Raw genomic sequence first — 131,726 nt, 5'->3', positions numbered from 1 at the left:
TTTTCTCGCTGTCTTTTCTCATACATATGAAAACAGAGCTGTGCACATTATCTTAGAAGAACAATAATGTGGTCCAAGAGCTAATGACCTCTCCTGATGTCATCATGTCACCAAATAGTGGGGCAAATATGGCAGGCAGCAGTGAGTGTGGCTTCTGGAGTGGGCGTGCTCCTGGTAGGATTGACAGCTGTCTGTCTCTGCAGGAGGATCAGTGAGTACATTTGATTCTGCAAAACAAATAATTAGCAAATTTACCGTGCTGATATTAATGTAAGTTCCTTTGGCATGGGTTAATTTATGAACTCATTTTGATCATACTGTATAGATTAGACTATATTCAATATAATTAATTTAGCCTCATTTGTTTTTCAGAGAAAACCAATTCTCAGAGGTAAGAATTCCCCTTGTGAATATGATGCAGATTGTATCAACCTTTAGTTCCATATTGTCCATGATGAGATGTTCTTACCACAACCTTCTTATACTTTTATGTTGTACAGACCTACAGCCAGACAGGATGATCACAGCCAATGTATGTTCCAAACAAAATACATCAACATAGACACACATACAACTTACCTAACTACTGTATATACAGGCATGTACAAACACTGTAATTCCATTTTCATTGTGTTTCTGTTGTAGATAATTTGGTGTCTAAGGGAGCGGTGAGCAGCGGAGTCATGGTAAGTATTTTACATTACAGTGGTATCTGTACACATATACCCCTCTGACAGAGGAGGCTGGTGGGATGAGTTATAGGAGGACAGGCTCATTGTAATGATTGTAATGGATTTAATAGGACGGAGTCAAACACATCAAACACATCAAAACTACGTGTTCGACTCCATTCTATTCATTCCATTTCAATGATTACAATGAGACCGTCCTCCTATAACTCCTCTCACCAGCATCCTCTGCCCTCTGACTGTCTGATCTGAGGATCAAGACCTTAATGTTACATTAATAGTGCTTCAACATATGACTGTTCAAAGTATCAAGCCAACAGCTGTATTTATTTACAGATTTATATGGTAATATATGGTATGTTTTTCACCAGAAATAATTTCTTAATACATTAATTAATGTTAAACCTTGTAAATGTGTTCCTAAGTAGGTACAGAGTTTAGTCATATAAACAATGTTTTATCAAATAACCTACATCTTGCATTGGACATGTGTAGACCTCAGAATGACACAAAACCGACAAACACTTCCTGTGATACAGAGGGTGCCGTTCATGTCACGAGTTAGAGAGTTGAATAGACAGACAGTTTTTAGACTGGAGGATAAAAAGTCTCTTCTCTCTCTTCTTCTCTCTCTACTACAGGTGGATTCAGGTGCTGGAATCGATTCTCAGATCACTTATGTACTGTCCACGTTCATGACCTCAGGTTTGTCCCTCAGAACTCGGGACCATCTGCAAGTGCACAGGTACTGTACATGCTTAAATGTTGGGCCTAACCTTATCAACCATATCAAAACGCATATATGACACTTAAAACAGAAATTAATGTGTCAGAGCATCTGTTGAGCGTGAGAATAGAGCTGTAGATCTGCAGGGTGGTTTGAGTCAGGAGGAGAAGTCTGAAGTGACATCAAGCCCTGTTACTTGCACTTCTTCTGTTTGGCTGTTACTAACGCAACAGGGCAAACTCGACTAAGTAACACACATGCAATGTAGACATGTAATATACACATGATCCCCCCTCAAACACACACTCATACATACATACACAACCTCTTACTCATGGAATTGTCTCTCTCTGTGATGTGCAGGTCCCGTTGATGTGGATACACAGGCATTTGCATATGAACATGTAAGTACAGCACAAATGTCCTATTCATTGTATTATATTATATTGTTATATTATTATATATGGCATTGTTTTCACAGACAGACTGACTAGAGGATAAAAGTATCTCTCTTTCTCTCACTGTGTTTCATGACTTTCAGTTTAAGATCGGTGTTACATCCTCATAAACAAACCTTATGAATTACATTTACTGTACTGTAGATTCGACGCCTAAATCTGTTTCTTTCCTCTAGTCTGATACGTACCACGTATACAGCTCAATCCCCGACAGACCAGCAACGTCAGCCCAGCCGGATGGGTTGTACAATCTGCAGACAAACTGACACTACACCTCTGGCTTTCTGTAGCTATGTCTCACACATCTCATACAAATGCATTCTTTCTCACACGACATCCTTTGTTTATCACACATCCAGATACTGTAAATAAGTTGCTTAAAAGGTAATAAATCTACTGTATTACACATGGACAACTGACTTGTTACACGACATCCTTTGTTTATCACACATCCAGATACTGTAAATAAGTTGCTTAAAAGGTAATAAATCTACTGTATTACACATGGACAACTGACTTGTTACAAGTCAGACTATCCATAAAATCTGTTACTGTGTTAATATTTATATTTTGGAGGGGTCCGGGGCATACTCCCCTTTGAGCATTTTTCTTATTTCTTCCCCCTAGTAAATGCTAAATCTACTGTATTTATGTATATTATGTTGACTGTTTGATACCAGTTGGATACAATTAATTTCCTATTGAGCAAAACATAATCCAAAACACAACCAAAACAAACTGCAAATGCATACAAACTCAAGTTTGTTGAGTCACAAACTTGATACATTTATTTGGTGAAAGGAATATAGGACCAAAATACATAATGTTTGACTATGTTAATACACTATAAATGAATTTGTCCAAATACTTATGACTTCTTGAATTGGGGGGACTATATACATAAAGTGCTTTTATATCTAAATGGTAAAACATACAATACCCTCAAAGTATTCACATCCCTTGACTTTTTCCACATTTTGTTATGTTAAAGCCTGATTTTAAAATGTATGAAATTTAGATTTTTTTTTGTCACTGGCCTACACACAATACCGCATAATGTCAAAGTGGAATGATGTAAAAAAAAATAGTGTCATTAAGTATTCCATTCCTTTGTTAGGGAAATCCAAAATAAGTTGAATAATACGTTGCATGGACTCACTCTGTGTGCAATAATAGTGTTTAACATTGTTTTTAATGACTACCTGATCTCTGTACCCCACACATACAATTATCTGTAAAGTCGGTCAGTCGCGTAGTGAATTTCAGACACAGATTCAACCAAAAAAAACGGAGGTTGTCTAATGCCTCACAAAGAAGGAAACTTATTGGTAAAAGAAAACAGACATTGTTAAGTTATTAATTACACATTGGATGGTGTGTCAATATACCCACTCACAACAAAGATACTGGCATCATTCCTAACTTAGTTGCCGGAGAGGAAAAACCCAGAGATTTCACCACGAGGCCAATGGTGACTTTAAAAGAGTTACAGAGTTTAATGGCTGTGATAGGAGACAACTGAGGATGGATCAACAACATTGTAGTTAATCTACCATACTAACCTAAATGTCGGAGTGAAAAGAAGGAAGCATGTACCTGTTTGCAACAAGGCACTAAAGTAATACTGCAAAAATGATGGCAAAGAAATTCACTTTTTGTCCTGAATACAAAATGTTATGTTTGGGGCAAATAGAATACAACACATTAGTGAGTACCATTCTCATTTTCATGCACAGTGGTGGCTGCATCTTATTGGTATATGTAACGACATTCTACGTCGTCCTCCTCCTCAGACGAGGAGAGGAGAGAGGGATCAGATGACCAATGTGCAGCGAGGTATGTAGACATGAATGAATTTCTTAGACACGACGAACACTGACACGAACTATACTTGAATATTTACAAAATAACAAACAAACAACGTAGACTAACCTGAACATGCAAACTACATATAACGAAGCACGCATGAACAGGAACGAACGAACGAACGAGACGAGACAGTACTGTGTGGTGCAAATAAACACAGACACAGCGACAATCACCCACAAACAAACAATGTGAAACCACCTACCTTAATATGGTTCTCAATCAGAGGAGATGAAAACCACCTGCCTCTAATTGAGAACCATATCAGGTCACCCATTTACCAACATAGAAACACATAACATAGAAATGCCCACCCACACTCACGCCCTGACCGACTAACACATACAAAACAACAGAAAACAGGTCAGGAACGTGACAGTATACTTGTAATCATTAAGGGACTGTGGAGTTTTTCAGGATAGAAATGTAATGGAGCTAAACACAGATAAAGTCCTAGAGGAACACCTGGTCGAGTCTGCTTTCCACCAGACACTGGGAGATTAATTCACATTTCAGCAGGATAATAACCTAAAACACAAGGCTAAATATACACTGGAGTTGCTTACCAAGAAGACAGTGAATGTTCCTGAGTGGCAGAGTTACAGTTTTGACCTGAATCTACTTAAAAATCTATGGTAAGACCTGAAAATGGTTGTCTAGCAATGATCAACAACCAATTGGACAGAGCTTGAAGAAATTTGAAAAGAATGATTGGCAAATGTTGCGCAATCCAGGAAAGCTCTTAGAGATTTAGAGACCCAGAAAGACTCACAGCTGTATTTGCTGCCAAAGGTGCTTCTACAAAGTATTGACTCAGTGGTGTAAATACTTATCTAAATGAAATATTTCTGTTTTTCATTTTCAAATAATGACAAAAAATTACAAAAATCATGATTTCACTTTGTCATAATGGGGTATTATGTGTAGATTGGTGAGATGTCTTTATTGTTGTAATACATTTTGAATTCAGGCTGTAACACAACACAATGTGTATTAAGTCAAGGGGTATGAGTACTTTATGAAAATACCCTAAAATAAAGGGGAAATTCTGTACTGTCGCCTTATATAAAACATTCTCTCTCAAATCTAAAATACTGGATTATGCAGCCATATATGTTTTTTGGGCTTCACTGTCCAAATGCATATTGAGGAGAGAGTATGACCGATTAAATTATTTAGATTTTTCAGATACCCTTACTTCTGCAACATTAGCTCATGCTTGCTGTATGAGACTGTTGTTTAGGTTTCTGCTCTCTGTGGTTTTGTAATGAACAAGCTCCACATCTACTTCTCTATTCAAACAATCCTCTGACTCAGTCACACACCTTACTGTGAAGTCAGACTAACAGTATGTAGCTGTCTGACAAATGGCATTGTTCATCCCTGATATGGCTGTTCATCTGTTCTTGATCGTCCTCCTTTTTGGTGAGTTATTCTACATTCCTACAGTTTCATCATCTGTTTGTTCTACAGGATATTCCTCTTCTTCTCTCCCCTCTTTTAGTCTTTTACTTTAGGAACTCTTGATATTTCTGAATCTCATGACTATGATGAATGTCTTGTATCTTATTCCATTAATCATCTTATTTATTTCTCTATCATTATTTTACATTTTGTTCAGAAAATAATGGCCATCGCTAGATTCCCGTTAATGCATTACAGTAGATTATGCTACTTTACCAACTTGTGTGAAGTGTTAATTTTTTAGAATGTCAGACGATAACCTATTTTATAATTTCTAGATACCTTCCAATCCATCAAAGCCCAAGGTCAGTATCATAATTATGAGTTTTTAGTTACCCTGGAAAAATATAATAATAATCATGTTATTTATTCTTATCATTCAAACATAACATTAGCTGATAGCGTATCCATCTGACACTATGAATTCAACAGGAATGACTGATAAATGATTAATACAACACAGTGCTGAAGGTTGGCAGTTTAAATCCGTATACAGTGAACCTACTTCTGTCCAAATTCAGGGTAAAACAAATGTCTATAGCTGTAAACACTGCAAACACTGTACTGCTCAATTGGTCCTCTACAAATACATTATTATTGTCTTTTGTGAAGAGCCGTTGCATGAAGCAATATATTATATCCACATTATGTCCCATACTATCGCTGGGAATTATTCTCAAAGATCTAGGGTCTGAAAAAACTAAGTGTGATTGTTTTATGTTTAACGGCTGACAGTACATTTCCCAAACCAGTAACAAAATGCTCAGTTCCTCTGTCCTCTCAGATCTTCCTCAACACAGTCTGGAATATTTTTACGTATGTTGTAATAAGCCATTACTTAAAACAATATATATTTCACATACTATCCTTATATGAACAAATGGACCTTATTATCAAAATCCTTTAGTCTCAATAACCATTAAGATAAATGTTTTTAGACATTAAATGTTGATAGATTTACTTGATTTTATAATAGACATGCATATTTAAATCCAATTCAATGGTTGTCAGTACATTTCTCAAAACAAGTCAAACATTTGAAATACTCCTCTCTTCTGATCTTACAGGCCCTCCTCTTCCCAGGTTGACAGTCAGTTCTACAGTCATCAGAGAGAGAGACTCAGTTCAGCTGAGCTGTGAGACTCCTCCATCCGTCTCCGTGTCTCAGTGTTATCTCTTCACTGAGAAGGGAGACATCAAACCATCCTGTCGGCAGACACTCACAGGGACTGAGCTCCTCTCGTGGTCAGATCAACGTTCACCTGCTGTGGTCAACGTGAGATGTTACTACTATGCTGTAGGGAGTTATAACCCATCCTCTCACAGTGACCCTGGCTCAGTCACTGTCCAAGGTAAGCAGGTTATTTACATAACTGTAAATATGACCCTGCTTTTATATCTTACCATATTCTGAGATTCAATCAGCAACAATACACTAACCTGCAACAATATAATTTTGATTTCAAAGACAATGTTTCACAAAATGATTTACTGTCTTTTTACAATCTAGAAGTAATTTGAAGTGATGAATCATGTTCTTGAAATGCTCAGGTCTGTTACACATGAAGATTTTATGTACATAGTAATCTGTTGAATATTAGATTGACATACTATTTCCCTCTGAACTCACAGTCCCTCCTCAGCTGACAGTGAGTCCTGACGTCATCAGGGATACAGACACAGTTCAGCTGAGATGTCACACTTCTCAATCTACCTCGGTGTCTCAGTGTTACTTCTACATAGAGGAAAGACAACATTTCCAACATACCACATCCTGTCATCAGTCACTCACAGGGACCAAGCTGCTTGAATGGGCAGGTCGTGGTCCAACCACCAAGGTCAACATGAGATGTATCTACTATGCTATAGAGATGTCTATCTACTCTCCTTACAGTGACCCTGTCTCAGTCACTCTCCTGGGTAAGCAGGGTATGTATTATTATACCCCAGTGTTTTTCTATTCTGGTTCAAGATTAACACACCAGATTATTTTATATTATTTATATAATATACATTTTAAATACTGACTGAAGCAATAGGAGATGAAGTTATGCACTTTTAGATTTTAGGGTTAATTTCATGCGATGTATTTTAGCAAACTGTTGAAAGTGGTTTACTTCCTGATTCTGACATTACAGACCTCCCTCAGCCCAGGCTGACAGTGAGTTCTACAGTCATCAGAGAGAGAGACTCAGTTCAGCTGAGCTGTGACTCTCCTCCATCTGTCTCTGTGTCTCAGTGTTACTTCTACACAGAGGGGAGAGATCCTAAACCCTCACCCTGTACGAGGTCACTCACGGGGGCTGAGCTGCTCTCGTGGGCAGGTGAACATTTATCTGCTGAGGTCAAACTGAGATGTTTTTACACAGTAGAGACTCACTATCCATCAACGCACAGTCATCCTGCGCCTATCACTATTCTTGGTAAAATAGTATTATTATTATGAATACACTGATCTGATTGGCTCACTGTAATCAGATTGGAATATGTAATGTCATGCTAACATATAGAGACTATTTAGTTCTTACTCTTTTCGTTATCTAGTACAGAAAGAGGTGTGTATTCTCATTAACCTACAGTATGAACAGTTATTGATGTGTTCTCCTCACAGGTAAACTGCAGAAACCAGACATTAGTGTCAATGACGCATCTTCTCATGACATCACCATTATTTGTGTACTGCCTGAGTCTGTCAGTGATGGTCATAGCTGTAACCTGTACACTGGAGACCAGCCTCAGGCCTACAAAGAGGCTTTGGTCAGGAGATTTAACGCAGCATTATCCAAACTATTCTGTACCTTCAATGTTACTAAAAATGATCTGTTCAGGCATCTGCAGTTGGAGAGCGATGTGAGTTGTGACTATAGAGTGAACACAGGATCACACTCTCTGTCTCCCCGCAGTGATAAATACATTATTACAGGTAAGATACTTACATAAAAATACATAAATATGTATGAAATACATATATACTGTATGTACATTTTTTCAGTGCAGGTTTATTATTATGGGCAAAAACTTGTTGAATAAACATTGTTTATACCTCTTTTTAACAAAAAAATAGTTTTTTCCTTCTGATGGCATTAAATCAACATGGAAAATTTATTGGATTTGCCAAAATAATTTTGTGAATGTTGGTCTTTTTTTCACCCAACATTGAACCTAAATCCAATAGCATGGATGAAATGTTGTTGATTTCACTTTGAATTCACATTAGTTGACAACTCAATCAAATGTAAATCAAAACGAGGTGTGGAACTGACGTCTGTGCCCATTGGGCAAATGCTTAATTTATTGCTAACTTATTTTGAACAAATTAATTAATTTTAATTAACGTTTTTAAATCACAGTCCAAGTTAATTCAAAATAGTTATACAAATCACAAGTCCATGTCATGCTTATGACCATCATGATTTGAACTCTTGAGGCTCTACAATATATTGTTATGTGCAGAATAGTGTGCCTTGTAGTTCATTAAGTCGTTGTCCTCTCCCAACAGGTCAGAAACCAAATATTACAGTCAGTCTGAAAGAGAACCTCATCATCACCTGTTTAATTCCTGGCTCTGTCAGTAATGACGCCACCTGTAACCTGTATGTTGGAGACCAGAGTAAGCGTCTTTTTAGAGCACACGTCTGGAAGAAGAAACACACAGATTCCAAATGCTGGTTCTGTCAATTCTCTGTGGACGAGAATGATCTTATTAGAAGTCTACAGTCAGTGAGGAGTAAGGAGGTGAGCTGTGACTACAGCGTGAGCTCAGGACCAAACTCTCTCTCTCCACGCAGTGATGGGTACAGCTTTACAGGTGAGTCATTATCTATACAGTAAGAATCTATCAGTGCTGCAGATCTTCATGATCTGACTACCCTTTGATTTGTTTAATATGACTATATTAATTCTGACCCTAACAACATAACAACAATCAACACCTTATCTGTCCTGAAAGACTTTATCACCTTATGAATTGGTCTTATCATCTCTATAATGAGGAGAAATATAATCTACCAGGGCTAGAAGCAATCTGTCCGTAGTGATTTTTATAGTCCTACTTTGCCCACTTTGAAAAGACAAGTCATAAAGGTATTTCAAAAGGCCAACAACACCATGATGATCATTAATACGATCATTAATAAAATGCTAATTTCATTAATATGTGTTTTCTCAGTGGGTTTGACTCAAGGTCCTAGATCTACTTTGCCTACCAGCACGACAGTGAGTCCTACAGAAGGTGTGTTGGGCCTCTAAATGACCATCTCTGCAAATACCAATTATACAGTCAATGGTTTAGATTACGGGCCTGTAAAATTAAGAGACCAACATTATGTAACTCCTTATTCTTGTGTAATCATATTGCTTCCCACTAGTTTCGACTGTTACTTGTACTTTGACCCCAGACACCACAGTGAGATCAACTACCAGTAAGTAGGCCCACTAATTTTAGCTTACATGTATATTTTTGATAACATTAATTCACTAAAGCTCCATCCGATTTATGAACTGACCCATTCATAGCTGCTTGTAATTTCAGTCCAGATTTGTGTACTTTTATTCCATCTGATTTGTAGGTAATGTGCAGTGTACTTCTCTCTTTCTGCTTATTGAATGACCTTAGATCTTAAATTAATTTACATTTGTTCTTGTGTAATCTCTTCTCACTAGGTTTGACTTCTCCTTTGACCCCCAGCACGGCAGTGAATCCTACATCAGGTGTGTTGGTCATCTTTCTCTAGTTAGCAGAAAGGACCTAAACAAATAGACTAGATTTATTTTACTCAGGTTTTTACTCCTAATTTCCCCTGATTAAAAAAATAGGTTTATATCTCATTAATTAAATCAACTAATTTTAATACCTTAATTTTTGTATAATCAGATCCAATGACTTTACTTTGCACCAGGTTCAACTACTAGTTCTACTTTGACAACTGACACCCCAAAGAGTCCACATGATTTTAGTTTAGTGGCGTAATAAGTTGTGTTGTGTGTTACCTGTTATTAAACAGTCTCTCTCTTGCATGTGCTCAGGAAGTCAAAGCTCCACAGAAAGCGTTCTGGGTAAGTATCCTTCTCTAGCTGACTACCTGTCTTTTCTCAGACAAATTAGACATTTACAGGAAGGAAGTGAAGTTTACAATAAAAAATATTCTATATTATTCTCAGAAAATAAAATGTCTATCTCCAACTCCCTTACCATGTAGGTCCATTGCTTGTTCAAGAGGTGTTGATATCTGATAGAGTTTTGGTTAATACATCCCATGCCTCAATTGTATTTGCCCGAGCTTTGTTTATCATGGCCGCTGATCGCTCTATAGGAACAATATCTTGAAAATATGATAACCATGTTTGAGGCAAGAGGATTGTAGGGGTAATCCACTAAGGATAACCTTTTTTGCTGTTGTTAACCCAGCATTAATGATTATTTTCTGAACCAGTTGCAGTACAAATTAAGAGTTATCATTCAACAAAAATAAAGGTGTATCTTCACAGGGAAACACATTTTTGTAAGGACATTTGGAACATGTGACCAGAACTGGGACACCACAGGACATTCCCAAAACATTAGTGTTACAACAGTATTCATACAGCATCTCTCACATATTGGAGTAGGAATCAGCTTCATCTTAAAACATTTAATGGTGTTGCATAACTTCTATGTATAAGCTTATAATGTATAGTCTGGTGTGCTGAGTTTTTAGAGGTAACAAATACATTTTCCCAAATGGTATCCCAGTTCAGGTTGTGCCCCAATCCCTGCATTTCACGGTTCCATACTAGAGTGACACCCAATGTAGAGCATTTAACAGACAGCAGGCAATCATAAGTGGCAGAGACCATTCTAGAAGTTAATGAAGGGAATATCCATATAAGCATTATGTGGGATGTTAACGGGGCATCCCATGGTACACCATAAGCTTTTAAGGTTCTGGGTTTTAACAATAATATGCCAAATTATGAAATTGTGAGCATTTAATCTTTCTACTGACTGAGTTGTGTTGTTCTCTAACAGAAATAATGAATACCTTTCTATTTGTGTAATCAGATACAGAATTGACTTGTATTACTTTCCAGCAGTTTCGACTGTTACTTCTACTTTGACCCCTGACATCACAGTGAGACCAACTAGTAAGTATCCCTTACTTTACAATTACATGTTTAGTTCACTCTAATTCACTAAAGCTGGTGAATTAGGTTTACTCATAGACTTACTCATAGACTTATTCATGGCTGCTTGTACGGTCACTCTACTTTGTTGTACTTTTCTTAGATATGAATGACCCCCGGAGGGGATGGCTGCTTGTACGGTCACTGTACTTTGTTGTACTTTTCTTAGATATGAATGGCCCCCGGAGGGGATGGCTGCTTGTACGGTCACTGTACTTTGTTGTACTTTTCTTAGATATGAATGACCCCCGGAGGGGATGGCTGCTTGTACGGTCACTGTACTTTGTTGTACTTTTCTTAGATATGGATGGCCCCCGGAGGGGATGGCTGCCGTTTTACAGGTTCCTAACCAATTGTGTCATTCTGGGTGTTTTTTTTGTTGCGTTGTTTGTAACTTGTTTTGTACATAATGTTTATGTCACCGTCTCTTTTGACCGAAAAGAGCTTCTGGACATCAGAACAGCCATTACTCGCTGGGCGAAGATTTTTTCTTAATGAATTGAAGGAGAAAGATTTACGTCTCTTCACAGACCAGGCCCAAAGCGCCGTCATTCGCATGAAGAGATTCCGATACAGGGGCCGCAGATCATGATGTTTGGTGAGAATTCGTCTGCAAGTGGATAATCCTGCTTTACCATCCGTATCTTATGTTTCACCGAGTCATGGCTGAACGAGAACATGGATCATGGCTGGGTTTTCGTGCATCGGCAAGATTGAACAATAAACCTCCAGTAAGACGAGGGGTGGGTGTCTGTGTCTATTTGTCAATAACAACTGGTGCGCAATCTCTAATATTAACCTGTCTAGCCCCAGCGTTCCACTAGCGGAACTCCTCCCACATTCCACTGAAAAGGCAGAGCGCGAAATTTTTTTTTTTTTTTGGAGAAATATTTAACTTTCACACATTAACAAGTCCAATACAGCAAATGAAAGATAAACATATTGTGAATCCAGTCAACATGTCCGATTTTTAAAATGTTTTACAGCGAAAACACCACGTATATTTATGTTAGCTCACCACCAAATACAAAAAAGCACAGACATTTTTCACAGCACAGGTGGCTTGCACAAAACCAACCAAACTAACCAAGAACCAACCAAACTAACCAAGAAACAACTTCATCAGATGACAGTCTTATAACATGTTATTCAATAAATCTATGTTTTGTTCGAAAAATTTGCATATTTGAGGTATAAATCAGTTTTACATTGCAGCTACCATCACAGCTACCATCAAAAATAGCACCGAAGCAGCCAGAGTAATTATAGAGACCAACGTGAAATACCTAAATACTCATCATAAAACATTTCTGAAAAATACATGGTGTACAGCAAATTAAATAAAAACATCTTGTGAATCGAGCCAATATTTCCGATTTATTAAGTGTTTTACAGCGAAAACACAATATAGCATTATATTAGCTTACTACAATAGCCTACCACACAACTGCATTCATTCATCAAGGCACGTTAGCGATAGCAATAGGCACGTTAGCGAAAGCGAATAAACCAGCAAAAGATATTAATTTTCACTAACCTTCATAAACCTTCATCAGATGACAGTCCTATAACATCATATTACACAATACATATATGGTTTGTTCGAAAATGTGCATATTTAGAGCTGAAATCCGTGGTTACACATTCTGAAAACTTAGCATATTTTTCCCAGAATGACCGGATATTTTTCTGACACTCACCTATTCTGACCAAATAACTATTCATAAACTTTACTAAAAAATACATGTTGTATAGGAAATGATAGATACACTAGTTCTTAATGCAATCGCCGTGTTAGAATTCTAAAAATAACTTCATTACGACATCCAGCTTACGTTATTGCGAGAGAGCCCCCAAAATCTGGGCGCTAACTAAAAGTAAACATGTTCGACAGATATATGGAATAACATCATAAAATGGGTCCTACTTTTGATGATCTTCCTTCCATCCTTTGTCCAGAACAATCGTTGTTTGGTTTTAGAATGGCATTTTTCCCTCTCGAATGAGCAAGCAAAACTAGCCAAGTGGCGCTAAGCTCTCCTTCGTCACCAAACGCAAAGAACGCAACACGCCTAAACTCCCGATTTAAAAAAAATAATCTAATAAAACTATATTGAATAAACATACTTTGCGATGCTATTATCACATTTATCAAATAAAATCAAAGCCGGAGATATAAGACGTCTATAACGAATGCTTTTCAGAAGCCAATACTGGTGACCTTTATGCGCTTCCTGAACAAAGGAATTCTGGGGTCATGTCATTCCAAGCTGTCTCTTTTCACCATAGAAAGAGCTTGAGACCCCATTTCACCTCTCACAGCCTATTGACATCTAGTGGAAGGCGTATGAAGTGCATGTATACTAATAGAATTCAAGCAAACGATTAGGGAGGCCCTGGAACAGAGCCTGGATTTCAGATTTTTCACTTTCTGACAGGAAGTTTGCTGCAAAATGAGTTCTGTTTTACTCACAGATATAATTCAAACGGTTTTAGAAACTTGAGAGTGTTTTCTATCCAATAGTAATAATAATATGCATATTGTACGAGCAAGAATAGAGTACGAGGCCGTTTAAATTGGGCACGATTTTCCCCCAAAGTGAAAATAGCGCCCTCTATCCTCAACAGGTTTTAAACAAATGCAAATGCGTCTCTTCACAGACCAGGCCCAAAGCCCCATCATTCGCATGAAGAGGAGATTCCGATACAGGGGCCGCAGATCATGATGTTTGGTGAGAATTCGTCTGCAAGTGGATAATCCTGCTTTACCATCCGTATCTTATGTTTCACTGAGTCATGGCTGAACGAGAACATGGATCATATACAGTTGGCTGGGTTTTCCGTGCATCGGCAAGATTGAACAATAAACCTCCAGTAAGACGAAGGCTGGTGGTCAGGGTCTATTTGTGAATAACAACTGGTGCGCAATCTCTAATATTAAGGAAGTCTAGAGGTCTTGCTCGCCTGAGGTAGAATATCTCATGATAAGCTGTAGACCACACTATTTACCAAGAGAGTTTATCTATATTTTTTGTAGCTGTCTATTTACCACCAGAAACCGATGCAGGCACTAAGCCCGCACTCAATGAGCTGTATAAGGCCATAAGCAAACAAGAGAATGCTCATCCACAAGTGGCGCTCCTAGTGGCTGGGGACTTTAACCTTTCATGAGCCTCTACCCCGGGTCCGGGATCACCCCCCACCCCCCCACACACTGATTAGCATAGCTAGCATAGCTTCACAAGTAGATAGTAGCATCTAAATATCATTAAATCACAAGTCCAAGACACCAGATGAAAGATACAGATCTTGTGAATAAACCCATCATTTCTGTTTTTTAAAATGTTTTACAGGGAAGACACAATATGTAAATCTATTAGCTAAACACGTTAGCAAAATACACAATTTCTTTGTCCACCATTTTTTCTCTCCACCAGTAGCTATCACCAATTCGGCTAAACTAAGATATTGATAGCCACTAACCAAGAAAAAAACTCATCAGATGACAGTCTGATAACATATTTATGGTATAGGATAGGTTTTGTTAGAGAAATGTGCATATTTCAGGTAGAAATCACAGTTTACAATTGCACCCACCATCACAACTCGACTAGAATTACTAAAGAGAGCAACGTGTATGACCAATTTACTCATCATAAAACATTTCATAAAAATAGACAAAGCATAGCAATGGAAAGACACAGTTCTTGTGAATTCAGACAATATTTCAGATTTTCTAAGCGTTTTACAGCGAAAACACAATAAATCGATAAGTTAGCATACCACATGTGCAAACGTTACCAGAGCATCGATTCAAGCCAAAGAGAGCTATAACGTAATCATCGCCAAAATATATTAATTTTTTCACTAACCTTCTCAGAATTCTTCCGATGACACTCCTGTAACATCATTTTACAACATACATATACAGTTTGTTCGAAAATGTGCATATTTAGCCATACAAAACCGTGGTTACACAATGAAAATAGTAGGAAATCAAGCCTCAAAATGTCGGACGTCATCTTTCAGAGTGATCTAGTTTAATCGAAAGCTAATCATATACTTGACTAAAAAATACAGGGTTGACAGGAATCGAAAGACAAATTAGTTCTTAATGCAATCGCTGATTTACATTTCTAAAATTATCCTTACTTTCTTATACAGCGTTCGCCAAGAGAAGCTATAACAAACAAAATGGCGTAATATGCGTTTAAAATATTTCGACAGAACAACGATTTATCATATTAAATATTTCTTACTATGAGGTGATTTTCCATCAGATTCTTGGGCAATGTATCCTTTCTTGGGTCTAATCTTATTTTGGTCGATAGATGTCCTCTGTCCTTCGAAATGTCCACTAACGATCGAACGGGACCCCGAAACGTGCCCAAAGTTTCAGAGTGCACGACAAAGAAATTCCTCAAAATCGCACTAAACGGATATAAATTGCTATAAAACGGTTCAAATTAACTACATTATGATGTTTTTAACAACTATAACGACTAAAAACATGACCGGAGAAATATCACTGGCTAAACAACCATTTGGAAGGAGGCAGGTCTGATGTCCATCTTGCGCAAGACGCATGCAGGAAGAGAACGGTACTTCCACGTTTTCGTGTTTTATAGTGGCTCTGATTGCGCAATCGAATCCATTCAAAGCGTGATGACGTACTGACACCCAGAGGAAGACGTAGGCAGTGTCGGTTTCTCCATAGCATCTACAGGCACCTTAAAACCGACCCCAGATCAGGGGTCAAAATTTCTGAAATCTGACTCCCTGTCAGGAAAAGTGCTGTAGAAGTAGTTCTGTACCACTCAGAGACAAAATTCCAACGGCTATAGAAACTAGAAAGTGTTTTCTATCCAATAATAACAATAATATGCATATTGTACGATCAAGAATTGAGCACGAGGCAGTTTAATTTGGAGACCAAAAAATGCTAATGCGGAACAGCACCCCCTATAGTTGCAAGAAGTTAATGCAGGAAATCTTAAATCCATTTTACCTCATTTCTACCAGCATGTCAAATGTGCAACCAGAGGAAAAAAATCTCTAGACCACCTTTACTCTACACACAGAGATGTTTACAAATCTCTCCCTCACCCTCCATTTGGCAAATCTGACCATAATTCTATCCTCCTGATTCCTGCTAACAAGCAAAAACTTAAGCAGGACTTACCAGTGATTCGCTCATTACGGAAGTGGTCAGATGACACACATGGTAAGCTACAGGACTGTTTTTCTAGCAAAAAATTGTCAGGACTCCAGCCACCCAAGTCATAAACTGTTCTCTCTGCTACCGCATGGCAAGTGGTACCAGATCGCCAAGTCTATGTCCAAAAGGCTCAAATGGCTAACCAAACTATTTGCATTGACCTCCTTTTTTACTCTGCTGCTACTCGCTGTTTATTACCTATGCATAGTCACTTTACACCTTCCTACATATACATAAGACCTGAATTACCTATAGCTTCGTTATTGTTATTTTATTGTGTTCATTTTTTAAAAGTTTTTTAAATATTATTTATTTAGGAAATATTTTCTTACTTAAAATAAACTGCATTGTTGAAAGTAAGTGTTTCATGGTAAGGTTGAATTGTAACTGTCACGCCCTGACCTGAGATATCTCTGTTTTCCTTATATTTTGGTTAGGTCAGGGTGTGACGAGGGTGGGTACGTTAGTTTTTGTATTGTCTAGGGTTTTTTGTAGGTCAAGGGTTTTTGTAGGTCTAGGTGATTTGTATGTCTATGGTGGCCTGATATGGTTCCCAATCAGAGGCAGCTGTTTATCATTGTCTCTGATTGGGGATCATGTTTAGGTAGCCATTTGCCCTTTGGTGTTCGTGGGTTCTTGTCTATGTGTAGTTGCCTGTCATCACTCGTTTTGTATAGCGTCACGTGTCGTTTTGTTATTTTGGTTAGTTTGTTCAGTGTTCATTCTTATTATAATAAAGAATGTACGCATACCACGCTGCGCCTTGGTCCGATTCATACGACGAATGTGACACAAGAAACCCACCATAAAAGGACCAAGCAGCGTGTTCAGAAGGAGCAGACATGGACATGGGATGAGATTTTGGACGGTAAAGGATCCTGGATGTGGGAGGAAATATTGGCAGGAGAGGATTGCCTTCCATGGAAGCACGTGGAGATAGCGCAGGAGGAACGGCAACGATACGAGGGGACACGGTTAGCACGGAAGCCCGAGAGGCAGCCCCAATAAAAAAAATTGGGGGGACACATGAGGAGATTGGCTGAGTCAGGTTGGAGACCTGATCCAACTCCTCGTGCTTACCGTGGGGAGCGTGTAACTGGTCAGGCACTGTGTTATGCAGAGATGCGCACGGTGTCTCCAGTTCGCATTCATAGCCCGGTGCGCTCTATTCCAGCTCCTCACATTTGCCGGGCTAGAATGGGCATCCAGCCAGGACGGATGGTGCCGGCTCAGCGCTTCTGGTCTCAAGTACACCTCCTTGGACCATGATATCCTGTGTCGGCTCTGCGTACTGTGTCTCCGGTGCGTCTGCACAGCACAGTGCATCCAGCCAGGACACATTGTGCCAGCTCTACGCTCCAGATCTCCAGTGCACCTCCACAGTCCAATAGGTCCTGTTCCTGCTCCTCGCACTCGCCCTGAGGTGCATGTCTTCAGCCCGGTACCACCAGTTCCGGCACCACGCATCAGGCATCCAGTGCGCCTCCACAGTCCAGTACGTCCTGTGGCTCTTCCCCCCACTCGCCCTGAGGTGCGTGTCCTCAGCCCGGTACCACCAGTTCCGGCACCACGCATCTGGCTTCCAGTGCGCTTCCACAGTCCAGAGCTTCCGGCGACAGTACCCAGTCCAGAGCTTCCGGCGACAGTACCCAGTCCAGAGCTTCCGGCGACAGTACCCAGTCTGGAGCTTCTGGCGACAGTACCCAGTCTGGAGCTTCCGGCGAAAATACCCAGTCCGGAGCTCCCGGCGACTGTCCCCAGTCCGGAGCTCACGGCGACGGTACCCAGTCCGGAGCTTCCGGCGACTGTCCCCAGTGCGGAGCTCCCGGCGACGGTCCCCAGTCCGGGGCCTCCGGCGACGATCCGCAGTCCAGAGCCTCTGGCGATGATCCACGGTCCGGTTCTACAAAGGCGGCGGGATCAGCGTAAAGAGGGGGGGCTGCGTCCAGAACCGGAGCCGCCACCGAGGGTAGATGCCCACCCGGACCCTCCCCTATAGGTTCAGGTTTGCGGCTGGGAGTCCGCACCTTTGGGAGGGGTACTGTCACGCCCTGACCTGAGAGATCCGTTTTCTTTATATTTTGGTTAGGTCAGGGTGTGACTAGGGTGGGTACGTTAGTTTTTGTATTGTTTAGGGTTTTTTGTATGTCTAGAGTTTTTGTAGGTCTAGGTGATTTGTATGTCTATGGTGGCCTGATATGGTTCCCAATCAGAGGCAGCTGTTTATCGTTGTCTCTGATTGAGGATGATATTTAGGTAGCCATTTTCCCTTTGGTGTTCGTGGGTTCTTGTCTATGTGTAGTTGCCTGTCAGCACTCGTTTTGTATAGCTTCACGTGTCGTTTTGTTATTTTGGTTAGTTTGTTTAGTGTTCATTCTTATTATAATAAAGAATGTACGCATACCACGCTGCGCCTTGGTCCGATTCATACGACGAACGTGACAGTAACACCTGTTGTATTCAGCGCATGTGACAAAACCTATTTTATTTTATATAAAATAAATGTACATTTCTCTTCTCTTCTCACCAGGTTTGACCTCTCCTTTGGCCCCCAGCACAGCAGAGAATCCTACATCAGGTGTGTTGGTTATCTTTAGTTAGTTAAACTGAATTTTTAAAACTTATTTTATCTTACCCAGGTCTTTGTATTCTTTTTTTCAGCACAATGTGCCTAATTACTAGAAAAGAGGTTGATTTTGGATTGATTAAATCATCCCATTAAGATACCTTACACAATTGTTGTTTATTGGTGTTTACTGTGATGTGTGTTAACTGTTAACAAACCGTCTCTATCTTGTATGGGAGGTCAAAGCTCCACAGACAGCGTTGTGAATTCAAACAGTCAAAAAATAGTTTTGGGTAAGTATCCTTATTTAGTAATCCTACAGCAAAAATGCACTTGTCTTTTCCTGCTAGCACTGACTTTGCTGATAACTACTTTGTTGAGGGAAAATGTACTTGTTGTGATTGTGATATGTTGTTGCCTCACCTAGCTATCTTAAGATGAATGCACTAATGTATGTCACTCTGGATAAGAGCCTCTGCTAAATGACTTGTCGTGGAAATTTCCATCAGGGACACCTGAAGTCAATATGAAATGAATCATTCTTATCAACAAGCTGGAGAGGTTCCAACAATCTTAATGTACCATAGTACACGTTGGTCGGGAGCTCCACCGAGGAAGTCCCATTAGTTGTCTTATATACTGCTTAAACAGACAAGTTATATTTGCAAGATTTAGCTTATTCATGATGAATTCATCATTTACGTTCGGTTCATGCATGTGACCAACCAATACCTCACGAGGCTTCTTCTCTTCAAGCTGAGACCTCGAAACTGAGACACAGCCTTTCGGTTTTCAAAACAATGTTCTTGGCATACTGCCAAATTGCTTATACTGACAGTCAGGATTCCTCCCAGTCACGATCAATCAGTCAGTTTCATGAACCCAGTCGAATTGGTTATTAACATTTTCCTTCACAGACTCAAATGTAGAATGTTTAGCTAACTAGCTGTCTTTTCTCACATATATGAAACAGAAACGTTTACCAAGACTAATAATAAAGTGGTATTCTAACACTTGTCTACCATTGAAGTATTTACATTTGGATTAAGAGCTAATGACCTCTTCTGATGTCATCATGTCACCAAACAGCGGTGCAATTATGGCAGACAGCAGTGGGTCTGGCTTCTGGAGTGGGTGTGTTCTTGATGGGATTGACAGCTGTCTATCTCTGCAGGAGGACCAGTGAGTACTTCTGATTCTGCATAACAAATCATTTGCAAACATTTTCCTTTCTCATATTAATGTAAGTGCCTTTGACATGGGTTAATCTTTCAACTCCTTTTGGTGATGTAGTGTAGGCTATATTCAACATCATTCATTTAGTCTAATTTGTTTTTCAGAGAAAACCAATTCTCAGAGGTAAGAATTCCCCTTGTGAATATGATGAAGATTGTATCAACCTTTAGTTCTGTATTGTCCATGATGAGATGTTCTTACCACAACCTTCTTATACTTTTATGTTGTACAGACCTACAGCCAGACAGGATGTTCACAGCCAATGTATGTTCCAAACAAAATACATAAAGCACTGCACACACTACTAACACAACTACACACATGCATGTACAAACACATATTCTAATTTCATTTTTATTTTGTTTCTGTTGTAGATGATTTGGTGATGGGGGCTATGAGCAGTGCAGGCATGTTGGATTCAAGGGATGCTGGGATCTATTCTCTCATCGCCTATGCACCGTCCACATTTTTGCCCTCAGGTGAGTTTGTAACAGAAGGTCTTCTGTCCCTGTCTTCCTGACCTGGGACGTGAATTTGGGACCCTCAGTACAATAACACTTAATCACGCAATGCCAACCATACTAACTTAAATGTTTTAGTCAGAGCATCTTGAAAGCGTGAGAACAGAGCTGTAAGTCTCCAGGGTGGTTTGAGTCAGGAGGAGAAGTGTGATGTGACATCAAGGCCTGTTATTTTCACTTCTTCTGACCCCCCCAAAACCTCTTACTTGTGGCTTTGTCTCTCTCTCTGTGAGATGCAGGTCCTGTGCAGCAATCTGCAAACGAAGATGTAAGTACAGCAAAAGTAATAACCTTTGTTATACAGTGGGGAGAACAAGTATTTGAAACACTGCCGATTTTGCAGGTTTTCCTACTTACAAAGCATGTAGAGGTCTGTAATTTTTTATCATAGGTACACTTCAACTGTGAGAGACGGAATCTAAAACAAAAATCCATAAAATCACATTGTATGATTTTTAAGTAATTAATTTGCATTTTATTGCATGACATAAGTATTTGATACATCAGAAAAGCAGAACTTAATAACAATAGCAACATCACTCACTTCTGTGAGCACAGACACTGGACAGAGGAACTCTGCCTAGAAGGTCAGCATCCCAGAGTCGCCTCTTCACTGTTGACGTTGAGACTGGTGATTTGCGGGTACTATTTAATGAAGCTGTGAGTTGAGGACTTGTGAGGTGTCTTTCTCAAACTCTAATGTACTTGTCCTCTTGCTCAGTTGTGTACCGGGGCCTCCCACTCCTCTTTCTGTTCTGATTAGAGCCAGTTCGCGCTGTTCTGTGAAGGGAGTAGTACACAGCGTTGTATGAGATCTTCAGTTTTTTGGCAATTTCTCGCATGGAATAGCCTTCATTTCTCAGAACAAGAATAGACTGACCATTTTGAGCCTGTAATCGAACCCATGAATGCTGATGCTCCAGATACTCAACTAGTCTAAAGAAGGCCAGTTTTATTGCTTCTTTAATCAGAACAACAGTTTTTAGCTGTGCTAACATAATTGCAAAAGGTTTTTCTAATGATCAATTACCCTTTTAATTGATACACTTGGATTAGCTAACACAATGTGCCATTCGAACACAGGAGTGATGGTTGCTGATAATGGGCCTCTGTACGCCTATGTAGATATTCCATAACGAAGCAGCTGTAACGTCTGATTTCCTCCTCTTCGTCTGAAGAGGGATCGGACCAAAACGCAGCGGGTGATGAATACATGATGAATTTATTTAAACAAGACGAAACACGAAGTACACTTGAATAAATTACAAAATAACAAAACGACGTAGACCGACCTGAACATGAGAACTTACATAAAACGAAGAACGCACGAACAGGAACAGACTAGACAAACGAAACAGTCCCATGTGGTACAAACACTGACACGGAAGACAATCACCCACAAACAAACAGTGTGAACAGCCTACCTAAATATGGTTCTCAATCAGAGGAAACGTAAAACACCTGCCCCTGATTGAGAACCATATCAGGCTAAATGAACATGAACCCAACATAGAAACACATAACATAGAATGCCCACCCCAACTCACGCCCTGACCATACTAAACAAATACAAAAACAAAGGAAAACAGGTCAGGAACGTGACAGAACCCCCCCCCCCCCCCTCAAGGTGCGAACTCGAGCGCACCACCTAAAATCTAGGGGAGGGTCTGGGTGGGCATCTGTCCACGGTGTCTGGCTCCTCTCTGGCTCTGGACGTTGTCCCAACCCCACCATAGTCAATCCCCGCTTCCGTGGCCTCCTCTTAATGGCCACCCTCCATATTAACCCCACTGGATTAAGGGGCAGCACCGGACTGAGGGGCAGCACCGGACTGAGGGGCAGCACCGGACTGAGGGGCAGCTCCGGACTGAGGGGCAGCTCCGGACTGACTGACGGATCTAGCAGATCCTGGCTGACTGACGGATCTGGCAGATCCTGGCTGACTGACGGATCTGGCAGATCCTGGCTGACTGATGGATCTGGCAGATCCTGGCTGGCTGACGGCTCTGGCTGCTCATGGCTGGCTGATGGCTCTGGCTGCTCATGGCTGGCTGACGGCTCTGGCTGCTCATGGCTGGCTGACGGCTCTGGCTGCTCATGGCTGGCTGACGGCTCTGGCTGCTCATGGCTGGCTGACGGAAGGCTCTGGCTGCTCATGGCTGGCTGACGGAAGGCTCTGGCTGCTCCTGTCTGGCGGAAGGCTCTGGCTGCTCCTGTCTGGCGGAAGGCTCTGGCTGCTCCTGTCTGGCGGAAGGCTCTAGCGGCCCCTGTCTGGCGGACGGCTCTAGCGGCTCCTGTCTGGCAGACGGCTCTGAAGGCTCAGGACAGACGGGCGGCTTTGAAGGCTCAGTACAGACGGGCGGCTTTGAAGGCTCAGTACAGACGGGCAGTTCAGGCGCCGCTGGGCAGACGGCAGACTATGGCCGGCTGAGACGCACTGTAGGCCTGGTGCGTGGTGCCGGAACTGGAGGTACCGGGCTAAGGACACGCACCTTAAGGCTAGTGCGGGGAGCAGCAACAGGACGCACAGGACTCTGGAGACGCACAGGAGGCTTGGTGCGTGGTGCCGGAACTGGTGGTACCGGGCTGGAGCCACGCACCATAGGGCTAGTGCGTGGAGGAGGAACAGGGCTCTGGAGACGCACAGGAGGCTTGGTGCGTGGTGCCGGAACTGGTGGTACCGGGCTGGAGACATGCACCATAGGGCTAGTGCGTGGAGGAGGAACAGGGCTCTGGAGACGCACAGGAAGCCTGGTGCGTGGTGTAGGCACTGGTGGTACTGGGCTGGGGCGGGGAGGTGGCGCCGGATATACCGGACCGTGCGGGCGTACTGGCTCCCTTGAGCACCGAGCCTGCCCAACCTTACCTGGTTGTATGCTCCCCGTAGCCCGACCAGTGCGGGGAGGTGGAATAACCCGCACTGGGCTGTGTTGGCGAACCGGGTACACCATGCGTAAGGCTGGTGCCGTGTATGCCGGCCCGAGGAGACGCACTGGAGAGCAGACGTGTTGAGCCGGCTTCATGGCACCTGGCTCAATGCCCAATCTAGCCCTGCCAGTGCGGGGAGGTGGAATAACCCGCACCGGGCTATGCACACGTACAGGAGACACCGTGCGCTCTACCGCATAACACGGTGTCTGCCCGTACTCTCGCTCTCCACGGTAAGATCGGGAAGTTGGCGCAGGTCTCCTACCTGACTTCGCCACACTACCCTTTAGCCCCCCCCCCCCCCCCAAGAAATGTTTGGGCTTGACTTACAGGCTTCCTACCGCGTCGTCGTGCTGCCTCCATTCGCCGGTATCCCTCCTCACACTGCGCCAGAGAATCCCAGGCGGGCTCCGGCCTTCTCCCTGGGTCGATCGCCCACCTGTCGATCTCCTCCCACGTAGTGTAGTCCAGATTTTGTTCCTGCTTCCGTGCTGCCTCCTCATACCGCCGCCTCTCGGCTTTAGCTGCCTCCAGCTCTTCACGCGGGTGGCGATATTCTCTAGGTTGTGCCCATGGTCCTTTACCGTCCAGTATTTCCTCCCATGTCCAGAAATCCTGCGATCGCTGCTGCTGCTTTTTCCCACGCGGCTTGGTCCTTTGTTGGTGGGTGATTCTGTAACGGCTGTTTTCCTCCTCGTCTGAGGAGGAGCAGTTGGGATCGGACCAAAACGCAGCGGGTGATGAATACATGATGAATTTATTTAAACAAGACGAAACACGATGTACACTTGAATAAATTACAAAATAACAAAACGACGTAGACCGACCTGAACATGAGAACTTACATAAAACGAAGAACGCACGAACAGGAACAGACTAGACAAACGAAACAGTCCCGTGTGGTACAAACACTGACACGGAAGACAATCACCAATCAAACAAACAGTGTGAACAGCCTACCTAAATATGGTTCTCAATCAGAGGAAACGTAAAACACCTGCCCCTGATTGAGAACCATATCAGGCTAAATGAACATGAACCCAACATAGAAACACATAACATAGAATGCCCACCCCAACTCACGCCCTGACCATACTAAACAAATACAAAAACAAAGGAAAACAGGTCAGGAACGTGACAGCAGCTGTTTCCAGCTACAAATATAATTTACAACATTAACAATGTCTACACTATATTTCTGATCAATTTCATGTTATTCTAATAGATTAAAAAGGTGCTTTTCTTTCAAAAACAAGGACATTTCTACGTGACCCCAAACTTTTAAACGGTAGTGTACAGTGGGGCAAAAAAGTATTTAGTCAGCCACCAATTGTGCAAGTTCTCCCACTTAAAAAGATGAGAGAGGCCTGTAATTTTCATCATAGGTACACTTCAACTATGACAGACAAAATTAGAAAAAAAATCCAGAAAATCACATTGTAGGATTTTTAATGAATTTATTTGCAAATTACGGTGGAAAATAAGTATTTAGTCCCAGCTCTCTGCAGGTCATTCACTAGGTCCTAGGTTCTTGTGATCATTTTGACCCCACGGGGTGAGATCTTGCGTGGAGCCCCAGATCGAGGGAGATTATCAGTGGTCATGCGAAGGTCGAGTCATGCGTCTTTCAAAACATGACCCACCAAGCCGTGCTTCTTAACACCCGGTTGCTTAAACTAGAATCCAGTTGCACCAATGTGTCAGAGGAAACACCATTCAACTGACGACCGGGGTCAGCCTGCAGGTGCCCGGCCCACCACAAGGAGTCGCTAGAGCATGATGAGCCAAGTAAAGCCCCCCCAGCCAAACCCCCCAGCCAATCCCGGGCAATGCTGAGCCAATTGTGCGCCGCCCTATGGGACTGCCCGATCACAGCCGGTCGTGACACACGGGATCGAACCCCAGGCTGTAGTGACCCCGCAACTCGGTGCCTTAGACCGCTGCGCCACTCAGGATGCCATTAAAGAACATTCTAAAAGATTCCCTCCCTTTTATTATGCCGTACACTTGAGGACTCCATTGATCGTTTGATGTGTCTAAATAAAGTGCCATTGGTGTAACTCAATTTAATCACATCGATTTAGTCAATTATTTTTAAAGGGTAATTAACTAAAACGACCAAAACAATGTCATTGGTGTTACTCTACTGGTGTCACAATGTTACCATAATGGTAAACATGATTTAAAGTCATTAAACTGCCATACCAGTTGATTTATAATGGGAAGATGTACCTAAATACATTTAAATTAATACAAATCAACAAAAATTTATTAATGCCCAAATGCCACCTCAATTAAGGAACGACCCTTGATAATTCAAGTTTCAAACCAACAGTTGGTTGACTGCTGTTCCAGACAGACAGACAGACAGACTAAGATCTATTTTTCTCTCTCTCTCTTCCAGGTGGATTCAGGGGATACATGAAACTGATCACTTCTGTACCATCCACATTAATGCCCACTGTTGGAGTGGATACGCAGGCATCTCAAAAAGTACAGCACAAATAAAAATGATAGCCAGAGTTTGTCTAATTCACCATCACCCATGTGAATGTGTTCTGCACTTCTTTGAATTGTTCTTACCATATAATTTATATGCAAAATACTGTAGGCCAAATTATCAAATTGTCTCTTTCTGTCTTGTAGTCCGATTTGCACCATGTGTACAGCTCAATCCCCGACAGACCAGCAAACTCATAGTGAAACCACAACTGTCACTTTCCCTAGCTACAGATCCCAGAATACCCCTCTCATATAATGTCATATGTCTGTTCCGCTCAACAAGTTAAATGCTCGTCTCTCACAGGATGCTGTATATAGAGCATGTCTTGAGTTTAATGGTCAGACAATAAGACTTTCTGTTAAACACCTACCTATCTCTTACGCCTGTCTCTGTGATTGTATTTTTGGTATTTCTATTTCTCATGTTTTTATTCTGATAAAATGAGGTGGCTTAATAAGTATATTGGCTTTTTATTCATCTGTTTAGCTAATTCCATTAGGTGTCAGTTAAGCAAACTGTAAAACAACACCAACATCCACCTTACACATAAAAGCAACTGTTGAAGTTGAACCAAACCTCAGACACCTCAGATACATTCAACAGACGCTATGGCTATCATCTTTACCAGATTATTTTAGATATGAAAACCCAAACTACATACAGCCTCTAAAAATACCAACATGAGAAACATATGAATGCTTCTGACAATTACTGTAAGCACCTCAAGATGTCAACAGACATGTCGTGTTGTTGAGTTTCAGAGCCAGACATGGAGTCACAGCCAGAATATTAACTGTTGGGTGTTGCCAATGCTGTACATGAACCGTACTTATTTTTATTAAAGTTGTCACAGTCAAAAAGGCCTCAAATAAAACATATGAATTTACTCTGACAGTGAAGCTAATGCTTTTTGGTTTATTTGATATTTTAGGATCAAAATATAACTACAGAACTTTGGCTGATTGACCTTCCCCCAACCTCATGATGTGAGACACTACTTGATAGTTAATGGACTTTGTGGTTTTCCTGCGAGGAAGTTTCTCATCTACCTCTCTATTCAAACCGTTCTCTCAGTCACAGACACCATACTCCTAGTAGTTTGTGAGAGTCGGAGGATCTGTGAAAATGGTGTTGTTCACCCCTGATATGGCTGCTCATCTGTTTTTGGTCATCCTCCTTGTCTGTGAGTTATTCCTCCATTCCAAGTTATTGTAGTAGTCTACAGCTATAACTGTTGTAAGTTGATGTCTCAATTTATCAGTCCATTCTACTTGATTTGAATATGTAATTTTTTGCCTATATAACGTGAGCTCAATAAGATGTCTAATCTGAAGTAATAATGTCATGATTTTGTGTGAATATTTATTAACATTATGTTACTATAGAACTGTGACTCATGCCAATCGATACTGGTTTTGAAAAAATGTGTCTCAAGAATTTTCTTAGAATGGCTAATTTGCATAGTGACCCTTTTTTGTTATTTCTAGATACCTTCCAATTCATCAAAGCACAAGGTCTGTATCATCATGGTCAAATAACTTCACATGGTCAAATAACTCAAGCATAGATTGGTAACTCTTTTTCTAATTTGGCACACAGAAATGAGAGGCCATGAGTAATTGGTCAAAAAGAATGGTACCAAGTGGCTTATAGGTGGAGCTCTTATAAGAAGACTAACTTAGACCCTAATTTCCGCTGCCCCGTTTGACCTCGAGCAGGAGTTCCAAACATACGGCTGGTTTGAGTGGGGAAAAATGAACTCAACACACAGTGCATTCGGAAAGTATTCAGAAACCTTGACTTTTTCCACATTTGTTACATTACAGCCTTATTCTAAAATGGATGAAATAATGTTTTTCCTCATCAATCTACACACAATACTCCATAAAGACAAAGCTAAAACAGGTTTTTAGAAATGTTTGCAAATGTATAAAAAACTAAAACAGAAATACCTTATTTACATAAGTATTCAGACCCTTTGCTATGAAACTCGAAATTGAGCTCAGGTGCATCCTGTTTTATTGATCGTCCTTGATGTTTCTACAACGTGATTGGAGTCCATCTGTGGAAAATTCAATTGATTGTGTATGACTTGGAAAGAGACACACCTTTCTATATAAGGTCCCTCAGTTGACAGTGCATGTCAGAGCAAAAACCAAACCATGAGGTCAAAGGAAGTGTCCGTAGGGCTCCGAGACAGATCTGTGTCGAGGCACAGATCTGGGGAAGGGTACCAAAAACTGTCTACAGCATTGAAGGGCCCCAAGAACACAGTGGCCTCCATCATTCTTAAAAGGAAGAAGTTTGGAACCACCAAGACCCTTCCTAAATCTGGCTGCCCGGCCAAACTGAGCAATCGGTGGAGAAGGGCCTTGATCAGGGAGGACCAAGAACCTGATGGTCACTAAGACGAAGCTCCAGAGTCCCTCTGTGGAGATGGGAGAACCATCCAGAAGGACAACCATCTCTGCAGCACTCCACCAATCAGGCCTTTATGGTAGAGTGGCCAGACGGAAGCCACTCCTCAGTAAAAGGCACATGACAGTCAGCTTGGAGTTTGCCAAAAGTCATCTAAAGACTCTCAAACTATAAGAAACAAGATTCTCTGGTCTGATGAAACCAAGATTGAACTTTTTGGTCTGAATGTCAAGCGTCATGTCTGGAGGAAACCTGGCACAATCCCTACAGTGAAGCATGGTGGTGGCAGCATCATGCTGTGGGGATGTTTTTCAGTGGCAGGGACTGGGAGACAAGTCAGGATTGAGGGAAAGATGAACAGAGCAAAGTACAGAGAGATCCTTGATTAAAACCTGCTCCAGAGCGCTCAGGACCTCAGACTGGGGCAAAGGTTCACCTTCCAACAGGACAATGACCCTAAGCACACAGCTAAGACAACGCAGAAGTGGCATCGGGACAAGTCTCTGAACGTCCTTGAGTAGCCCAGCCAGAGCCCGGACTTGAAACCGATCGAACATCTCTGGAGAGACATGAAAATAGCTGTACAGCGACGCTCCCCATCCAACCTGACAGATCTTGAGAGGATTTGCAGAGAAGAATGGGAAAAAGTCCCCAAATACAGGTGTGCTAAGCTTGTACCATCATACCTAAGACGACTCGAGGCTGTAATTGCTGCCAAAGGTACTTCAACAAGTACTGAGTAAGGGTCTGAATACTTATGTAAATGTGATATTTCAGTTTTTTTCTTTATACATTTGCTAACATTTCTAAAAACCCGTTTTTGCTTTGTCATTATGGGGTATTGTGTGTAGATTGGTGAGGGGGGGGGACGTTTTAATCCATTTTAGAATAAGGCTGTAACGTAACAAAATGTGGAAAAAGTAAATGGGTCTAAATACTTTCCAATTTCACAGTACTTTAAAATGACTAAAACCAAATCGAAACTTTAGAAACAGTAATAGACCTACATTCATATTGTTTCTTGACTGTCTAGATTGCTTATAATCACCGAAATGGAAGCTAGACAGTCAGGGAGCTTAAACATTTTTAAACAATGGATAGAGGACTATTTAGGGACATTTTTCACGGCAAGGAAATATAAATCATTGTCAGCGCGGTCCTCCGGACCTCGGTTATGACCGAATGCAGCCCCCGGGGAAACATTTGTTTAATACCCCTGACCTAGATACCTGAAACGTTGTATGTAGGTTCTTTCCTCATGCTGAACATATTTGCCTCGAGGACAGGGTAGATTTTCCTCCATCTTGAAAATCTTTTCAAACATTTGAAAAACGTATTCTCAGGAATGGTCCAAATAACACCTAGTTCGGTATGTAGGCCCATGGTACATCTCTTAATTTAGCTAAGCTACGTGATTGGTTCAGAGATGGCTGAGTTATTGATAAATCAGGGAATCAGATGTTTTCTTTTAAATACTTTGTAAATTCACTTCACAATGACCTATCAACTTGAAACGTTTTAGGGTAATCAGACTACCATTTTCTTTATATTTCTTAGATACAAAAATGTCCCCTTGACATCCTTTTCTGGGAGATGTAGGCAAAGATTTGTATAACTAAACCAAGATAGACCACAGCCTGTCGTTTCCAATGGGAGCAAAATAATCCTAGTGGATCATAGTTGAGCAGAACAAGCAAGGAGGTGGGCAGAGCCAAGCACAAACTAGCGAGATCCTATTGGCACTTTCTAGCATGTATTTGCATATTTCTGTTAGGGAACACCTACTCTGTGAGGTGCACGTGTGCAATAACTAAATTTGCCCGTGCACTCCTTCTAAACAACACGTTTGCCAAAGGGTAGTTTGCAAAACTTAGTCCACTCTGTTGTAACAGATTTTCGTTTTGGGAACACAAAACTGTATTTGAGATCAAATGTTTTATCGATGGTAGAGATTTGCAGAATAACGGACAAAAATCCATCTCACGTCACCTTTTCAGTCAACATTTCCATGTGGGACCCAAATCGGTTAATGAAGGGCTGTTCCACGAACCCCATTAGAGAAACCCAACAGTGGCCCACTAAGTTTTGTCCTCAGTATCCACGTTGGCCCCACATGTGGTTGCCATGTTGGGCTTCATAAGTTGTCCTAGCGGGCAAATTGAGGACTTACCTGCATGTAACCCAGATGTAACCCATTTGGGTAAACACCTGGGACCCAAGTCCTCAATTTTCCCACTAGGGCAATAAGTAGGCTGTAAATGTTGGTTTCAAATGGGCTCTCCACCTGGGACCAAACTGGTTTAATTCTCAGTCTTCAAACAGGCCCCAGATGTTGCTGCCCAAGCTGTTTCTTATTAACAGATTTTTGTACTCTGACGTCCTTGGGTAGGCGGAGGGAGTCCGGAAGGGCATCTAGGAATCTTTGGGTTGTCCGAGAATTTATACACGACTTTTGATGATCCTTGGTTGTTTGTTTTTTTGTAAATTGAAATTTGCTATCATAAATGTTAGCAACACCTCCGCCTTTGCGGGATGCGCGGGGTATATGGTCACTAGTGTAACCAGGAGGTGAGGCTTCATTTAACACAGTAAATTCATCAGGCTTAAGTCATGTTTCAGTCAGGCCAATCACATCAAGATTATGATCAGTGATTAGTTCATTGACTATAACTACCTTGGAAGTGAGGGATCTAACATTAAGTAGCCCTATTTTGAGATGTGAGGTATCACGATCTCTTTCAATGGAGGCAGGAATGGAGGAGGTCTTTAGTCCAGTGAGATTGCTAAGGCGAACACCGCCATGTTTAGTTTTGCCCAACCTAGGTCGAGGCACAGACATGGTCTCAATGGGGATAGCTGAGCTGACTACACTGACTGTGCTAGTGGCAGACTCCACTAAGCTGGCAGGCTGGCTATCTCAATGTGGACCTAGGAGAGTTAGAGCCCTGTCTATGTTCGTAGTTTAGAGCACCCCACCAGCTAGGATGGAGTCCGTCACTCCTCAACAGGCCAGGCTTGGTCCTGTTTGTGGGTGAGTCCCAGAAAGAGGGACAATTATCTACAAATTCTATATTTTGGGAGGGGCAGCGATTGAGTTGTGAGACTCTGCTGTAGAGCTCATCACTCCCCCTAACTGGGACGGGGCAGAGAAGCTATGTTGCGCTTGGTGACCTCTGACTGTTTCATCCTAACTTCATTGGTGCCGAAGTGGATAAAAATATCCCTATACTCTCTACACTCGCCAGTTTTAGTTTTTTAGGTATCATGATAATGTCACTACTTAGCTTCGGCTGGTGAAGGTCCTGACCAACCATGTCCAGATAAAGCGTCCGGCGTGAAAAAGCTGAATTTAAAAAATGTTGAGCAAGGGAAAAATAAAAGATATAAACGGTAATTAAAAAGTAAAAACCGTAAAGTTGTCAGGTAGCAAAGTAAGGTTAGCAACAAAATGCACAGCAGCACGTAAACAAGTCTACTAGTTGTGACCGGAAATGACTGAAAATGACTGAAAAATTCAACTGAATCTGATCACAATATGTCTGTAAATGCTAAAGGGAATGCTAATCTGATATGTCAGATGAAGAGTTTGACCATTCTAAAGCCTGCATCCTTGCCTTAATGGCCCTGACTTTCTGGTCTAAGGAAGTCTCCAAGCAATGGGCCATCATGTACAATGGCAAAGAGTTAGGGAGTCTTTGCAGCGTGTAGATGGTGCAGGTATCATTGCCAGAATGATCCAGCTTCGTTGCATTGCCCTGCAAAAATACTCAGTTCCTCAGTTCAAATCATAAATTGATAAGTTACTAAGATGTATAATGTCTCCATCAAATCTAAGAAATTATTTTATCTTTTTTATTCTTATTCATAGACACATTTTCAGTGATTTATGAAATTGGAGTTCTTCATCAACTGGTAATACATACATAATGAAACAGGTTAAACATTTCACTTTAATTCCAGTGCTTTTTTCCAAGATACAACATTGTCATCTTTGGCGGTATAGATGGATTTTCAAGGAAGGTAAGTATATTATTTTGGATACATATTGCATATTTCCCATCACCTAATGAACAACCACAATACCAGTCTGGTGTTAAGCTTTCTGTGCTGTATTGACGTATCCTGAAAATGACATCTGCTGCTTTAACTTCTTACGGCTGAAATCCCGTTAACGGGATCGATATGACAACAGCCAGTGGAAGTGCAAGGCGCCAAATTCAAACAACAGAAATCTCATAATTAAAATTCCTCAAACATACAAGTATTATACACCATTTTAAAGATAAACTTGTTGTTAACTTCTCTAGGGTAGGGGGCAGCATTCAGAATTCTGGATGAAATGCATGCCCAAATTAAACTGCCTGCTTCTCGGACCCAGAAGATATGATATGCATATAACTGGTAGATTTGGATAGAAAACACTCTAAAGTTTCCAAAACTGTTAAAATAGTGTCTGAGTATAACAAAACTGATTTGGCAGGCAAAAACCTGAGAAAAATCCATTCAGGAAGTAGTTTTCTTTGTTGGTTTTGTAGTTTTCTATTCAATGCCATTACAGTATCCATTGACTTAGGACTCAAATTGCAGTTTCTATGCCTTCCACTAGATGTCAACAGTCTTTAGAAATTGTTTCAGGCTTGTATCCTGAAAAATGAGTAAGTAAAAGCAGTCTGAATGAGTGGACCCTAAAGTGTCACAGAGCTTTTTCATGCGCGAGACCGAGAGAGTGCCTTTCTTGTTTACCTTTTAAATTGAAGATGTTATTGTCCGGTTGAAATATTATCGATTATTTAGGCTAAAAACAACCTGAGGTTTGAATATAAACATTGTTTGACATGTTTCTATGAACTTTACGGATACAATTTTGATTTTTTTTGTCTGCCTGATTTGACTGCGTTTGAGCCTGTAGATTACTGAAGAAAACGCGCGAACAAAACGGAGGTTTTTGAATATAAAGAGACTGTATCGAACAAAAGGAACATTTATTGAGTAAATAAATGTCTTCTGAGTGCAACCATATGAAGATCATCAAAGGTAAGGGATTAATGTTATCTCTATTTCTGACTTGTGTAACTGTTCTACTTGGCTGGTTACTGTTTGTAATGATTTGTCTAGTGGGCTATGTTCTCAAATAATCGTAGTAAAGCAAAGCATTTTTTAAATCTGACACCGTGGTTGGATTCACAAGAAGTTAATAATCTTTAAACCTATGTCAAATATGTTTTGTTTTCTGAATTTTTATAATGAGTATTTCTGTATTTGAATTTGGCGCCCAGCAGTTTCACTGGCTGTTGAAGAGGTGGGACGCTAACATCTCACGTACCCAAGAGACGTTAATCCCACCACAGTGTCCGATTTAAAAAAGGCTTTACGACGAAAGCATACCATGCGATTATGTTAGGTCAGCACCTAGTCACAGAAAAACACAGCCATTTTTCCAGCCAAAGAGAGGAGTCACAAAAAGCAGAAATAGAGAAAATGAATCACTAACCTTTGATCTTCATCAGATGACACTCATAGGACTTCATGTTACACAATAAATGTATGTTTTGTTCGATAAAGTTCATATTTATATTTTAAAAATTTAGTTTACCTTGGCGCGTTATGTTCAGTAATGGTTTGCTTCCAAAACATCCAGTGATTTTGCAGAGAGCCACATCAATTTACAGAAATACTCATAATAAACATTGATAAAGGATACAAGTGTTATGCATGGAATTATAGATAAACTTCTCCTTAATGCAACCTCTGTGTCAGATTTCAAAAAAGGTTGTCGGAAAAAGCACACCATGCAATAATCTGAGTACAGCGCTCAGAGACCAAAACAAGCCATACAGATACCCACCATGTTGTGGAGTCAACAGATGTCAGAAATAGCATTATAAATATTCACTTACCTTTGATGATCTTCATCAGAATGCCCTCCCAGGAATCCCAGTTCCACAAATGTTTGTTTTGTTCGATAAAGTCCATCATTTATGTCCAAATACCTCCTGAACGCGCATGGTCAACTCGTGGCAATCTGGGAGAGACCTTACTCAATCCCCTCTCATTCGCCCCCACTTCACAGTTGAAGCATCAAACAAGGTTCTAAAGACTGTTGACATCTAGTGGAAGCCTGAGGAAGTGCAACATGACCCCATTTCCACTGTATCTTGGATATGCAAAGAGTTGAAAACCTACAAACCTCAGATTTCCCACTTCCTGGTTGGATTGAAAAACAGTTTCTATCTCAAGGCAATCACCCTGTTAAATATCCATCACCTTAGAGGCTGCTGCCCACATATTCATAGGCTTGTAATCACTGGCCACTCTAATAATGGATCACTATTCACTTTAATAATGTTTACATATTTTTGATTTACTCATCTCTTATGTAGTATATACTGTATTCTATTCTACTGTATTTAGTCTATGCCACTCCGACATTGCTCATCCTTATATTTATATATTCCTTCATTCCATTATTTTTCTTTTAGGTTATGTGTATTGCGTGTATTGTTGTGAATTGTTAGATATTACTGCACTGTTGGAGAAAGAAACACAAGCATTTTGCTACACCCACAAAATAACATCTGATAAACATGTGTATATGGCAAATACAATTTGATTTGATTTGGGCTCAATTTTTTCCCCACATGCAAAACACAAACTCATCAAATATGATACGATATTGTGTAAAACATTGCATTTGTAGAATTTGACTTTATGTTTCCTTTTCCCCCATGCTTTAGACATGAGGCGTGACATGCGGAACATCAGGCTCACCCCATGAAAAGCAGTGCATGATCAATGCCAGCAAGGAGATCTGCTGGAAGTGATGTACTCGCTCTCTCACTCTGGGGAAAGACATAATTCAAACATCACAGATGTACACTCCCACTGTGACCATGATAAAATGTTATGTGAATTTTTGATGTACTCCTGAATAAAACTGTGAGAAGATGCTCTCAGACCAGCCTTTGTGATTGAACTTATGCAAACGACATTACTTTAGCTGGCTGCTTTGACCAAAAGTTGAATGTAATATAACCTATTCTAGGAATCTATTGTTTGTCTATGATCTTTATTCATTGTTCGCTTGTTTTTCAACAATGTCTAGTACAGACAGGGATGACAGAGACGGCAGCGTTGTTCTGGCTCAGGTTTAAGGAGCCACGTCATTCCACTTAACCTGACCCAGAGATGGTTCCTTAGCCACTGAAGATCCTCCTCTGTGGACAGATGGTTGTAGTCTTTGGCCGGGTACAGGTCCTCCACTGACTGCACCTGGTTTGGCACGGCTGGTTTCCTCCACTAGCATTCCACATAAGTACAGTCGATATTGTGAACCGCAAAAAAATAGCCAATGCAGCTGCATGGCTACACTTATGATCTCCACGGGGGCGTTCACATGTGGTAGAGAGAATCCCCAGGTCACCTATAGAGACCTGTTAAGAGCCACATGCCTTTCAACGCATGACTTTGAACACCTTGAAAAGCATTTGTTGTAAGAAATGTGCTATGTGAATAAAGTTTGATTTCATTGATGACATTACAGCTGTAGAGTATTTAATCAACTGTAATTTTCACATAAGGACAAGTGCAGTTTTTCCATGAACTTTTAATTGATCATTTGGGATTTTATCACTTGACATAGCGGGAAGGATCATATAAATCAAGGCTGTGTGAATGCATGCACCACCACGAATAAACAATACTGCCTTTGAAGATTTGTCTCTGGTCATGAAACGACAATACAGGATGGATGTCTAAACAAGTCAATTATGAATGCCAATAGATTTTTTTGATTCATTCTCCTCATTGACAACATTCTAGAACTGAGTTATCACTCATCCACGTCTGGTATACGGGGAAATCTGTTTAATGATTATATAAATTATTAAGTGTCTCTTTCTTTGTAGAAAGTTGATAGCTGAAAAGAACATGTGATGCTCAAACTTAACTTAATAACTATACTCACAGACACAGGATCAACTTTATTCCCCATGCTGGCCCTGACCAAACCGGCAACCTCACTATAGCTGCACTTCTCCACATGGTCCGACTTATATTGGTCTTCTCCCCTTTTTATGCTCATCCTTGAAAGAACGATTGGAATCATTATCGGGTTTTGTCGCTAGGTATTATGGGTATTATGAAATGTCCACTGTGTCGACTATTGCTCAGAGAAAGAGATTTTGTTTAACAATATTTTTTTATCTAAAAAAGGTAGGAGTCAAAATGATTGACACTCCTATTTTCAATACCTTTCAATACCTCACCTCATCTCATCACCTGAGAATATTGGGGAGGTAAAAGCACTTTGGCGGGAAATTACACCTAGCCAGCCTATCAGTAGGGAAAGTGGACCAACACGAAATTGTAATCCCTCCCCTCAGATCTCCACAAATGCATGGGGGACAGGGGCTAGAGGGTTCAATTTGCGATTGGTAGATGTTTCTCTCTGACGTCACTGCTGTTTTACCGAACACATCCCAGTGATGAGATAATAAATGGAAATGAAACAAAATACAATATCATGTTGATCTGGCTACTCTACCTTTATAATATATTTATACACAGGAAGTGACAATAATGGAGCAGTGTTTATACTTTAATTGATGAATTTACATCGTTGATTAACATACAAACTAAGTGAATCACAGTTGTTTTTATTATGGTCAACCTATAATAAAGAATGACGATCTCATTGTGAGGCAACACACATGTTTCAGTAGGCACAAGTAGCAGTCAGACAGGTAGACATACAGACTGTCGCTACAGTGGCAGCTGTTTTCCTCTGCCCAGGTTGGATTTTAGCACGATTGATATTTGTCAGGTACAAGCAAACGGCCCCTCATTTATCTGGCCATCTGCCAATCAATCATTCAGTCAGGACAGCCGCTTACTGGCGTGACATAACAGTTGTCTCAGGATTGAGTTAGCAGCTAATGTTAAAGAGATAGCGAACCAGAATATAATTAACAACTCTCCCTTTCCATCCTTCCTTTCCCCAACCCTCATGCTCATCTCTGTCTTTGATTTGCTTTATAAAATGAATATTTTCTCTTTCCCTTTCCTCCCTCACCCTCCCTCCCTACCACCATCTTAGTATACCCATCCCTGCCTCCCTCTGTGCAGAGCCCCTTCATGGCCCCCATCCATGTCCCCTCAATGCCCCCCTCAGTGGCTCCCGATAGGCAGACGAGGCAGGCAGATGTAGGAGGAGGCGTACAGGTTGATGTTGACAGGGTTTCCATCCAGCCTGATGTCCTCCAGGGAGCGTCGTATGTAGTTACGGTCGTGGCTGTTACAGAATGTGTCCACATGAAGATTCTGGATGTTGTTGTTCTGGTGGGGAGAGGAGAGGAGGAGAGAGTGAGACAGAGAGAGACAGACAGACGGACACACAGAGCGAGGGGGGTGTGGGGGGGTTATGTGTTACTTTGATGAGGAAATTAAACTGGATGAAGCAGAGACATGATGGCAGACGTCATTAGATTAATTCATTGAATCTGGAGAGTCAATTTCTCATTACGTCACTGCTCCAATTTGACTCTGTGCCTGTTGTGAATCCATGACTACAGAAGAGAGGAGAGAGAGACCAGGTCGTCACTATCTGACCAAGTTGCAATGTCGGAAACTCCTCCTAGTTCTACAATTTCTCTTTTTAAAATCTGATTTTAAACCTAACTCTAACCCAAACCTTAACCACACTGTTAACCTTATGCCTGCCTATATTAAGACCAAAAAGCGAATTTTTGTTTTCAGAAATCATTACAACTTTGCAGCTTGGCCATTTAGTGGGAATCGAAAAGCCAGGCTATACTGGGTCTGAAACAGTATGGGGGACAGCCTGAGGATTGCTGTAGAGCTGTGTGGGGTGAAAAGTTAGTCTCCTCTATTTTCAGCCCTCAGAGAATACTAGGTTTGAGACAGAGTCTCATGTGTACGCTAGTCTGGTTGTGCTGGGTGTGGGGAGTCCCACAGGAAAAAATATTGAAGTATACAGTACTGGTATTACTATATTGATATATTATACTATTCACTCTAATGTTTTCGCGCAGTGTTTTTGTACAAAAACACTAAAGTGAATACTGTAGTATTTCATTTAGTGTTTTTACGGATATGACTAGTATACTGTGGTGTTTTTTGCAGACATTACTGTAGTATTTACAGTAGTAATTTTGCAGACATCATTGCAGAAAACTGTAGGACAGTGTACTGTAGTATTTACTATAGTGTTTATCTGTATATTTTTGCTATTTGGGCCTTTGTCCTTTAGTGAAACCTACCGGACAAATACAAAAATAGAAAGTTGTCCATAACCTGTAGGAGTGAACGGCTGCTCCTTTCAGTAATCTGTAGGTAGGTAGGACTAGAGCCTGATTGGATAGTTCAAAGCTTCTGCTCTTTTCTATCCATTTCATCTCATGGGATGAGAGGAGGAGGCAAGGCAGGCAGGGGCAAGGAGGGCGTGGTTGACTCAAGGCTTGGTATTATTAAGGGTGCATTGACGTGCGGGGGGTGCAGGAGTGCACATTTTGTAACAGTACGGCCTTTTCTTAGTTATTCTCTATGGGTTGAGAATGTCGGGAATGTGTTGTACTTTGTGTTCCCATTAAGACTCTTTATTTTCTGCCAGAAGATGCGTGGGTTGGAGTCTTTGCCAAACTGATTCTAGAATGTGGTCCAGTTATTCTGGTTCTGCAGGGTAAATTGTTATTTGATGTGTTTCTGAAGCTGGTTTATTTACGATTTGGTGTGGGGGCAAATCAAAGACAGAGATGAGCGTGAGGGTTGGGGAAAGGAAGGATGGAAAGGGAGAGTTGTTAATTATATTCTGGTTCGCTATCTCTTTAACATTAGCTGCTAACTCAATCCTGAGACAACTGTTAAAAAATCACATTGTAGGATTTTTAATGAATTTATTTGCAAATTATGGTGGAAAATAAGTATTTGGTCACCTACAAACAAGCAAGATTTCTGGCTCTCACAGACCTGTAACTTCTTCTTTAAGAGGCTCCTCTGTCCTCCACTCGTTACCTGTATTAATGGCACCTGTTTGAACTTGTTATCAGTATAAAAGACACCTGTCCACAACCTCAAACAGTCACACTCCAAACTCCACTATGGCCAAGACCAAAGAGCTGTCAAAGGACACCAGAAACAAAATTGTAGACCTGCACCAGGCTGGGAAGACTGAATCTGCAATAGGTAAGCAGCTTGGTTTGAAGAAATCAACTGTGGGAGCAATTATTAGGAAATGGAAGACATACAAGACCACTGATAATCTCCCTCGATCTGGGGCTCCACGCAAGATCTCACCCCGTGGGGTCAAAATTATCACAAGAACGGTGAGCAAAAATCCAAGAACCACACGGGGGGACCTAGTGAATGACCTGCAGAGAGCTGGGACCAAAGTAACAAAGCCTACCATCAGTAACACACTACGCCGCCAGGGACTCAAATCCTGCAGTGCCAGACGTGTCCCCCTGCTTAAGCCAGTACATGTCCAGGCCCGTCTGAAGTTTGCTAGAGAGCATTTGGATGATCCAGAAGAAGATTGGGAGAATGTCATATGGTCAGATGAAACCAAAATATAACTTTTTGGTAAAAACTCAACTCGTCATGTTTGGAGGACAAAGAATGCTGAGTTGCATCCAAGGAACACCATACCTACTGTGAAGCATGGGGGTGGAAACATCATGCTTTGGGGCTGTTTTTCTGCAAAGGGACCAGGACGACTGATCCGTGTAAAGGAAAGAATGAATGGGGCCATGTATCTTGAGATTTTGAGTGAAAACCTCCTTCCATCAGCAAGGGCATTGAAGATGAAATGTGGCGGGGTCTTTCAGCATGACAATGATCCCAAACACACCGCCCGGGCAACGAAGGAGTGGCTTCGTAAGAAGCATTTCAAGGTCCTGGAGTGGCCTAGCCAGTCTCCAGATCTCAATCCCATAGAAAATCTTTGGAGGGAGTTGAAAGTCCGTGTTGCCCAGCAACAGCCCCAAAACATCACTGCTCTAGAGGAGATCTGCATGGAGGAATGGGCCAAAATACCAGCAACAGTGTGTGAAAACCTTGTGAAGACTTACAGAAAACGCTTGACCTCTGTCATTGCCAACAAAGGGTATATAACAAAGTATTGAGATAAACTTTTGTTATTGACCAAATACTTATTTTCCACCATAATTTGCAAATAAATTCATTAAAAATCCTACAATGTGATTTTCTGGATTTTTTTTCTCATTTTGTCTGTCATAGTTGAAGTGTACCTATGATGAAAATTACAGGCCTCTCTCATCTTTTTAAGTGGGAGAACTTGCACAATTGGTGGCTGACTAAATACTTTTTTGCCCCACTGTATATGGACAAGGTGGAGGAGGTAAGGTGGGATTTGTTGTTTTGGTAGCCTGATGGTAGTTAGAGAGATGGTATCCTCCCAGGCCTGGATAAGGACATTCCCCAGCCTTACCACCAGCTGACACAGCATCTGTTTTATGTTGTTGTGACTAATGTTTTCTATGTTGCTTGGTCTATACTTGGCATGTACGTTTCTCACTCATGGGTGGCACAAATTGGGATATGGGCAGGGTATATGCTAATGAATATTAGCATATCTGTAGCCATGAAGTGCTTTGAAAGGCTGGTCATGGCTCACATCAACACCATTATCACAGAAACCCTAGACCCACAACAATTTGCATACCGCCCCAACAGATCCACAGATGATGGAATCTACATTGCACTCCACACTGCCCTTTCCCACCTGGACAAAAGGAACACCTATGTGAGAATGCAATTCATTGACTACAGCTCAGCGTTCAACACCATACTGCCCTCAAAGCTCATCAATAAACGAAGGACCCTGGGACTAAACACCTCCCTCTGCAACTGGATCCTGGACTTCCTGACGGGCCGCCCCCAGGTGGTAAGGGTAGGTTACAACACATCCGCCATGCTGATCCTCAACACAGGGGCCCCTCAGGGGTGCGTGCTCAGCCCCGTCTTGTACTCCCTGTTCACTCATGACTGCACGGCCAAGCACAACTCCAACACCATAATTAAGTTTGCTGATGACAGAACAGCGGTAGGCCTGATCACCGACAACGATGAGACAGCCTATAGGGAGGAGGTCAGAGACCTGGCCGTGTGGTGCCAGGACAACAATCTCTCCCTTAACATGATCAAGACAAATTAGATGATTGTGGACTAGAGGAAAAAGAGGACCAAGCACGCACCCATTTTCATCGACGGGGATGCAGTGGAGCAGGTTGAGAGCTTCAAGTTCCTTGGTGGCCACGTCACCAACAAAGTAACATGGTCCAAACACACCAAAACAGTTGTGAAGAAGACACAACAAAACCTATTCCCCCTCAGGAGACTGAAAATATTTGGCATGGGTTCTCAGATCCTCAAACGGTTCTACAGATGCACCATCGAGAGCATCCTGACAGGTTGCATCACTGCCTGGAATGGGAACTGCTCGGCTTCCGACCGCAAGGCATTACAGAGGGTAATGCGAACGGCCCAGTACATCACTTGGGCCAAGCTTCCTGCCATCTATGACCTCTATATCAGGCGGTGTCAGAGGAAGGCCCTATAAAAATTGTCAAAGACTCCAGCCACCATAGTCATAGACTGTTCTCTCTGCTACCGCACAGCAATAGGTACCGGAGCACCAAGACTAGGTCCAAGAGGCTTCTAAACAGTTTCTACCCCCAAGCCATAAGACTCCTGAACATCTAATCAAATGGTTACCCAAATGATTTGCATTGCCCCCCCATCCCTCTTTACACCGCTGTCATCTATGCATAGTCACTTCAATAACTCTACCTACATGTACATACTACCTCAACTAACCGGTGCCCCCGCATATTGACTCTGTACCGGTACCCTGTATATAGTCTCGCTATTGTTGTTTTACTGCTGCTCTTTAATTACTTGTAACTTTTATCTCTTATTCTTGTCCGTATTTTTTGGAAACTGCATTGTTGGTTGGGGGCTCGTAAGTAATTATTTCACTGTAAGGTCTAAACCTGTTGTATTCGGCGCATGTGACTAATACAATTTGATTTGATTTGTAGTGTAGTATTCTACAATATACTACAACATTCTATAGTAAGCACTACACAATCGAGGGATACTACAGTATACTACAGTGTGGAGTATTCTACAGTATACTTCAAAATGCTATAGCAAGTACTACACGTGATCGAGGGATCCTTTTTTGTTGTTGTTGAGGATTTTAAAGTATACTAGAGTTTACTACAAAATGCTATAGAATGATATAGTAAGTACTATAATATTCTATAGTAACCTGTAGTAATTTTTATGTGGGGTGTGTGAGGTGTATGAGCGGTGTGTGTGAGATGCATGAGGAGTGTATGAGAGGTGTGTGAGGTGTATGAGGGGTGTGTGTACATGCATGTTGATACCTGCAGGTGTAGTACTCGGAGGCTCTCAGGTAGTGGGACGGGGATGTAGTCCAGATTGTTATCAGACAGATACAGGAACTCGAGCAGGCTCATCTCCTGTTTAGGCCAGATGGAGTAAAACAACAATGTAAAACATCAATAAAAGCCACCAGAGGGAGCTCCATCTCTATTCAGTCAAGAGAAACTGTATCCTACAATACTGCTTCAGCTAGTTTGGTATATACTGTTCAATGATGTTGTAAAAAGGAATGCCTTCTGGCATTTACTTCAAAGAATTCATCAAAATTATAGCTAGAGCGTGGGTGCGTGTGAATGTCTTCATGTGTGTGCGTGCAAATGTGTGTGTGCACCTTAAACCCATCTGTATGTAGTCCATTGCTGATCAGTCTGTTGTTGCGCACATCAATGTATCTGAGGGTGGGTGGGAGCTCTGGCAACGCCTGCAGGTTGTTATCAGCCAATAGGATGTCCTGGAGCTGTGGTAGGGGGCGGAATGCATCTTCATCCACCCCAGAGATCTGGTTCCCTGTTAAGTCGATGCTCTTCAGCTTGTCTGGAACGCACAGACCAGGGGGTTGAGGTGAACATATACTGTACCCACAGTGTTGGGTAGGTTACGTTCTAAATGTAATCCGATACAGTTACTAGTATACAGTTACTAGTTACCTGTTCAAAATTGTCATCAGTAATGTCATTTTTGGATTACCTATACTCGGTAACATAATCTGATTACTTTCAGTTACTTTTGGAATACTTGCATTATGTCCCCCACACACATGCCCACCCCCTTCTTTGACTTTTCCTAAGTCTATTTAACAAATGTATGTTAGCATTTCGACATCAGAAACAGAATCTGTGTTATAAGCAGTCTTAAGAGGACATTATTTTCCCTGAGTGCCAAAAAATGACTTTTTCAAATCCTTCTACAGAGTCACATGCAGGTAAGAAGTTTTGATTTCCGTATATTGATTTGTACATATAGTATCAGAAAGATCAGAGGATGAGGTTTCCAAAATACTTGCCATTGTCAAATAACTCTCAAAAGTGAAGAGATGAGCTCTATTCCAAAATATCACTGTTTCCAAGAATAACCACTGTTCCCACTCCACACATGTCAAAAGACAGAGCAGGGGTACTCAGCTCTTACCCTACGAGGTCCGGAGCTTAATTAGCATAATACAAAAATCTCCATAAAAATCGGTGAAATTTATCTTTTCACGTGTGAGTTCCAAGTTCCAAATATCTCGAACGGTCGCCCCCGCGTGAGTTGTTTAATTCACATGTTTTATGCACATGTCAGAATGCACTCACTGTTCCAAAAATATGATTATTACGCAACAGGACAGTTAACATGCGCTGCCTGCTAATTATTTATAGGCCGTGTTTCAACTTGTCAATTTCAAATAACATTTCAAATTTCGTACAAGTTGTTTTTTCTGACAACAGTTTGAATTGAGGTGTGTTCCGCCTCATTAATTCACATAGAAGTAGACCATTTCAGCGTTGCGGTAAATTTATGTTTGAGGCTTTACTGAGCCAGATAAAATTCTCTCTTCCAGGAGAACACACCAAACTTCACACGTTTGCACAGATCAAGTATGCAAATAATAGCTCAGTTTTGCAAGAATTTGAAAATGTTCTTGCTGGCGCTCGCTTTGCCTTCCTTGTTGTTTTCCTTACACATAATAACGTTGGACATGTGTGCGTTCCTATCAAAGTACGTTCCTTATTTTCTGTATATCGTGTTCTCGTTTCTACTGTAAGCACATACAGTATGTACAGTTGAAGTCGGAAGTTTAAATACACTTTTGTTGGAACAATTAATACTCGTTTTTCAACCACTCCACAAATGTATTACTAACAAACTATAGTTTTGGCAAGTCGATTAGGACATTTACTTTGTGCATGACACAAGTCATTTTTCCAACAATTGTTTATAGACAGATTATTTCACTTATAATTCACTTTATCACAATACCACTGTGTCAGAAGTTTACAAACACTAAGTTGACTGTGCCTTTAAACAGCTTGGACAATTCCAGAAAATGATGTCATGGCTTTAGAAGCTTCTGATAGGGAAATGTACATCATTTGAGTCAATTGGTGGTGTACCTGTGGATGTATTTCAAGGCCTATCTTCAAACTCAGTGCCTCTTTGCTTGACATCATTGGAAAATCAAAAGAAGCCAAGACCTCAGAAACAAATTGTAGACGTCCACAAGTCTGGTTCATCCTTGAGTGCAATTTCCAAACGCCTGAAGGTACCACATTCATCTGTGCAAACAAGAGTACGCAAGTATATACACCATGGGACCACGCAGCCGTCATACCGCTCAGGAAGGAGACGCGTTCTGTCTCCTAGAGATGAATGTACTTTGGTGCGAAAAGTGCAAATCAATCCCAGAACAACAGCAAAGGACCTTGTGAAGATGCTGGAGGAAGTACAAAAGTATCTATATCCACAGTAAAACGAGTCCAATATCGACATATCCTGAAAGGCCGCTCAGCAAGGAAGAAGCCACTGCTCCAAAACTGCCATAAAAAAGCCCATGGTTTGCACTGCACATGGGGATATGTGTATCGTACATATCTGCTGGATATGTACGATACAGTCCCTCTCCAAAACAACACATATTTGGTTAGTAGAGACCCTACTGAGTATTTTCCACCCCATTTTAGCTAAGACAGGTAGAAAAGCTTACACTCTACTGTTAGGAATTGAAATCCTGGTCTAGGTGTGGAGAAATGCTAGATGCGAAATATAAGGCAAACAACTTCTATATTTAAAGGTTTAATAGACAAATACAGACATAGACAGACAAATACAGACAGACATAGACAGTATAGTATCCCGGGAAGTCTACCCTGGGGGTTGGTGATAGAGGGGAGGTACATGCTGCGACGTTGGCTCCTTCTGCTGGGAGTACACGGGCTGGGCACCCCAACATGGATGGCTCCAAGTAGAGGTAATTAGGGGAGAGTTCCAACCAGCCGCGCAGGCCAAATAAAGGGAGCAACGTGGCACACCGCGAGGAGGGACAGAGAGACAGACACTGAGCAGAACCTGAGAAGAAGGACCGAGCCAAGCCTACGTTATTTTGTTATGTTTATTTTGTTGCCTAGTAAAGTCGTGTTTTCTGACTAGAACCTCCCTTTCTCTGTGTTAATCTCTGTACGCTCAACCAAAAAACCCACGGTTTACCACAACAATTTGGACAGACGTAGAAAGACAAATACAGACATAGACAGACGTAGACAGATGTATTGGAAGACAGACACATTCCTCTAAGAGATTTGTTCACAGCAAATCTCTCCCCCTCCAGCTGGCAGGGCTGACCTAAATACTCTCTTGCCTTAGCTGTTTGCTGTTTCACCCTTTCGTGCCTGGTGCCAAAGCATTAAATCAAGGCTGAGATCTTGGGGTTGAATAGACTATACATTTGAAACATAATTGCTTAAGGACACCTATGGCCGATTTTATGGCTCAGGGGCCCATATACCAGTTACTGAGGCCTGCTTTACGGTGACCTCTGGCCTGAGAGAGGGTACCTAGAGGCCAAATTCCAATAGGGAATAAATATCGGAAAATATATTTATTAACACTACAAGCCAATTTGTATCCCATGTAAAGTCCATTGGTGGCAATGGAGGGGGTGGAGAATTAAGTGCTGCTGGATATATACGACACAGTCCCTCTCCAAAACGACACATATTTGGTCAGTAGAGACCCTAGTGAGTATTTTCCACCCCACTTTAGCTGAGACAGGTGGAACATTTCTCTCTCTACAGCCCAATGTTCTCAACATAAGTGTGAACCTACACTGATTTTACAAAACCTTAAGAAAACCTGCTTTCGATGACACATACTGACTAGGGGATTGCAGGTGAAGGCTATGATCCCATATTGATGTCACTTGTTAAATCCACTTAAATCAGTATATATGAAGTGGAGGAGACAGGTTAAAGAAAGATGTTTAAGCCTTGAGACATGGGTTGCCCATTCACCCATTGGAGGGTGAATGGGCAAGATAAAATATTTAAGTGCCTTTGAACGGGGTATGGTAGTTAGTAGGTGCCAGGCGCACCGGTTTGTGTCAAGAACTGCAACGCTGCTGTTTTTTTTGACACTCAACTGTTTCCCGTGTGTATCAAGTAATTGTCCACCACCCAAAGGACATCCAGCCGACTTGACTGAACTGTGGGAAGTATTGGAGTCACCATGGGCCAAATGAACATGACGTCATCAAGTCATCCCTTTAAAGCCTGTAGGGAATATGAAACGCCGTACCATGAAATGCAATGGCACAACCAAAGAAAGCTTTTTCTAGACTGAAATAGAGGTGCTATGGTCAGAGGTCGTGTCACGCCCTGGCCATAGAGGTTTTTATTCTCCATTTTGGTTAGGCCAGGGTGTGACTAGGGTGGGCGTTCTAGTTTCTTTATTTCTATGTTTTCTATTTCTTTGTTTTTTGGCTGAGTGTGGTTCCCAATCAGAGGCAGCTGTCTATCGTTGTCTCTGATTGGGAATCATACTTTGGCAGTCCTTTTTCCCTCCTTCAGTGTGGGATCTTGTCTTTGTTGTGAGTGCATGTAGTTTGCACGACGAAGCTGTTCGGTCGTTGTATTGTTTATTGTTTTTTGGTGTACATTTCAATTAAAGAAGAATGTACGCCTACCACGCTGCACCTTGGTCTCATTCCGACGACAAGCGTTACAGGTCGAGAACAACCAAAATATAGTATTTTATTTGGCTCGCTCAGTTGTGACTTGGCAAGTAAAAATAAAAAACATAGCTATAAAGAGAGGACCATTAGGACAACTTGCTTTACATTTGGCAAATATACTTCAAATGAGTAGGCAACACTTGTCACTAAGCCATCCATTGTAAACAGCTCCCTCCTGTAGTCATATAGGCAAACATTTCCGTTCTTAGGCCAAATTGCTGTTCTGCAGAATGAACGAGTCATGCGTTCCACCTGGCCACCACATTCAGCAGTGTATTTTGCACAACCCATCGCCTGCATATTATTGAGTGAAAACGTTTTCTGTTCACATATTTTAACTTGTTTTGGGATGCTGCTTTTACGGAGATGTGGGTGCCATCTATTGATCCATTTATATATGGGAATTGATTGACGCAACCTGGACTCAGGAGTAGACCTACAGTGGGGAGAACAAGTATTTGATACACTGCCGATTTTGTAGGTTTTCCTACTTACAAAGCATGTAGAGGTCTGTCATTTTTATCATAGGTACACTTCAACTGTGAGAGAAGGAATCTAAAACAAAAATCCAGAAAATCACATTGTATGATTTTTAAGTAATTAATTTGCATGTTATTGCTTTTCTCCAGGAAAAACATCAGGGACAGACTGATATTCTGCAAAAGGTACAGGGATTGGACTGCTGAGGACTGGGGTAAAGTCATTTTCTCTGATGAATCCCCTTTCCGATTGTTTGGGGCACAAGTTGAGCGGTACCATCAGACCATCAGTCCTGTGTCATGCCAACAGTAAAGCATCCTGAGACCATTCATGAGTGGGGTTGCTTCTCAGCCAAGGGAGTGGGCTCACTCACAATTTTGCCTAAGAACACAGCCATGAATAAAGAATGGTACCAACACATCCTCCGAGAGAAACTTCTCCCAACCATCCAGGAACAGTTTGGTGACGAACAATTCCTTTTCCAGCATGATGGAGCACCTTGCCATAAGGAAAAAGTGATAACTAAGTGTCTTGGGGAACAAAACATTGATATTTTAGGTCCATGGCCAGGAAACTCCCCAGACCTTAATCACATTGAGAACTTGTGGTCATTCCTCAAAAGGCGGGTGGACAAACAAAAACCCACAAATTCTGACAAACTCCAAGCATTAATTATGCAAGAATGGGCTGCCATCAGTCAGGATGTGGCCCAGAAGTTAATTGACAGCATGCCAGGGTGGATTGCAGAGGTCTTGAAAAAGAAGGGTCAACACTGCAAATATTGACTCTTTGCATCAACTTCATGTAATTGTCAATTAAAGCCTTTGACACTTATGAAATGCTTGTAATTATACTTCCATAGTAACATCTGACAAAAATATCTAAAGACACTGAGGCAGCAAACTTTGTGGAAATTAATATTTGTGTCATTCTCAAAACTTTTGTCCACGACTGTACACCCAACCATTCACCCTGACTAACCACCCTACTTTAGTTTTTTCTTTAAGTAACCTTCTGTCTTATGTAACTAAACCAAAGGTAACATCATACTAACTTGAGTGTCATAAATGTACTTTTACTATGTTATGTCTAGTCTATGAGACCAGGCTGATTGATGGCAAAGAAGCCTCTCTTCACTTCAACCTGTTTTGCGATGGTCTATGGCAATTGTATGTAACTATTAGTTTTGCTGATGATTGCATCCAAAACATCGGCTCATCGAGGGCTGTGAAATACCCATCGTCAAGTTCCAGCTGAAAAGTGCCCGTTGAAAAAAACCTGAGGGTGGATATAGCACTTGGATGTGCACCGGAATGGCATGCATGTTTGTCTTTCTAAAGCAGGTTTTAAATCCTCGCAAAAAGATTGGTTTTGGGAAGCGATATCTGATGAGCCAATCCCACCTTTCTCTAAAAACGGGCTCTCTGCGAAATGCAACATGTGCAAAATCTTCCAACACAGAAAGATCAGCCATCTCTCATTCAATGCCCCATTATCTCAGTCTTTTATAATATTTCAACAATAAATTAACTTTCATACGTGCCTCTAATTTAACAAGTTACTGTACTTTACATGGATTATTATTGAAAAATGTAAAATGATTTAATTATTACTCTCACAATTTCCCACATGTTCAACATACATTTTCCCCGTTCACTAGGCTATGCTTGACAAGCAGTCCCCCTGTTCCACCACTTGGCACTGTGCGTCATGATCATGGCTCTGAGTAATTTATGCACACGCTCAAGCAAACGTTCATATTGATAGATCTCACACTTTGTAAATAATCCCATTCATGGTATCACTCAGATATAGGACAGACACTTCAGAACAAACTTCCTTTAGATTTTTCGGGGGACTATCTGTTGTGCTATGTTTGTATGGACTAATAGCAGTAAGGCCAATACAAATGTTCATCAAATATTTTAAAATACATTGCATTTGGAAAGTATTCACTTTTTCCACATTTTGTTACGTTACTGCCTTATTCTAAAATATATTCAATTGTTTTTTCCCCTCATCAATCTACACACAACACCCCATAATGACAAAGAAAGAACAGTTGTTTTCATGTTTTAAATGTTTGCAAATTTATAACAAAACCCCCCTGAAAATATCACATTTACATAAGTATTCAGACCCTTTACTCAGTACTTTTCGGAAGCACCTTGAGTCTTCTTGGGTATGACACTACAAGCTTGGCACACCTGTAATTGGGGAGTTTCTCACATTCTTCTCTGCAGATCCTCTCAAGCTCTGTCAGGTTGGATGGGGAGTTTCGCTGAACAGCTATTTTCAGGTATCTCCAGAGCTGTTCGATAGGGTTCAAGTCCGGGCTCTGGTTGGGCCACTCAAGGACATTCAGACACTTGTCCCGAAGCCACTCCTGTGTTGTCTTGGCTGTGTGCTTGGGGTTGTTGTCCTGTTGGAAGGTGAACCTTCGTCCCAGTCTGAGGTCCTGAGCGCTCTGGAGAAGGTTTTCATCAAGGATCTCTCTGTACTTTCTGATCTGCTCTGTTCATCTTTTCCTCGATCCTGACTAGTCTCCCAGACCCTGCCATTGAAAAACATGCCCATAGCATGATGCTTCTACAACCATGCTTCACCGTAGGGATGGTGCCAGTTTTCCTCCACACGTGATGCTTGGCATACAGGCCAAAGAGTTCAATCTTGGTTTCATCAGACCAGAGAATCTTGTTTCTCATCATCTGAGAGTCCTTAAGGTTCCTTTTGGCAAACTCCAAGGGGGCTGTCATGTACCTTTTACTGAGGAGTGGCTTCCATCTGGCCACTACCATAAAGGCCTGATTGGTGGAGTGCTGCAGAGGAGGTTGTCCTTCTGGAAGGTTCTCCCATCTCCACAGAGGAACTCTGAACCTCTGCCAGAGTGACCATCGGGTTCTTGGTCACCTCCCTGGCCAAGGCCCTTCTAAGGCCCTAATCCCCGATGTGTCAGTTTGGCCTGGTGGGTAGCTCTGGGTAGAGTCTTGGTGGTTCCAAACATCTTCCATTTAAGAATGTTGGATGCCACTGTGTTCTTGGGGACCTTCAATGCTGAAGAAATGTTGTTGTACCCTTCCCCAGATCTGTGCCTCTACAGAATCCTGTCTCGGATCTCTAATAACATTTCCTTCCACCTCATGGCTTGGTTTTTGCTCTGACATGCACTGTCAACTGTGGGATTTTATATAGACAGCTGTGTGCCTTTCCAAATCATGTCCAATTAATTAAATTGACCAGACATGGTAGAAACATTTAAAGGATGATCAATGGAAACAGGATGCACCTGAGCTCAATTTATTTTGTGTCTCATGTCAAGTGGTCTGAATACTTATGTAGATAAATTATTTATGTTTTTATTTGGAATAAATCTGTTTGCGCTTTGTCATTATGGGGTATTGTGTGTAGATTAATGAGGTAAACAATTTATTTAATATGTTTTGGTATTAGGCTGTAAGGTAACACAATTAGGAAAAAGGGAAGGGTTCTGAATACTTTCCGAATGCACTGTACATAAAAAAATTATCTAAATTAAGTAGCAAAATTTCCTTGGTATGACCTTCCTAAAACAGCTTAGTAGAACCCCCCCCCCCCTTAGACTGTAATGGGTTAATCTTACAAAAAGTGTCCCTTTGCATCAATGTCTCCACCACCACTACTGACCACATCGTAAACCATAGCACGCACTGTGTCAAAGGTGCACTTGGTAGAGATGGATTCCTGCTCTTTAAAATCTAAATCAAACTTGGTGCCATCCTTTAGAAATATGCCTGCAGGGCCGTACTTGTGTCCAAACTTACTAGTAGCATCAGTGCAAAGGGTGAGCTTATTCAAAGCATCCTCCAGATGTTGCATTGAAAACTGTCATGCCTCCAAAACCATGTACATGCAGAATATTGGACCTGGTCACCTGTCAACCTGTGACCCACCAAGTTTTTCCAAAACAACCTTGACAACCTGTGATGCTTTTACTGAAATAACACACATGGTAGGGATAAAATCCATACAAACCTCTCTAACAGCATCTGTGTAACAGCTTCAGCCTCATCTATCCTTTCCTTGTACAGCCTGTCTCTCTCCTCCCTGAGACGCTCACACTCCTTTTCCAGGTTCCTCCTACCACCAAGTTCCCTATCTAACTCCTCTACAACAGAGTCTGTCTCCCGAGCACATTCCAACACAGCGACACTGTCATCTTCATCACAATCTCCTACAAAAAAATTAGATCCTGACTCTAGCATCTTTTAGGAAGATGAAACACTCTCTTATCAAAACCCCCCTTTTCAGTCCAGCTAACCGTTTCCCGTTTGCTTTCATTGAAATGTAGACATCAATCCACTGATAGATTGCGGAGAGTTACTGTCATCAGCAATGTAAGCCCCGAGATCAAAGTTTTGCTGCAGCACATCTAAAATCAACTTATTGCATGACTCTGACTGTGGGACAGTCACCTGAGCACGGTTGCTTATCTCCATAATAATAATGCCATTAGTCAACTGGTCAACACCAAACATACATGGCCCTTAAATAGACAAATAAAACTCAATTGCAAAATCCTGACTTCCCCTACCGTCCATACTACAACTGCTGCTGTGTCTCTTCCTCCCCACAGGCCAAAGTGACAATTATCCCTGGCAGTGCATTAGTTTAGCTGGGCACATTGAGCCTCATTGGCTAAAATACAGACAATCAGATCATAAAAGCCAGTGGTATAGACATGTAAACACAGACAACCCACTACTCTCTTCAAACACACACCTGGCAGTTATTTGGGGAAAAAGTTCAACAAAATATAGCTGTGAGCAGCAAGGACCAGGGTTCACAGGATGACAGAAAGGACACAAGAAGTGTAGGATAACAAAACAAGCACTCTATCGTGTATGAACGATCTTCAAATATGTACAATCAGTGAAAGCATTACTATGTGTACCTCTCTATACCACAAGGATGACGCAAGTGAAGTTTAGTCTAGTGCTTGAAGTTGGTTATCTTTGAATGCAGCAGGTAATCATTCTTAAAGTCAATACTTAATGTATTGAGTTTATATTCCAATTCTGGGGTCAATTTGACTAATGGTTTATGTTAAGATTTGTTTAATATGTTCAGCATTACTTTGAATTCGGCAACTAATCATTTTCAAATTCATTAGAAGCTAATTCGTTGAGTTTATATACCACATGGAGTCAATTTCAAATCAAATCAAATCAAAATGTATTTGTCAAATGAGCTGAATACAACAGTTAATACCTAACAGTGAAATGCTTACTTACAAGCCCTTAACCAACAATGCAGTTTCAAGAAAAATACGTGTTAAGTAAAAGTATAAAATAAGAAATAAAAGTAACTGCTTGCCTTGCAGTAGCAGAGAGAAAAGTCTATGACTAGGGTGGCTGGAGTCTTTGACAATTTTTAGGGCCTTCCTCTGAAACCGCCTGGTATAGAGGTCCTGGATGGCAGGAAGCTTGGCGCCAGTGATGTACTGGGTCGTACGCACTACCATCTGTAGTGTCTTGCGGTCAGAGGCCGAGCAGTTGCCATACCACGCAGTGATGCAACCATCACTGGTTGGATCTGAGGACCTATGCCAAATATTTTCAGTCTCCTGAGGGGGAATAGGTTTTGTTGTGCCCTCTTTACGACTGTCTTGGTGTGTTTGGCCTATGTTAGTTTGTTGTTGATGTGGACACCAAGGAACTTGAAGCTCTCAACCTGCTCCACTACAGTCCCGTCGATGAGAATGAAGGGCGTGCTCCGTCCTCCTTTTCCTGTAGTCCACAATCATCTCCTTTGTCTTGATCATGTTTAGGGAGAAGTTGTTGTCCTGGCACCACACAACCAGGTCTCTGACCTCCTCCCTATAAACTGTTGTGTCATCAGCAAACTTAATGATGGTGTTAGAGTAGTGCCTGGCCATGCAGTCATAAGTGAACAGGGAGTACAGGAGGGGACTGAGCACGCACCCCTGAGGGGCCCGCGTGTTGAGGATCAGAGTGGCAGATATGATGTTACCTACCCTTACCAACTGGGGGCGGCCCGTCTGTAAGTCCAGGATCCAGTTGCAGAGGGAGATGTTTTGTCCCAGGGTCCATAGCTTAGTGATGAGTTGTAAGGGCATTATGGTGCTGAACGCTGAGCTGTAGTCAATGAATAGCATTCTCACATAGGTGTTCCTTTTGACCATTTGCGAAAGGGCAGTGTGGAGTGCAATAGAGATTGCATCATATGTGGATCTGTTGGGGCGGAATGCAAATTGGAGTGGGTCTAGGGTTTCTGGGATAATGGTGTTGATGTGGTCCATGACCAGCCTTTCAAAGCACTTCATGGCTACAGACGTGAGTGCTATGGGTCGGTAGACTTTTAGGCAGGTTACCTTAGTGTTCTTAGGAATAGGGAAAATGGTGGTCTGCTTGAAACATGACAGACAGACAAGGAGAGGTTGAATATGACAGTGAGGTCACTTGCCTGTTGGTCAGCACATTCTCAGAGTACACGTCCTGGTAATCCGTCTGGCCCTGCGGCCTTGTGAATGTTGACCTGTTTAATGGTCTTACTCACATCGGCTACTGAGAGCGTGATCACACGGTCTTCCCAGAACAGCTGATGCTTTCATGCATGTTTCAGTGTTACTTGCCTCGAAGCGAGCATAGAAGTAATTTAGCTTGTCTGGTAGGCTCGTGTCACTGGGCAGCTCGTGGCTGTGCTTCCCTTTGTTATCTGTAAAAATGTGTTAGTCTTGTCACATCCGACAAGCGTCGGAGCCGGTGTAGTACGATTCGATCTTAGTCCTGTATTGACGCAATGCCTGTTTGATGGTTCGTCGGAGGGCATAGCGGGATTTCTTATAAGCTTCCGTGTTAGATTTCCTCTCCTTGACAGTGGCAGCTCTAGCCTTTAGCTCAGTGCAGATGCTGCTTGTAATCGATGGCTTCTGTTTGTGGTACGTACGTGCGGTCACTGTGGGGATGACATCATCGATGCACTTATTTATGAAGCCAGTGACTGATGTGGTGCACTCCTCAATGCCATCGGAAGAATCCCGGAACATATTCAAGTCTGTGCCAGCAAAATAGTCCTGTAGCTTAGCATCTGCTTCATCTGACCACTTTTTATTGACTGAGTCACTGGTGCTTCCTGCTTTAGTTTTTGCTTGTAAGCAGGAATCAGGAGGATAGAATAATGGTCAGATTTGCCAAATGGAGGGTGAAGGAGAGCTTTGTATGCGTCTCTGTGTATGGAGTAAAGGTGGTCTAGAGTTTTTCCCCTCTGGTTACACATTTAACATGCTCGTTGCTTCGAGGTGAGCAAAACCTCGAGACTTCCTTATATGTCGTGCACAAGCTGTTGGACCTCCACCCCTTGTCTTACCAGAGGCTACTGTTCTATCCTGCCAATATAGTGTATAACCCGCCAGCTGTATGTTATTAATGTCATCGTTCAGCAACGACTCAGTGAAACATAAGATATTACAGTTTTTAATGTCCCGTTGGTAGGAAATATGTGCTTGTAGTTTGTCTATTTTATTATCCAATGATTGTACGTTGGCTAATAGGACCGATCGCAAAGGCAAATTACACACTCGCCGCTTGATCCTCACAAGGCACCCCGAACTTCGTCCTCGATATCTCTGTCTCTTTCTTCTGCGAATGACGGGGATGAGGGCCTTGTCGGGTGTCTGGAGTAAATTCCCCTCGTCCGACTCGTTAAAGAAAAAATTGTCTTTCAGTACGAGGTAAGTAATCTCTGTCCTGATTTCTAGAAGCTCTTTTCTAGAAGCTCTAGAAGCTCTTTCATAAGAGACGGTGGCAGAAACATTATGTACAAAATAAGTTACAAATAACGCAAAAAAACACACACAATGGCACAATTGGTTAAGAGACTGTAAAATGTCAGCCATTCTCGCCAGTGCCATTGTAAGACAATTGGACTTACGGTTCATGAGAAGATTTTTAAAGTATTTTTAGAATTAGCATATGTGCTAAAGTGCATCTATAGGTACAGTGTGACCATATTTGAATGCATAATTTTTTTATTTATCAAAACCATGAATACCTAGTCAGTATGCACAACTGCATCCAGCCAAAATGTGTCTTCCGCATTTGTCCCAAATTGGCTACCTTAATCCACATAGCAGTTGTTGTTAGCGGTTAACTGCCTTGCTCAAGGGCAGAATGGTTTGTATACCTTGCTGGTTCAGGTATTCGAACCAGCAACCTTTCTGTTACTGGCCCAACAACCTTAACCGCTAGGCTACCTGCCACCTTGTTTAGAATGATGCAATGAGTTTAAATACAACATCTGGAATGAATCTGACTTATGGTTCCTCAGTGTTGGAAAACATACCCAATTGTCATACTTAAGTAAAAGTAAAGATACCTTAATAGAAAAGGACTAAAAGTGAAAGTCATCCAGTAAAATACTATTTGAGTAAAAGTCTAAAAGTTTTTGGTTTTAAATATACTTAAGTTTCAAAACGAAATGCAATCGCTAAAATACACTTAAGTATCAAAAGTAAAAGTGTAAATAATTTCAAAATCCATATATTAAGCAAACCAGACAGAACAATTTTTTTTTTTTTTAATTTACGGATAGCCAGGGGCACACTCCAGCCCTCAGACATTAAATTACAAATGAAGCATTTGTGTTTAGTGAGTACGCCGGATCAGCAGCAATAGGGATGACCAGGGTTGTTCTCTTGATAAGTGTGTGAATTTGACCATTTCCCCTGTCCTGCCAAGCATTCAAAATGTAATGAGTACTTTTGATTGCATATGGCTTTGAGCATTAGCGTTACACATGCAAAGAATGAGTTGTTAATAGTTTCCTTGTTATTTCTTTTAGGTATCAATACCAAATTCAGTGTGGTCCATGGTCCACAATTACTTGAAAGAATTAACAGTTTACTTACTTACTAACGGCGCTGCCTACTCCAGACGACTCGTTTTTTAAAATCATATGAGCAAAAAATAGTTCATTTTATTTGGAATCCTAAGCCAGACAAAATTAAACGTGCCTAATTATATAATGAATATGAGTTTGGGAGACAAAAATTATTAAATATTAAAGCTTTAAACCTGTCACTAAAAGCTTCACTCATTCATAACCCAAAATGGTTCTCCAGTAGATTATTAAGAAAGGCTCATTCTTTTTGCCTTTATACAGACTTCTCATTTCCGACAAATTGAAAATTACATTTTGTTTAAAGTATCGCCCTTTCTTAAACAAGTCATACAAAGCTGGTTACAATTTCAGTTTGATCCTCCAGAAATGTTATGGTTCAACTCAAATACTGATGAATAAAAAAACATTCTTTATGGAAAAAATGTTATTTTATTTAAATTATATATATTAATTAAATTACGAATAGAAACGGTGGAGTTATGTCACATATGCAGCTATCAGAAATATATGGGAATGTCCGCTCAATCCAAACTTACAACCAACTGATTGCAGCAATACCACAAAAATAGAGGAGGCAAGTAGAAAAGGGAGAAGATATGGTACTTGTTTGGAATTGGCATAAATAGAAAAATATACCAGTTTAATTTGAGGAAAAAATGTTGACAGCAGAGCCAAACAGGTTGCAAAATAAATAGGAAGAGATTTTCGATTACCGAATCTATAGCACATGGTTCATGAACTGGTACAAAAAACAACACTTGATTCAAAACTTAGAGTTTTTCAATTTAAATTATTATAGAAAATTCTTGCAACCAACAGAATGCTATATATATATATGTGGCATACAACAATCTCAGCTCTGTAGAATCAGAATCACAAGATCATTTATTCTGGTATTGCCCCCATGTAGCTTGTTTCTGATCACAGGTTCAGTAATGGTTCAAAAATCACAACATGCACTTAAAATACACCTTACAAATAGCAGTTCTGGGCAATTTGGAAAGCCAGAGTCAGTCACAAAATAATATAATAATACTCGAAGGAAAGGTTTTCATCTTTAGCTCATAATCTGTGGATACTATATGATTAGATTTTTTTTTTACCTATGTAAAACATCACAGCACAATTGAAAAAGATATGGATAATGGAAATCATACAAGGGTTGTCTATGGTGATAGGTGGGATGGGCACACACACACGCACGCACGCGCACGCACACGCACACGCACACGCACACACACACACACACACACACACACACACAGTTGTTTGAATGGAAGGTCTTTCATGGCCATGCAAGTGCTAGAATATGCAACAACAACAAAAAAATGCTTTAAAACTTTAATACATACTTACATTTTTGATATAGTTTAATTCTCTAGCAATGGTCAACAAACAATTTGAGCTTGAAGAATTTAGAAAATAACAAAGGGCAAATATTGTACAATCCAGGTGTGCAAAGCTCTTAGCGACTTACCTAGGAAGATTCACTGTCACGCCCTGACCATAGAGAGCCCTTGGTTCTCTATGGTGTAGTATGTCAGGGCGTGACTAGGGGGTGGTTTAGTCTATTTCTATGTTGGTGCTAATATGGTTCCCAATTAGAGGCAGCTGTTTATCGTTGCCTCTGATTGGGGATCATATTTAGGTTGCCATTTCTCCACCTGTGATTGTGGGATATTGATTGTTTGTGTTAGTGTACTACTACTTCACGTTCTTTGTAAGTTTTGTTGTTTTGTTTCCAGTTTTACTTTGTATTAAAAAGATGTGGAACTCAATGCATGCTGCGCCTTGGTCCGCTCATTTTGAAGATCATGACAGAATATCCCACCAAACCAGGACCATGCAGCGTGCCCAAAAGGGAAAGGAGTTTTGGACATGGGAAGAAGTGATGGGTGGATGCGAAACACTTCCTTGGCGGCAGACGGAAGGTAATAATGGAGGACACCAGGGTTCGCGGCCACAGAAAGCCCAAGGACAACCCCAATACTTTTTTGAGGGGGGGCACAAGGGGTGGCCGGTCGAGCCGAGGAGAGTGCCAGAGCCCGCCTGGGAGTCGATGGAACAATGTGAGGAAGGATACCGCAGAGAGGGGTTAGCATGGAGTAGGCTGCAGCGCAGGCGGGCTGAAGAGCGGGTCATCAGTCCGATGCCATCTATGATGCCTCCACGCACCAGATCTCCAGTGCGCCTCCCCAGCCCGGTATGTCCTGTGCCGGGTTCCTCGCACTCGCCATGAGGAGCGTGTCGTCAGTCCGCTGCCAAAGAAACCCCAAGATTCTTTTGGGGGGGGGCACATGGAGCTGGCGGCTGAGCCGCGGGAAGAGCCAGAGACTGTCAGGGAGGCAATGGAAAAGTTGAGAGATGAGAGAGATGTTGTGGAAGTGTGTTCTGCTCAATATTCGACCAGAAGATCCGGTTAGCAGTCTGGTGAAACCTGTGCCGGTTCCACACATCAGATCTTCAGTGCACCTCCCCAGCCCGGTACGTCATGTGCCGGATCCCTGCATTTTGCGTTAAAGAGCCAGAGACCGCCAGGGAGGCAATGGAGAAGTTTGGAGAGAGAGAGATGATAGAGATGTTGTGCAAGTGTGTTCTGTTCAACATTCGACCAGAGGATCCGGTTAGCAGTCTGGTGAAACCTGTGCCGGCTCCACACATCTGGACTCCAGTGCACCTCCCCAGTCCGGTACGTCCTGTGCCTCCTCCCCGCACTCGCCCTGAAGTGCGTGTCATCAGTGTGTAAGTTTTGTTGTTTTGTTTCCAGTTTCACTTTGTTTTTAAAAGATGTGGAACTCAATGCACGCTGCGCCTTGGTCCACTCATTTTGAAGATCGTGACATTCACAGCTGTAATTGCGGATTCTAACATGTATTGACTCAGGTGTGTGAATACTTATATTAAATTATTTCTGTATTTCATTTTCAATACATTTCTAAAAACATGTTTTCACTTTGCCATTATGGGATATTGTGTGTAGATGGGTGAGAATTTGCATTTATTTAATCAATTTTGAATGTAGGCTGTAACACAACAAATATGGAATAAGTAAAGGGGTATGAATACTTTCTGAAGTTACTGTAGTTTTGTGTTAACAAAATACCAAATATTTCCTGAGCGTTTTTAGATCTCCTAGATATAGGCCATACACTTCAAATCCTTATTCCTTATGTATTTTTAAACTGTCTAAAAATGTATGCATTTGTATGAGCTATAGTAGTAAATTCATATTTTTATCAAGTCATTGGACTGCCGAAGGCGAAGCAAGAGACTGAACTTTCCCCCTTTAGTTAACACTATCAACTTTTCGCTCTACTGTGGGAATTGTGCTCAAATCAACACAATATTAGCCACTTTCAATGTAACAAACTGAAACAAAACTAACTATGAATGACTTATTTTGCAAAACTAACTATGCAAGAGATTCTATTGCATTGACATGCAGGACTCATGGACATACTCTACACAGACAGGTGTGCCATAACCAATCAGAGCTGCAGTAGGACTATATGCAAATAACCATTGCCATATATGGATCTGTGCCATTCATTTTGACCTGGACTGTGTTAAAAGCATGAGTGGTTGCGCTCGTTTTGAGATCAAAGCGAGAGCTGCATGTAGCCACCTGTGCACATTTGTTAATATTCTTTGCTAGTTAGTCAGTTATTAGCCCAGTTATAGCTAATTTGGAGTCAACAATGGGGGAGTGGTTGCTTCCTATGAGAGCACAAAAACTTTTAAAAGCAAGTCAGGCCTAGAGCTTTTTTATATCTTAAAGGGGCAGTGTTGTATTTTGAGACTGTCTTCAATAAGCTAAGCAGCCGATAGGCAGAAGGGTAGCATAATTTGTCTGATTCTCTGTAATAATGGTACGGGAATAATAATGAGTTTTATTTTGTAAAGTGGTTTCTTGCATCAAACAACACAACATGTTCAGTCACTGCCTTGTCTGAAGGACAAGTGGTTAAACAGGTTATTGTCAAGCCGTGCATGTTTTTTTCAAAAGTATCATGGATTGTAGGCCTACATTGAAAACCACACCTTTGCTGCTACTGTAGGCTGAATGATAAAACAGCTATTTCTATGTTCAAATGTTATGAGATGGATTTTTATCCATTGTTTTTGATGGTAGGCCACTCTGGTAGGTCTACATTATGATCAAATAGCCACAGCAGCCCGTGTAATCGCCCTCACTACTTGCAGCGTGAGGTGAACTACTGTTTCACACAGAGAAGCGGGTGAGGTGAACATATACTGTATTGTCAGTTATTATTATTTTGGCCCTATCTAGCCTCAGTATTATAGGTCTCTAAAGGGTGGAAATTAAGTTTTGCAGCCAGTGTGTGTGTGTGTGTGTGTGTGTGTGTGTGTGTGTGTGTGTGTGTGTGTGTGTGTGTGTGTGTGTGTGTGTGTGTGTGTGTGTGTGTGTGTGTGTGTGTGTGTGTGTGTGTGTGTGTGTGTGTGTGTGTGTGTGTGTGTGCCTGCATATATCTTACTGAGGTTGATGAAGTCAGTGTTCTTGATGTGTCTGATACCGTTGAAGCGTCCGTAGAAGTGTGTGGTATCTTTAGGCAGTGGAGGAATCTGCTCCAGGTTAGCATCATCACAATACACACTTCCACTGATGCACACACACAGCAAACATGTAGGCATACCTGCACAGAGACAGAGAGAACATTACACACACACACTCCTACTGGTATGCATGCATGACTGTAAGTCACTTTAGATAAATATTATTTATAAATATTATAAATACTATTATAACCCATATTATTACCCTCTTGCTCTTTTGCACCCCAGCATCTCTACTTGCACATCATCATCTGCACATCTATCACTCCGGTATTAATGCTAAATTGAAATTATGTTCACCTCCAGGGCCTATTTATTGCCTACCTCCCTACTCTTCTACATTTGCACACACTTTAAATAGATTTCTCTATTTTTCTTTCCTTTTGTACATTTGTTTATGTGTAACTCTGTGTTGTTGTTTTTGTCGCACTGCTTTGCTTTATCTTGGCCAGGTCACAGTTGTAAATGAGAACTTGTTCTCAGCTGGCCTACCTGCTTAAATAAAGGTGAAATAAAAAAATAAAAAATGTCAACAAATTAAAGTGTCTGCTAAATGGCATATTATTATTATACACACAGCAGACACGTAGGCAAACCTGCACAGAGAGAGATTACATTTTGTGCACACACACACACACACGCGCGCGCGCGCGTGGCTTACCCAGGCCAGTGTCGGGTCCAAACAGGCCTGGTCCTTTGAAGTCCAGAGTTACTGGAGCCAGGGGAGGGGTCGGCCTGGGGGACAGGGTCATCTCCTCCTCATACTCAGGAGGGGGCATGTTGGCCGGGGGAGGGGTCTCAGGAGCAGGGGGGGCCACCGTCCCCACCTCGATCTGCTCTCACAGAGAAGAGTACATTAGTAGATTGACCAATTCACCTCTCTCAACCACTCTCTCTCGTTTCCCTTCTTCCACTCCCATCATTCCTTCCCTTCCCTCTCACACCTATTCCTATCGCCCATATTGTCCACTCTTACTTTTCTTCTCTCTTTATCTAGAACGGAAGCCCGTTCTCTTTATCTTGCCTCTCCTCTCTTGTTCCTTCCTCTTTTTCCTCACCCTCTGCTAGTCTCTCCTCTCTCCTCCTCTCCTTCTCACCTCTTGGTCTAGGTCTTCATAGTCATAGTTTTCTCCATTGAGGTCCAAGTTTTCCCAGTCTGTCTCTCCATTCATATCAAAGTCATCCAGGTCATAGGGCTGTTCGTCTGGCTCCGCCCCCCCCTGAGGGGCACACACACTGGGGCAGGGGCCTAGCAGAGTCAGGGCAAAGGCCACAACCACACACAGCAGGGCCATTCTCAGGCTACACATGGAACTACCTGTGATAAGAGATTGTCAGTCAAAGGGTTAAATTCAGTAGGCTTTGGTTAGTGTTAATGCTAGCATCTAAAATGTACCAAGTCATCTTACAAATACAGCACTTGGTTTCAATTCATATCACAACCATATCACCTCTTAGGATAAACAGTTGTGATAAAGCGAATGTTGTAATAGTCCAACATTAGTTCAATGTTTGCATGACCTCTAGGGTCCACCTCTCCCTACCGCCTCCGGCCTGTCTAGCCTAAGTATAGCTGGAGATGTCTTTGTTCACACACACGCACACACAGACACAGATACACACACACGCACACAGACAACTCCAGATGTCCACTGTCTCAGACACAACCACCTCCAAGGGCAAATCAAATGCAACTGGATATTTCAAACGATGTACAGTCTTTTTAGGTCAGATCTCCACATTTCCCTGTTCTTCCGAATGTGACCCTGTATGTTTTGGTGTTTGTTTCTGCACCTCAGATCTGACCTCAGATCAGACCTAAGGTTGCCCAGGGGTCACATCTAGGATCCCTGTTGCTTTGGAACCAAGGGAGTATTGTTGAGTTGTTGGTAAGAATGCAGATGGAATGTTTGCTCTGAAAGCAGACATGAGTGTGTGAGTCTGGCCTTGGGTTTGTCTGGTGCCAACAGAACTTAACACAAGTCATACACAAAACAGGATTATGCACCAGAAGTTATATTATTTGACGACCAATAAGGTCTATTGAATGGAATATTGAGATGACTGATATTATCAACAAACTGAGTGCTGATATTGTACTAGTCAAGCCACAGCTACTGAAACAGCAGGAATGAGTTTCAAGGGATGTCAAATGAATGACTTAAACATGTGCATAAATAGAAATTATATTGTACGTAATGAGTCAGCAAAATCACAGTAATGTTGTTGCCAATCAGACAAATATCCAAATCACACTCTGACACTAACAAAAGTGGAATTGCACCACTTTATGATGATGTGTACCGATTAACATGACCCATTTATTGTATTAGTCCCTTAATAAAACCAAACCCCCATTGGCCCTTGAGTCATTCTCTAGTGACAGTGGGGTTTAGCAGCACAAGAGTATGCTTAGAGAGAAAACCAATTTCCAAATACACTGTGTAGTATTCATGAAATAGAACTTACCAGTGTCAGGAGTTAACTAGTCCCCTTTTTATCCTCTCTCTTCTCCTGTTTTCTCCTTTAGAGTGCTGGTCTAGCAGGGTTAACTAATCCCCCTCTCCTCGTCTCTCCTCTATTGTGTTCTCCTTTAGAGTGCTGGTCTAGCAGGGTTAACTAGTCCCCCTCTCCTCGTCTCTCCTCTATTGTGTTTTCCTTTAGAGTGCTGGTCTAGCAGGGTTAACTAGTCCCCCTCTCCTCGTCTCTCCTCTATTGTGTTCTCCTTTAGAGTGCTGGTCTAGCAGGGTTAGCCAGTGGAGGAATGGACCCCTGTTGTTCAGTTGGCTGGTGAGGGACGTGGCCAAAATAATGGGTCATTATTAGGAGAGGTACATAGCAGGGGGGAGAAAAGGGTGCATTTGAGGGAAGGCAAGGTCATTTAGGTCAACATGTACTCAGCTGTTACTAATCCCCCCCCCCCCCCACACACACACACACGTACACACTCTCACACATGCACACATTCCTACTTCTCCCAGACCCCTCCTCCTCTAGTCTTTTTGAAGGCCTGATTACTCTAGCTGACAGACCAATGTAATGTTCGAATAACACAAGGATTATATGGTCTATATGAAAAATTCCAGAACAATCAAAAACGTTCACCTTCCCAAAATGGTTCTATCCAGCTTTGTCCGATTTACGTCAACAAGAAGGCACCATATGGGAGTTAAAGTTAGGGTTCTTGGACTAACTTTGCAATAGGAGATGCTCTACCTTGGCTGGAATCGGCTGGGATCTAACCTGGAGCTCCACATCCAAGCCTTTTCACCAGTTACAGTGCATTCAGAAAGTATTCACACCCCTTGACTTTTTCAACATTTTGTTGTGTTACAGCCTGAATTTAAAAGTGGTTAAATTCATATTTTGTGCAACTGCCTTACACACAATAACCCATAATGTCAAAGTGTAATTATGTTTTTATAAACTTCTACAAATTTATTCAAATTGAAAAGCTGAAATGTCTTGAGTCAATAAGTATCGAACCCCTTTGTTATGACAAGCCTAAATCATTTCAGGAGTAAAAATGACCTTAATTAAGTCACATAAAAAGTTGCATGGACAAACTCTGTGTGCAACAATAGTGTTAAACATGATTTTTGAACGACTACCTCATCTTTGTACCCCACACATACAATTATCTGTAAGGTCCCTCAGTCGAACAGTGAATTTCAAACACAGATTCAAGACCAGGGAATTTTTCCAAGGCCTCGCAAAGGGCAGCTAAATGGGTGAAAATGTAAAAAGCAGACGTTGAATATCCATTTGAGCATGGTGAGGTTATTAATTACACTTTGGATGGTGTATCAATACACCAAGTCACTACAAAGACACAGGCGTCCTTCCTAACCCAGTTGCCGGAGAGGAAGGAAACCGCTCAGTGACTTCACCACGAGGCCAATGGTGACTTTAAAACCGTTACAGAGTTTAATGGCTGTGATAGGAGAAAACTGAGGATGGATCAACAACATTGTAGTTAATCCACAATACTAATATAAATGACAGAGTGAAAAGAAGGAAGCCCGTACAGAATAAAAATATTCCAAAATTTGAATCCTGTTTGCAATAAGGCAAAAAAGTAAAACTGCAAACAAATTGGCAAAGAAATTACCTTCATGTCCAGAATACAATGCGTTAGGTTTGGGGAAAATCCAACACAACACATCCGTGAGTACCACTCCTCATATTTCCAAGCACGGTTGTGGCTGCATCATGTTATGGGTATACTTGTCATCAGCAAGGACTAGGGAGTTTTTCAGGATGAAAAAAATGGAATAGATGTCACGATCGTTGTAATGATTGGACCAAGGCGCAGCGTGCGTAGAATTCCACATGTTTAATACATCATAAACTCACCAAACAGAAGAAAAAACGAAACGTGACGTTCTGGGTTGCTCACAGGCAGCTACACAAAAACATAGTCAAGATCCCACAAAGCACAAAAGGGGAAATGGCTGCCTAAATATGATCCCCAATCAGAGACAACGATAAACAGCTGCCTCTTTTGGGAATCATATCAGGCCAACATAGACATATAATTCCCCTAGATAACACAGCCTAAATCACACCCCGACCTAACCAACATAGAGAATAAACAGTTCTCTATGGTCAGGGCGTGACAATAGAACTAAGCTCAGGCAAACTCCTAGAGGAAAACTTGGTTCAGTCTGCTTTCCAACAGACACTGGCAAACAAATACCTTTCAGCAGGACATAAAACAAAATGGCAAATATGCACTGAAGTTGCTTACGAAGACGATATTGAATGCTCCTGAGTAGCCTAGTTACAGTTTTGAGTCAAATCGACTTGAAAATTGATGGCAAGACTAGAAAATGGCTGTCTTCCAACTTGACGGATTTCGAAGATTTTTTTTAATAATAATGTGCATAATCCAGGTGTGCAAAGCTCTTAGAGAAAGCCTCACAACTGTAATTGCTGCCAAAGGTCATTCTAAAGTATTGACTCAGGGGTGTAAATACTTATGTAAATTATATATGTATGTATTTCATTTTCAATAAATTTGCTAACATCTAAAAAAATATGTTTTCACTTAGTCATTATGGGGTATTGTGTGTAGATGGGTGAGAAAAAATATCTATTTCATACATTTTTTATTTAGGCTGTAACACAACAAAATGTGGAGTAAGTCAAGGGGTATGAGTACTTTCTGAAGGCACTGTATAGATATTGTCCTGTGGATGATAACATTCTTGGACATCCTGGATGCGATTTTTGGATGATCACAACAGGTTAATGGTAAAATATTTATTTCAATTTTTGCCCACTTATTCTAAGCGTCCTATCTACCCCAAATGTGTTGCAATGGGTTAGAAGAGGTTTCAAATGTACTATTCAACATTAGGTTTTTCTAAATGTCCCATCTTTCCAAATGTTTTATTTGTGACCGCAGGCATCCCCCCAAGGATTAGGGTAAGATTGAGGGTTAAGGTTGCACTGAATGACCTAAATCTGTTTCAAAACATCTCCCCACATGAACATGACCCAGGTCACCAGCATAGAACTCTAGCCAAACAGAGCCCTTCTTTCATTCTCTTTGAGAAAACAAATGGATGGCATTGGAAGTGTAGTGGATGGAAGTGCATGAGGTGATTTCCCCCTCTTTCAATATAACGCACTTTGATCTCTTAGGAAAAACATGTGCTTTATGTATTTTACCTAATGGAGTTGTGAAAGCTAAACTTTCAAGCTAAACTCTAAACCTGCTTCTCTTATCCCCAGACTCTGCTGTGGTCTCTAGTCAAAGGGCTTGGCATTAACCCTTGTGTGGTGTTCAAGTTTTTGTTATTCACCCAATGTTTGCGGGTCTGATAAACCTACAACATTATTGGGTTTTCAAAACAATACAGCCATAACAATTTATGTAAACATACTTAATTCTTAATACATAGATGTTGACTTACATCAATTACAAGCAATAGAGACAACATAAATTGTTAATATTTGCCATTTACCTCTGCTAGATCTTTTTTTTTTTTAAGCGCAATAAATTTAATTATATTGAAGACATGGGTGGAATAAATTATGTTTGTCTTGAACAAATATAAATGAAGCAAGGTTTCCATCGCTATTGATGTTTATTGCTTTGAACTGAACAAATTTTACATCCAGTATTTTATGGAAATGATAAATGAGACCCGTTGAAAACAAATTAAGGTCAGTTTATACACCACATGAGGGACAGAGTTGTACTGGGTGTGTGTTGCAAATGTATTTCTTGTACTTGATGCATGTGTACTGTGTCTTCTTGTCCTTCTTGGGTCCACACACATTGCAGCACTTCTTCTTTTTGCTACCGAATGAAAACACTTAGCTTAGGAATTTTACTAACATCTCACTCACTCACTCATATAGTCACAGCAGGTAGGAGAGTCAGACACACACACATGCAACAACATCACTCACACTTACTTCTGGTATTGGAGTTTCTGGTTCTGTGGGTCGGGCTGATGGGGCACCAGCATGCTCTTCCTGAATCCTCCTCACGATGGCTGCAGAAGCTGGGGTCATTGGGATATGTTACATTTGAGGTCTTACCAATGCCTTGCCCAGCTCCTCGAGAAAGATCTGTCTCCTCTGGAGCTTCCCTCTGTTCCAATCTGGGTTCAACGCCATCCAGATGATAAACGCGTTGTACGCCGAGATGTCCAAGATGTTGAAGAATATCACAAGTGTCCAGTTTAGGGTCCTTATTTTGCAGCTGTAGCCAGTCACCAGCTTGTCTAAATTGTCCAACCCTCCTTTTTTGGCATTGTAATCCATTATGATTTCTGGTTTTTGATGTTCCTGGCCATAGATTCTCCCATCCCTATGCAGCTTACTCATGAGTACCATATTTTTGCCTTTCTTTGGCACGTAGTACACTAGGGACGTGTCGGCCATGAACACAAAACTTAAAGGAATCGATAGGCCTGTTCCGTGTAATCAACAGTTGAGTTGGGAGCTCTGGCTTGTTTTTTCGTACTGTTCCTACCATCGTTAGCTTCCTCTTGAGGAGTTCCTGTCCCAGCTTGTGCGAAGTAAAAAAGTTATTGCTTGTTATGTTGTGGCCACATGCCATATGTTGAGTCCCTGTGTCACGTCCAGGACAACCCGCATCACTTGGTTCTTCTCAGGGGCTCCTCCATCTTGCTTCCTCGTATACACTTGCAAGTTTGACACATATGATGAAGCAGCATCACAGACAGCCCAGATCTTGATTCCATATTTTGTGGGTTTAGACGGTATGTACTGCCAGAAGGGGAAGCGGCCCCTAAATGGCGTAACCTGCTCATCAACAGTAACATTGGGCCCAGGGTTGTAAAACAGGGGAAGCTGGTCCACCTACTTGTCCCACACTGACCTGATTGCAGTTAGCTTGTCTCGGTTATCGAGGCGGATAATCCTGGAAATAACGTGGAAGTTTTCCAGAGACATTGATGCACAGAAAAGTTCAATGTCAGTTTCTGCATCCCACAGGGAATCTGTGGATTCCCCATTGGATCTGAAAACACCAGCAATGATAAGAACCCCAAAGTATGCATGTAATGAGTTTGGTCCATCCCTTTCCATCTCTCTCCAAAAACACACCTTCCCTCCAAATTATTGCAGTCCAGATAGATTTTCTGGATGGTGTCTGGGATGAACAGTTCAAAAGCAGACTTATGTCCTGCACATGAGTAACCGCCATCCATGTTGGCCCTGGTTGCATCCTTATCACATTGGCAGCCATGTGGGGTGGTTCATTCCTTGGGCAAAAAGACTATTCAATTTCGCAATATTTTTACATCCATATTTCTCATGCAGGCTGCTGATGAGCTGGTTGCTGACGGGGTGGTCCTGGGGATGGCTGAGGGTCAATCTCATCCTCTTCTTCCAACTCACTGTCAGACTCCAAATTGACAGTGACATTATCCTCATATTATTCAAATTCATCATCTTCCAAAGTGGAAGACGTTCCTTCCACACTAGCTTTTCTCTCTGCAAAAAAGGCCCTATGAGCAGAGATTATTTTTGCCATACTGATTGATTGTGGTGAGGAGCCACACATGCAAAGCTATTTATTTGTTGTGTCCCTCTCCCAATTGGCACCTGGCTGGGGTACAGTGTGGGAAAATAGAGATTTGTTTTTACAATGGTTCAAAATAATGTATTGTAATAACATTGTGCAGGTTCCCGCAAGACATTGTGTATAGTTTCACACACTACAAAGGGTAAAGAGTGCGAGAAAAGCAGGAGACAGGCAGACAGGCAGGGATACAGACAGGTTATTGGTGCTATGTTGAAACAGCAGGCCCAGGGAGGAGGAAGACAGAGTGAAGGCACACAGCAAACTTTTTTGTTTCATTTTTACTTGTTTTCACCTACACACACACACTTTTCCACAAATGTATTATCCTCGGGTCCAGTGGACCCGAACATCACATATGTAGTATAAATGTGTAGGGGGGTGCAGTGTGTGCACAATGAAAATGTTTCTTTACAGAAAATGAGCCAAGGTCAACGAGTCTCAAGTTGAAAAAATAATTCATCGTATCATTTTTCTTTTAGTAAACATTGAAAATGGGTGCCACAGACCCGAACACCACCCAAGGATTAAGTCCCAAATCCATTCAACTAAAGTATGACAGACACTATGATGTGTGATTTGTTTCATTCTGTCAACTTCATGTTGTTTTCAACCCACTTCATTTAGTTTTCTGTCTCCGTTTCCGCTTCACAACACCTTTCAATTACTCTTTGCGTTCCATGTTTTTGCTGCCGTAACTCGCAATACACTACCTCTGCATTCCCACAAAATCCCATTAGGATTACCATAAAATTGGAATTGCTTACGAATCCAGCACTCACCTGTCACATTGATTGCTTGAGAATATTCCAGTTATTCCTCATGATATTTCTGGCAGACTCGAGTTTTAACAGAGAAATTGTGTCTGTGTGTGTGTGTTTGGCTGGATTAGTCAAAGAATGAACTCAGCCCCCTGGCAGCAAAGAAAGCTGGGAACAAAGTAGAATATAAATGGGCCAATATGGCATTATGATTAGAGGGAGATGGAGAGAGACTGTGTCAAGGGCTATACTGATTCCGCAAATGTTACTGTTACTGATTTCATCAACTATTTCAAGAGGGTATCTAATACATTAGTATTACCAGTGGTGTAAAGTACTACTTAAATTGTTTTTGGGGGTATCTGTACTTTTACTTTTACTCCACTACATTCTTAAAGAAAATATGTACTTTTTACTCCCATACATTTTCCATGACACCCAAAAGTACTCGTTACGTTTTGAATGCTCAGACAGAACAGCAATATGGTCCAATTCACACACCTATCAATATAATGCGTTGTCATCCCTACTGCTTCTGATCTGACAGACTCAGTAAACACAAATGATGTTTATTTCCGTAAATTTTAAAACAAGAAAATAGTGCCCTCTGGTTTGCTTAATATAAGGAATTTGATGTATAGCTTTTACTTTAATTAACTTAGTACTTTTACTCAAGAAATGACAATTGAATATGTGTATCAATTTGTATCAATTTATCAGAAGTACGTCATCGATGACGTCCGAAGCTTCATTTGATCACATGCTCGTGCCCAACCCGGCTCCTGTGTGCGCTCTCATGCCCAACCCAGCTCCTGTGTGCTCTACGGGAGGCTACTTGAGAAGAGAGGGTGGCCATATTCAGTTTGTACCCCCTGCCGCCTGTGTCTGCTAGGTCAAGCACCGCGTGCGTCTCTTACCAAACGTGTTAATGAAGGGTCCGGTTCCACCTCGGTGATCCAGTCCTTTGTGGACTTTTGAGACAGGTCTAGCTAACCAAGCTCTGGATAGCGTGCTAGCCAGGTTGGCTAACTCGCAGAGGTGAACTAGCTATTAATAACTATTTCCCTGTGTCTATTTTTAATGTGTGTGGGATAGTGTCCAACCCTGCTCGTTCTCTCGACTCTGCTATCAACAACGAATTGCCTCTAGAACCCATAACCTGTATCACTAGACACTTCATAGGGCCGACGTTAGCCAGGATGCTTTTTAGGCTAAGCTAGGCTAGCTAGACTCTTTAAGTGCAGCACGTTCCATTTAGAATAACCAAGGGACTTAACGCTATGTATACTAAACAAGAGAGCTACCCAGAAACTCCATCATGGGGAGGCATGAATAGTTAGCAATAGCTAGCTCACCTCGGGGAGTGAGCCAACCTGGCTAGCATGGTATGCAGCGCATGTTTAGCTAGACCGGTCTCGAAAGTTCACGAAGGACTGGATCACAGAGGTGGAACCGGACCCTTCATTAACACGTTTGGGAAGCGCTGGGTGCCAATTGGTTACCGGAACACATCTTACCGCCTAAACCCAGTCAGGCTCGTTGTGACAATATTAACTTCAAGTGGCATGGCCAATCAGGGTACGGCAAATAGCCAGAGCCTGTGTACACAGAGTGGGCCTGGCTTTAAGCAAACCTTGGAACATCGGGTTCCAGAGTGTTCAGGAGTGTTAAAAGTGTTGTCTCCTGCATGTGAGTTCGATTAAAAGTACCCTTTTCCATTTTCGGACACACGGTTGTGGTGGAAATGGAAGAAGAACCAATCTCACCCAGTCCACAATGTGGCGTCCCGACCCTTCAGCTCGCACTTCACAGGAGTTGCGGTGTCTATTTTGACCAATGGCTTGCAAGCGCAGTGTCACCCTGGATCATGTGAACAGTGACGTCAGGGAACAGGATACAATTTGTTGTCTGCGCCCCATGCGTCTGCAGCATCATCGTTGACAGTTCGCAAGGCTTCAGGAAATATCCCCCTGTCTCCAGAAGCAGGCAATTTGAGTGGTTCCCATGTCGAAGATCCAGGATGGCTGATACAGACGGTATTCCTGGTTAGGAAAAGTGAAGGGACTTCGTGTCCCATTTTAGACCTACGTACCTTTAACAAGCACCTCAGAGTTTACAAACCCAGAATGCTCACAAACTGCCGGGCTATTACAGCGATTGACTGGTGATAGTGTTTCACACATCCATGCTACTGTCCCGTATTAAGTCTCTATGCTTCATAGGAAACCAGAAAAAGAGCTGTCTGACTTCATCTCAGCGCATTCCATTTCTGGGTCTCGAGCTAGATTGCGACGCATATTGCGATTTTTCTGTCCCCACGGATGGTGTCTGGGTTCCGGCTCTGCTTAGCTAAATTTCGGCTGCGTCACAGTGCATTTTTGCCAGTGCCTATGCCTACTGGGGATGATGGCTTCTTTGAGAGAAGTTGTTCCCGTGGAGCTATTGATGATGAGGGCCTTCCAGCGCTGAGTGGCAATCTCTCACCTGGATGCATCTGACAGCCTAAGCCGGTCGCTTCGGGTGTCAATGTCAGGCCCACCAGCCATGGCCCAGTGGTGTGACCCTCTGCTATTTTCAGTGGGCTTCCATGGATTGTATCTTGTGAGTTAAATCTAGTGGTGGAAAAAATACTCAATTATCATACTTGAGTAAAAGTAAATGCTATACATCAAATTCCTTATACTAAGCAAACCAGATGGCATGATTTTCATGTTTTAATTTACGGACAGACAGTAGTACAGATTAACACTCACACATAATTTACAAACACAGTATTTGTGTTCAGTGAGTCTGCCAGATCAGAGGCAGTAGGGATGACAACGTGTTATATTAAATTGGACCATATTAGTGTCCTGCCTAAGCAATAGAAATGTAATTAGTAATTTCGAGTGTCAGGGAAACATAGTAGAGTAAAAGTAAAAACTTGAAATATTAAAGTACAGATAGCACAAAAAACTACTTAAATAGTACTTTAAACTATTTTTACTTAAGTACTTTGCACCACTGGTTGCATACCGGAATTTGGGGGGTATGGACAATGATGCAGAGCGCACTGCATGTCAGTTACCTGTGGTATCTGCCGCTGAGGCGCCTGCCCCTGTTTTTGTCAAGCCGGCTTGTGCTCGTCAGAACTGACAGTATGTCAGTGGTGGCGTGCATCAACAGATGGAGAGACTCTGTCTCTCTCCCTCATAAACTTGGCTTGCCCCTAAAATCTTTTATCTCTCTCAGGCGCACCAGTGGCCTCTGAACTTCTTTTACAAGTTTCTGCCAGTGGCTCTGATTCAGCCCACCTTGAAGTGGGTGCGCCGCAAGGGCTTACTATTGATTCTTGTGACACCCCGTTGGCCCAGGCAGCCTTGGTTCACATGGGGCTTCCAGTGAGGAGCTCTTGGACATCATACACCTTTCCCTTGAGATCATGAATGAGGAGACCTATCAACTCGGCCTCATGATCAGCTGGGACAGGACTAAAATCCAATCTTTCAGCGACATCGCATCCCCTCCAACCAGCCCTGTTGTGGACACCCACCATGTCTCCGTTGTTCCTACATTCTGCTACCTTGGAAGCACATTCTTCGGCTGTCCCCATAGGAACATCCTTTGAAGAATCATTTTGTGTTCCAGGTAGACCCCTTTCCACAGAAGGTCCTTATTGGAAACCAAAAGGATTCTACCTGGAACCCAAAAGGATTCTCCTATCGGGACAGCCAAAGAGTGTACACAACCTGGGACAACACCACATCAGCCTGGGACCTGGCTAAGCTGCTAGCCATCAAGCTAACAAAGTTGGTACCAGATGCATTTTGCAATGGAGCCCTCTTTGTCTGAAGAAATATATGAACGGTTCCAGCGCTATAGGAGCTGTATCTACCGTGCTTTGTTTCGGGACAAACCGGATCACACAGAGTATGCCGGTGGCTGGATGGCATTCTCGCTTGTTGGATACAGTTCAATCTTTGTCGTTATCCGACTGGCCGGTGTTGCCCGGAGCTCCCCATTTGATAGCGGAGTAGAAGGAGCACAGCAAGAGGAGCAAGGCAATCAACAATGGTTGCATGTCACGAGCCGTGGAAGCCGACTACGATTTCGAAGTCGACATCGGCAACCTTCCGTCCCTGCTCTAGGTTGAGCAGGAGCAACGGACTCAAGTTATCCTGCCTCTCGCCCGTCCATAAACGGTTCTCCGAATCCTGTGAAGCGTGGGAGTAGGCGGATTTCCTCATCCTTCTCGCCAGCTGTGATTTTGCGCAGCTCCATGGTAAGAAATGTGACCGTTCCTGGTGCAAAAACAAAGTCCTATCCCGGAGCTCGAGTAAATTACATTACAAAGCTGATCCTGAATGTAGTACGTCAGGACACGGAAATCGATCCTATTGTAGTCCATGTGGGTTTTAATGACATTATGAAGGGCAGCTCTTTTAAAGAGCTGATTAACTCTGCTAGACACCAACAAAAACCCATCATATCTGGCACCAGTGCCCTCTCTGAATCATGGTATTCAACACTTTAGCAGGATTCTTTCTATTCACAATTTGATACGTCATTATTGTAGATCAATGAGTGTAACCTTTGTTGACAATTTCAATACCTTTTGGAAACAAAACACGTTTTATAAGGAGGATGGGATCCACTGTCACGCCCTGACCTTAGAGATCCTTTTTATGTCTCTATTTTGGTTTGGTCAGGGCGTGAGTTGGGGTGGGCATTCTATGTTTTGTGTTCTATGTTTTCTATTTCTGTGTGTTTGGCCGGGTGTGGTTCTCAGAGGCAGCTGTCTATCGTTGTCTCTGATTGAGAACCATACTTAGGTAGCCTGTTCCCACCTGTGTTTTGTGGGTAGTTGTTTTCTGTTTTGTGTTGCCGCACCTTACAGGACTGTTTCGTTTTTGTTTCACTCGCTTTGTTATTTTGTTTAGTGTTTCTGTTCTAATACAAATAACAAGAACACTTACCACACTGCGCTTTGGTCCGATGACTACTCTTCATCCGAAGACGAATATCATTACATCCACCCAAATCATTTGGGTTCCTGGATCCTTTCACAGCATTATAAGGCTGTGTTGAGACAATGACTTATCAGCCCAGCTCAGCTAATCCCTACCATTGTGACGCAGAGTTGTCATAATGCTTCAACAAATTACACAAGGGGCGTTGGTAGACACAATGTAACCTAATTTATTTCCCTCGAACTGCCCTGAATGCCTCTGCTGATCCTACAGCAGTAATCATGTGCCTATGAACCAGATTTATACTGTAATCACTGAGGCGGTGTACCGCAGGAGGAAGTCCACCGTGAGCAGCTCACCCTGCACTAACATAAATAACATGAGCATATCTACTTCTCCTAAGCTTCCAAGTAAATGATTGAAAACAAGTTAGCGTCCCAGAAGAAAAGTGCTTAAGGTAGCCTACGTTAACATATGTAGCTTAAGAAACAAGGTTAATGAAATCAATAATTTGCTAGTAACAGATGACATTCATATTCCGACCTTCTCTGAAACTCACTTAGATAAAACCTTTGATACAGTGGTAGCAATACATGTTTATAACATTTACAGAAAATATAGTAATGCCAATGGTGGAGGTGTTGCTGCTTATATTCAGAACCACATTCCTGTAAAGATTAGAGTGGATCTCATGTTAAATACTTTTGAAGTAACATGGTTACAGGTTCATCTGCCTCACCTAAAGCCCATTCTTGTGGGAAGCTGCTATAGACCATCAAGTGCTAACAGTCAGTATCTGGATAATGTGTGAAATGCTTGATAATGTATGTGATACCAACAGAGGTATATTTTCTGGGGGATTTAAATATTGACTGGCTTTCATCAAGCTGCCCACTCAAGAAAAAGCTTCAAACTGTAACCAATGCCTGCAACCTGGTTCAGGTTATCAGTCAACCTACCATGATAGTTACAAACAGCACAGGAATGAAATCAACATTTACTGATCACATCTTTACTAATGCTGCAGAAATTAGCTAGAAAGCAGTATCCAGATCCATCGGATGTAGTGATCACAATATAGTAGCCATATCTAGGAAAACCAAAGTACCAACGGCTGGGCCTAATATAGTGCATAAGAGGTCATACAATGCATTTTGTAGTGATTTCTATTTTGTTGAATATTTGTTGGCCCGTGGTGTGTAATGAGGAGCAAACAGACGCTGCACTTGACACATTTATGAAATTGCTTATTCCAGTTACTAATAACCATGCACACATTAAGAAAATGACTGTAAAAACTGTTACATCCCCGTGGATAAATGAGGAATTTAAAAATTGTATAGTTGAGAGGGATGAGGCAAAAGGAATGGCAAATAAGTCTGGCTATACAACCGATTGGCAAACCTATTGCAAATTGAGAAATCATGTGACTAAACTGAATTAAAAGATTAAACTAAACTGTAAAACAAAGAGAAATTACATAAAGAATGATATTAAAAAAGCTTTTGAGCACATTAAATTATATTTTGGGAAAAAAGGCAAACTCAGCTCCATCATTCATTGAATCAGATGGCTCATTCATCACAAAACCAGCTGATATTGCAAACTTCTTTAACCTCTACAGGATCGGTCCCCTCCCCCCACCCGGCGGGATGGTTGAGCTAACGGCTAGCGTGAGCTAATGTGATTAGCCCGAGGTTGTAAGTAACAAGAGAATTTCCCGGGACATAGACATATCTGATATTGACAAAAAGCTTACATTCTTGTTAATCTAACTGCACTGTCCAATTTACAGTAGCTATCACAGTGAAATAATACCATGCTATTGTTTGAGGAGAGTGCACAGTTATGAACTTGAAAATGTATTAATAAACCAAATAGGCGCATTTGGGCAGTCTTGATACAACATTTTGAACAGAAATGCAATGGTTCATTGGATCAGTCTAAAACATTGCACATACAGTGCTGCCATCAAGTGGCCAAAATCTAAATTGTACCTAACCTGGAATAATACATTATGGACTTTCTCTTGCATTTCAAAGATGAGGGGAAAACATAATGGATTTTCTTTTTTTTGTATTTTACCTGATCTAATGTGTTATGTTCTCCTACATTAATTTCACATTTCCACAAACTTCAAAGTGTTTGTTTTCAAATGGTATCAATAATATGCATATCCTTACTTCAGGTACTAAGCTACAGGCAGATGGATTTGGGTGCATCATTTTAGGCGAAAATTGAAAAAAGTGTCCAATCCTTGAGAGGCCTACTAGAATGTGTGTGCCCCCAGGATTGGAGGGAAGTAAGTCATTTCGCTACTTAAGAATAGTAAAGGCCCCTTCACTGGCTCAAATAGCTGACCAATCAGCCTGTTACCAACCCTTAGTAAACTTTTGGAAATAATTGTGTTTGATCAGATACAATGCTATTTTTACAGTAAACAAATTGACAACAAACTTTTAGCATGCTTATAGGGAAGGACATTCAATAAGCACAGCACTTACAAAAATGACTGTTGATTGGCTGAGAGAAATTGATGATAAAACGATTGTGGGGATTGTTTTGTTAAACATTATCGATCATAGTCTGCTGCTGGAAAAACGTATGTGTTCTGGCTTTACACCCCCTGCTATATTGTGGATGAAGAGTTACCTGTCTAATAGAATACAGAGAGTGGTCTTTAATGGAAGCCTCTCCAACATAATCCAGGTAGAATCAGAATTTCACCAGGGCAGCTGTCTAGGCCCCTTACTTAACAAAGAGCTGCAGTTTCAGAGTGGGTGACAAGGAATAAATTAGTCCTAAATATTTCTAAAACTAAAAGCATTGTATTTGGGACAAATCTTTCACTAAATCTAGTATGTGAAATTTGAGCAAGTTGAGGTGACGAAACTGCTTGGAGTAACCCGAGATTGTAAACTGTCATGGTCAAAACATATTGATACAACAGTAGCTACGATGGGGAGAAGTCTGTCCATAATAAAGCGCTGCTCTACCTTAACAGCACTATCAACAAGGCAGGTCCTACATTACCTAGTTTCGTCGCACCTGAACTAATGTTCAGTTGTGTGGTAAGCTGCCACAAAAAGGGACTTAGGAAAATTGTAATTGGCTCAGAACAGGGCAGCATGGCTGGCCCTTGGATGTACACAGAGAGCTAATATTAATAATGTGCATGTCAATCTCTCCTGGCTCAAAGTGGAGGAGAGATTGACTTCATCACTACTTGTATTTATGAGAGGTATTAACATGTGGAATGCACCGAACTGTCTGTTTGACCAACTGGCGCACAACTCAGACACCTATACATACCACACAAGACATGCCACAAGAGGTCTCTTCATAGTCCCAAAGTCCAGAACAGACTATGGGAGGCACAGTTCTACATAGAGCCATGACTAAATGGAACTCTATTCCACATCAAGTAACTGATGCATGCAGTAAAATTAGATAAAAAAAACAGATAAAAATACAGCTTATGGAACAGCGGGGACTGTGAAGAAACTAACATAGGCACAGACACATGCATACACACACGAAAACATTCGCACTATACACAAACTTACACGTGGAGTAGGGCCCCGAGGGCACACAGTGTGTTGTGAAATCTGTGAATGTATTGTAATGTTTTTAAAATTGCATAAACTGCCCTAATCTTGTTGGACCCCAGGAAGAGTAGCTGCTGCCTTGGCGTGGTCAGTATCTGGTGTGACCACCATTTACCTAATGCAGCGCGACACATCTCCTTAGCATAGAGTTGATCAGGCTGTTGATTGTGGCCTGTGGAATGTTGTCCCACTCCTCTTTAACCTTTCTAGCCCAGTGGTTCCACTAGCGGAACACCCACAACATTCCTCTGAAAAGGCAGGGGGCGAAATTCAAAAATATTTTTTAGAAATATGTAACTTTCACACATTAACAAGTCCAATACAGCAAAATGAAAGATAGACATCTTGTTAATCTACCCATGGTGTCCGATTTAAAAAATGATTTACAGCGAAAGCACAACATATGATTATGTTAGGTCAGAGCCAAGTCACAAACACACAGCCATTTTTTCAGCCAACGATAGGAGTTACAAAAAGCAGAAATATAGATAAAATGAATCACTAACCTTTGATGATCTTCATCAGATGACACTCATAGAACATCATGTTACACAATACGTGTATGTTTTGTTCGATAATGTGCATATTTATATAAAGAAATCTCAGTTTACATTGGCGCGTTACGTGCAGTAATGTTTTGATTCCAAAACATCCGGTGATTTTGCAGAAATACTCATAATAAACATTGATAAAAGATGCAAGTGTTAGTCACAGAATTAAAGATAAACTTATCCTCTATGCAACCTCTGTGTCAGATTTCAAAAAAACTTTACGGAAAAAGAATAATCTGAGAACGGCGCTCAGAACCCAAAATAGCCAAAGAAATAGCCGCCATTTTGGCGTCAACAGAAGCTACAAAAAACACTATAAATATTCACTTACCTTTGATGATCTACATCAGAAGGCACTCCCAGGAATCCCAGTTCGACAATAAATGACTGATTTGTTCCATAAAGTTCCATAAAGCCCATCATTTAGCCACTTCTTGTTAGCATGTTCAGCCCAGTAATCCATCTTCATGAGTCACAAGAACTTCCTCCAGACAAAAACTCAAAAAGTTCCGTTACAGGTCGTAGAAACAAGTCAAATGATGTATGCAATCCATATTTAGGATGTTAACATTAATCATCAATAAGGTTCCAACCGGAGAATTTCATTGTCTGAAGAAAAGCATTGGAACGAGAGCATACTCTCTCGTGACCGCGCGTCATGAACCCGAGGCTCTCTGCCAGACCACTCAATAAAAGAGCTCCTATGAGCCCCTCCTTTATAGTAGAATCCTAAAACCAGTATCTAAAGACGGTGACATCTAGTGGAAGCCCTAGGAAGTGCATGCACATTCATAACTAACAGGGATTTCAATTGGCACTGTTTTGAAATTCGATTTCTCAGTTCGTTTGGATTTCTTCTCAGGTTTTTGTCTGCCATATGAGTTCTGTTATACTCACAGACATCATTCAAACAGTTTTAAAACTTCAGAGTTTTATAATATGCATATATTAGCATCTGGGACAGAGTAGGAGGCAGTTCAGTTTGGGCATGCAATTCATCCAAAGTGAAAATGCTGCCCCCTATCCCAAACAGGTGGCTGTGCGATGTTGCTGGATATTTGCAGGAACTGGAACACGCTGTCGTACACGTCGATCCAAAGCATCCCAAACATGCTCAACGGCTGACATGTCTGAGTATGCAGGCCAACTGGGGCATTTTCAGCTTCCAGGAATTGTGTACAGATCCTTGCGACATGGGGCAGTGCATTATCATGCTGAAACATGAGGTGATGGTAGGGGGGGTGATGAATAGTACAACATTGGGCCTTAGGATCTCGTCATGGTATTTCTGTGCATTCAAATTGCCATCGATGAAATGTAATTGTGTTTGTTGTCTGTAGCTTATTTCTGCCCATGCCATAACCCCACCGCCACGAAAACGTTGACATCAGTAAATTGCTCGCCCACACGACGCCATACACGTGGTCTAAGGTTGTGATGCCAGTTGGATGTACTACCAAATTCTCTAAAACGACATTACAGAATAAGGAATAAGTTCAAGTGCCCTGGGGGCTACGAACAATTGGGGGGAGTCGTCTTCCTGGTAGTAATGCTGGTTACCGCCACTCTGATAACGTTTTTTCCGGCTGTAGATAATGACACAAAAAAGTTCTGGGCTAATAATGTAAGAAATAACACACAAAAAACAAAATACTGCTAAGTTGCTTAAGAGCTAGAAGCAGAGCTGCCATATCTGTTGGCACCAATTTATAAACCACAACCTGCATTCAGAAAGACTGTCAGGGTTAGGAACATTGTGAGGTGACTACCTAACCATTTAAACTGGAACAACCATATCAGTAATGATTGAACATTTTGATTTGATTAGTTTAGAAATATGCATGTTATTTATCTTTGTGTATCATAAGATTAATCAGTCTATCGATGTACATGCAAAACACAGATATTACAAACTGTCACGATCGTCATAAGAAGCGGACCAAGGCGCAGCGTGAAAGAAAGACATCTTCTTTAATTCAATGAAGACGAAACAAAACGAACAAAAACAACCAACAGACGACCGTGAAGCTATATAAAACAAAATAGTGCTGACACTAAACACTACACATAGACATAGACAATTACCCACAAAAGCCTACTGTCTATGGCTGCCTTAAATATGGCTCCCAATCAGAGACAATGAATGACAGCTGTCTCTGATTGAGAACCATTCAGGCAACCATAGACTTGCCTAGACAACTATACTAAACCCAACCCCATACACTAAAAAAAAAACTATACAATACAACCACCCAAGACGAGACAAATACATACAAAACATCCCCCCTGTCACACCCTGACCTAACCAAAATATTACAGAAAACAAAGAATACTAAGGCCAGGGCGTGACAGTACCCCCCCCCCAAAGGTGCGGACTCCGGCCGCAAAACCTGACACAGAAGGGGAGGGTCCGGGTGGGCCAATCCTATGGCGGCGGCTCGGGTGCGGGACGTGGCCCCCACTCCACCATAGTTAATACCCGCTTTGGTGGCTCTGGCAGATCCTGGCTGACTGGCGGCTCTGGCAGATCCTGGCTGGCGGACGGCTCTCGCAGGTCATGGCTGGCGGACGGCTCTGGCTGGTCATGGCTGGCGGACGGCTCTGGCTGGTCATGGCTGGCGGACGGCTCTGGCTGGTCATGGCTGGCGGACGGCTCTGGCTGGTCATGGCTGGCGGACGGCTCTGGCTGGTCATGGCTGGCGGACGGCTCTGGCTGGTCATGTCTGGCGTACGGCTCTGGCTGATCCTGTCTGGCGGACGGCTCCGGCTGATCCTGTCTGGCGGACGGCTCTGGCTGATCCTGTCTGGCGGGCGGCTCTGACGGCTCGGGACAGATGGGCGGCTCTGACGGCTCGGGACAGACGGGCGGCTCTGACGGCTCGGGACAGACGGGCGGCTCTGACGGCTCGGGACAGACGGGCGGCTCTGACGGCTCGGGACAGACGGGCGGCTCTGACGGCTCGGGACAGACGGGCAGCTCGGGACAGATGGGCGGCTCGGGACAGACGGGCAGCTCTGACGGCTCGGGACAGACGGGCAGCTCTGACGGCTCGGGACAGACGGGCAGTGCAGGCGGCACTGGGCAGACGGCAGACTCTGGCCGGCTGAGGCGCACAGTAGGCCTGGTGCGTGGTACCGGAACTGGAGGTACCGGGCTGAGGACACGCACCTCAAGGCTATTGCGGGGAGCAGCAACAGGACGCACAGGACTCTGGAGACGCACAGGAGGCTTGGTGCGTGGTGCCGGAACTGGTTGTACCGGGCTGGAGACACGCACCTTAGGGCGAGTGCGTGGAGGAGGAACAGGGCTCTGGAGACACACTGGAAGCCTGGTGCGTGGTGTTGGCACTGGTGGTACTGGGCTGGGGCGGGGAGGTGGCGCCGGATATACCGGACCATGCAGGCGTACTGGCTCCCTTGAGCACTGAGCCTGTCCAACCTTACCTGGTTGTATGCTCCCCGTCGCCCGACCAATGCGGGGAGGTGGAATAACCCGCACTGGGCTGTGTAGGCGAACCGGGGACACCATGCGTAAGGCTGGTGCCATGTATGCCGGCCCGAGGAGACGCACTGGAGACCAGACGCGTTGAGCCGGCTTCATGGCACCTGGCTCAATACTCAATCTAGCCCTGCCAGTGCGGGGAGGTGGAATAACCCGCACCGGGCTATGCACACGTACAGGAGACACCATGCGCTCTACCGCATAACACGGTGTCTGCCCGTACTCTCGCACTCCACGGTAAGCATAGGGAGTTGGCGCAGGTCTCCTACCTGACTTCGCCACAACCCTTGTAGCCCCCCCCCAAGAAATTTTTGGGTTTTACTCACGGGCTTCCAGCCTTGCTTCCGTGCTGCCTCCTCTCGGCTTTAGCTGCCTCCAGCTCTTCACGAGGGAGGCGATATTCTCCCGGTTGTGCCCAAGGTCCCTTACCATCCAGTATCTCCTCCCAAGTCCAAGAATCCTGTGTATATAGCTCCTGCTGCTGCTTGACACGCTGCTTGGTCCTTTTGTGGTGGGTAATTATGTCACGATCGTCATAAGAAGCGGACCAAGGCGCAGCGTGAAAGAAAGACATCTTCTTTAATTCAATGAAGACGAAACAAAACGAACAAAAACAACAAACAGACGACCGTGAAGCTATATAAAACAAAATAGTGCTGACACTAACCACTACACATAGACATAGACAATTACCCACAAAAGCCTACTGTCTATGGCTGCCTTAAATATGGCTCCCAATCAGAGACAATGAATGACAGCTGTCTCTGATTGAGAACCATTCAGGCAACCATAGACTTGCCTAGACAACTATACTAAACCCAACCCCATACACTCAAAAAAAAAACTATACAATACAACCACCCAAGATGAGACAAATACATACAAAACATCCCCCCTGTCACACCCTGACCTAACCAAAATATTACAGAAAACAAAGAATACTAAGGCCAGGGCGTGACACAAACAATTTCAAAAAATCTACCTGCAGACAGCATGCTGGGAAATATAATATGTTTTACCATTGTTTTACAGTAACTTACAGGTAATTTGCTGCCAGTCAGTTACCGCAAATAAAACTGTTTTACAGTACCAATGCTGTTACTGTAATCCATTGACAGTACCCTTACAGGTACTGTAATTTATTGTAAGGGATGAGGGAGACTTGTTTGAAGTATTTTGTGTGTGCTTTTGTGTGTGCGGTCCCGTGTGGCTCAGTTGGTAGAGCATGGCGCTTGCAACGGCAGGGTTGTGGGTTCATTCCCCACGGGGGGACCAGGATGAATATGTATGAACTTTCCAATTTGTAAGTCGCTCTGGATAAGAGCGTCTGCTAAATGACTTAAATGTAAATGTAAATAAGAGTGTCAGCTAAATGACTTAAATGTAAATGTAATGCTTGGTTTACAATGGAAAATTATTTATTTGTATGAGGTGCCTTTCTGATTGTATGTTTTTTCTAAAACATAAAACAGCACTGCCACAAACAAAGTAATGCATATAAAATAACAAAACAGGTACCAATTAACTAAGAATAAAATATAACATAAAATAATTAGCAAATGTTTTCTCGTTTCAAAAGATGTGCTTTGATTTTGTTGCCCGCGCGTTTTTTTGTGTGGCATTCTATTGTGAATATTCACAAATACGGTGAGCGAAAGGCTACTGTGTTTTCCGTATTTTTATTACGGTATTTTTTCCGTATTTTTTTCTCGTTTTTTTTTTACGGAAATGGCCATAATACGTCAAAGATTTCCTGGACGTAGATTTGTTCCCCAACAGTGCAATGTAATTTACGGTACTCTACTGTATTCAGTTTATACAGTATGTCACAGTTTCTTGAACAGTAATTTACCTTGTCTATTAAAGGAATATTTTCTTCAGTATATGCATAACTTATAACTTTTGCTTTTTGTGCTATGTTGCTCTGTCTGCATTCTATGTCTTGCTTGTCCTATGTTCCTCTGTGTGCTCACTGCTCAATGATTGTCTGTATTGTAATTGTTTTTAATAACCTGCCCAGGGACTGCGGTTAAAAATTAGCCGGCTGGCTATACCCGGCACTTTCACTGAAACGTTGATTAATGTGCACTGTCCCTGTAAAAATAAAAATAAACTCAAACTCAAACCAATGTAGACATTCTTTAAAAAAAATGGATATTGTGCTCCAGAGGGATAACTTGAAATAACATGATGTTCGTTAATCAGGGGCGGACTGGGACCAAAAATTGTCCCTGCCATTTCTAACACACCAGCCCATGTTTTTTATTGAGGTCCGCACAACGACCCTTTTTTTTGTTTGACTCAAGTTAGACAGGCCCACTAGGCTCAAAAGGGATCACATTTAAAAAATAAATAAAAAATGTTTTTGATTATGTATTAGCCTAGTGTTATTTAGGCATAACATGTGAATTTGGCCTCGTGAAATCCTTGTCAAAAACACAAGATATTTACTATTATACCTACTGATACCAACTGTTGCAGGTAGGTCTACATTATCTATCAGTTGATCATATAGAAATGTCAAAACATTCTTTCAACAAGTCCAAGCAATTGCCTCTTTATAACCATGTTTCCATCCACCGTTTTTATGTGAGTAAAGTCGTACCGTACAAACCGTATACCATATCAAATCAGCCGTGAAGGAAACAGAAACTGTGTTTGTTCGACATGGTGGAATCTTTTTGTGTCCGTAAAATGTATTATGCGAGAAATGGCGGTGGAAACTCCTTTATGCTCAAATATTGATATAATAACCATCATATCAAAGTAAACTTGTCATGCGATTATATGGTGTGCTCCTCACACTACAACTCAGAAAACCATGCAGTTTATTAGGCTATAGATTAAATACATTTTTGATTAACTTCACAGGGTGGTGTTCTGCACAGTTGTCACGTTCTGACCATAGTTCTTGTGTGTTTTACTTGTTTTAGTGTTGGTCAGGACGTGAGCTGGGTGGGCATTCTATGTTGTGTGTCTAGTTTGTCTGTTTCTATGTTTGGCCTAATATGGTTCTCAATCAGAGGCAGGTGTTTTGTGTTGTTTCTGATTGGGAATCATATTTAGGTGGCTTGTTTTGTGTTAGGGGTTGTGGGTGGTTGTTTCCTGTCTTTGTGTTCGTTTCACCAGAGAGGACTGTTTCGGTTTGCCACGTTTGTTATTTTTGTACTTTGTAAGTGTTTTCGTCTTGTTTATTAAAACATGTTGAACATGAGCTACGCTGCGTCTTGGTCCGATCCCCGCTACACCTCCTCTTCAGACGAAGAGGAGGAAGGCTGCCGTTACAACAATGATCTGATGCTCCTGTCCAATAAATATTGAGGGTCTTATCCTGCTGACTTGATGATTAATGCTTCACTGCCATTTTGTCAAATATTAATCTCATCATGTAGAGTAGCCTACCCTTACAGCCTACCCATTCTGTATCTGCTAGCTGTTAGCTAGAGCGCAAGTGCCAAGACCAGAGTAGGAGCATTTGCTATTTAACGCAACAGTTTTTGTCACAAAACTATTTGCTGAGTTGGAAATGCGATGGAAACACAGTGAATTTAAGATTTTTATTCGGTACATGAAAACTAAATTTTGTGTCCACTATGTCATCACACACTGATTTTTATCCGCAACAAGTCTGTTTGGTGAAAACACCACTGGTGGAAAAATTTGCACATTTTCTTAATGAGGATTTTAGAATATTCAAATGAAAATCTGTCTCCAATTGGATGAAAACCTAACTATTGGCGCAGGAACAACTGACTCACCTTATTATCAACACACCTGCTGGTAACTCTTAACTGGTTAGGACAGCTCATGAGGTGTCATAAATATCTGTGTACTAAATGGGACTCTTATGACTAAAGAAGCTTCAGGCTTAGCTCCTACACACACACACACACACACGCATATACGCGCACATACACATGAAAAACGCACACACTCACGCGCACACACACACACACAAACTCTCTCTTTCTCGCTCTCTCTTTTCACTCCATGTACCAATTAAGCTCTGTTATCCTCCTTCACACATTCCTCTGCGAAGTGTTTTTTACAGGCGGGCCAAGATAAAGGAAGATAGGAATTAAGGGAAAGTAGAGAGTTCAAGAAAAGGAGTGAGGGACTAAGGTCATGGAGGAGGAGGAAGCAGAGGAGGAGGAGTAGGAGGACATTAGGCTGAAGAAAGGAGAGTAAACACAAACATGCTGGGTTGTTAGGTTGACCCAACAGCTGGGTTGCAGGTGTTGGATCACTTAGTTGGGTTGCTTTCTTTAAAAACAGCTGGGGTTTGCTGCTGGGTACTGGGTTATTGGTGCTGGGTTATTGAGATATGGAGGCGTAGTTTAGTAATGGTGTGGTTTTCATAGTTCTTTTTAGCCACCCATAATAGTGTGAATGTGGCCCTTAAATCAAATGCATTTTTGTTGACATTATGTGAGCTCTGAAACGCTGCGGGAACTATATGCATGAGTGCAATCAACAGATGTTAAACATCCTCACTTGCCTTTAAAACCACTGGGAAATATACCATTACTTTTAATTGCCATGAAAAAATGCATGCAGTCAGACTATAAATGCCAATACATCTATCTCTTCCTATTAAATGGATGTACTTGAATACAACATTATGGTTCATGGATGCATGTCTTTGTATTGAATAACAATGGCAGCAATGTATTTAATTATTGTGCGTAAATATGTGTATAAAACACTATAGAAAATATATGAATATATTGCAATGGAAATGTTTCAAATCTTTGCCAGTGACATTATAATGCATTGCAATTTGTGGCTATGTAGTTATGAGTAAATTGAATGAGTGTGTCTAAGCTAATGAGTGTGTCTAAGCTATGTGAAAACTAACTCTCTCACACATAACACATTCAAGCTGCTTTGACCTTGGCTGCTCTGGCAAACATGTGTAAGAAGGTATTAGTCAAAATGTTGACAAAGAACATGACGTAAACATACTACAAACATGATTGTTTAGTAAGTAAAGCTATTAAATAACAATGTTACTTTGTATCACATTTTTATTTCACTCTAGTAAAAGTAATCCAGTCCGGCACAAATAATACATTGAAATACCCAGGTTTTTCTCAGGTGATAAACTATTTAGTTAAGAGAAAATATGTTTCCAAAGAACAAAGGGACATTATAAGAAAGTCTTTCTATTTTTCAGTAGCAACAGAGTACTTCAACTGAGAACATCTGTAAAAAAAATTATATATATAAAATGTTTCTACAAATGCATTCTCTTTTCTATTGGACCATGCTCTTTACCTGACAGCTGCCTTCCCAGTCACCAGGTCTCTGTTTGGAGATCTGCTTCCACACACACCAGACCGACAGTTATTCACTGCCCAACCCCTTGTCCGTTGCTCCACTGGCATTCACATGGACAATTTGTCAGTGAGTTGCATGCTGAAGTGTAAGTTATTGTTTCTAGTTGGGCTGCCATGGCCAGCAAATCATTCCCGGCTTCTAATTGGATCAATGACGGCCAACCCCGGCCAAACGCTGGCCCAATTGTACACAGCCCTATGGGACTTCCAATCACGGCCAGATGTGATACAGCCTGGAATTGAACCAGGGTCTGTAGTGACGCCTCTTGCACTGAGATGCAGTGCCTTAGACCGCTGCACCACTCAGGAGTCCAATCTAGCTGGCAGTCATATTTTATCTACACAATGCATTTCTGTCTGAACATTCTGTAAGTGGCCATTCTCCTGAATGTCCATTGCCCCAGTTGTACATGATCAAGTCAAACCAATGATATTTTGTACAGATAAGTATAAATAAGTTGTGACGCTCAACTATTGTATGACTCTTTCAACATGCCCTTGAAAAGGTAAAAATCACTAAGGACTTAAAATGGTCCACTCACTGCTGTACAGACCTGGGCAGAAAATAGTTGAATTTTGCAATTTATTTGAAAATACCATATTTTCAAATACTTGAGGTTTATATAGAGTTTCAACTAAATAGTGAGTGATCCTTATTTCACTTATGTAATAACTTCATTATTAGGTAATTATAAATCAAGCAAAATGTATTTACAAAGCCCTTCTTACATCAGCTGATATCTCAAAGTGCTGTACAGAAACCCAGCCTAAAACCCCAAACAGCAAGCAATGCACGTGTAGAAGCACGGTGGCTAGGAAGAATTCCCCAGAAAGGCCAGATCCTAGGAAGAACCCTGAGAGGAACCATGCTATGAGGGTTGGTTAGTCCTCTTCTGGCTGTGCCGGGTGGAGATTATAACAGAACATGGCCAAAATGTTCATAGATGACCAGCAGGGTCAAATAATAATAATGACAGTGGTTGTCGATGGTGCAACAGGTCAGCACCTCAGGAGTAAATGTCAGTTGGCTTTTCATAGTCGATCATTCAAAGTATCTCTACCGCTCCTGCTGTCTCTAGAGAGTTGAAAACAGCAGGTCTGGGACAGGTAGCACGTCCGGTGAACAGGTCAGGGTTCCATAGCCGCAGGCAGAACAGTTGAAACTGGATCAGCAGCATGGCCAGGTGGACTGGGGACAGCAAGGAGTCATCAGGCCAGGTAGTCCTGAGGCATGGTCCTAGGGCTCAGGTTCTCAGAGAGAGAGAAATAAATAATTAGAGAGAGCATACTTAAATTCACACAGGACACCGGATAAGATAGGAGAAATAGTCCAGATATAACAGACTGACCCTAGCCCCTCGACACATAAACTACTGCAGCATAAATACTGGAGGCTGAGACAGGAGGGGTCAGGAGACACTGTAGCCCCATCCGATGATACCCCCGGACAGGGCCAAACAGGCAGGATATAACCCCACCCACTTTGCCAAAGCACAGCCCCCACAGCACGAGGGATACCTTCAACCACCAACTTACCATCCTGAGACAAGGCCGAGTATAGCCCACAAAGAAAGCAATATCCAAAGTCCTATGTAGCAACAATGTTACTATTGTGACAATCACAAAGTTACTACACATGTATAAAAACTTGATGCCAAGTTTTACCTTATTACCTTATGTTTCACTCATTATGGAAATCAGTGGAGACTCCTCAGAGGAGGAAGGGGAGGATCCTCCTCCTCAGTGAAATTTCATAAAAATAAAATAGTGAAACATTAAAAAAGTTATCCTTTTTAGATAAAACTATATTAAATATATTAATATGTCACCAAATACAGTAACTTCAACAGCATTGTCTGGGGTAGCACCATAGTGCAGCCGGAGGACAGCTTGCTTCCGTCCTTTTCTGGCTACATTGACTTCAATACAAAACCTAGGAGGCTCGTAGGCCTCACCCCGTTCCATAGACATACATGGTAATTATGACCACTTCCAGAGGATGTCCTCCAACCAATCCAAGCTTTTGCAGTATGAACTGACATGTTGTCCATCCAATCATAGAATTAGGATCAGAGAACGATCCTATTGAGTTGTTTTGGGATTGTACCACAGAGCATTAATAGGGGTTCTTGTTGAAGAACCCCTTACATTCTCTGGGATACACGGAAAGGGGCGAATTAAAAGCGAGGCTAGACCTCTGCCTGAGATCAGTTTCATGAAGAAGGATGAAAATGTGACGGCATTCAATACCACCTGGTATCAAATGTATAGCTGGTTAACAGGGAGCCTTTCATCAAGCCGCCTGTATTGCTGGCCTTGCGTTTTTGCAAGAATTTGCTTTTAGAGAACACGACAAGATGGAAAATTCCACCGACAAGGGCAACTACAAGGAACTTGCAGCGGTAATTGCACGTTACGATGCTTTACTTGCTGAACACGTCTTTTCTGGCATGTCGAAAACAATTCCGAATGATTTGATAACTTCCATCGCATCATCCATTAAAAGATTAAAGAGTTTGACGCAGCGGATTTTTTTGCGTGCGTTCAAGTAGTCTTTCCACTTTCCTCCGGTATTTATTTAGCAAAGATGATAACACATAATCACTACGGACATACACCAGCAAAAACTCAGGATATAAATGTTGCAGCAGCCTAAGCTACACATAAACATTAGAAATCTGACATGCTCTATAAGATGAAAACGATACTATTTTTCAGTCTGATCAATTGTAGGCTACTAATAAGAGCAATTACATACAGCCTGTGCGCCCTGTCCACCTGGTCAGGGTAAACTAATTGGTAACGTTATGCATTTAAAGTCCATTTGTGTGTCAGGACATTTTAAAAATCGGAAATGATGGCTGGATTCACAAGATGTTTATCTTTCATTTGCTGTATTGGACTTGATTTCATGAAAATTATATTATGTGATATCCCTGTCCCGTTAGGCTAGGCTACGCTAGTCAGCTTTTTTGATGAGGAGGATCCCGGATCCGGGAGAGAGAAGTGGTAGAGGCTAACTCTCTTATTCCTGCCTCTAGACAAAAACATCTACTTACTCCAAAATGTAAACGTACCATATACTGGTGGTACAAAATTTATATCGCATGTCAGTCAATCCATAAGAATTATAACATTCCGATGGGCACAACTTTATCTTATTTCTCCGTTATTCTTTAGAATTCATCAGGTTAAGGTAACTGTCACTTCTACGATTCAGTAATATAAATACGACTCACGTCTCAATACATTATTCCAGCAGGTCATTCAGGCAACACAACGTATCACATCGAAAGCGCCTCGCTATCACTTAGAATTAGATTAGTCTTTCAATTTAACCTAAACAAGCTATTAAAACGTTTCAGTTTATATCCTATACCGACACTAACGACCGTATTTTCTTAGGCAAAACATACAAATGGTTTAATTACATTTAAAGACTCAGATTTTAGTCAGAGCATTTACCGTGAATCGAACTCAGGTCTCAAGCTTGGAAGGCAGCTCTTTAACCCCTGAACCACCATCACTTTTGGAACAAAGAAGCCAATAACCCTATTATTATAATTTTCTGTAGTCGCAAACTCCGGCGCCGATGCAATTCCCAGAAAATAGTCCTAATTTATAGATCCAATCGCGCTTGACTCTCCCCTTAGTTTAATTATAATTTCGGGGGGTTTCTGTTTACAATCGCGGTGCTGATGTCCTTTTTTTTTTTTTACAATATCCACATGGAGCCTCGCATTCCCTGGCGAAATGTCCGTTTTTATTACAATTGTAAAAATTTTGTCCCCCCTTTCTCCCTTCTTCTGACGTTCCATTTCTGTCTGACCTAGTCCTGTTCTCTCTGTCTTTCTTAGGTCCTTTCCCCTTTAGGTCTCCTTCATGCCTGTTCAGAATTACCCCGATAGTTACGGTCAGATGTTTTGACTCAACCTGTTCTCTCTGTTTACAGTCTCGGGGATTGTGGCCTATTTTATTGCAGTATTTACACGGAGCCTCACAATCTCTAGTAAAATGACCCGTTTTTTTACAGTTAAAGCATCTATCTCCCCCTTTCATTGCTACCCATCCCGGATCCGGGATTTCTGTCATTAAAAACCCTGACTAGCATAGCGTAGCCTAGCGCCAGAGGGTAATCATAAAATATAATTTCATGAAATCACAAGTGCAATATTGCAAAACACAGCTTAGCCTTTTGTTAATCCATCTGTCGTCTCAGATTTTGAAATTATGCTTTACAGCGAAAGCAATACTTGCATTTGTGTAAATGTATCGATCGCTCGACAAAACAATAAGAACAGCTAGCGTCAGGTAACTCGGTAACAAAAACCAGCAAAGCAATCAAATGAATCGTTTACCTTTGTTGATTTTCGGTTGGTTTCACTCACGAGACTCCAGTTAGACAGCAAATGTTCCTTTTGTTCCATAAAGATATGTTTTATATCCAAATACCTCCGTTTGTTTGATGCGTTATGACCAGGAATCCACCGGAAAAAGCGTTCGCGACAACGGCGAAAAAAATTCCAAATTATATCCATAATGTCCACATAAACATGTCAAACGTTGTTTCTGATCCAACTTCATTGTGTTTTTCACATATCTATTCGATAATAAATCAACCGGGACAGTTGGCTTCTCACTAGGAGCGAGAGAGATAATGGCTACCTTTCAGATTTACGCAAGATTCACCCAGAGAGCCCCCACCTGTCCACTTACCCAATGTGCTCTTGCAAGCTCATCCTTCAAAATAAAGGCCTGAAACTACGTCTAAAGGCTGTTGACACCTTAGGGAAGACATAGAAAAAGAGGTCTAATTGATATGACTTCACATATGCAATAGGAAGGCATTGGAACACAGAGCTCTCAAAATTAGTGCCACTTCCTGCTTGAAATTTTCTCAGGTTTTCACCTGCAATAAAAGTTCTGTTTAACTCACAGACAAAATTCTTACAGTTTTGGAAACTTCAGAGTGTTTTCTATCCTAATCTGACTATTATATTCATATTCTAGTTTCGGGGGATGAGAAATAGGCAGTTTAAAATGGGTACGCATATTTTGCCATATGTTTAAATTGCGCCCCCTATCAAGAAGAAGTTTTAAATACTCAGATTCTAGTCAGATCATTTACCGTGAATAGAACTCAGGTCTCAAGCTTGGAAGGCAGCTCTTTAACCCCTGAACCACCGTCACTTTTGGAACAAAGAAGCCAATAACCCTATTATTATAATTTTCTGTAGTCGCAAACTCCGGCGCCGAGGCAATTCCCAGAAAATAGTCCTAATTTATAGATCCAATCGCGCTTGACTTTCCCCTTAGTTGAATTATAATTTCGGGGGTTTCTGTTTACAATCGCGGCGCTGATGTCCTTTTTTTTGACAATATCTACATGGAGCCTCGCATTCCCTGGCGAAATGTCAGTTTTTATTACAATTGTAACATTTTTGTCCCCCCTTTCTCCCTTCTTCTGACGTTCCATTTCTGTCTGACCTAGTCCTGTTCTCTCTGTCTTTCTTAGGTCCTTTCCCCTTTAGGTCTCCTTCATGCCTGTTCAGAATTACCCCGATAGTTACGGTCAGATGTTTTGACTCAACCTGTTCTCTCTGTTTACAGTCTCGGGGATTGTGGCCTATTTTATTGCAGTATTTACACGGAGCCTCACAATCTCTAGTAAAATGACCCGTTTTTTTACAGTTAAAGCATCTATCTCCCCCTTTCTTCTGACCGCCTCTATCCACCTTTGTCGACTTTCTCCCTTTCTCTACCACTATTATCCCTCCCTCGGCTCCAGCAGGCTCCACATATGGTGTTGGTGGTTGTGCGGGCAGCACCTGCTGCCGTCTCCTCACCACCACTATTTCATCATCAGGATTATCTCTCCACGCCCGATCGGCCAGAGAGGGATGCAATTTAGGTTTATGGGGAGCCTCCTGGGGAGCCTCCTGAGGAGCCGTGGGAATCCTCGTTTTCTGTTCCCGACAACCTACTTCTTTTTTCTTTTCTCCTTCAGCTCTCTTCCTCGCCTCGGCTAACCATACCCTCGCTGTATCAAGCCCCTCTGCCCGTTGTTTATCTGCCTTGTCTCCACAAACCCTATTTATTTGTTTAATCATTGATTCCAGTTTTTCTTTAAACGTCCTTCAAATTCATACTTTTTCCTCCATTTTAAACAGAATTCAATGTTCCTTCTGTCTTTCTGCTCCATATAACGATGATCTCCCGTCCATTCCGGGACCTCCTTGGAGGATTTACTACCCATGTTTAATAAATCCTTGCCACTCCTAGTAGCTATGGTGTTTATCACTATCTGTATATGTATTTCTAAGATCTATGTATGTGCTGTTATTACCGTTAGTTTTTACCTAGTTATTTTGGTTGTTCTCCCATTTGGAAACTTTATCTATAGCGTTGCATTTGTTGGACATTAAATCTTACCCATACAAATATAAGCTATTTCCCCGGGGGCGTAAAGTCCCAGTTAAAACCTTTTCTCAATAGGGGGTGCTGTTTACACTTTGTAGGAATTTCGTTCCCATATTAAACTGCCTCGTACTCAATTCTTGCTCGTACAATATGCATATTATTATTACTATTGGATAGAAAACACTCTCTAGTTTCTAAAACCGTTTGAATTATATCTGTGAGTTAAACAGAACTCGAGTTGGAGCAATTTTCCTGTGAGGAAGTCTCGAGGTCTCTGTTCCAGGGTCGGTTTATAAATTCCCTTGTAAGCTATGGGGCTACATGCACTGCACACGCCTTCCCCTAGATGTCAGTAAGCGGTGAGACTTTGAATGGAGTGGATAGCACCATCTGGGGGAGTATAAAGGCTCTTGGAACGGAAGGACCGACCTTTTCGGCGCGGGGCCTGACGCAGCAGGGACACCAGCATGGCGTCCTGAAAAGCTTTCGGTTTAGCAGTTCTATATCTCCGGCTCTGATTTAATTTGTTTTTTTGTCAGAAAAACTTCATAAGGTAGTTAATTTAAACCGACTTATAGCAGTTTATATCAGTTTATTGCGATTTTCTGGAGTTTCTTTGTCAGGCGTTATCGCGAGTTGGGCACCTCTCCGGTACATCGCTGGCGTTAGCAGCTAATTCTACAGGAGTAGAGGACATCTTTCAACCAAAAGACGATTGTTCTGGACAAAGGACCACTTGCCCAAGATTCTGATGGAAGCTCATCAAAAAGTAAGAGCTATTTATGATGTTAATTCGTATTTCTGTGGAAGAATGTAAAATTATTAGTCCGCCATTAATTTCGGCATGGTCTCGCTGTAACGCACGCTGTATGTTGAGTAACGTTAATTTTACAAATCTAACACAGCGGTTGCATTAAGAACTAATGGATCTTTCATTTGCTGTCCAACCTGTATTTTTTTGTCAAGTTTACGATTAGTTATCGATTAGATTAGGTGCCTCTCCAAGATGGCGCCGGACAGATTGCTTCAAGTTTGGCTACAATTCACATTGTATAACCACGATTTGTGCCGCTAAATATGCACATTTTCGAACAAATCCTATATGCATTGTGTAATATGATGTTACAGGACTGTCATCTGATGAAGTATATGAAGGTTAGTCAAAAATTATATATCTTTTGCTGGTTTGTTAGGATCGCTAACCTTTGCTGCTGGTAAACGGCTTGTGTTTCTGGCTATTGTGGTAAGCTAATATAATGCTATATTGTGTTTTCGCTGTAAAACACTTAAAAAATCTGAAATATTGGCTGGATTCACAAGATGTTGGTCTTTCATTTGCTGTACGCTGTGTATTTTTCAGAAATGTTTTATGATGAGTATTTAGGTATTTGACGTTGGTCTCTGTAATTATTCTGGCTGCTTCGGCACTATTTCAGATTGAAGCTGCAATGTAGAACTGTGATTTATACCTGAAATATGCACATTTTTCTAACAAAACATATGCTATACAATAAATATGTTATCAGACTGTCATCTGATGAAGTTGTTTCTTGGTTAGTGGCTATTTATATCTTTATTTGGTCGAAATTGTGATAGCTACCTATGCAGGAAAAAAATGGTGGGAAAAAAAAGTTGTGTCTTTGCTATCGTGGTTAGCTAATAGATTTACATATTGTGTCTTCCCTGTAAAACATTTAAAAAATCAGAAATGATGGCTGGATTCACAAGATGTGTATCTTTCATCTGGTGTCTTGGACTTGTGATTTAATGATATTTAGATGCTAGTATTTACTTGTGACGCTATGCTAGGCTATGCTAGTCAGCTTTTTTACTGATGGGGGTGCTCCCGGATCCGGGATTGTGTGCAACTAGAAGTTAATAACCTATTATTTTGTGTCATAGGACTTTTAAAGTTAATATCTCGTATCTTACTCTGCTATATTAGGTTTCCCTCACTCCTGGAACCTCTTGTCTATAGATTTGGCTTTTATCTCAGATTTATAGATTTTGGTTTCCCTCTCCTCCTTTTTTGATACTTCTTTCAGTATTGAATAAGTGCAGTCATCTTGCCCAAACAGAACCACCCTTCCTTCTCACAAAGCCTAGTTTATATTCTCACCTATTTTAATATATCTACCGCTCCGTTTCATAGTCAGACTACTTCCCATATACAGATAGACTACTTAGGTTAGGACTTTATTTAGGTATGTCTTTTGAATTAATGGCTGTCCTATTTGCACAACACGACCGCACCCGTCAACACCTGTTTTAGTATCCCATCTTAATAACCCCTCTGGCCCCTAAGGCACCCGGATCTATTAAGGTATTTTTATTTAATGGTAGTGCACCTTACCTCAGGTCATTTCAGACCTGCCCCATTATCGATACATGTATATTGGTCATACAAAACCCATTGGATCTGTTTGGAATAGCAAAGCTCCTATTATTGATAAATTCTAAACATTTTAGAACATTGAATCAAGGATAACTTAAATCATTCCCCCCAGAATCGAGAATATAGGCTACTGACCTTGTCGCTGACTGGGAAAAGCAATGTTCGTTGGATCTCGTCACCACCTCTGTCGTGTACCAGTTCACCACTGGCCTGAAATAAACCCTCAAGTCAGAGGTCAGGTCTTTGTCTTACGGATCCTGGATCCGCCCGTGCACGGTTTTCAGCAGTTTCTTGGAACGACAGAGGCAGATCTTGAGTTCCCACTCTAAGGACCAAATTGTTAAAGGAATTTTAATTCCTATATGTTATCAACCAATTCAATTAAAACACTCTGCCCATACATAAGAATTTGTAAGATACTTATAAGCATTAAATGGACAGAAACCAGTCTCAAAATCAATCAATCAATAGCGTTTATTCTCGAGAGTACTGATCATAATACAATTTACATCAGGTTATATAATAAAGTTTTAATGTCCATCCTCCTCTCGGATACAATGGCAATACAGTTCACAGCCTCATTACGTTGTCTGCCACCTGTTAAACAATCTACAACCGGCCCAAGGTCTCTCCCCTCCCTGGGTAGAGACAGAATGTCCTGTAAGGAACACAGCATTCCAGCCTGTCTGAAGATAACTCCATTCTTTCTAACAATGAACATATTACACTCAGCATTATGATTATAATACGTTTCATTCATACAGTAACATCTAAGTCAAATGTATACATATTTTAGTCATTAAACACAAAAATCCCGTAACAGGCTTCCACTAGATGTCAACAGTCAATAGAACTTTGTCTGATGACTCTAATGTGAAGGGGGGCCGAAGGAGACAGGAATTAGTCACCACTGCCACGAGCTGACCATGCTTTCACCATGCGCATTCACATGAGGAGGACCCCCGTTCCACCGCTCATCTGAAGTCAATCTAATTCTCCGGTTGGAACGTTATTCAAGATGTATGTTAACAACATTCTAAAGATTGATTCAGTACATCGTTTGACATGTTTCTACTGACTGTTGTGGAACTTTTGGACATTTCGTCACGTTATAGTGGACGCGCTTTGTGACTTTGGAATTGTTTACCAAACGCACTAACCAAAGTAGCTAATTGGACATAAATAATTGGCTAAATCACGCTACTTGTTGACACAACTTGCGACAGAAGTCAGCATGCAGGCGCCCGGAATCACTAGAGCGCAATGGGACAAGGACATCCCGGCCGGCCAAACCCTCCCCTAACCCGGAGGACGCTGGGCCAATTGTACGCCGCCTCATGGGTCTCCCGGTCACGGCCGGCTGCAACAAAGCCTGGGATTGAACCCAGGTCTGTAGTGACCTGAGATGCAGTGCCTTAGACCGCTGCTCCACTCGGGAGGCTACACATCCCCAGGTGGTGAAGGTAGGAAACAACATCTTCACTTCGCTGACCCTCAACACTGGGGCCCCACAAGGGTGCGTGCTCAGCCCCCTCCTGTACTCCCTGTTCACCCACGACTACGTGGCCATGCACGCCTCCAACTCAATTATCAAGTTTGCATATGACACAACAGTAGTGGGCTTGATTACCAACAATGAGACCACCTACAGGGAGGAGGTGAGGGCACTCGGAGTGTGGTGTCAGGAAAACAACCTCTCACTCAACTTCAACAAAACAAAGGAGATGATCGTGAACTTCTGGAAACAAGTTTGTCATTTTAAAAGGCTAACTGATTATTAGAAAACCCTTTTGCAATTATGTTAGCACAGCTGGAAACTGTTGTGCTGATTAAAGAAGCAGGTAAACTGTCCTTTAGACTAGTTTGTGGGTTCGATTATAGGCTCAAAATGGCCAGAAACAAAGAACTTTCTTCTGAAACTCGTCAGTCTATTCTTGTTCTGAGAAATGAAGGCTATTCCATGAGAGAAATTGCCAAGGATCTGAAGATCTCGTACAATGCTGTGTACTACTCCCTTCACAGGGCCCTAACCAAAATGGAAAGAGGAGTGGGAGGCACCGGTGCACAACTGAGCAAGAAGACAAGTACATTAGAGTGTCTAGTTTGAGAAACAGATGCCTCACAAGTCCTCAACTGGCAGCTTCATTAAATATTTCCCGCAAAACACCTGTCTCAACGTCAACAGTGAAAAGGCGATTCCAGGAGAAAAGAAAATCTTTGTTTCTGTCCATTTTAAGCCTGTAATCGAACCCACAAATGCTGATGCTCCAGATACTCAGCTAGTCTAAAGAAGGACAGTTTTATTGCTTCTTTAATCGGGACAACAGTTTTCAGCTGTGCTAACATAATTGCAAAAGGGTTTTCTAATGATCAATTAGCCTTTTAAAATGATAAACTTGGATTAGCTAACACAACCTGCCTTTGGAACACAGGAGTGATGGTTGCTGATAATGGGCCTCTGTATGCCTATTTAGATATTCCATAAAAAATCAGCTGTTTCCAGCTACAATAGACATTTACAACATTAACAATGTCTAAACTGTATTTCTGATCAATTTGATGTTTTTTTAATGTACATAAAATGTACTTTTCTTTCAAAAACAAGGACATTTCTAAGTGACCCCAAACTTTTGAACGGTAGTATATATATATATATTTATAACTTGCATATATTCAAATAAGGAATGAAAACAATCATATTCAGCCAAGGCATTCATTCACTGCATTTGACTTGAGCTGTAATGTTGTAACTGCCAGCACCCATCCAGCCCTGAGTTGGTACAGTAGGCTACACACTCACTTGTTAAATTAGCTAGCCTCTCACCCTATGTAGAAATATTATTGTAGCATATCAAGTCACCCGAATGACATGTCAGCCATCAACTATTTGCCTGATGTCTGACTGTAATATTCTGTCTCGTTTCTCAGTTCTAACTAGGGGCTATGTAGTAGACTCATGTGTCTGTTTCTACAGTCCATTTGAGGTGACAAGTAGTACCACCAATGCTGAATGTTTAGCTGTGCGTGGCCTTTCCACCTGAGAGCTGGTCTGTGTTTCCGATGGGAACAGATAGAGGAATGTGTAGTGGGCATTAAGTAGACCTTATCTGATACACTGTCTCTCACACCCTGATCTGTTTCACCTGTCCTTGTGATTGTCTCCACCCCCCTCCAGGTGTCGCTCATCTTCCCCATTATCCCCTGTGTATTTATACCTGTGTTCAATGTTTGTCTGTTGCCAGTTTGTCTTGTTTGTCAAGTCAACCAGTGTTTTTGTTCTCAGCTCCTGCTTTTCCCAGTCTCTCTTTTTCTCTCCCTCCTGGTTTTGACCCTTGCTTGTCCTGACTCTGAGCCCACCTGTCTGACCATGCCTGCCCCGACCCTGAGCCTGCAGGCCGACCTGTACCTTTGCCCCACCTCTGGATTGTTGACCTGTCTATTGCCTCTGTTGGAATATTAAACCATTGTCAATTCGACGTGTCTGCATCTGGGTCTTACCTTGATTCCTGATACTGTGTGATACCTTGATTTGTGTTTGACCCAGGGAAGCTGATAATATATAGACTGAGTACCCGTCTCTTTAGCTAACATTCCACTCCTTGCCACGCCTTGTCATTGTCAAAGAGACTGGCCTTTCTGCAATCTTCAAATATGAACATTCTATCATTAATGAGCTTCAGGAGACCTCACAGCGATCATCCAATCACGATGTTTATGCAGATTAGACCGATAGAATGTTTTCCTAACTTAATTGATGAATTTGATTGGAAACAATCTAACATTGGGCATTCTGATGTAATAGGTTTCATTACAAACATAAACATTGGGAGCGGTAAGAACAGAGGATTCCCCTTGATTGCATTCTTACCACCAGCCAATGTGATCACATCACACCAGAGAAGCTCTCACCATTCCAATTTGCTGCCAGTTCATTGTGAACGCTGTAGCTTATTTTATATCCAGCAAGCAATAGCCAGATGTTTCTTTCCTCGAATACATATATATTTATACATTCAGAGGATTTCCAAACTAATTATTTTGTGGGATAATATATACCCAGGAACAGTACACTCTTAGAAAAAAGGGTTTATTTGGATCCCCATGAGCTTTTGCAGAAGTAGCAGCTACTCTTCCTGGGATCCACAAAAAAAGTAACAAAACACTGATAGATAAGAACAGTCACACAAATTTAAAAAACTATGATATACAAACAATGCAATAAAAAAACACAATACAAACTATACAGCTAAAAATATTGTGTGTGTTAGAGTTTCTCTTTCTCTTGTGTGTTTGTGTGTGTCCCCTCACAGACATGGGGGCTGTGAAGAGAACCCTGGTGGCATGTCTTGTGGGGTATGTATGAGTGTCTGAGCTGAAAATTATTTGATTTAGCAGACAATCTGGAATTTTCATCACAGTAATATTTCTCCTAAAAACTAGAAGAGCAGTTACTCTTGTCAACCCTCAACCAGGCAAGTTGCATCAGTTGTGTATGCATGATGTTGATGTTAGCTCTGTACATGCAGATAAAGGCAACGTTTTTCGGCTGTCCCCATAGGAGAACCCTTCTTACGGTTCTACATAGAAAATAAAATGGTTCTATCTGGAACTGAAAGGGTTCTACCGAGAACCAAAAATGTCTCTTCAAAGGGTTCTCCTCTGTTAGTCTGTGTGATTAACGGGGGCTGAGCTGGAGTGGTGTTTGTGAAACAACAGCGGATCCCGAAGGGGCCTGGGGCTTTTTACAAAAACATCTGTAGTGTCTAGTGCTCAGCGAATAGTGCTTTTTAAGGTAAGGTTTGGTTTCGGTTCGATTATAAAAATATTATTACCGTTTTCTATTTCATTCATTTTTTTTAACAATAAATGTTCTATGCATTATGTGAGTTGAATACTGTAACAACACAGAGTAACAACATTTTGAAAGTTCCATGATGGTAGTGACAATTATCAACCACAATTTATTCACATTACTTCATTTTCATAAAATATTTCAGTTGTTGTTTATATTACATTTGCTTTACTATTTAATTACAGGACATCTTCTCATACTGTATCTATAGGGCTGCTGCCTATGCTGTCCTACAAAATCCCAATTTTCTTCAAAGTAAATAAGGCATACTTTTAATACTGCTGAATATCAACTATCAATCACTTTATATATACAGTACCAGTCAAAAGGTTTGACATACCTACTCATTCCAGGTTTTTCCATTATTTGTACTGTTTTCTACAATGTAGAATATCAAAACTATTAAAATACATGGAATCATGTAGTAACCAAAAAAGTGTTAAACAAATCAAATTATATTTTATATTTGAAATATTTCAAAGTAGCCACCCTTTGCCTCAATGACAGCTTTGCACACGCTTGGCGTTCTCTCAACCAGTTCATGAGGTAGTCACCTGGAAATCATTTCAATTAACAGGTGTGCCTTGTTAAAAGTACATTTTTGGAATTAATTTCCTTCTAAATGCATTTGAGCAAATCAGTTGTTTTGTGACAAGGTTGGGGTGGTATACAAACGATAGCCATATCAAGTGCTATGATGAAACTGGCTCTCTTGAGGACCGCCACAGGAATGGAAGACCCAGAGTTACCTCTGCTGCAGAGGATAAGTTCATTAGAGTTACCAGCCTCAGAAATTGCAGCCCAAATATATGCTACACAGAGTTCAAGTAACAGACACATCTCAACATCAACTGATCAGAGACTGTGTGAATCAGGCCTTCATGGTCGAATTGCTGCGAAGAAACCACTACTAAAGGTCATCAATAAGCAGAAGAGATTTGCCTGGGCCAAGAAAAACAAGCAATGGAAATTAGACTGGTGGAAATCTGTCCTTTTGTCTGATGAGTTCAAATTTGAGATTTTTGGTTCCAACCACAATGTCTTTGTGAGACGCAGAGTAGGTGAACGGATGATGCCCGCATGTGTGGTTCCCACCGTGAAGCATGGAGGAGGAGGTGTGATGGTGTGGGAGTGCTTTGCTGGTGACACTGTCAGTGATTTATTTAGAATTCAAGTTACACTTAACCTGATTGGCCACAACAGCATTCTGCAGCAATACGTCATCCAATCTGGTTTACGCTTAGTGGGAGTATCATTTGTTTTTCACCTCCAGGCGTTGTAAGGGCTATTCGACCTCAACCCAATTGAGATGGTTTGGGATGAGTTGGACCACAGAGTGAAGGAAAAGAGCCAACAGGTGGTCAACATATGTGGGAACTCCTTCAAGACTGTTGGGAAGCATTCCAGGTGAAGCTGGTTGAGAGAATGCCAAGAGTGTGCAAAGCTCTCAAGGTAAAGGATGGCTACTTTGAAGGATCTAAAATATTGAATATATTTTGATTGGTTTAACACGTTTGGTTAGTGAATGATTCCATATGAGTTATTTCATAGTTTTGATGTCTTCACTACTATTACTATTATTCTACAATGTAGAATGAGTAGGTGTGCCTGGTACTGTACATATTTATAAAGTGTATTTGGAAAGTATTCAGACCCCTTCACTTTTTCCACATTTGATATGTTACAGCCTATTTGTAAAATTGATTCAATTGTTTTTTTTCCACTCTACAATCTACACACAATACCCCATAATGACAAAGCAATAACAGGTTTTTTGAAAATATTTCAAATGTAAAACAAAAGACAGGAGTGGGAAAAGCTGTCATCAATGCAAAGGGTGTGTCACGATCGTCTTGAGTGGAAGAAGTGGACCAAGGCGCAGCGTGGGAAAAATACATTCTCTTTTATTTGAGAATAAAGAAAAAAAACACGAAAACGAACACTATTATAAACCTAAACAAAACAACAAACGAATCGTGAAGCTATAAACGTAAGTGCACACACAAGCTACAAACGTACAACATAGACAATTACCCACAAAACCCAAATGCCTATGGCTGCCTTAAATATGGCTCTCAATCAGAGACAATAAACCACAGCTGCCTCTAATTGAGAACCAATCTAGGCAGCCATAGACATACAAACACCTAGACAAGACCTGACCCATTAAACGTACAAACCCCTAGACAAAACAAAACACATACATTCCCCATGTCACACCCTGACCTAATTAAAATAATAATGAAAACAAAGATAACTAAGGCCAGGGTGTGACAGTACCCCCCCCAAAGGTGCGGACTCCGACCGCACAACCTGACATTGAAGGGGAGGGTCCGGGGTGGGCCTTATTATGGCGGCGGCTCGGGTGCGGGACGTGGCCCCCACTCCACCATTGTCAATACCCGCTTTGGTGGCTCTGGTAGATCCTGGCTGACTGGCGGCTTTGGAAGATCCTGGCTGGCTGGCGACTCTGGCTGCTCATGGCTGGCTGGCGACTCTGGCTGCTCATGGCTGGCTGGCGACTCTGGCTGCTCATGGCTGGCTGGCGACTCTGGCTGCTCATGGCTGGCTGGCGACTCTTGCTGCTCATGGCTGGCTGGCGACTCTGGCTACTCATGGCTGGCTGGCGACTCTTGCTGCTCATGGCTGGCTGGCGACTCTGGCTGCTCATGGCTGGCTGGCGACTCTGGCTGCTCATGGCTGGCTGGCGACTCTGGCTGCTCATGGCTGGCGTACGGCTCTGGCTGCTCATGGCTGGCGGACGGCTCTGGCTGCTCATGGCTGGCGGACGGCTCGGGCTGCTCATGGTTGGCGGACGGCTCGGGCTGATCCTGTCTGTCGGACGGCTCGGGCTGATCCTGTCTGGCGGACGGCTCGGGCTGATCCTGTCTGGCGGACGGCTCTGGCTGATCCTGTCGGGCGGACGGCTCTGGCTGATCCTGTCGGGCGGACGGCTCTGGCTGATCCTGTCGGGCGGACGGCTCTAGCGGCTCGGGACAGACGGGCGGCTCTGACGGCTCGGGACAGACGGGCAGCTCTGACGGTGCTTGGCAGACGGGCAGCTCTGACGGTGCTTGGCAGACGGGCAGCTCAGACGGTGCTTGGCAGACGGGCAGCTCAGACGGTGCTTGGCAGACGGGCAGCTCAGACGGTGCTTGGCAGACGGGCAGCTCAGACGGTGCTTGGCAGACGGGCAGCTCTGACGGTGCTTGGCAGACGGGCAGCTCTGACGGTGCTTGGCAGACGGGCAGCTCAGACGGTGCTTGGCAGACGGGCAGCTCAGACGGTGCTTGGCAGACGGGCAGCTCAGACGGTGCTTGGCAGACGGGCAGCTCAGACGGTGCTTGGCAGACGGGCAGCTCTGACGGTGCTTGGCAGACGGGCAGCTCTGACGGTGCTTGGCAGACGGGCAGCTCTGACGGTGCTTGGCAGACGGGCAGCTCTGACGGTGCTTGGCAGACGGGCAGCTCAGACGGTGCCCTCCACAAGTCTGCTTAATCTTTGGGAGCAATTTCCAAACGCCTGAAGGTACCACGTTCATCTGTACAAACAATAGTATGCAAGTATAAACACCACGGGACCACGCAGCCGTCATGCCGCTCAGGAAGAAGACGCATTCTGTCTCCATGAAATGAACATACTTTGGTGCGAAATGTGCAAAATCAATCCCAAAACAACAGCAAAGGACCTTGTGAAGATGCTGGAGGAAACAGGTACAAAAGTATCTATATTCACAGTAAAACTGGTCCTATATCGACATAACCTGAATGGCCGCTCAGCAAGGAAGATGTCACTGCTCCAAAACTGCCATAAAAAAAAGCCAGACTATGGTTTACAACTGCACCAGCTCTGTCAGGAGGAATGGACCAAAATTCATCCAACTTATTGTGGGAAGCTTGTGGAAGGCTACCCGAAACGTTTGACCCAAGTTAAACAATTTAAAGACAATGCTACCAAATGCAAAATGAGTGTATTGTAAATTCTCACCCACTAGGAATGTTATGAAAGAAATAAAAGCTGAAATTAATCATTCTCTCTACTATTTTTCTGACGTTTCAAATTCTTAAAATATCATCTTAACTGACCTAAGTCAGGGATTTTTTACCAGGATTAAATTCAGGAATTGTGAAAAACTGAGTTTAAATGTATTTGGCTAAGGTGTATGTAAACTTCCGACTTCAACTGTATCTCTGTTACAGTATCCAGAGGACTGACTATTGAATGGGTGATAGATACCAAACATGGATGTTATATAATTATTCTATTTGAAACAGTGTTCACTGAGTATAACTGTGATGCTGTCTATATTTATGTATGATCTCTGTAGTTACTTATATCTTTTTAGGGTGAACTCTAAATTACTCTCAAGGAGATGATATTGTCCTCTCAGGAATTCTGGCTCATTTAGAGTTGTCCCATCCCCCACACAAGCATTTAGATGCTTTGACACCCTGTGGAGATGACCATGTGGGTTAGGTTACTGTGCAAACTTGGTCTCGTTTGATTGGTCAAATGGGGTTGGTCTAAGGTTGAAAGGTACACTTTCAGATGTTAGAAAAGGAATGAAATGACTTTGTTCTCTCTCTTATCCTGTTTACAGTCCATGGAGGAAGGTTGTATGATCATTTCTAATTTCCTGGACGTCTAGGCCTCTGGCCTAGTAAGCATCTCTTTGTCCATACTTCGTCATGTAAGTTAACCTTAGGATTTTTATGCTTGGAATAATGCCTTGTAATGCTTGTTAATGCTTTGTAACAAGCTTTATGCCTTGTTTGGGAATCCATTCATTGTACAATGTTAATAAAATACATGCCTTTGATATAGAACATTCTTAGACCAATTCTTGCTAATAAATGTCAACTAATTGCCTAATGCTTGCTAGTATATTTTAATTATCTTCATGGAGTCCGAAAAACATTTTAATAGGCAAATTGCTTAGTCTTACTACGAGTCACATATGAGGTATGTATAATATACTGTATATTCATATATCAAATATTACGTCCTACTTCACTTAGAGCATCCATTTAAATTCATTTTCATCAGGTTTATAAAACTCATGAATGCAACTATTTATGTCAAATTGTTTTCTGTTCTATTTGTACAGTAATCCCTCGTTTATCGCGGGGGTTACGTTCCGAAAATGACCCGCGATAAGTGAAATCCGCGAAATAGATTTTTTTTTTTTTTTTACAATTAGCAACTATTACATGTATACAAATACAGTGACTCACGTGTAGGCCGTTTCGTCGACATTATGGGTTTAGGAGATGTTCGAAATTACAAGATAATTTGGCCAACTTAATGTAAATTTGCCAAGCTGTTTTATGTACGTACACATAACTGCACGAGACGACAAAATGATAGCACAATTCGTAGCATGTTTTGATACAAGAAGCGGGAGTGAGTTTTTAGCGAATCAGAATGCAGAGCACAATGCACCAAAAAAAAAAAAAAAATGCATTATGAAAATCCGCGAAATAGCGAATCCGCGATAAGTGAACCGCGAAGTGGCGAGGGATCACTGTATAGCTATTTATCCTGAAAAGAAAATGGTAAAAAACGTAATTGTGTGACTAAATATAAGGCCTGGACATGCAGATAAAACTAAAGCTGATTTTTGCTGGGGTTTCAGGACCGATAGAGTTAAAGGTGAAGCATACCCACACCTCTTGGAGTGATTAGACCATCAGACAGGTCTACACCTGGAGGAAATTATCGGCCCTTCACTTTGTACTTTATAGGGGTGGACTCTGTGTGAAGGTAGTTTACCTCCTGAATGGATGGCTAAGTCTTTGGCCCTTAGTGAAAGGATGAAAGGGACCTGGATCTGACTTGTTATTCATATATACAGTACTACTATATATCACAGCAGGAGGTTGTGTTAATCTGCCTGTTCACCCCGCTATCATCCAGAAGGTGAGGTCAGTACATGTGCATTAAAGCTGGGACCGAGAGACAAAAAAACAGCTTCTATCTCAAGGCCATCAGACTGTTAAACAGCCATCACTAACATAGAGAGGCTGCTGCCAACATTCAGACCCAGATCACTGGCCACTTTAATAAATGGATTTAATAAAGGTATCACTAGTCACTTTAGACAATGCCACTTTATATAATGTTTACATAGCCTACATTACTCATCTCATATGAATATACTGTACTCTATACCATCTACTGCATCTTGCCTATGCCGCACGGCCATCGCTCTTCCATATATTTATATGTACATATTCTTATTCCATCCCTTTACATTTGTGTGTATAAGGTAGTTGTGAATTTGTTAGATTACTTGTTAGACATTACTGCACTGTCGCTAACTGTCACGTTCTGACCAGAGTTCTTGTGTGTTTTGCTTGTTTTAGTGTTGGTCAGGACGTGAGCTGGGTGGGCATTCTATGTTGTGTGTCTAGTTTGTCTGTTTCTATGTTTGGCCTAATATGGTTCCCAATCAGAGGCAGGGGTTTTGTGTTGTCTCTGATTGGGAATCATATTTAGGTGGCTTGTTTTGTGTTGGGGATTGTGGGTGGTTGTTTCCTGTCTTTGTGTTTTCCCTGCACCAGATAGGGCTGTATCGGTTTGCCACATTTGTTATTTTGTATACTTGTAAGTGTTCACGTTTATTTCGTCTTAATTAAACATGTTGAGCACTGGCTACGCTGCGTGTTGGTCCTCCTCTCTTCCACCTAACGACGAGCGTTACACTAACCATGTGTATGTGACAAACACAATTTGATTTGATTTAATCTCCACTCTGAGCTGGCTAGTCCACATTGTACTATTCTGGGTCCATTAAGGGTCTTTAGGAACATATCATCTGTCCAGGTCCTGAAAGAAGACATCTCCAGAGGACCAGTTCATTGATTCTGTAGGCCTTGATTTATTTTCATTTTGCCTAGGAACACTGGCATGATTAAATTGGCCATATCCTATTCCACACTCGTAGAAAAAAAGATTCCAAAAGGGTTTTTCGGCTTTCCCCATAGGATAACCATGTTTGGTTCCAGTTATACCTTTTTTTGGTTCCAGGTAGGACCCTCTGTGAAAACGGTTCAACATGGAGCCCAAAAGTGTTCTTCAAAGGGTTCTCCAAACTGGACAGCCGAAGAAGCATTTTAGGTTCTAGATATCACCTTTTTCCTAAGAGTGCAGGGCACCTTCCTAGATACTGTAATGAGTCATCCAGTGAATGATATTATTTGAGAAGTCTTGGCTCTGTGTCAGCTGCTCGTGAAAAAGGAAACAGGGTTGTCGTTTTGATTAAGTACGGTGCCAGTCAAAAGTTTGGACACACTTACTCATTCAAGGGTTTTTCTTTTTTTTACTATTTTCTACATTGTAGCATAATAGTGAAGACATCACAACTATGAAATAACAGATATGGAATCATGTAGTAACCAAAAAACACACATCACGACAAGAGACCTAAGACAACAACACAGCATGGCAGGAACACATGGCAAGAACGTAGCATGGCAGGAACACATGACAACAGAGCATTGTATCAACACAACATGTCAACAACATGGTAGCAACACAACATGGCAGCAGCACAAAACAGTGTACAAACATTATTGGGCACAGACAACAGCACAAAAGGCAAGAAGGTAGAGACAACAAAACATCACGTAAAGCAGCCACAACTGTCAGTAAGAGTGTCCATGATTGAGTCTTTGAATGATTGTGATAAAACTGTCCAGTTTGACTGTTTGTTGCAGCCTGTTCCAGTCGCTGGCTGTAGTGCACTGAAAAGACAAGCGACTCAAGGATGTGTGTGCTTTGGGGACCTTTAACAGAATGTGACTGGCAGCACAGTTGTTGAGTGTAACGGATGATGACTGCAGTAGATATTTCAGATATGGGGGAGTGAGGCCTAAGATTTTTTTTTTAAATAAGCATCAACCAGTGGGTCTTGTGACGGGCATACAGAGATGGCCAGGTTACAGAGGAGTATAGAGCGCAGTGATGTGTCCTATAAGGACCATTGGTGGCAAATATGATGGTAAAGCACATCTAACCGCTCGAGAGCACCCTTACCTGCCAATCTATAAATTACGTCTCATCTGAATCAGGGTTACTTTGGCAGCTGGGTTGAAAGTGGAGCGATTACGATAGAGGAAACCAAGTCTAGATTTAACTTCAGCCTGCAGCTTTGATATGTGCTGAGAGAAGGACAGTGTACCATCTAGCCATACTCCCAAGTACTTGTATGAGGCGACTACCTCTAGCTCTAAACCCTCAGAGGTAGTAATAACACCTGTGGGGAGAGTGGCATTGCTCTTACCAAACCAGATTACCTTTGTTTTGGAGGTGTTCAGAACAAGGTAAAGGACAGTGAAAACTTGTTGGACACTAAGAAAGCTTTGTTGAAGATTATTTAACACAAAATCCAGGTAGGGGCTAGCTGAGTATAAGACAGTATTGCCTGTATATAAATGGGTGAGCCAGATTCCTACTGCCTGAGCTATGTTGTTTGATAAAAGCGTGGGGTATAGGATCAAGCCTTGGGGTACACCCTTGGTGATAGGCATTAGCTGCGACAGCAGATTTTCTGACTTTATACACTGCACTCTTTGAGAGAGGTAGTTAGCAAACCAGGCCAAAGACCCCTCAGAGACACCAATACTCCTTAGCCGGCCAACAAGAATGGAATGGTCTACCTTACCAAAAGCTTTGGCCAAGTCAATAAAACTAGCAGCACAACATTGCTTAGAATCAAGGGCAATGGTGACATCATTGAGGACCGTTAAGGTTGCAGTGACACATCCTTAACCTTAGCGGAAACCATATTGCACACCAGAGAGAATACTATAGAAAGCCAGTCAGTTGAATATGGACAAGTTTTTCCAACACTTTTAATAAACAGGTCAAAATAGAAATAGGTCTATAACAGTTAGGATCAGATTGATCTCCCCTTTTATTAAAGGACGAATCATGGGTGCCTTCCAAGCAATGGGAACCTCACTAGAGAGGAGAGACAGGTTAAAAAGGTGAGAGATAGGTTTGGCGATGATAGGGGCAGCAACCTTAACTTCACTAGGGTAGGGGGCAGCATTCTGAATTTTGGATGAAATGCATGCCCAATTTAAACTGCCTGCTTTTCGGGCCCAGAAGATACGATATGCATATAGATTTGGATAGAAAACACTCTCAAGTTTCCAAAACTGTTACAATAGTGTCTGTGAGTATAACAGAACTGATTTGGCAGGCGAAAACCTGAGAAAAATCCATTCAGGAAGTAGTTTTCTTTTTGGTTTTGTAGATTTCTATTCAATGCCATAACAGTATCCATTGACTTAGGACTCAAACTGCAGTTTCTATGCCTTCCACTAGATGTCAACAGTCTTTAGAAATTGTTTCAGGCTTGTATTCTGAAAAATGAATAAGAGCATTCGGAATGACTGGATACTAAAGTGTCGCAGAGCTTTTTCATGCGCTCGACAGACAGAGAGCAATTCTTGTTTACCTTTTAAATTGACGACGTTATTGTCCGGTTGAAATATTATCGATTATTTAGGCTAAAAACAACCTGAAGATTAAATATAAACATCGTTTGACATGTTTCTATGAACTTTACGGATACAATTTGGATTTCTGTCTTCCTGTTTTGACTGCATTTGAGCCTGTGGATTACTGAAGAAAACGCGCGAACAAAAGGGAGGTTTTTGTATATAAAGAGACTTTAACAAGAGAAACATTTATTGAGTAAATGAATGTCTGCTGAGTCAACCATATGAAGATCATCAAAGGTAAGGGATTCATTTTATCTCTATTTCTGACTCTGACTCTGTTCTCCTTGGCTGGTTACTGTTTGTAATGAAATGTCTTGTGGGCTATGTTCTCAAATAATCGTAACGTATGCTTTCGCCGTAAAGCATTTTTTAAATCTGACACCGTGGTTGGATTCACAACACGTTCATCTTTAAACCTATGTAAAATATGTTTTGTTTTCTGAATTTTTATAATGAGTATTTCTGTATTTGAATTTGGCGCCCAGCAGTTTCACTGGCTGTTGAAGAGGTAACGTCCCACATACCCAAGAGAGGTTAACTTCTCTAGGATAGGTGGGACAGTAGCGTCCCACTTGGCCAATATCCAGAAAAAATGTAGCGCGCCAAATTCAAATATATTACTATAAAAATCAATCTTTCATGAAATCACACATGAAAGACACCAAATTAAAGCTACACATGTTGTGAATCCAGCCAACATGTCTGATTTCAAAAAGGATTTACGGGGAAAGCACACCAAACAATTATGTTAGCTCAGTACATAGCCACAGAAAAACACAGCCATTTTCCCAGCAAAATATATTAGTAACAAAAAGCAGAAATAGAGATAAAATTAATCACTAACCTTTGAACATCTTCATCAGATGACACTTATATGACATCATGTTACACAATACATTTATGTTTTGTTCGATAATGTGCATATTTATATCCACAAATCTCGGATTACATTGGCGCCATGTTCAGAAATGCCTCCAAAATATCCGGAGTAATTACAGAGAGCCAGAAATACTCATCATAAACGTTCATGAAAGATACACGGTCTGCTAGGTGGTTGCTACTTAAAGTCCCCAGGACATTTACAGTATTAGGCAAGACTGCCTTCTAGTCGTGTGCACCAGAGGCATGGAATAGTCTACAATACATGCATCATCTAGACATGTTAGTGTCACTGAATGAATTTTAAAAAATTGATGGGAGACTACTATAATTTTTTAGGCTGGATCATGTTGTTCTATTGTATTGTTGTATGTTTAATTCTGTAGTGTGTTGATTGTTGCTGTCTTCTTGGACAGGTCTCCGTTGTAAAATAGACTCTGGGTCTCAATGGGCTTTTCCAGGTTAAATAAAAGTAAAACAAAACAGATAAGGTTGCATGTCTAAATGTCTTTTTCTGGTAGATTTTTTCGAAATGAAATCATTCTCAAGATAATTCGTATTCAGTGTTAAATGGTTCAACACACATAAAAATTAAATATCAATCATATCATTATTGGGAAGAAATTAGCAGCAATTTCTCAGACATGATAAAGAGTTCATGTTGTAGATATCAGTCATGATGAAACGAAGTGACTGACACTATCACTGAGAATGAGATAGACCGTCAGAATACAGAGTCAGGTTTTTATGATCCCTGTTGAGATGGACTCATGATCTCTCTGCTCTCGGTGATTCCTCATAATTCCTGGGCATCACTACAAGCATATCATAGATGATGACAGTGTATTCACCCCGTGCCCTGGCCTCCCTCATAGCAGCGAGCAGTTCCGCTCTCTTCGTACGCAGTCTGTTGGAGAAGTCCTCATTGATGTATACGGACATATTCTTCCGGAATGTTCTGGCCTTGGAGAGGATCAGCTGCTTGTCCTTGAACCTCAGCAGTTTGACCCACGCAGGCTGTGGTCTTTCAGCATCCTGTCTGAATTTTCCATTCCTTTGTGCACGTTCGATTTCAATCGTTTTTGAGTCCAGCTTCAGATTGTTTGTAAACAACTCCCACACTTGACGCTCGGTGTCAGCCATGTTTCAGCCCCGTGATCAGATGCGATTCTTTCAATTACAATATTGTTGTGCCTGCTTTTATTCTCCATGGAATCCAGTTTCTGAAGGTAATCAAACATTTCGGAGACCACCTTGGATGTCGAGGCAAGACTGTAAACTATAGTTTCAATGTCATGGATATTTTTCACCGTTGTTTTTAGCTCATCAATGTATCTTTGGGAGTATTGCAGACTTGTATTTAGGTCTTGTACTACCCTGACTAGAGTATCAATCCGGTTGTTTGCAGAATCGAAAACAATCTGTGTAAAAGATCAGGATAGAAAGTCCTTTGTTGGGCAAGGGTCTCTCGTAAATTTCTGCAGAAACATAGTCCTCCTCATATTGATTTTTGTTACGAGTGTTGAGAGGCAGCATATTGAGGTTAGGAATGGAATACAACCTCTCTTACCTATGTCGCGATCACACACACAGTTGTTCAGTCATGATCTAATGTAGTGTGGTAATCTTGTTGTGGAAATCCTTAGAGTTATCGCAATTCGGGGAGTTTCTTGATATCAGGGAACACCCTTTGGTGCCTACCATTGGTCAGTCCATTGATATAAGGAAACACCCAATGATATCAGGAAGCACCCATTGATACCTGCCATTGGTCAGTTCCATGCTGTTTATATCGATGAGACTTCTGTGTGAAAAAGCACCAATTTTAAAGGAATGCTATAAAGGAATGCTTTAGATATGATAGGAATTTTGTTATTTATTATTTTACTTTGCGTGACAGTCTGTAGATGGCACGATGCAAAAATATCAGAATGAGCATTTAGCATTTTGTACCACCATGAAACACCACTAATAAACTTGACTTTTACTCCTGTCCAACTCTTAAAAATCATATTGTTCAGCCTACACAATCCTGTTTGCTTATGGCCCTATACAGCTTGTTGAGTGCCGTTTTAGTGCCAGCATCGGGTGGTATAGACAGCTATAAAAAATATAGATAAAAACTCTCTTGGTAAATTGTGTGGTCTACAGCTTATCATGAGATACACTACCTCAGGCGAGCAAAACCTTGAGACTTCCTTAATTAGATTTCGAGCATCAGCTGTTATTTACAAATATACACTGACCGCCACCCCTTGTCTTACCGGAGGCAGCTGTTCTATCTTGCCGATGGACCAAAAACCTTCCCAGCTGTATATTATCCATGTCTTCCATCAGCGAATGATATTCATTGACTACAGCTCAGCGTTCAACACCATAGTACCCTCAAAGCTCATCACTAAGCTAAGGATCCTGGGACTAAACACCTCCCTCTGCAACTGGATCCTGGACTTCCTGAAGGGCCGCCCCCGGGTGGTGAGGGTAGGTAGCAACACATCTGCCACACCGATCCTCAACACTGGAGCTCTCCAGGGGTGTGTGCTCAGTCCCCTCCTGTACTCCCTGTTCACCCACGACTGCATGGCCAGGCATGACTCCAACACCATCATTAAGTTTGCAGATGACACAACAGTGGTAGGCCTGATCACTGACAACGACGAGACAGCCTATAGGGAGGAAGTCAGAGACCTGGCCGGGTGGTGCCAGAATAATAACCTATCCCTCAACGTAACCAAGACTAAGGAGATTATTGAGGACTACAGAGAGGACCGAGCACGCCCCCATTCTCATCGACAGGGCTGTAGTGGAGCAGGTTGAGAGCTTCAAGTTCCTTGGTGTCCACATGACAAACAAACTAGAATGGTCCAAACACACGAAGACAGTCGTGAAGAGGGCACGACAAAACCTATTCCCCCTCAGGAAACGAAAAATATTTTGAGATCTCAAAAGGTTCTACAGCTGCAACATCGAGAGCATCCTGACTGTTTGCATCACTGCCTGGTACGGCAGTTGCTCGACCTCTGACCGCAAGGCACTACAGAGGGTAGTGCGTACAGCCCAGTACATCACTGGGGCTAAGCTGCCTGCCATCCAGGACCTCTACACCAGGCGGTGTCAGAGTAAGGCCCTAAAAATTGTCAAAGACCCCAGCCATCCCAGTCATAGATTGTTCTCTCTACTACCACATGGCAAGCGGTACCAGAGTGCCAAGTGTAAGACAAAAAGGCTTCTCAACAGTTTTTACCCCCAAGCCATAAGACTCCTGAACAGGTAATCAAATGGCTACCCAGACAATTTGCATTGTGTGTCCCCCAACCCCTCTTTATACGCTGCTGCTACTCTCTGTTTATCATATATGCATAGTCACTTTAACTATACATTCATGTACATACTACCTCAATTTGGCCGACCAACCAGTGCGCAGACATTTGCTAACCGGGCTATCTGCATTGTGTCCCACCCACCACCCGCCAACCCCTCTTTTATGCTACTGCTACTCTCTGTTCATCATATATGCATAGTCACTTTAACCATATCTACATGTACATACTACCTCAATCAGCCTGACTAACCAGTGTCTGTATGTAGCCTCGCTACTTCTATAGCCTCGCTACTGTATATAGCCTGTCTTTTTACTGTTGTTTTATTTCTTTACCTACCTTTTGTTCACCTAATACCTTTTTTGCACTATTGGTTAGAGCCTGTAAGTAAGCATTTCACTGTAATACAACACTTGTATTCAGCGCACGTGACAAATAAACTTTGATTTGATTTGACTCGGTGAAACATAACATATTACAGTTTGTAATGTCCCGTTGGTAGGATATCCTTGATCGGAGCTCATCCATTTTGTTATCCAATGATTGCACGTTGGCTAATAGGGCTGATGGTAGAGGGGGTTTACTCACTCGCCTACGACTTCTCAGAAGACAACCCGACCTCCGCCCCCTTTTTCTATGTCTTTTATTCATGCAAATGATCGGAATTTGGACCAGTTCCCGAGAAAGCAGTTAATCCTTCACGTCGGACTAGTTAAAGAACAAATATTTGTCCAGTTCGAGGTGAGTAATCGCTGTTCTGATGTCCAGAAGTTATTTTCGGTCATAAGTAACGATAGCAGCAAGATTATATACAAAATAAGTAAAAATAAGTTACAAACAACGCAAAAAAACGAACAAAATAGCACAGTTGGTTAGGAGCACGTAAAACGGCAGCCATCCCCTCTGGCACCATTCAATCATTTATGTTGAATCAGGTGTTAAATTGCTGGGCTGGAACAACAGCCTGCCCAATGCAATTCACCTCCCATTCACAAACTGATCCCTCAGTATCAGGAGATACATACCAACTCTTACATAAATATAAAACTGCATATTATAAGCTATACACTACATATTATAAATAAATACCAATTACTGTACATCACAGGGTCAGAGGTGATGAACTGGTTTGGAATGCTGCTACAGAGTGAACTATTGTGCATTTGGAGAACTAATGAGAGAAGGGAATGAGAGGAGGAGAAGAGGAGAGGACTAGACTTTTACACAGAAGTCATTGCAATACTTGAACCGTGTGTGTGTGTGTGTGTGTGTGTGTGTGTGTGTGTGTGTGTGTGTGTGTGTGTGTGTGTGTGTGTGTGTGTGTGTGTGTGTGTGTGTGTGTGTGTGTGTGTGTGTGTGTGTGTGTGTGTGTCAGTGGCAAGTATTCATGGATGCCAAGGGAAGCGAGGTTTCCCAAAATATTTAACCATACATTTTTTTTTACTATTTTGACTTTCTGCTTGTGTTGATGTCCTGCAGTAGCTAGCTTGCTAAATCGTCCCTTTCCTAAGCCATAGATGGAGATTTTGGACATTCAACTTAATTCTCTGTACAGGCCAATGATTATGGCGGTAATTCTGATCTAACCATAAATTGAAATATTGTGCCACTGGCCTGAGATGATTGAAGTTCAATATGTAGCCTAGATCAGGAGTGCTCAACTACTATTTGAGAAGGTCCAGTGACACAAATATCCTAGGTGATTAAAGGTCAAGATGGATATCGTCTTTTATCGGCCACAAAAGTGGTTGCATAATTATCTATGCAAAGGTTGCTCCGTGAACCACTGTACATGGGTCTTGAAAAGAACAAGTATTGAAATAAAATAAAAAGTATGTTTTCTGGATAACTAAGGAGAGTTGAACAAAAATAATAATCGGAATAATCGGAATAATCCAACATGTCTCTACTACACCTCGTTATTGAATGATTGAAACACAGAGGGTGCATTTGTCAGTCCGTAGGCAATTACCCTGTATTCGTAGTGCCCGGTGCTGGTACTGAAGGTGGTCTTCCATTCATCCCCCTCTCTGATGCGCACTAGTTTGTAGGCACTGCGTAAATCCAATTGAGTAAAGTACTTAGCACTGTGCATCTGTTCAATGTGCATCTGTTCAATCACAGTGGGTATGAGAGGCAGTGGATAACTGAATTTAACCGTAGCCTTATTAAGTGTCCGGGAATTGATACAGGGGTGGAGACCTCCCTCCTTCTTCATGAAAAAGAAGCTGGAGGCGGCCAGAGAGGTGGACGGAGGGATGAATCATTGGGCCAGCGCTTCCTGGACGTAGGCCTCCATGGCTTCGGTCTCCACATGCGAGAGAGGGTACAGTGGTTGCTCCCCTAAAAATGTTGTGATTATGCTGCGGTACTTATTTTGTGATTATACTGAGGTAATTTGTGGTTTAGTAGGGTATCCTGCATCACCACTTCATTGCTCCAGACCAGCGCAAGGGGGAGTTAGAGCACTGATTATACTTTTGGGTCCTACTGTGTCTCTAACTGACAATGAATGGGCGACATAAACCTAAATAGAAACTGATAATTGTGCACGACTTCAGTATTACTTACTAAAACTGTTGTTACACAAAGGTTTTTATTATTTTATTTTGTTAGGATTATTTTGCTCTTACTGTAGTACTGTAACCCACGCCCAACCGGTCACGTTGTACAGCGCATGTGGTGCAATGGTCTAAGACACTGCAAAGCAGTGCAAGTTGTGTTGCTACAGATGCTGGTTCAATACCTGTGCTGGCCTTGACTAGGAGACCCATGAGATGACTGTAGGTTTTTGGTTTCTCTCCATCTAAAAACATACAATTTTTTTAAATTCTAAATAACAAACTGGTTTTATTTACAAATTAGTAACAATGTCTCATGTCCAAGAATTACCTTTTTCTCACTCATTTTATGTTATTTGAAAACAAAATATATTTTTTAAACAAAGCGATAATTATTATTATTATTAATAATTTAGAATTATATAAAAGCCCTTTGGATATTCTCATATATATATTATTAACCCTGTTATTAGCAGGACCATATATTTTGGTCATATTGGTCATGGCTCCCAAGTGGTGCACAATGGGATTGCCTTGCAGTTCTCCAGCTGTATCTATTGAAAGCGCGCAAGGTTCAAGGCACGAGGGCAGGGGGCACGGGATGGGCCACAGAGCCGCACAGAAGACAGACCTAGCCCATGGGGGAGGGGGGTGTAGGAAGGGGGGTGGACCCCCACCACCCCGCCACACTGGGTAGCACAGAGCAACACTTTAAGGGGCATTGCACTAATAATGTCGCTGACTAATGAAAACATTATCGCTGTTCTTAGTGCCATTCTGCACATTCAAACTAAAACAATGTAACTAATAATGGCATCTTTATGCTTTCATTAATAAAATAATTATAAAAATACTCTTTCAAAATGACGATGTTTAATTAGTTATGGATCCACAACAAATTATTATGGGAACAAATATCAATGAATTATAGAAATATTGGAACAAAGTTGTGTAATGAAGGTAAACAAATTGTTGCTTACTGGAAAATATTCTTTCAAACACACATGGTCACGTTGTACAGCGCCATTTTGGCTATTAGTAGGTAGCTGGACTATAGACTTGCCTAGAAGGAGGGTAGGGGGATAATTCTATTGTCAAATGTATTTCTAAGTTATTTCTAAGTTCTAAGTTAAGTATTATTATTATGTATCACATCCGACCGTGGTTGGGTGTCCCATAAGGCGGCATACAATTAGCCCAGCGTTTCTCAACCTCTAAAAACAGAAATAAATGTTTTGCCCTTTACAAATATTATTTTGGCCTTTATTCAGATTACAATCACTCACTTTCATTTTTTTGAAAAGGAAATAACCTCCAAAATATGGTTATATATTATCAATTGATGGCACAGTCATATTGTCACGCGGGACTAGGTGGGTGAAGGAATCAGACGCAGAGAGTTCCACTTGGGAAAAGTGCTCCTTTTACTATTGCACACAAAAAATGATAAGCCCAAACATACAGGGCGCAGAGAACAACTTGATAACCCAAAACACAGGGTGCCAAGTAAATAGTAAAAATAATACACCTCTACTTAAAACACACACACGTAACATAAAGACAATCCCGCACAAAACAAGGGCAGGTCTACCTACTAAATATAGGGAAGCTCATTAACCGAAAACAACAGAAACACAGGTGAAACTAATAAGACAAAACAAACAGACAAACGAAAAAGGGATCGGTGGCGGCTAGTAGGACGGTGACGACGACCGCCGAGCACCGCCCGAACAGGCAGGGGAGCCAACTTCGGCGGAAGTCGTGACACATATAGCCGGCACCTACATAAAGCTGAGTGACTCACTCATTCATGGCTTTGGATCAAAATAAATAAGTACCAACATTCTTTCTGATAGTCTTTAATGTACAGTATTATAATAGGCTATTAGCAGGACAATATACCTTTACCAACACCTCTCTGTATTTTGATATTTTGTGGATGGGGCCTCCCCGAGTGGTGCAGTGCAAAATGCATTGCTGCAGATGCAGTTTCAATACCCATGAGGCGGCTTTTTGTTTTAATTTAGAATCCTCCAATCCTCTATATGTAATTATTGGCAGAGTCACGTCATATTTTTTGAAATACTGAGTCTGAAATACATGAGTCTCACTTGTGTTGAGTAATGTGCTGTTGAAAGTGATGTAGGTCTTATTTATTTAAATAGCATATTCCATCCTAACGGAAACCCAGAGGGTTTTTCGTTTTTCTTGGAAAAGAAACATCATAATATTAATCAACTTAATTAAGCAAGTACCAGTCAAAAGTTTGGACACACCTACTCATTCCAGGGTTTTTCCCTGGACTAGCTGGCGCTGCTAGCTAGCTAATGCTAACGATGCTAATGGCGCTAGCTAACCTCATATCTTTATGCCTCACTCTAGTTCCCGAGAGAGAGCAACATACTGGTAAGTCAACTTTGTAATCATCTGTAAAGTTGTTTTAAATACAATCATACGTGCCAGATAGATAGATATTTTGTTAAAAAGCCTGTTGTCATTCATTAGTTGTTTCTTTGGAGCTAGCTAAGCTATGAGTAGGTACCGAGGTGGATAATAATGTGATACAGGAATATACAGGAAAAAGTGTTGGTGTAATGGGGTGCGTAACTGGTGGCAGTGAAGTCAGACACAGGAGAGCAGAACTAGGTAATAGCCGGAGCAGTTTAATTTAAAAACCAACGGCATAAAGAATTAACCAACATGGGTACAAAACCCGACGCGCACCAGTAAACATGTGCACAAGCACTTACAACAAACAATTCCATACAAAGACATGGGGGGAACAAAGGGTTAAATACACAACACTTAATGAGGGAAATGAGAACCAGGTGTGTAGGAAAACAAGACAAAACAAATGGAAAATTAAAAGTGGATCGACGATGGCTAGAAGACCTGTGACGACGACCGGCGAACGCCGCCCGAACAAGGAGAGGAACCGACTTCGGTGGAAGTCGTGACAGTTGGCTTATTAAGGCACAACTTCCTATTGAGGAAATGTAAGACAACTCAATGTTATATTTAGATTTATAGTTACTGACATGAACAGAAGCATATAATCAATCTATCAAATGTATTTTATAAAGCCCCTTTTACATTAGCAGTTGTCACAAAGTGCTTTTCCAGATACCCAGCCTAAAACCCCAAAGAGCAAGCAATGCAGATGTAGAAGAACAGTGGCTAGGAAAAACTCCCTAGAAAGGCAGAAACCTAGGAAGAAACCTAGAGAGGAACCAGGCTCTGAGGAGTGGCCAGTCCTCTTCTGGCTGTGCTGGTGGAGATTATTAAAGAGTACAGCAATTTAGCCAGATTATTCTTCAAGACGTTTAAACTTTCATAGATGACCAGCAGTGTCAAATAATAGAGAGCGCAATAGTTCAGAACCTCAGGAGTAAACGCCAGTTGGCTCTTCATAGATGAGCATTTAGAGGTTGAGCTAGACAGGATCAAACAGCGGTTCTGGGACAAGGTAGTACCTCCGGTGAGCCTTGAGCAGGTCAGGGTTCCAAAGCTGCAGACAGAAACAGCAGAGACTGGATCAGCAGCACAAGTAGATGGCCTGGAGACAAGGACAGCCAGGAGTCGTCAGGCCAGGTAGTCCCAAGGCATGGTCCTAGAGCTCATGTTCTGCATGAGCCTTTATTTGAGTGTAGACCAAGCCCTAGAGGTTTGTAACTTAACTAAGTCATAATCACACACACACACACACACACACACACACACACACACACACACACACACACACACACACACACACACACACACACACACACACACACACACACACACACACACACACACACACACACACACACACCAGATTGCAAGGGCAAGATAAATGAGTAGTTGGGAAAATGAAGTCTGCTGAGTGGGTTGCCAGATACACACACACACAAACTGAATTCATTTGTTGTATTGTATTTATTATGTATGCCCATTAGCTGCTGCCAAGACAGCAGTTTCTCTTCTTCGGGTCCAGCAAAATTAAGCCAGTTAAACAATTTAAAAAACGTAACAATACATTCACAACACATAAAGTGTGTGCCCTCAGGCCGCTACTCTACTACCACATATCTACAAAACACAAAATTATTGTGTACGTGTATGTACACTGCATATGTTATCGTGTGTATACATGTGTCTCTTCACAGTCCCCGCTGTTCCATAAGGTGTATTTTTCAAACTTTTTTAAATCAAATGTAGTAACTAGTCCATGTACAGTATACACACATGCACACTCTCCCTCACTTGGGGCTCTATTTAATCACATCCGCTTTAGCCGACATCCACATATCGGTTGTCTTGGCAGTGTCTGAGGTAGAAATGTGTTATAGCTATCAAATTCACAAGCGACTCCTGGCATTATACCTAAAGCGGACATTGCCATTGGCTGCACGGAGTCGCATTAACCGAAATCTCATGCAGCCCTGTTTACAAGTTAGAACACTGGAATTTGAGATGTAATCTACACCTCGATTAGGCTGACAGAAATCCTCATTATTTAGTTTAATGATTTTGAATTTGAGCGTCATTATTTCTATATAACCTACACTTTCTCGTTCTGAACTTGTAACACGAGTAGGACGGTGTAGTTTTATGACAATGATCAAGAGCTGCTGCTTACTGATTTGACAGATCCAACTCAGTTACACTGCCAAAGCATCAGCTATGCGGGTGTCGGCTATTTCCTCACTCTTTTCGATCTGCCACCCCCAGTAGTTCAGCTGCAGTCACATGCTGTGGTATTTAATTTACCAGCTGCACCAGTTCCTACTACACTGGCCGTGAAGGAAGATACTTTTGAGGATTCCCAGATGGATACAGGTCATTCAGAATTATATTGCACATGCTCACTCACACCAACAGATGTACACACAGACATGTTGTTGAGCTGTATAGCTACTGTCACTTTGTGCATCTCTCTTTCAGATCTGCCATGCACTCCACCGCTGCCTGACAGCCTCACCCAGAAGTTCATACACTGAGCCGATCAAGACTGGCAAAGCAGAGATGGGTGGCTGACAAGGAAAAATAAAACATGCACACACACTCACATTATCCACAATGTAAACACGTTGTAATTACTTGTTTAATGTTTGCTCCATTTTATTTTAGGATTGGAGATATCTACTCCTTCATATCCATTCTCAATATCTACATAATTACTTTAAATATCAAATCAAAGTGTGATTGATAATATTGTAAAACACTAGTGCTTAATGTGTACAGTTTTAGGAAATTCTGTGTGTTTGAAGTTGAAAAACATGCCTCCCTTTCACACACACATTAGACCCAATATAAATAAATTGTAATAACTCGTTTTTTTATGTATGCTTCATTTTATTTGAGGAAAATATCTGCAATAAAGCACATTCACAGTTAAAACTATGTCTTTGGTTTATTGGATATTTCTCCAAATACAATGTGACCACATGGAAGTCGGCAGACCTGCAACCCTTGGACTGTGTGCAAGGGTTGCTGCAAGGGTTGTGTCATCTGGAGCTGAAAAATAGAGAGATGGGGAGAGATAGGGAGGGAGAGGAGGGAGAGGAGGAAGAGCGCAGTTTAAAGGTTTATCATTAATAACTGACACATCTATAATGAATACATATTAGAGTAATAATACATAGAGTCACCAATAGTCACTGTATTGTGATTATTTAGTGTTTTATTTACTCAACAAGTAGTGCCCTAAGGAGGGATCAAACCGTGTCTCAAAATCAGCAGAAAAGGTGAAATAAGGTTTCCGTTATGGCTATACACGACTGGCCCCAGCGCACGACACAGGGATTATTTAGCTAAATAGCCCAGCACTGTATCCTACTCCCGACCGTTACGTACTATGGCGCCATATTTTCCGTTGCATCCTAACGGAAACCGAGAGTTTTTAGTTTTTTTCTTGGAACAGAAACACCATAATTTTAATCAAGTAAATTAACCAACATTTCTTAAAATCAGTCCCATATCCTATGTTCTTACAATTTTTTTAAATATTCTTTAGTACAGCCACTATTAAAGGCTATCAAATGCCTCTCAAAGATGCCCTTTGGTGGTCAAACTAGCATTAATGGCAGCAGTGGTCGGCACTTAAATAACGTGCCATAGAATTCTGCGGCACCACGCAAGCTGTGCTGCTGTACGCTGCAACTTTTAAAAGACCAACCACTGTAGATGTGCCCCCGCGGGAGGGTGGAACCAGACAGTAGGTCGATAGTGCAGTCCCATGGGCAATGAGGGGGCAGGCACGTGGCACGAGTCATCGAAAAGGCCACCTGTAGGTCACGGTACTCAATCAGATTTATTTATAAAGCCCTTTTTACATCAGCCGATGTCACAAAGTGCTGTACAGAAAACCAACCAAAAACCCCAAACAGCAAGCAATGCATATGTAGAAGCACAGTGGCTAGGAAAAACTCCCTAGAAAGGAGGAACCTAGGAAGAAACCTAGAGAGGAACCAGGCTCTGAGGGGTGGCCTGTCCTCTTCTGGCTGTGCCGTGTGGAGATTATAACAGTACATGGCCAAGATGTTCAAACGTTCATAGATGACCAGCAGGGTCAGATTAAAATAATCACAGTGGTGTGACAGGTCAGCACCTCAGGAGTAAATGTCAGTTGGCTTTTCATAGCCGTTCAGAGTTAGAGACAGCAGGTGCAGTAGAGAGAGAGAGTCCAAAACAGCAGGTCCAGGACAAGGTAGCACGTCCCGTTAACAGGTCAGGGTTCCATAGCCGCAGGCAGAACAGTTGAAACTGGAGTAGCAGCACAAACCGGTGGACTGGAGACAGCAAGGAGGCATCAGGCCAAGTAGTCCTGAGGCATGGTGCTAGGGCTTAGGTCATAAGAGAGAAAGAGAGAGAAGGAGAAAGAGAGAATTAGAGGGAGCTTACTTAAATTCACACAGGACACCGGATAAGACAGGAGAAATACTCCAGATATAGACTGACCCTAACCCCCAACACAAACTATTGCAGCATAAATACTGGAGGCAGTAGGGGTCGGAAGACACTGACGATAACCCCGGACAGGGCCAAACAGGCAGGATATACTACCCCCCACTTTGCCAAAGCACAGCCCCCATACTGGTAGAGGGATATCTTCAACCACCAACTTACTACCCTGAGACAAGGCCGAGTATAGCCCACAAAGATCTCCACCACGGCACAAACCCGAGGGGGGCGCCAACCCGGACAGGAAGATCACGTCAGTGACTCAACCCACTCAAGTGACGCACCCCTCCTAGGGACAGCTTGGAAGAGCACCAGTAAGCCATTGACTCAGCCCCCGTAATAGGGTTAGAGGCAGAGAATCCCAGTGGAGAGAGGGGATTCGGCCAGGCAGAGACAGCAAAGGCGGTTCGTCGCTTCAGTGCCTTTTCGTTCATCTTCACACCCCTGGGCCAGACTACACTCAGTCATAGGACCGAATGAAGAGATACGTCTTCAATAAAGACTTAAAGGTCGAGACCGAGTCTGCGGGATGCTGGCCTTCTAGGCAGAGTTCCTCTGTCCAGTGTCTGTGTTCTTTTGCCCATCTTAATCTTTTCTTTTTATTGGCCATTCTGAGATAGGGCTTTATCTTTGGAACTCTGCCTAGAAGGCCAGCATCCCGGAGTCGCCTCTTCACTGTTGACGTGGTGTTTGTGGGTACTGTTTAATGAAGCTGCCAGTTGAGGACTTGTGAGGCATCTGTTTCTCAAACTACACACTCCAATGTACTTGTCCTCTTGCGCAGTTGTGCAACGGGGCCTCCCACTCCTCTTTCTCTTCTGGTTAGAGCCAGTTTGCTCTGTTCTGTGAAGGGAGTAGTACACAGCGTTGCACGAGATCTTCAGTTTCTTGGCAATTTCTCGCAAGGAATAGCCTTAATTTCTCAGAACAAGAATACACTGACAAGGTTCAGAAAAAAGTTTTTTGTTACTGGCCATTTTGAGGCTGTAATCGAACCCACAAATGCTGATGCTCCAGATACTCAACTAGTTTAAAGAAGGCCAGTTTTATTGCTTACTTAATCTGGACAACAGTTTTCAGCTGTGCTAACATAATTGCAAAAGGGTTTTCTAATGATCAATTAGCCTTTTAAAATGATAAACTTGGATTAGCTAACACAACGTGCCATTGTAACACAGGAGTGATGGTTGCTGATAATGTGCCTCTGTATGCCTATGTAGATATTCCATTAAAAAATCTGCCGTTTCCAGCTACAATAGTCATTTACAACATTAACGCTGTCTACACTGTATTTCTGATCAGATTTCATGTGATATTTGCTTTTCTTTCAAAAACAAAGACATTTCTAAGTGACCCCAAACTTTTGAAAGGTAGTGTATATGTTGAAGAAAAAATCAATTGGTGGCATTTTTACCCATATTCCCCATATTCCTCCAGTTCTTTTGGTTTTTCCACTAACTTATTCTGTGCATCCATTGTACCGTTTTTATTGCCATCTATCTATACTTTTAGTCCCTCTGTTTTCTTTGTTAATATCTCGTTTGACCTAAATTGCTTTTCTTTTAAAGATGAGTATTGAATTGCTTGGCCTCTAAAGGCATTCATTTGAAAGTCTCCCATACAATAAGAGCCTCTGTCTTGTATATCTCAGTAGGTCAGGATATTTAAGCCTCCATATATACACTATTTTTAATATACCCCCCCCCCCCCTGTAAACAATGAATATTATATTATAAGGTAAATACTGTTTGTCTTTTCTTATTATCTGCCAAGCCATTTCAATTAAAACTGGCTATACTTATTTCATCATTTACCATAATGAGATACAAGTTTAAATTATATTTATCACAATAAATGTTTGTCAACTTAACATTAAAAAGTAACATGATGATTGAGTACTGTGTAAACCTCCAATTGGATCCTAGGGCCTTTGAGAGATTGGGACCCATCCTTTTAAAAGAGCACACAGTGCCACCTACAGAACATAGGCAGATTAACAGCAAAAAGCATTTCCAATGCCCTCACCTCGATTGTATACTGTTATTAAAATATATATATTAAAAAATCTTGCATATCTTAATTTATTTCCACAATTAACTAATAATATGCGTAATAATGTAGGCACTTCATACAAAGGATTGTTACCTACAGCCAGGACTGGCATTCCAAATATTACAATTATTATTTTGGGAAAGAATTATTGTGATTCCTCCTATACTGTTCCTAACATCATTACCCCTTAGCAACAGATGTGGAATACATACACACACTCTCTTCACCCTTCCCCACAAACAACCACAAGCGGAGGTGTTGTTCCATCCCAGAGCCCAACTCAAGAAAAGATGATGTGCGAATGCGTATACAGTTGTAGCTGTCTATGAAGGCATGCAAAATTGGGCAAGAATGGCGAGATTCGTTTAACCAATGTTAAGTCGAAGCGGATGGATCTCAGATACACCCCTCCCTTAAAACATACACATGCTGGTCCCCCACTGTGACCGTTTTCTCAAGCATCTCTGAGCAGTCAGACCTTTTGATTGTTTCCCCCTCCCATGGTTACTGCAGCTAGTGTTGCCAGGACTGCCACTACCTGTCTCCACCGGAATTCCCACCGGCTAGGTACAAGGTCGTCAAGTTACTCATTAGCAGCTTTGAGAAATTCCATTGATATTATGCTCACCCACTCGGTAGCTTTAGCTTTGTTGGACCAACCCTGCTAGGTAGGCTCAGACTCTTGAGGGACAGTGCTGCTTTAGTGGGTCTCTGACTGTGTTTTATCTTTCTGTCTTGACTGCATATAGGCTACTTGCAGTAAGCCCTATGGAACAGATAAGGACTTTTCCTTAGTGTGTGGGTCGCTCAGGTGGGGGTCTAAGGTATAGGGTTGGGGACCCTTCCATCATGATACGACAATAAATACTAGACTATATTTGTAATTTATTTTAAAATGTACAGTACCAGTCAAAAGTTTGGACACAGCTACAGTACTTATTCAAAGGTGAAAAGCTGTCGTCAATATATTTTGATTTCTTTAACACTTTTTTGGTTACTACGTGATTCCATATGTGTTATTTAATAGGTTTGATGTCTTCACTATTATTCTACAATGTAGAAAATAGTAAAAATAAATAAAAACCCTTGAATGAGTAGGTGTGTCCAAACTTTTGACTGGTACAGCATTTCCCATACCTTCGTATATCCCATACCTTGCTCGCAAAATGCATTAGCAGAAATGCCTTCTGGTACATGTGCATTAATAACAAACGTGTATTCCATCTGTAAATATGAATACAGTTGTTAAATTACGAGCCTAGTTGGTTTAGCCATGAAAAAAAGACAAGAACCTTCCTACTAGCCATGATTGGCTGTGATAATCGTTGGGCTGGACATGCATGAAGTTGAGTTTGGATTGGTCTGCCATGTAAGATGCTTCTTTCTATAGCATGAGCTGCTCAGTATGTGTTGATAGTCCTTTCTACTGCAGAATTGTTTGAAAGATATAACGTTAGCCATCGAGAACTACAAAAGATTTGCTTCTTTTCTCAACAATATTGATAGACTGTATTTAGTAGGCGCTATCGACAGATCAGTTGGCAAAAGGTATGATGGGCTCCTTTCTGCGCACGTCATGATCAGTGTGACTTGACACAACGCTGGCCAAACAAGATGCAGCTACAAACAAAACAGAGTTAAATGGTTCCAGAGTCTAGTTACATTTTCAGATTTCATAAGATGTTTTCATTGCAAGTTAAAGAATACTGTTAGCTAGCTAGCGAACGTTCGTTTTTTGGCTCACAAGCTAACGTTATGTGTATTTGATCTGTGTAGTAATGTTATTCAAATCAGAAACTATTTGCATTGCTAGTTATAGCCTAATGTTAGCTAGCTAACATTGAACTTAGTTGGTTAGCCTTAGCTACCTGCAGATTCATACTACAGCTATGACAATGTTTGTATTGGTAGTAGTATGAGTTGGGATTATGCCGGTTCATTGTTTAGCAAGCTAGCTCCAGTTGAATTTGGAAGTTTACATACACCTTAGCAAAATACATTTAAACTCAGTTTTTCACAATTCCTGACATTTGATCCTAGTAAAAATTCTTTGTCATAAGTCAGTTAGGATAACCACTTTATTTTAGAATGTGAAATGTCAGAATAATAGTAGAGAGAATGATTTATTTCAGCTTTAATTTCTTTCATCACATTCCCAGTGGGTCAGAAGTTTACATACACTCAATTAGTATTTGGTAGCATTGCCTTTAAATTGTTTAAGTTGGGTCAAACATTTCGGGTAGCCTTCCACAAGCTTCCCACAATAAGTTGGGTGAATTTTGGCCCATTACCCCTGACAGAGCTGGTGTAACTGAGTCAGGTTTGTAGGCCTTCTTGCTCGCACACGCTTTTTCAGTTCTGCCCACACATTTTCTATGGGATTGAGGTCAGGGCTTTGTGATGGCCACTCCAATACCTTGACTTTGCTGTCCTTAAGCCATTTTGCCACAACTTTGGAAGTATGCGTGGGGTCATTGTCCATTTGGAAGACCCATTTATGACCAAGCTTTAACTTCCTGACTGATGTCTTGAGATTTTGCTTCAATATATCCACATAATTATCCGTCCTCATTATGTAATCTATTTTGTGAAGTGCCAGTCCCTCCTGCAGCAAAGCTCCCCCACAACACGATGCTGCCACCCCCGTGCTTCAAGGTTGGGATGGTGTTCTTCGGCTTGCAAGCCTCCCCTTTTTCCTCCAAACAAAATCCTTGGTCATTATGGCCAAACAGTTCTATTTTTGTTTCATCAGACCAGAGGACTTTTCTCCAAAAAGTACGATCTTTGTCCCCATGTGCAGTTGCAAACCGTAGTATGGCTGTTTTATGGCAGTTTTGGAGCAGTGGCTTCTTCATTGCTGGGCGGCCTTTCAGGTTAAGTCAATATAGGACTTGTTTTACTGTGGATATAGATACTTTTGTACCTGTTTCCTCCAGCATCTTCACAAGGTCCTTTGCTGTTGTTCTGTTATTGATTTGCACTTCTCGCACAAAAGTACGTTAATCTCTAGGAGACAGAACGCGTCTCCTTCCTGTGCGGTATAATGGCTGCGTGGTCCCATGGTGTTCATACTTGCATACTATTGTTTGTACAGCTGAATGTGGTCCTTCAAGCATTTGGAAATTGCTCCCAAGGATGAACCAGACTTGTGGAGGTCTATACATTGTTTTTGAGGTCTTGGCTGATTTCTTTTGATATTCCCATGATGTCAAGAAAAGAGGCACTGAGTTTGAAGGTAGGCCTTGAAATACATCAACAGGTACACCTCCAATTGACTAAAATTATGTCACTTAGCCTATCAGAAGCTTCTAAAGCCATGACATAATTTTCTGAAATTTTCCAAGCTGTTTAAAGGCACAGTCAACTTAGTGTATGTGAACTTCTGACCCACTGGAATTGTGATAAAGTGAATTATAAGTGAAATAATCTGTAAACAATTGTTGGAAAAATTACTTGTGTCATGCACAAAGTAGTTTTCCTAACCGACTTGCCAAAACTATAGTTTGCTAACAAGAAATTTGTGGAGTGGTTGAAAAACAAGTTTTAATGACTCCAACCTAAGTGTATGTAAACTTCCGACTTCAACTGCATATTATATTATTGTATTACTTACTGCGTGTGTATATGTGTCATACCTTGAGGCCAGGAATATAGTATATTTTTTTGAAGTACTCAGTGCTAGCACAGAACATCTCTACAGACGTCCCCATGTCGAACTTGTTGTTTTTACAGATGAAGATACACGGCAGCTTCCACAGAGCTGCCATGTTGAAAGACACAAAGATCAGGCCCTGATTGGACAAGAGGAGGAGACTTTACTCCAACCATTAGACAGATAGAACAAGTCTCACCTGTTTGGCTGCTCCATCTCCATACAGTGTCACACACGTGGTTGTTGCCCTGGTACTGACAGGCTAGACCCACACCTGCCCCCAATGGAACCTGTACACACACACACACACACACACACACACACACACACACACGCACACGCACACGCACACGCACACGCACACGCACACACACACACACACAAAAAGTGAGAATGTGTGAGTGAGGTCAGTTTGTGTGTGTGATCTTTTCAGAGTATTACATGACCTCCCACGATGCCGTTCTCTCCATAGAAGTGTTTGGCGTACATGTGCATAGAACCACA

General features: G+C 41.8%; 1 protein-coding gene and 1 long non-coding RNA gene across 3 annotated transcripts; one reads left to right on the top strand and one right to left on the bottom strand.

Moving 5' to 3' along the window:
- Window positions 1-6,295: 6,295 nt before the first annotated feature.
- Window positions 6,296-7,694, top strand: LOC139550940 (uncharacterized). The gene is made up of 3 exons (XR_011670156.1): window positions 6,296-6,556; window positions 6,837-7,124; window positions 7,343-7,694. It is a non-coding gene; the product is annotated as an uncharacterized lncRNA (long non-coding RNA).
- Window positions 7,695-37,339: 29,645 nt separating this feature from the next.
- On the bottom strand, window positions 37,340-88,666 carry optc (opticin). Of its 2 annotated transcripts, none has more exons than XM_071381823.1 (7): window positions 88,573-88,666; window positions 62,957-63,177; window positions 62,521-62,692; window positions 61,781-61,939; window positions 43,533-43,735; window positions 43,183-43,278; window positions 37,340-38,089 (listed from the first exon to the last, which is right to left on the bottom strand). In XM_071381823.1, the coding sequence occupies exons 2-7, from the start codon at window positions 63,167-63,169 to the stop codon at window positions 37,922-37,924; spliced, it is 1,011 nt and encodes a 336-aa protein (XP_071237924.1). In that variant the 5' UTR covers window positions 63,170-63,177; window positions 88,573-88,666; the 3' UTR covers window positions 37,340-37,921. The 2 variants fall into 2 exon arrangements, with proteins under 2 accessions (XP_071237924.1, XP_071237920.1); XM_071381819.1 differs by lacking the exon at window positions 88,573-88,666 and adding an exon at window positions 64,329-64,668.
- Window positions 88,667-131,726: the final 43,060 nt, after the last annotated feature.

The sequence above is a fragment of the Salvelinus alpinus genome, chromosome 2 (assembly GCF_045679555.1).
Source record: "Salvelinus alpinus chromosome 2, SLU_Salpinus.1, whole genome shotgun sequence".
Taxonomy (NCBI): domain Eukaryota; kingdom Metazoa; phylum Chordata; class Actinopteri; order Salmoniformes; family Salmonidae; genus Salvelinus; species Salvelinus alpinus.
This window is presented reverse-complemented; position numbering and strand designations above follow the sequence as displayed.

Bases quoted from the DNA above. Each gene is read 5' to 3' on its own strand.
- optc (XM_071381823.1), bottom strand. From the start codon at position 63,169: ATGTGTAGCCTGAGAATGGCCCTGCTGTGTGTGGTTGTGGCCTTTGCC. The intron at 62,693-62,956 runs GTGAGAAGGAGA...CTGTGAGAGCAG, and splicing joins ATGAAGACCTAGACCAAGAG to ATCGAGGTGGGGACGGTGGC. The intron at 43,736-61,780 runs GTAAGATATATG...TGTGCGTTCCAG, and splicing joins CACTGACTTCATCAACCTCA to ACAAGCTGAAGAGCATCGAC.